This window comes from Artemia sp. Qi Xiang Cuo, chromosome 4 (genome assembly GCF_049724085.1).
Source record: "Artemia sp. Qi Xiang Cuo chromosome 4, ASM4972408v1, whole genome shotgun sequence".
Taxonomy (NCBI): Eukaryota; Metazoa; Arthropoda; class Branchiopoda; order Anostraca; family Artemiidae; genus Artemia; species Artemia sp. Qi Xiang Cuo.
Window position 1 is genome coordinate 12,426,236 of NC_142797.1, and position 144,179 is coordinate 12,570,414.

Here is a 144,179-nt window from a genome sequence, read left to right on the forward strand (position 1 = left end):
TTTCGAGATAGCCATTTTGTTCAGCGTAGTTGATTTCCAGATAGAAAATATATTTTTGAGGAGGATCCCCCCCAACCCTCAGGGCAAGGGTGTTAAGTTATGCCCTGGGGGCATTAAAGGTTTTTATAGAAGGCGTTGTCGTAGAAACTTCAAAACAGGCTCATTCGATTGGAAATTAAAGAGATAGTGCCCTTTTTAATAGTCGAAAGTGATTGGAGAGTAACTAGCCCCCCGCCCCCCCCCCTGCCCATCATTTCCCCAAACACATCTAATCAAAATTTTGAGATAGCCATTTTGTTCAGCGTAGTTTATTTCCGGATAGAAAATATATTTTTGAGGAGGACACTCCCCCACAACCTTCAGGGCAAGGGTTTCAAGTCATGCCCTGGGGACATATAAGGTTTTTAAAGAAGGCGTTGTCTTAGAAACTTCAAAACAGGCTCATTCGATTGTAAATTAAAGAGCTAGTGCCCTTTTTAATAGTCGAAAGTGATTGGAAATGTAACTAGCTCCCCGCCCCCCCCCCACGCCCATCATTTCCCCATACACATCAAATCAAAATTTTCAGATAACCATTTTGTTCAGCGTAGTTGATTTCCAGATAGAAAATATATTTTTGAGTTGGCAATTCCCCCAAAACCCTCAGGGCAAGGGTTTTAAATTATGCCCTGGGGGCATATAAGGTTTTTATAGAAGGCGTTGTCTTAGAAACTTCAATACAGGCTCTTTCGATTGGAAATTAAAGGGTTATTGCCCTTTTTAATAGTCCGAAATGATTGGTGGGCAACTAGCCCCCCCCCCCCCATGCCCATCATTAACCCAAACACATCCAATCAAAGTTTTGAGATAGTCATTTTGTTCAGCGTAGTTGATTCCCAGATAGAAAATATATTTTTGAGGAGGAAACTCCCCCACACCCCTCAGGGGAAGGGTTTAAAGTTATGCCCTGGGGACATATAAGGTTTTTATAGAAGGCGTTGTCGTAAAAACTTCAAAACATGCTCATTCGACTGAAAATTAAAGGGCTAGTGCCCTTTTTAATAGTCGAAAGTGATAGGAGAGCAAATAGCCCCCCCCCCCACGCCCATCATTTCCCCAACCCCAACCAATCAAGATTCTGAGATAGCCATTTTGTTCAGAGTTGTTGATTTCCAGATAGAAAATATGTTTTTGAGGAGGACACTCCCCCAAAACCTTCAGGGCAAGGGTTTTAAGATAGGCCTGGGGATATATAAGGTTTTTATAGAAGGCGTTGTCGTAGAAACTTCAAAAAAGGTTCATTCGATTAGAAATTCAAAGGGATAGTGCCCTTTTTAATAGTGAAACGTGATTGGAGAGCAACTAGCCCCCCTCCCTCCCTGTGCCCATCATTCCCCTAAACACATCCAATCAAAATTTTGAGATAGTCATTTTTGTACAGCGTATTTGATTTCCAGATCGAAAATATATTTTTGAGGAGGACACTCCCCCACAACCCTGAGGGCAAAGGTTTTAAGTTATTTCCTGGGAGCATTTAAGTTTTTTATAAAAGGTGCTGTCGTAGAAACTTCAAAACAGGCTCATTCGATTGGAAATTAAAGGGCTAGTGCCCTTTTTAATAGTCGGAAGTGATTGGAGGGCAGCTAAACCCCCCCCGCCTCCCCTACGCCCATCATTTCCCCAAACACCTCGACTCAAACTTTTGAGATAGCTATTTCGGTCAGTGTAATTGATTTTCAGATAGAAAATGTGTTTTTGAGGAGGACATTCACCCAGAACCTTCAGGGCACGGGTTTTCAGATATACCCTGGGGGCGTATAAGGTTTTTATAGAAGACATTGTCGTAGAAACTTCAAAAAAGGTTCTTTCGATTGGAAATTCAAAGGGATAGTGCCCTTTTTAATAGTCGAAAGTGATTTAAGGGCAACTCGCCCCCCCCCCCCCCCCACGCCCATCATTCCCCCAAACATATTCAATCAAAATTTTGAGATAGCCATTTCGTTCAGCGTAGTTGATTTCCAGATAGAAAATATATTTTTGAGGAGGACAATCCCCTACAACCCTCAGTGCAAGGGTTTTAATTTATGCCCTGGGGGCATATAAGGTTTTATAGAAGGCGGTATCGTAGAAACTTCAAAAAAGGCTCATTCGATTGGAAATCCCGAGGGCTAGTGCCCTTTGTAATAGTCGAAAGTGATTTGAGGGCAACTAACCCCCCTCTCACGCCCACCTTCTCCCCAAACACATCCAATCAAAATTTTAAGACAGCCAATTTATTAAACGTAGTTTTAAGTTCTGGCAATTACGTCTTTGAGGATTCCATCTCCCCCAAAGCCCTCAGGGCAAGGGTTGTTATTTAAGGATTCTCCGAATCCTTCATATTATTTCTTATGGAAGGATGCTCGTATAAACTTTAGAGAGGGCTCGTTTGATTGAAAATTGAAAGTTCTTGTTCACTTTTTAAGAGTCAAAAGAGATTGAAGGACATCAAGCCCCTCTCCCTCCTCCACGCCCTCAATGCATCAGTTAAAAATTTTGAGATAGACATTTTGTTAAAACAGTTCAAAGTTCTGATAACAAAAACTCCGGTGTCGACACAGCCCACTAGGGCCCAGGGGTAGGCGTTGTATGTTATGCCCTGGGGCATAACTTATTAAGAGGGGTTTATGACTTATGGGAAGGGGTTTTGTACGGGAAGAGCACACAGGAAATCTATAATAATTATCCAATTACAATGTTAAAATACATACTCTGTGATAGGTGCAAAATTGCTTTGACACACAAATTCCTATTAAGGTAAATTCCAAACAGCCGTGCTTTCTTTGTTTCAGCCAGTGGAATGGTCAAAACCCCCTTATTGGAGATATTTTTTCAATTCATTCATTGTTGTCAATCGCTGTACACAAGTTATGCAAGCTGTCTATTGTTCATATATAAGGTTTTTATCAAAGAGGTAATCGTATAGACTTTGATAAAAGCCTCATTCGATTATAATTGAAAGTTCTAGATCCGTTTTTTAAAGTGAAGAATAATCGGACAGTAAGCACCCCCTCCCCATGCCAAAAAAAATTGAAACTTTTTGCAATCAAAAACGAACAAAAATTAATTATAAAAAAAACTTTCCGAAAAATCAGTTTTTAAAAGAAAAGTAAAGGCCATTTTAAACTTAACCTCAGTAGATAAAAATACCTATTAAAATTCAAAATAAAAACGACCAGAAATTACTATTAAAGAATAAATGAAACCCAAAACGAACAGAAATTAAATAAACAATCATAGCAAAAAACATACAACAGGGAATAATATAAATGAATAAATAGATCTTAAAGCGAGTAATGCTTAGATTGAATATGAAAATCAACCTTAAAACGAAAACAAATATTTTACTATTAAAGTATAAATGAAACTTAAAACGAACAGAAATTAAATAAACAATCAATGCAAACAAAACATACAATATATATATTAATGTAAATGAATAAATAAATCTTAAAACGATTGAAACTTAAATTGAATATGCAAATTAAGTTTGAATCGAATAAAAATAACTACAAACAAGAGTTTGGGTATCATCTCACTGCAGAAGCCTAAAACCTGCTGCGTCATTGGCGCTTTAATGAAAACGAATTATATTACAAATGTTTTCTTTTGTACTTAATATTGAAAATTAATATTAAAATTACAGTAAAATTTTGAACTGATGAGCTTTTAGGAATTAGTATCATTATGCATCAAATATTCAGTTTAATTTATTAGTTCTTTTCAAGATTGGTCAAGACAAATATAGTTTCACTACAAGCAAAATTTGGATACTGCCCCCTTCTTTAACTGTAAAAACCTAAAGCCTTCTGCGTCATTGGTGATTCACTGAAAACGAATTACTATTATATTACAAATTTATTATTTTCCATTTCTTACATCATTGAAAACTAAAATAAAAATTACAGTGAAAAAAACACTTGAACTGATTGATCTTTCAACAATCAATATCACTATGTATCTAATGTTCAATTTTATATTGTTTATACCTTCCTAGACTGTTCAAGACTCATAAAGTTTTGCCTTTTTTTTAACTGTGCCATTTTTTTTAACTAATCGTGTTAGTTTGTTATGAAAACATTCTATGGCTTCTAGGCATTTCTATTTGAGTGGAAAACTGCACCTCAAACTTTGTGGAACATGTATTTTCTTGCATGAAACACCAAAATATAATAAAATGTCAAGTTTCGGAGTGTTCCACCACTCGCAAGCAAGTGCCATTGGTATTTTTGAATCTGCATGGTCAATTTAGATGGTGGAGGGTAGGCTAATTCTCGTAGCAGCCCCATTCCGTCGTGGCATAGTTCACATTTTCAACACCTGGCGTCCGGACTGTCATATAATCTACCAAGCATACAACTACCCCAAATCAGTATCAATAAATAAATGAAACCCAAAACGAACAAAATTTAAAATAAATATTAGAGTAACGAGCATAAATTAATCTGAGTAGGGTTCAAAACCCCTATGTTTTTTAAAAGCCAGAATATAATTTGTACTTTACTGAAAAAAAAATTCAAATGAGATTACTGAAAAAAAATGTGCATTGTCAATTTAATATACATATGCTGATATTTATTCCCTAAAATTTCAATTAATTTTTGATTTCTTAAAGTTATAAAAGCGAAAATATTTCTAAGAATTGCTTTCAGTAAAGTGCCAATGACGCAGTAGGTTTTAGGCTTCTGCAGTGAGACGATACCCAAATTCTTGTTTGTATTCATTTTTATTCAATTCAACCTTGATTTGCATATTCAACTTAAGTTTCACTCGTTTTAAGATTTAATTATTCATTTACATTAATATATATTGTATGTTTTGTTTGCATTGATTGTTTATTTAACCTATAAGAACCTTATATACCCCCAGTACATAACTTACAACCCATTCTCTGAGGGTTGTGGGGGGTTGCCATCCTCAAGAAATGGCAGGCGTGAGAGGGGGTTAGTTGCCCTTCAATCACTTTCGACTATTAAAAAAGGCATTAGCCCTTTCAATTTCCAATCGAGTGAGCCCTCTTTGAAGTTTCTACAACAACGCTTTCTATAAAAACCTTAAATACCCCCAGGATATATATTACAACCCTTAACATGAGGGCTATGAGGGTGTGTCAAACAGTTCGTGGTAGCGAACTGTAAGTAAGGAGCGACCCAGCTCAATAGTAACTGAAACTCTAAAAAAAGGAATTTTGATACCAATAGATACGTCAGAAGAATCAAATTTTTTGTGCTGATTTAAAATATATAAGTTTCTTGAAAGAATCACGAGGATTAAAATTGGCTAATATCCTAAGCAAACATAAGGACGCTAATGATAAAAGATCTTGTTCTAAGAATCCATCTTCATCTTAGGTAAAAAAAAAAAATGACGGTTCTTATACCACTGCTTCTGGGAATATTTTATAATATTTCTTATGTGTAATATTTTTTGATAATAATATTTCTCATTATGACTATAATAGTAAATATAATCATAATATATAATATATGTGTAATATTTTATAACAAAGTCGGTCACTTAATTGTTACACCGCCAAACTTTCAGAGGGGAAATATTAAAAGATATTGTCTTAGGGTGGTTCTTCAAAAATTATTAGAATGATTTGGTTTGTTTTCGTAATTAATTAAAAGAACTTTTTCCACAAAATAAGTTTTTCAAAGAAAATTAAAAAACTCCATTAAACCAAAAATGAGCAAGAATAAAATCAAATAATCTACCAAGCGTGAAACTACCCCGAATTAGCATCGATAAATAAATGAAACCCAAAACGAACAGAAATTACAATAAATAACTGAGTCAAACTCAAAACGAGCAGAAATTAACATAAGTTGGGCGCAAAACCCCGATGCCTCCCAAGGGCCATAACAAAATTTGCACTTTACTGAAAAAATATAAATGTTTTTACTTTTATAACTTTAATAAATCAAACGATATTAACATTTTGATTACTAAATATCAGCATAAGTATATTAAACTGACAATGCAAATTAATTTGTGTTTTTTCAGTAAAGTGCAAATTTGTTCTGGCCTTGGGAAGGCATAAGGATTTTGAAGTTTTTTTTGAAGTTTCTACGACAACGCCTTCTATAAAAACCTTATATGCCCCCAGGGCATAACTTAAAACCCTTGCCCTGAGGGCTCGGAGGAAGTCTCCTCCTCAAAAACATATTTTCTACTTGGAAATCAACTACGCTAAACAAAATGGCTATCTCAAAATTTTGATTGGATGTGTTTGAGGAAATGATGGGCGTGGGGGGAGGTGGCTAGGTGCCCTCCAATCACTTTCAAATATTAAAAAGGGGACAAGCCCTTTGAATTTCCAATCGAATAAGCCTTTTTTGAAGTTTCTACGACAACGCCTTCTATAAAAACCTTATATACCCCCAGGGCATAACTTAAAACCCTTGCCCTGAGGGTTTTAGGGGAGTGTCCTCCTCAAAAACATATTTTCTATCTGGAAATCAACTACACTGAACAAAATGCCTATCTAAAAGTTTTGATTGGATGTGTTTGGGGGGGGTGATGGGCGGGGGGGGGGGGTGCTAGTGGCCCTCCAATCACTTTCGACTATTAAAAAGTGCACTAGAACTCTCAGTTTCCAATCGAATGAGCCCCTTTTGAAGTTTCTACGACGACCCCTTCCATTTGAAGTGCCCTGCTCTAAAGAAAAAAATAATAAATAGGACATTGTGCCAACATCATTCTTATGTGCCCTCAGGGCATAACTTAAAACCCTTGTCCCGAGGGTTGTGGGGGAGTGTCCTCCTCAAAAACATATTTTCTATCAGGAAATCAACTACGCTAAACAAAATGGCTATCTCAAAATTTTGATTGGATGTGTTTGGGGAAATGATGGGGGGGGGGGGGGGTGGGGTGGCTTGGTGCCCTCCAATCACTTTCGAATATTAAAAAGGGGACAAGCCCTTTGAATTTCCAATCGAATGAGCCTTTTTTGACGTTTATACGACAACGCCTTCTATAAAAACCTTATATACCCCCAGGGCATAACTTAAAACCCTTGCCCTGAGGGTTGTGAGGGAGTGTCCTCCTCAAAAAGATATTTTCTATCTGGAAATCACCTACGCTGAACCAAATGGCTATCTCAAAATTTTGATTGGATGTGTTTGGGGGAATGGTGGGGGGGGGGGGGGGGGGGTGCTAGTTGCCCTCCAATCACTTTCGACTATTAAAACGTGCACTAGAACTCTCAATTTCCAATCGAATGAGCCCCTTTTGAAGTTTCTACGACGACCTCTTCCATATGAAGTGCCCTGGTCTAAAAGAAAAAATAATAAATAGTAGCCTACATTGTGCCAACATCATTCTTATATGCCCTCAGGGCATAACTTAAAACCCTTGCCCTGAGGGTTGTGGGGGCGTTTCCTCCTTAAAAACATATTTTCTATCTGGAAATCAACTACGCTGAACAAAATGGATGTCTCAAAATTTTGATTTGATGTGTTAGGGGAAATGATGGGCGTGGGGGGGGGGCTAGTTGCCCTCTAATCACTTTCGACTATTAAAAAGGGCACTAGCCACTCAAATTTCCAATCCATTGAGCCCTTTTCGAAGTTTCTACGACAACTCCTTCGACACAAAGTGCCAGGGTATGGAGAAACAAAACACATTGTGCCCACATCGTTCTTTACTTAGGCAGCGCTAGCGCGCTGCCTTTGACTCTTGGTGTTGTCCCTGGATATAAAACTTTTGGTGTTTTTGGCGTTTGGCACTTTCGGCGTTTCTCGTGCAACTAAAGAACAAATTCAATAATTAATTCAATGATTATTGAAAAGATACATACACTAATAATTAATTTTGTTTTGGCACTAATTGACGTTTTTCCTGCATTTAAATTACTTGATATTTTTGGTGTTTGGTGCTTTTGGCGTTCATCCTGCAACTAAAGAAGTAATTCAATGACTAATTCAAAGATTACTAAAAATGACTGAATATTAAAATAATAAGGTTAATTTTGGTCATCCTTACGTTGTTAAAAGCAAAAAAATAGAATAATTAATTTTATTTTGGCACATTTAGCTTTTTTCCAGCATATAAAACTTTTAGTGTTTTTGATGTTTGGCACTTTTATTTTTTTTTTTTCCTGCAATTAGAGAATTAATTCAACGAGTAATTCAATGGTTTTTGAAAAGACCATTAATATAATATTTTATTTCTTTTTTGACACTAGTTGTTGTTTTTCCGGCATATTAAACTTATGGTGTTTTTGGTGTTTGGTATATTTAGCGTAGTTCCGGCAATTAAAGAATTGACTTAACAAGTAATTTAATTATTATCAAAAAGATAATTAATAGAATAACTAAATTCATTTTTTAACACTAACTTGCGTTTTCCTGCATGCAAAACTGTTGGTGTTATTTGGTTTTTGGCCCTTTCGGTGTTTTTTCCTGCAATTAAGGAATTAATTCAACTAATAATTCAATAATAAATAAAAAAGACAATTAATAGGATATTTCGTTTTATTTTGGCACTAGTTGGCGTTTTTATTGCACATAAAACTTATGGTATTTTTAATGTTTGGCACATTTAGTGTTTTTCTGCAATTAAAGAATCGATTCAATAATTACTTCTGAAAGGTTATTTGATAGAATTATTTATTTTATTTGTGGCAATGATTGGTGTTTTTCCTGTGTATAAGGCTTTTGGTGTTTTTTTGGTATTTGGAACGTTTGGTGTTTGTCTAGCAATCTATTAAAGAGTAATTAAGTGGTTATTGAACGGATAAATAATAGAAAAATTAATTTTATTTTTTGCACTTTTGGTGTTTTTCTTGCTATTTGTCAACATATAGCCAATCTACCTCAGTTCTGTTAACTGAAGTCTAAGTATAGCCTACATTAAGCTAGTTTTCTAACCATTTGCAAATGATCAGAGGCAACGCTGTAGCGTTGCCTATAGTAAAGGCCATACGGCTCCAATGTTTTATTATTATTATATTTTTTTTCCCAGAGACACTTCATATGGAAGGGGTCGTCGTAGAAACTTCAAAGGGGGCTCATTCGATTAGAAATCGAGAGTTCTAGTGCCCTTTATAATAGTCGAAAATGATTGGAGGGAACTAGGCCCCCCCCATTCCCATCATTCCCCCAAACACAAAATATATTTTTGAGGAGGGCACTCCCCCACAACCCTCAGGGCAAGGGTTTTAAGTTATGCCCTGGGGGCATATAAGGTTTTTATAGAAGGCGTTGTCGTAGAAACTTCAAAACAGGCTCAATCGATTGGAAATTAAAGGGCTCGTGCCCTTTTTAATTGTCGAAAGTGATTGGAGTGTAACTAGCGCCCCCCCCCCCACGCCAATAATTTCCCCAAACATATCCAATCAAAATTTTGAGATGGCCATTTTGTTCAGCATAGTTGATTTCCAGATAGAAAATATATTTTTGAGGAGGATACTCCCCCGCAACCCTCAGGGCAAGGGTTTTAAGTTATACCCTGGGGACATATAAGGTTTTTATAGAACGCGTTGTCGTAGAAACTTCAAAACAGGCTCATCGATTGGAAATTAAAGGGCTAGCTCCCTTTTTAATAGTCGAAAGTGATTGGAGTGTAACTAGCCCCCCCCCCCCAAGCCCATCATTTCCTCAAACACATCCAATGAAAATTTTGAGATAGCCATTTTGTTCAGCGTAGTTGATTTCCACATAGAAAATATATTTTTGAGGAGGACACTCCCCACCAACCCTCAGGGCAAGGGTTTTAAGATATGCCCAGGGGGCATATAAGGTTTTTTATAGAAGGCGTTGTCGTAGAAACTTCAAAAAAGGCTCATTCGATTGGAAATTAAAGGGCTAGTGCCCTTTTTAATAGTCGAAAGTGATTGGAGGGCAACTAGCCCCTACGTCACGGCCATTATTCCCCTAAACACATCCAATCAAAATTTTGAGATAGCCAATTTTGTTCAGCGTAGTTAATTTCCAGATAGAAAATATAATTTTGAGGAGGACACTCCCCCACAATCCTCAAGGCAAGGGTTTTAAGTTATGCCCTGGGGGCATATAAGGTTTTATAGAAGGCGTTGTAGTAGATACTTCAAAACATGCTGATTCGATTGGATATTAAAGGGCTAGTGGCCTTTTTAATAGTCGAAAGTGATTTGAGGGCAACTAACCCCCCTCTCACGCCCACCATTTCCCCAAACACATCCAATCAAAATTTTGAGCCAGCCATTTTATTAAACGTAGTTTTAGGTTCTGGAAATTAGGTCTTTTAGGATGACAACTCCCCCACAGTCCTCAGGGCAAGAGTTGTAATTTAAAGATTCATTTCCCCAAACACATCCAATCAAAATTTTTGGATTGCCATTTTGTTCAGCGTAGTTGATTTCCAGATAGAATATATTTTTGAGGAGGACACTCCCCCACAACCCTCAGGGGAAGGGCTTTAAGTTATATCCTGGGGGTATATAAGGTTTTTATAGAAGGCGTTGTCGTAGAAACTTCAAAAAAGGCTCATTCGATTGGAAATTCAAAAAGCTAGCGCCCTTTTTAATAGTCGAAAGTGATTGAAGGGCAACTAGCCCCCTCCACACCCATTATTCCCCCAAACGCATCAAATAAAAATTTCGAGAGAGCCGTTCTGTTCAGCGTAGTTTATTTCCACAGAGAAAATATATTTTGGAGGTGGACACTCCCAGACACGCCTCATGGTTAGGGTTTTATGTTATACCCTGGGGTCATTTAAGGTTTGTAGATAAGGCATTGTAGTAGAAACTTCAAACAAGCTCATTGGATTGGAATTTAAAGGGCTATTGCCTTTTTAATAGTCGAAAGTGATTTTAGTGCAACTCGCCCCCCCCCCCACGCCAATCATTTCCCCAAACACATCCAATCAAAATGTTGAGATAGCCATTTTGTTCAGCGTAGTTGATTCCAAATAGAAAATACGTTTTTGAGGAGGACACTCCCCCACAACCCTCAGGGCAAGGGTTTCAAGATATGCCCTGGGGGCATATAAGGTTTTTATAGTAGAGTTGTCGTAAAAACTTCAAAACAGGCTCATTTGATTGAAAATTAAAGGTCTAGTGGCCTTTTTAATAGTCAAAAATGATTGGAGTGCAACTAGCCCCCCCCCGACACCCATCATTTCCCCAAACACATCCAATAAAAATGTTGAGATAGCCGTTTTGTTCAGCGTAGTTGATTCCAGATAGAAAATACGTTTTTGAGGAGGACACTCCCCCAAAACCCTCAGGGCAAGGGTTTCAAGATATACCCTGGGGGCATATGAGGTTTTTATAGAAGGTGTTGTCGTAAAAACTTCAAAAAAGGCTCATTCGATTGGAAATTCAAAGGGAAAGTGCCCTTTCTAATAGTCGAAAGTGATTGGAGGGCAACTAGCCCCCCCACGCCCAGCATTCCCCCCAACACAACCAATCAAAATTTGGAGATAGCCATTTGGTTCAGCATAGTTGATTTCCAGACAGAAAATATATTTTTGAGGATGACAATCACCCACCACCCTCAGGGCAAGGGTTTTAAGTTTTGGCCTGGGGGCATATGAGGTTTTTGTAGAAGGCGGTGTCGTAAAAACTTCAAAAAAGAATCATTCGATTGGAAACTCAAAGAACTAGTGCCCTTTTTAATAGTCGAAAGTGATTTGAGGGCAAATAACCCCCCTCTCACGCCCACCTTTTCCCCAAACAATCAAAATTTTGAGACAGAAATTTTATTAAACGTAGTTTTAAGGTCTAGAAATTAGGTCTTTGAGGATGACAACTCCCCCACAGCCCTCAGGGCAAGAGTTGTAATCTAAGGATTCTCCGAATCTTTCCCATTATTTCTCATGGAAGGGATGGTTGTATAAACTTTGGAGAGGTCTCATTTGACTTAAATTTTAAATTTCTTATTCCATTTTTAATAGTAAAAATTGTTTGGTGGGTGACTAGCCCCCCCCCCCCCCCCCTCCACGCCCTAAATGCATCAGATAAAAATTTTGAGATTGATATTTTATTAAAATAGTTCAAAGTTCTGATAACAAAAACTCCGCTGTCGACACAGCCCACCAGGGCCCGGGGGTAGGCGTTGTAAGTTGAGCCCTGGTGCATAACTTATTAAAGGGGGTTTTTAACTTGTGGGAAGGGGTTTTGTATGAGAAGAATACATAGGAAATCTATTATAATTATCCAATTATAAGGTTAAAATACATACTCTGAGATAGATGTAAAATTGCTTTGGCACACAAAATACTATTAAGGTCAATTCCAAACAGTCGTGATCCCTTTGTGTCAGCAAGTGAAATGGTCTAACCCCCTTATTGGAGCTATTTTGTCAATCCATTCATTGTTGTCAATGGCTGTCCACAAGTTATGCAAGCTGTTTATTGTTCATATATAAGGTTTTTAGCAAAGAGGCAATCGTATAGACTTTGAAAAAAGCCTCATTTGATTTAAATCGAAAGTTCTAGATCCGTTCTTTTAAAGTCAAGAATAATCGGACAGTAAGTACTCCCCCTCCCATGTCATAAAAACTTGAAAGTTTTTGCAATCAAAAATGAACAAAAATTAATTAAAAAAAAAATTTCCGAAAAATAAGTTTTTCAAAGAAAAGTAAATGCCATTTTAAAATTAATCTCTGGAGATACAAATACCTGTTAAATTTCAAACTCAACACGAACAGAAATTACTACTAAAGAATAAATGAAACCATAAATGAAACGAAATTATATAAACAATCATAGCAAAAAAACATACAACAGGTACTAATGTCAATGAATAAATAAACCTCAAAACGAGTAATGCTAAAATTGAATATGCAAATCAAGTTTAAAACGAAAACAAATATTTTGCTATTAAAGTATAAATGAAGCTTAACAAGAACAGAAATTAAATTACAATTAATTCAAATAAATGTACGACATTCGTTAATGTAAATTAAAAAATAAAATTTAAACAGAGGGAAACTTACACTGAATGTGCAAATCAAGTTTGAATAGAATAAAAATACCTGCTAACAAGAGTTTAGTTATCATCTTAGTGTTAAAACCATAGAGCCTATATCGTTATCGACGCTTTAATGAAAAAGAATCATATTTGAAATGTTTTCTTTGTACTTAATATTTAAAATAAACATTAAAATTACTGTAAAATTTTGAACTGATGAGCTGTTAGCAATTAATATCATTATGCATCAAATATTCAGTTTAATTTATTAGTTTTTTTCAAGATTGGTCAAGACAAATATAGTTTCACTAGAAACAAAATTTGGATACTGCCCCCTTCTTTAACTGTAAAAACCTAAAGCCTTCTGCGCCATTGGTGCTTTCATTATATATCTAATATTCAATCTGATTTTGTTTATACTTTCCAAGACTGTTCAAGACTCATATAGTTTTGCCATTTTTTTTAACTCTGCCATTTTTTCTAACTAATCGTGTTGGTTTGTTATGAAAACATTCTATGGCTTCTAGACATTTCTATTTGAGTGGAAAACTGCACCTCAAACTTTGTGGAACATGAATTTTCTCGCATAAAAGACGCAAAATATATTAAAATGTCAATTTTCGGAGTGTTCCACCACTCGCAAGCAAGTGTCATTGGTATTTTTGAATCCGCATGGTCAATTTAGGGGGTGGAGGGTAGGCTAATTCTCGTAGCAGCCCCATTCCGTCGTGGTATGATTCACAATTTCAACACCTGACGTCCGGAGTATCATATAATCTACCAAGCATACAATTATCCCAAATCAGTATCAATAAATAAATGAAACCCAAAACGAACAAATATTAAAATAAATATTAGAGTCAAACTCAAAACGAGCATAAATTAATATGAGTAGGGTTAAAAACCCCTATGCTTTCTAAAAGCCAGAATATAATTTGTACTTCACTGAAAAAAAATTCAAATGAGTTTACTGAAAAAAACTGTGCATTGTCAATTTAATATACATATGCTGATATTTTTTCCCTAAAATCTAAATTAATGAAAGAATTGTTTTCAGTAAAGCGCCAATGACGCAGTAGGTTTTAGCATTTGATGAAAAGGATAGCCCCAAAGGTCTAGCCCCCTACATACGTACACATTACGAGTAGGACGAATTAAAGTCAATTTCATTTTAAACTTAAATTTTTCGATTTTCGAGACATTTAAACTAGTGTCAAACAGGAAAGTGGATCACACATATTAAATATATTTGAACTTACCTAGAACTATGATATTGAAGGAATTTCCAACATACGAGCAAAAACAGCAATGAAATTGCAAAAAAAAATACAAAAAAGCTAATCACAGTTAGATTAGTTCATTGTCAATAATGCACATACACAGAAGTTTTTCAGAGGGCCCAAAATTTTTTTTTAAATAATTTTAATAAGAAGCACCAAGATGTTGGATAAGTCTAGGATATCAGGGGACTGAATCGGAAACATCTGCCACACTCTATGTGTGAGTATGTTATCAATGTAGTCTAATACAATTTAACAGACATACAGGGACAATTCTCAAGCTTTTTATTGGGGGGGGGGGAGGCAAGAGGGGTCCATATCCGTATAGTCAAGGGGCATGGAATATATAATAATTTTTTCTCTCCATATTATTGGGGGGGCTAATGCCAACTCCCCCTTGCCCCCATTCCCCTAAACGACGCTCCAGCGGAATAAAATGATATCGAGTCAAATCTCTCTTTAAGCTTCAAACCTTCACATTCCGAAGAGCTTAAAAATTTCAAACTCACTAACTAAATTCATTAAATGTGTTTTAACACATTTTGTGTTATGACTATAACCTTAAAGTTCAGTCTCATTACCGAACCCGTTGATTCACATGCATTCAAACCGTCTTGAATCCGCTTGAGAAGCTCCTTTGATCCTTCGAATTTGATTGGTGGCACGATAACGGTCCCTGCCAATAGTAATTGACTCCTCAGGCTAGATAATAATAATGATGATACTGCTACTTAATCTGGTGTGCGTGTAACTGAACCCCCGGGTAACTGAACCCCAAGCAACTGAAACCCTGTAACTGACACCCCATGTAACTGAACCACCGTGTATGTGAACTACCTTGTAACTTAACCTCCGTATAACCGAAACACCATGCAACTGGACCCACGTATAACCGACCCCCCGTGCAACTGAACCCTCGTCCAAATGAACCCTTTTGCTACTGAACGCTCATGCAACTGAACCCCCTTTAACTGAACCCTCGTGCAACTCAACCCCCGTGCAAATCAACCCCATTTAACTAAACCCCGTGTAACGGAGCCCCCATGTAACTGAACCCCCATGTAACTGAACCTCCGTGCAACTGATCCCCCGTATAACCAAACCCCCGTGAAACTGAACCCCCGTGCAACTGAAGCCCCGTGCAATTGAACCCTCATGCAACTCAACCACCGTACTTACATTGGGTAAAACACTATAGGGTTATGAACCATAGTTATTTAACTATGGTATAGTTGTTTAACCTTTAAACTGTTTTAAATAAAATGGCCGTCCCAAAATTTAGATCGGGTGTATTTGGGGGAAAAATAGGGTGGGGTGGAAGCCCTCCTATCACTTTTAACTCTGAATAAGGGCACTGGAAATTTTGATTTCCAATCGAATGAGCCCCCCTCCCAAAGTGCCTACGAATTTTTTTTCCACAAAAACCTTATGTGTTAGCAATGAGCAATTAGCTTAACTTACAGCCCTTGCCCCAGATGGTGCTGGTGGGGTTGATAACCCCAAAGGCATGGTTATTTGATCTTCAGACTATTTTGATTAAAATGTTTATTTTTATTGGTTGTATTTGGAGGGGGGGGGGGTCTCAGTTGAGAAGGAAAGGCTGATTATCAAGTGATTACCTTTGATTATTCGAAATTTAACTTGAACTTTCAATTTCCAATCGAATGAGCCTCCTTCAAAGCTTTTACGATCATCCCTTCTTTAGAAACCTTAAATTTTAACAATTGGTAACTTGCAATAACATACAGATTGCTGATACAGGTGTATCAGTAATATTTTTTGGAACAGCTTAGCGTATTAAGATGAAACTTCTGGGGCATCTACCTGCTACTACTGCTATTAATACTGCTACTACTACTAACACCATTATTACTTCACCATTATTACTATTACTTAGTTGTTGACCAACTAAGTCAACACCATTATTACTTCTACTGCTCCTACTAAGACCTCTGCTACTATTAAACTAGCACTATTAAGGCTACGCATATCAAGTTGAAAATTTGACAGAATGAGGTATTTGAGGTGGAACTTCAACTAAATTAAAAGACACTTTTTGCATGCAGATTTTCAAAATGGTATATCTCAAAAAGAGATTTGTGTATTAAGTTGGAACTTTCAGAGAGTGCTTAAAGGGAAAGTCAATTCACCAAAAGGAAATATGTGCACGCTCAGGCCTGGATTTACCAATAGGTCCCTAGGCCCGGACCTAGAAGCGCATAATGCTAGCGGGAGCAATAAATTATCACTGAGTAATTTTTTCCTGACAAAAACTGGACTGATGTAATTTATCGTCGCCAGGTACACTCTGCCGCCACGCTGCCTATTCACAGAAAAGTGACTTTAAAACAACACAAGAATTCCATGGCCACTTGTAAACTGTCTTGTCTCCCACTTGTCTCCCAAGAATGGTAGCTGAGAGTTCGGTATTACTCCTCTCTTTCATCACTTTTCGCTCATCAGTTGTGTTCTGTTAACACACAGTTACATGGATACACACAGTTACAGTTACATGGGGGTTCAGTTACACGGGGGTTTGGTTAAATGGGGTTGAGTTGCACGGGGGTTAAATTCCACGAGGGTTCAGTTAAAGGGGGTTCAGTTGCATACGGATTCAATAGCACGAGGGGTCAGTTGCACGGCGGTTCAGTTGCACGGGGTTCAGTTACATGGGCACGGGGGTTCGGTTTACGGGGGTTCAGTTGCCCGGGGGTTCAGTTACATGGGGGTTCAGTTACATAGGGGTTCAGTTACACGGCGGGTTTGTTAAATGGGGTTGAGTTGCGCGAGGGTTCAGTTAAATAGGGGTCAGTAGCATGAGGGTTCAGTAGCACGAGGGTTCAGTTACACGGGGGTTCAGTTGCACGAAGGTTCAGTTGCACGGGGTTCAGTTATGCGGGGGTTCAGTTACAGGAGTTCAGTTGCTTTGGGTTCAGTTACACGGGGGTTCAGTTACAATGGAACCACTTAATCTCTGTCCATGCTATGACGCATAAAAGTATCAAATGCTAATTATCAGACTTCTTAGAGGACAAAAAATTCTTTGCAATAAAAATGTCTAAGGGAAAAATCATAGTTTTGTTCTCCCTCGTTTACACCTAGATATTTGGCGAGTTAATTGCCATTCTGGTAAATATCGATAAAAGCGAGTATCATAGGCAGCACAATAGCGCTGCCTAAGAGCGATGTTGGAAAATGTATTATTTATTTCTATTTTTTATTTTTTTATCAGGGCACTTCGTATCGAAGGAGTTGTCGTAGAAACTTCAAAAAGAGTTTATTCGATTATCAATTAAAACGGCTGGTGCCCTTTTACATTGTAAAAGTGAATGGAGGACAACTAACCCCCCTCCCATACCCACCATTTCCCCAAAAATATCCAATCAAAATTTTGAGATAGCTATTTTGTTCATGTTTGTTACAACGTCTCGAAATTATGTCTTTGAGAAAGACAAACCCCCCAAAGCCGTCAGAGTAAGGGTTGTAAGTTTTGCCCTTAGGCCGTATAAGGTTTTATAGAAAAGATGGTCGTATAAACTTTGGATGGGGACTCATCGGATTGGTAATCAGAAATATTAGTGCCCTTTTTAAGATTCAAAGTGATTGGCGGGCGGATACCCCCTGGGCAAATAGTCCCCCCCCCCGTCACGTCCCTTTTTCTGCAAATGCAACTGCAAAAAAAGGCTAATTTAATTGGAAATTGAAAGGCCTAGTGCCCTTTTAACAGTCAAAAGTTATTAAAGAGCAACAAGTCCCCCCATTTCCCATCATTTCCCCGAACATATCCACTCCAAAATTTTGGGATAGCCATTTTTTAAAGCATAGTTGAAAGGTCTATTTATTATATCTTTGAGGATGACACCCCCCCCCCCCTCCAACATCCCTCATGGTAAGGAATGTAAGTTATGCCTCGGAGGCATATAAGGTTTTTATATAAAGGGCGGTCGTGTAAACTTCGGAAGGGACTCATTTGATTGGGAATCAGAAGTTCTAGTGCTCTTTTTAAGAGCAAAAGTGATCAGAGGGCAAATATTCCCCCCTCCCGTCACTTCCTTTTTTCTGCAAATGCATCCGACAGAAATTTTGAGATAGTCATTTGCTTAAAAACAGTCAAACGATCACATAACAAGGTTTTGGGGTTGACACCCCCGCCCCTCGAGTCTTGGGGCAAGGGTTGTAAGCTATGCCCCAGGGGTGTATAAGGTTTTAATGGGACTGGTGGTTATGTGAACTTTAGAGGAGGCTCATTTGAAGAGAATTTAAAGTTCTAGTTGCTTTTTAAGATTTGAAAGTGATAGAGGGCAACTAGCGCTCCATTCTCCCAATTCCTATCATTCTTCATATTTTAAATGTTCACACTTTTTCATTTCAATAAATAAAAATTATTTAAACTTTGAGGAATAAATATCAGTATATTTATATAAAACTGACAAATCACGGTCATTGGTTTCTCTTTTTTTCAAGTAACATCCGAATTATTTTCTGTTTTCGAAAAAGCATAAGGGTTGCTAGCCCTACCCATGTCAAGTTTTGTCAAGTTTGATTCAGGTGTAATTTCTGTTCGTTTTTGGTTTCATTTATTTATTAGTGGTAATTTGTGATAGTTCTATGCTTGGAAGATTATTTGGCTTTATTTCTGCTCATTTTTGGTTTGATAGAGCTCTTTAATTTTATTTTAAAAATGTGTCTTGTGAAAAAAGTTTTTAAAAATAATATGCATAATTGGGCAATAGGGTCATTGAGTAGGGTAAATTCCTTGTTGATGCACTAGAAACGTTTCAGGGCCCCACTTTCATAAAAACCTGATTAGACATATGATATCAACCCCAGCAGGTTGTAATTGCCCTCCTTGAATATAAAAAGAACTATAGTTTACCAGAGCCAACTTCATTGGGCGAAAATGATGCTCGGAGATATATTTCAGAGTTATATTGATTGCAAAAACCCTAGTTGTCACCTATGGACCTTCATTTTTTTTCAATTTTATTGGATCATAAAATTATTTCAAAAATACCCTTTACAAATATTACTTTATCATTAAGTGATAAACTTGAATATTGAAAGAAAATTCATATATGAGTAAAAATTTGAAACATCCAGATAGGCAAACAGGTGGATTGAGTCCTTGGCCACAAAATAATGCACAAAGAATAGGGCTGAACCAATAGTAGTATCTATATAGGGAACACTAAACTAGATGGTATAAAGGGACCAATCCCTCTATATTATAGACCTATAAAGCGATCAAACACGTTATATCTGGAACTAGGGACGAGATTGTGTAATGCAATCAGACGGGTTTCTGAGGCAACACCCATTTTTTAGGGCCAATCAGAGAGAGTGGGGGCAACTCTATATACGATAACTTGATTAGTAATTGGATTCAAATAAAAGAGGTGATTTTCATTGTAGTTCATATTAGTAAGAAAATTGAATTCAGGGAATAGTTTATTTGAGACGATATTAGTAGAGAAAATGAGTGGAACATTTATACTATTGGAGCTTGATGGTGGAGCAGGTAGCAGCAGCAAAGATACAAGGGCGAGAGTACAAAAAGTGGTTGTGGAAATAACACGAGGATGTAGACTAAGCCTTGAATGGGACGATGTGTACGCAAGATATGTGATATCATTGAACAAATTTAAATTGGAGGAGCAATTATGCTTTGCTGCGAAACTGAACATTGTGTATATAAATAGACTTCAGGCAGCATTAGATGCACTAGTGAAATATATTGATGAAAACAAATTGAATCAGTGATTATTATTTTTGTAATTATGCTCAATAAAACTGTTTCTAAATCAAAGATATTTTTCTTTCCATAGTAGGCTAGCGTATATTTTTTTAGAGTAGAAAAAAAGATAGAATTCAGGTTAGTCAGAAGTTGGTTGTGAGAGTGTTAGGACTCTAAAAAAAGGATAGATTTGAGAAAGAGCGAACCATGGGGAATCTTGTGTTTAAAGAAAAACGTTTGATTCTATATGATGATTTTCTCGAGTTATCTATTCAAAGGAAGATGTTTTCTCAGGGAATGCTCGTCGATATAATGAAATCTGATTCTCCATCATTAGACTATTGCATGAGGCTTTTACGTTGTGGTCCAAAGGCATTTACACAATTTATTGACATATAAATCACGACACAGCAAAATGATATTGTGGATATGCTTTTAACCACTAAATTTGACATTTAAGACTTTTTTCATGAGAAAGATGGTATTCAAGGATGATTTACTCCTCTCTCTCTCTCTCTTTATCCCACTCAATTTGTTGGTAGTAGCTCAGTTTCATTTTGGCGGTGAGAGTGTCAACACATGAAAAAGAAATGTTCCATACATGTCCACTATGCATGTACACACTGGGCAGCTGGTCATCATGTGATAATTGTACAATAATTGATGAGTGGGATGAAAAGTGCAGCTTATGCAACCCGTGTAAATTGCATAGAGGATATGCTGTACAAATTAAAGGTTGTAATTCCTGTCTTGAAGGGGTGTGTGACTCTCATCCTAGAGGGCACCAATCCTGAAATTGCCACTATGATAAATCTTATCTGTGGGAGAGTACATATCCTGGTATAATTGGAAAGAATCCTAAGCGTGATTTTAGTTTATTACTTAGAGATTGGTATCGTCGTGGCTTTAGATTGTTCTGGGAGGAGGAGCCAGGTCAGCGATTCAACTGTTGGAGCAACAAAAGAATTTGGTTTCTACGTCATCGTTGTGAAGACAATGGCTACTATGATTATAAGTCCACTGATTTTTATTTGGCTGTGACGAAATGTGATTCGCCACTTGAGGACACTGTTTGTGACATTGCTTCAAATATACAAATTGAAACATGTGAATTCTACAAAATGAATGAGAATAGTATCATTGACTATATAAAGAGATATGATAAGAGTGAATTTACACTCTACTGTAGAAAATGTGACCCTGACATTGCAGAACATCAGGATCAGTATACCGTGAATTCAGATAATCTACCTGCATTAGTTGTTCTCGACAAGTACCTATACGTAGTAGAAGATGAAATCTAAAGAATAGATAAGTCGTTTTTATCATGTATATAAATTATTTTTATTAATAAACAATTTTACATAAATTTTTAGAACATTTTATTCGTAGGGCACTAAAACCAATATTAAACACGCTTGTAAGTATATTTTCAACTAGAAAGTCGTTCAATCGAGGAAAGTCATTGTAAATGTTGAGAAACTGCTCATAGGTATAGCCACGACATCTTAACATGAAAAAGAGTAGTGCATGAAAGCCGCATGTCTTAGTGGTTAAATCCTCTACTCTCCTCTGATTTTGAATAATAGTTTTCCCACTGCTCTCAATAAAGTTGTTGATGCGTGGAGTGTAGAATTTATATGATAGGCCAAGAGGATCAAAAAATTCGATATTCTTCGCTCTTTGAAAGATGCACAGCCAATGGCCTGTCTTCAAAGTCGATGGACTGCTATTAATAATATTATCACTTTGAATTTTTTCAATGAAGTCCGATGGTATTCAATAGGACCTGCAGTGGGACATGTATGGATCCATACTAAAAACGCTGATTATTTGGTTTGTGTTCATGGTTTTAGGTCTAGTAGAACACTGCCGTCGGGTGTGATTTCTCAATAGGTTTCAAATTGACTCACTTATATTAGCGTGATATTCTCAGTCAAAGCATCGGCAAATGTGCACTCTAAGCGTAAACTCCCTGTTCGTACTATGCTCATATCCTGGGTCCCCGAATTGGTTGAATTATTTTGTGTAAAAAGTTTTTTTGATTAATTGTTTTAAAAGGCAGAGTTGTGAGAAAGAGCCTAAGCTTTTGACCAGACATCAGTGGCATCTCTAAGATTTTACAAACCACAAACGAACAGATGCCCATTTTTTATCCATTTCAGGGTAATTTTTGATGTTCCGGAAAGATTCAACCTTCATTATATTATGTAGGTTAAAAATAGCATAGAGCAAATTCCACAGGCCTTATTATATTCGTCCTTGGGCCAAACATAAAATATGAAGGAGATAAATGTCTAAGTAATGGCAATTAATCAAATTTGAAATTAAATTTTGTAGAATATTATAAGCCTTAGTTTGGCAATTTGCCATAATATTCCACTAGCTACAATACCTAGCCAGAATATTGCTAGTAGTTCTCCGTAGCCTAGTTTAAAAAAGATTTTCGTGAAGAAATTATTCTCGTTAGTTATTATCACATCATAACGGAAGGTACAAAAGGTATTTTGATCATACCAAAAAGAAACAGATTTTACTTGTAAACAATTCAGTAATTAAAAAAAAAGACATTATTTCCACTGTTTTAAAGTTTCCCACAAAAGAACTTGTCAGAAATTAGGATATTTCTCCATTCTCAAAATTATAATTTCTTATGTATTTAGATTCGTTTTTCAGCCTTAGTTAAGCCGATTTTAAAAAAAGACTGGGCTAATTGCTTTTTTACAGATAAGTAGTAAATGACTTTCACCTATCAAAGTGATTGGCTTTCGAAAATTCACCACACATATAAACCAATAGAGTTGAACCACAATAGTAACCCAAACACTAAAGATTTTTTTTAAATAGTCAATACATCCAGAATCGACTTGTTATGCTGATTCCAAATATATACAATTAATAAGGTTTAACGTTACTTATCAAAAGTAAACCTTTGATAAGTAACAGTCTATTAAAGTGGTCACAGGCAAGGTCGTATCCAGGAAGGGGGGGGGGAGGGTTGACCTCTCCAAAATTTTCGTCCGACTCGTAAAGACGTAACAAAAGTGCGGATTAACAAATTTCTCAAATTTTATTACAGTTTTTATAACCCTCCCCCCCCACCCACACCAAAATTGTTGCTTTGGCCCTGGTCACAGGTTTTTGACAAATTTCAAAGGTATTTTGGCATTTTTTTTACAGATCTTAGAAATTCGGGGTGGCAACACCGATTATCACACCAGTGATTTTCGGCACAGTACAAAAGCGTTGAGAACCAAAACTTTTATGGGGGAGTGTACAGAATTAGACCAATATTCTCGATCAAGAGTGGATCCATGATTTTTGTTCGGGGGGGGGGAGGTTACTAATTTTCGACACGGTTTTTGATTAATTTTACTAATTTTTACTAAGGTTTTACTAATTTAGACTAATTTTCGACTCGGTAAAAAATTTCTGGGGGGGGGGGGGTCATACCGGGTAACCCCTCCCCCCCTCCCCCTGAATACGGCCTTGTTCTCGATACTCCATGTCCTTCATTCTCTCTATCTCTCTCTCTGTCTCTCTTATCAAATCTGTCTCTTACCGGTCATTCAACCGACTGAAATTGACGTTTTATTATGGTCATAATCGTGTTAAAATTTCAGCAAAATACATAGAATCACGGATCTTCCCAACCGACTGTTACGGACTCAACTTATTATCTAAAAACTGGCTGAACATATTGGACCTTCCCCCCAAGCTTTTTTATTCTGAGACAATAGCTTTGAACCTATGATGCACACATTACCCGTGCCCCATCCATTTACACATTTGACTCTCAATTACTTGAACTATCTGTCTTGGCATTTCTCTGTCTACAATTAGCCATGTCTTGATGCAACCTATGCAACCTACTGCAAAATACTTGACAACTTCAATTCAATTATGCGCAGAACTAATACATAAATCCCGACGTTGGCAATTCAGAAATGTAAGAAAGTGATTTGGCAAAAAACTGTAGGTAAAAGTTTTTTTTTATTCTACCAGTTGATTTTCATTGATATTACTTTTTTTTCAACGAAGAATGTTTTTCACTTTAGTTAATAATATAACGAGAGTAATTTCTTCACGAAAATCTTTTTTAAACTAGGCTACGGAGAACTACTAGCAATATCCTGGCTAGGTATTGTAGCTAGTGGAATATTATGACAAATTGCCAAACTAAGGTTTGGCAATCAAAAATTACCCTGAAATGGATAAAAAATGGGCATCTGTTCATCTGTGGTTTGTAAAATCTTAGAAATGCCACTGATGTCTGGTCAAAAGCTTAGGCTCTGTCTCACAACAGTAGAAGTGGGGGTACCAGCCCGGGACGAACACATGTGCTGCCATCTACAATTTAGTTTAATGCTGACGGTACATAATTTATTCAAGGATTATCGATCGAGTCTAATGGGGGTCAAGGTCAATCGATCTGTTGTTGTTGTTGTTTGGCCACGTGTAATGGCATGAGGGGTGATTTACACAATCGATGGGGGGATTATTGATTCACGTCTGGGTGGAATTATGAAACAATATGGGCATAGAGTCATTAGGGAGAACACGTGGTTAATGGGGTCAATGACCTCTTTTTCCAAGGTCGATTTATTTGATGTTTCTATGTGTAATAACTCCGGGACGAAGGTTGCACATGCGCATTGAATTCTAACGGGAACAATGTTATTGATCTGGGACTCGAGGGGGAAGTGAATTTCCGAGAAATTGATTGCGTAATCGATTGCGAATGTCATGGTGTCCAGAAAGAGTATTTGATGTTGTTGTAAGTGCACCCTCTCAAAGAATGTTATGATCCAGAAATAGTATTTGTTGTTGTTTTGGTCATGTAAATGCTCGAGGCGAATGTCATGGTGTCCAGAAATAGTATTTGTTGTTGTTGCTCTCGAGCCAAAATGTTATGACTTTCCCGGAAACAGTTAGATCACGTGTTTCCTTCTCAGCCAATCAGCGAGTCGGATACATCCTCCTTCTCAGCCAATCAGAGGCCTGCTTACATATGATTTCCCCGTTACATAACAATTCGCCCTTGAGATTTCATATATAACGGACATGCAATGTAATTCAATTATCAGAAAGTGTTGTGACACAGTGTAAACAACAATGGATAATATTGATGAATTAGAAGCCATGTCAACTACAATTTGCAATGTAAGTACATTTTTTATTTTCAAACGAATTTTCCTTGGACATCCTCCAGTATGTTCAGCTAAAGCGTAAATATATTTCTTTACCCCAAATCCCCCCCCAAACCATACAAACATCATTATAATCAATGGAAAACATAAAATATATTCCTTTACCCCAAATCCCCCCCCAAACCATACAAACATCATTATAATCAATGGAAAACATAAAATATATTCCTTTACCCCCAAATCCCCCACCCCCAAACCATACAAACATCATTATAATCAATGAAATACATAAAATATATTCTTTTACCCTCAAAACCTTACCCCCCCCCCCCACCATTGTTTTACAAACCCCAATTCTCGCCAAAAGAAATAATTCTCTTTTCGTTAAAGTTTGACTTTTCTCAATTTTAATCTTTTCTCTGAGACATCCATCGCTCTGTTGTTATTAGCTTGCTCTGGTTTTGACACAAGGCTCTCTGGTGCGAGGCCTATAATTAGCTATCACCATTTCCGGCTTACAAACGTGGTCAACGGAACTATTCTTCCGTCAAATTAAAACACATTGATGCAATAATTAAGCTAAGACCTACACAACCTGTGTGGAAGTAGAGAAACAAGTTATTTTCAAATTAGGGTCTAACAATATCCCCATCCCTTCCCCCATTGTCTTACCACCCCAAATTCTCGCAAAAAGAAATACCATTTTGATAAATTCCTTCCCGCTATATTTCCCGCTAAATCCCCCCCCTGCCTCCCACTCTAATACAAACTCCACTATGCTATCTTTATAGTCGTTAGAAGACTATAAAATATGCTCTGTTTAACCATCTAAACCCCCCACTCCTTACGACTTTAATTCTTGCAATAGAAATAATACTCTTTTTATCGATATTTCCAGCTAAAGTGACCACTGACTTCTGTCAATTTTTAGTGAAAATGCCGTTCTGTTTTGACACAAGACTCCAGTGCGTGGCTAAAATTAGCTGTCAACCCTTTTAAAGCACTTCCTATAAAAGGTTTCTCAGATCAAAATGGGACGTTTTTCTCCTGTCAAATTAAAGCGGTTTCATGCAGACAATTGCAATTTATTAAGCGCAGGCATATACAATCTCTTTTTGGAGAACCAGTGAAATCTCGTTATTTTCAAATTAAGATCTAACAATATATTTAGGACATTGATGATTGGGGCAGGGGGCCATGCCTCAATTCTATCGCCATCATTGTAAGGTGAAAACAAACTGTTTCTTCGCGTCAAAAGTAGGGGGGTGAGTTTAAGAAAAAGATACATTGCTTTATTATGCGTAAATTGAATAGCATTTTTACCATATCTGTCGGTGGACGGAGGGGGTATTTGTCCAGGTCTTGTCTCAGGGATATTGGCCGTGGGGGTGACTTTACGTGGGCTGATTTGTCTGGGGGGAGGGTAAAATATACAAACTCGTCCGGCTTTTGAACGGCTCAGTGAGTCGTAATTCTCAGATTCAAAAAAGGATGCAATTAGTACATTTCACGAAATTTTGTACGTTGTGCCTTCTTAGTGATAAATGCCTTTTCTAGACAAAATTATAGTTACTAACTTTCTTTCTGTAAAAAAGGGGCAAATTATTTCAATACTAACTTTTTCCCTTCTTTTTAAGGCCAATTGTGAAGAATGTATGGCACCACCACCCGCTAAGAAAGCCAGAGATGACAAGACAGCCCCATCAGTGCCAGCCCCAATGCAGCCTGGGTTTAAGTTAAAGAGAGAGTGGACGGCTTCTTATAATATGGTGAACCCTGCCGAAGCTATGCAAGATCGTGAAATAGCCGGCCCAGTCGCACAGGAACATAGTGACGTCGCCCCGTCCACCCTCCAACCTGCACTACCTGGTCCTTCAGGCACCCAAGCCCAGACGAATTATGCAAATATAAGTATTTTTTCCTACCTTTCTATTTCTTCCAATGTTTTTTCTTTTTCAATCCCAATATAAACATATCTCTGTGAGATATTAACCCCTATTACATATCTAAATGTAATTTTTTATGCAGAGAAACCACTCTTTTCTAATCTTTGCTATCGCTTCGATATATCATAAGCGAATATTTTTATGTAATTTCTATTAATAATCACTGCCTTTGAAACTCAAAATGCTATTTTTTCTATTCTTTACTATTTTCTCTATTGCTATCACATATATTTTTAGGTACCTTTGAAACTCCGTGAATGCTCTTTTTCATATAATTTTGAGAGAGATTATCCCATCTGTCACATATTGTCGTTCTAATTTACACTGAATATTTCTATTGTGCCATGTTTCGCTCTTACATAGAATAAAATAACTCCAATGTCCTAAAATATTAATTTTGCAGACAATTTGTTCTCCGCTATTTCAGAAAACACAGAATTACGCAAAGGCCATTGAAACCGTGATTGACTAAAAACCGCTAATGTAAAACAGGGAAAGGATATGCCAAAATTATTTATAACCTCGCGCGGGGTGCTTTATGTCAAAACATAGCGGTTTAATGCATAAGAAGTGTATGGGGAAAGTGAATTAACAATTCTCAACATTTTGAAGTTCAAACTCGTTCATCTAACCTCCATAATTTACAACTCATGTGTTCACCGAACCTGTAGAACGGACTTATAAATATTTCAACTTTTTTTAGACAATATGTAAATGCCCGGGACCCGCGGAGCCGGTGGGTCGGGGAAGCGGTGTGGGAAGCACTGCGGGTCCAAGAAGTGCCACAGGGGTGCGCTGTGGCTCCGAAAAGTGACACGGTTGGGCCGGGACGCGCTGTGGGGCACGGTTAGGGGGGCGCTGGGGGGAGCGCCGAAAATTTTTTTTTTTTGAACACTTTGAAAATAAACGAACAAATTGTCGCCTTCTATGTCATATCTTAGATTGTCTTCAGTTGTATTAATCAAATGTTATTAAGCAATAATAATCCAAATTTTAAAAACAGTAGGGATGATTTGAACACTTTGAAAATAAGCTATTTTTCATATATAGTGTCATATCTTAGATTATATTCAGTTGTATTAACAATATGTTATTCAGCAATAATAATCCAAATTTTAAAAGCAGTAGGGATGATTTGAACACTTTGAAAATAAACTATTTTTTCATTTGTAGGTTGTCCTGGTTCCATACTCCCCATCTCCCCCCTGCTCGTCAGTTGGAGAAGGAGAAGAAGATGCACATGTGGAGCTCCCCAACAATTCACTATGGGATGATTTACATCAAATTCAAGATCATATTGATGAGTTTCTAGATGATTTTTTAACTAATTTATATAATATCACTGTTTAAGGGGGTGAATTACATTTGATATGTCAAAACAAATTGAAATTTTAAACCTTTTTTCCCGGGTAATTACCAGGGAACCCTCAACCCACCTATCCCAACTCGAGTCCACTTCAAACACCTGATGTGGAGCATCCACCAGATTTTGTTGACCCGCTTGGGGGTGGGGGAAATAACCACGCGGGGGAGGGGGGTACAACTCTCCCAGACTTTCAGCTGTCCAACAGAATTTTAAATATTATAGTTGTTTTCACTGCAATGTTTGGTGACCCTTTTTAATTCGCTTTTGTGTGGTAATTTTGTTTTTGACCCTATAGAAATTGTACACAACTATGTAGATAAAATTCGTGCACTTCTGGAGAATCAAATTCAGTTGTGGGGAGGTAGGGATTCAATTAAGGTCTCCATTGTTCTAAAAGTTTTTTATTTGAATGAGGGAAAAAGTGAGGTTTAATATCATTTTATACATTCCGAGATGCGTTTGGTTTATTCAAATTTAGAAAATTTTGAGGGTGTTTTAATGGATTGGGTGGATCAAATTAAAGCGCCTCTCGAGAACTATAACGAAAACGGTAGTGGCTCAGTAGTTCTATTTGTTTAAAATTTAATCGTAAATATTTGTAAATTTAAGAAAGATTTTATTTTAAGAGGGGGGCAGGCGGGGGGTCTGAGGGGTCAGTAGTTTTAAAATATAATCCAGATCTAGGAGGTTGTCAAGGTGTCCAGAAGATCTATTTTGAAACAGATCAAAAGTGTTTCAGATATGCTTTCCTCATATCAGCATTCGAGCCTCGAGCTCGGGAAACTACCAAGAAGAATTTAGATCACTGGGCTATGCATGGGAAGGAGGGGTCCAGTTTTCCCATTGTAGATTTTTCTTGCTTAGAGGGGAAATACCCAGTAACGCTACGATCTATTGATATTTTTCAAAAGGCTAATGCCCATTTAAATATTGGCGTTACTGTGGTACAATATAAAACAGAATTTGAAGATGGGGTTCGTTCTAAAAAGAAGGGGGTGGTCTTCCCCGTAAGGGGTCCCTCAGTTGATTTGGTTAAACACTGGGTTTGGTTGCTTTACACATCACCTAGTCAACCGAACACAATCGGTCATTTTAACCCTATCACTGACATTAGTAGAGTTCTGGGGGGTGGTAAGAAACAGAGTGCCCGTTTCTACTGTCAGACATGCCTCTCTAGATTTTGGACTGAACTAAAGTTACAAAATCATATGAGGCATTGTAGACGATATGGATATCAGACAGTGGAAACGGTTTCAGGGGATAGGGCCATTCTACGTTTTAAAAATTTCCAGAATACCCTTCTCCAGTGCAACAAAATATCTTTGGATTGCGAAGCTAAGCTGGTGGAGGTGAATGACCCCCAATATCCAAACCGAGTCAAAGAACATCAGGCTATTGCAGTGTCCTACGCCCACGCGCAAAGAGATAGTTCTAACACCATGCGGTTGTTAGAAATAGTTGAAACATTGGATGAGCGGGAGTGCATGGACAAGGCACTGACTAAACTGTTTGGCACGGCTAATGGTGCTATTTCTCGTTTGAGAAATACGCATTATCCAATGGTGCTGTCTGCAGAGGATCGTCTCGCGATTAAAAATCAAAAAATCGGTTGGGTTTGTAAGGGGGAGTTTGTAGAGGTGGATAAGGGGACTAAAGGGAAAAGAGGGGGGAGGGGGAAAGTTAGAGATCATGACCATTTGTGGCAGGAAATATCCTCGGGAGGGGGTAATTTTAGAGGAGTTGCGCATCACTCGTTTAATTTAACTGTTAGCCAACATTTTTTTATCCCTGTTTTTATTCATAATTACAATTATGATTTAAAATTTATTTTACCGGCACTGGCACGTATGCACAGGGAGGGAGGGGGAGTAGATTGTCCATGGGTAAATAGTTCATTTACCTACAACATAATTCCCAAATCAGCCGAGAAGTTATTGCTTCTCGAACTGAAATGGCAGGCAGTTGATCATGCGCATACGTGTTGGAATAAAATCAGGTTTTTAGATTCCTTTAGTTTTTCCCCAAGGCATTGAGTCAATTGATTCAAGTGAAAAAAAGCGACAATTTTGATAGCTTTCCCTTGCTTAAACAGCACTTTCCAGACAGTGAAATGTATGATCTGTTGACCTGCAAAGGTATATATGCATACGACTATTACTGTTCTGGCGCACGCTTAAGCGAGGTGAAACTACCTCCAATTGAAGCTTTTTACAATTCACTGACCAACAGTGAATGCACAGCCGAGGAGTATGAGTTTGCCAAGAAGGTTTGGTCCAAGGGGAATTTTAAAAATGGGTGGGATTATTGTAGACTATACTTGGCCAGTGACGTTCTAACTTTATTGGATATAGTCTGTAAGAACACAGACCAGATCTATTCAGAGTTCGGGTTAGATATAGGCTATTTTTTTTCTACGCCTCATTTAGTGATGGATTTAATTTTAAAAATTAGCAGGGAGGAAATAGGTATAATCACAGACATAGATCAGCACCTTTTTGTAGAGCGTTCAATGAGGGGAGGGTATGTTTTTCACGGGGACCGTATCTTATCAACCGATCCGAGCGGACAAAGCAGCGGTGCAAAGTCAAATGCAGTGTTCTTGGACATGAACTCATTGTACCCCTCGGCAATGTCACACTACTCTTTGCCATGTGGGAACTATCAATGGCTTGAGAATCCTTGTGAGTTCCCCGACATTACCACCGTCGAGGACAATGGGCCACAAGGATGGTTCTTTGAAGTTGATGGTCACATTCCGCTGGCGCTTCACGACTCGGTCAAAGATTTTGTCTTTCCCTGTATCAATCGGCCCGTGAGCAGCGACTCTCTGAGCCCCTACAATCGTTCATTGGTTGAGGATATGGGGATGCACTGGACTCCCTCCAAACAGAAACTGATTTCTGATTTGGACCCTAAAGAGAATATCGTTGTTCACCATGTGCTTTTGCACTGGATGGTGAGCAACGGTTTCAAGATCACTAAAATACACCGTGTCCTACAGTTCAATCATTGACCCTACTTGAAAACATTTATCGACACCTTTTTCGATAAACGCTCTAAGGCAAATTCAAAGGTGGAGAAGGACATGTATAAGCTCATTCTAAATTCAGCGTTTGGCAAAATGTGTGAAAGTCTACGGAACAGATCTCGCTGCGACGTTGTGACTGACCCTCGAGAGTGGACAAGAATTAGTGCCGACCCCAAGTTTACATCGTTCACGAGCATAGAGACCGGCATTGTTCTTCTACACAGGCGAAAGCGAAATGTAGTACTGAACAAGAAAATTGCAGGCGGTAGTTCAGTACTAGAAATTTCAAAAAAGCTCATGTTGTCGTTCTTTTACAATGTGTGCAAGGTGCAATGGCCACGGGAGGGGGAGGTTCAAGTGTACTATGGGGATAAAGTGTCTCTGCTGATAAAGGTAAATGGGCTTAAATTGGATTTATTGGGTGATTTGCAAAAGGGGGAACACATCAGCTTGCGGATGGATTTCACCAACTGGAATCCATCACTCTACCCCGAGCTGGTGAAACGTCAAGCCCCCAACCAACTATTAATGTTAAAATCAGAGACGGGGAGTGATTTGATATCCCGGGGGCTGTTCCCGGGCCCCAAAGTTTAGTGCGTTGAAACTCATAGTGGGGAAGAAAAGAAGGCGTGTAAAGGGGTGCTTACACATTTTGTAAAGAGCAATTTCAACATGAGTGTGTACAGAGACTGTGTAGAAAGTAGCCTAGTGCCAAGAACACAAGTGCTTGCAATTAGCTCTCTACAGAATAGAAATTATACTGTGAGAGTGGAAAAGAATGCAATGTCATGTATATCCGACAAGGTCTATGTGCTCGAGAATGGTGTGACTGTCCTACCCCACGGACACTACAGTATTTCAGAACGAGTTGAATGCGTAGACTATCGCAATCAACTTGGTCTGGATAAATTAACCTAACCTGACTAACCACTCAACCTTTCATACATTAACCTAACTCAACTGTATATCTAACCCAAGCACTAACCACCACCACCACTACCCCCACCTCACCTACCCCACAGTAGCAGTGATGGCAACGATTCTTTTTCCCCCGCAGCTCCCGGGGGGAGAGGGCCCGTCCCGCGGCCGCCCAGGGGGGGGGGTCCCGCCCGCGGCCGGCCGGTCTTCGGCCCCGCGGCCCGGGGGGGGACACCACCTTTAAATTCATAATGTTCAACTGTGCTACTAGTTCCCTGAGTGTATTTTCTGTTGTACAAAAAGTGTTATTGTATAGAAAAGTGTTTAAGTTGACACAAAGTGATGTATAGAAAAGTGTTGTACAAAAAGTGTTTTTTTTATTGTACATAAAGTGTTGTACAGAAAAGTGTTTTTAAAGACAATAAGTGCTTATTTATAAAGTGTTATAAGTGCCCTGTGTTCATGTTGAACAAATAGAGTTTTAATTTTGACCATGAAATTTTGTCAACTGTTCTTGTTGAACAAGTGTTATTATTTTTATCATTGTACAAGCTGACTGCAAATATTTGTTTTCATGCAGTGTCGAAATAAATACTGCCATGAAATATTGTTTTTTTGTTCTTGAATAGATAGATCTATGGGGGAATTGCTACTTATTCATTGAACACATATGATTTACAGTTAGTCATAGTCAGACTGTTGTCAACAGCATGTATCAATTTAAAGCACCCTTCAGATCGTTTTTGTGCGGACCCTCAATGTCGGGGAAAACAACACTTTTAGCTAAAATAATTCAAAATTGCGATAAAAGGTTTTTGGAAAACCAGAAAAATATCTACTAGTGCTATAGTATTTGGCAAGAGTTCTATGATAAAATAAAAGCTAGTGCCACAACCATACCAATACAATTCATACGGGGACTTGATGTTTTCAATAGTATTGAACCGAACTCGTGGCCGATTATTGATGATTTGGCTGAATCCATTGAACAGTTCTCACAGGAAATGCTACAACTGTTCACTGTTCGCTCCCATCATGAACACATTTCCGTTACTCTAGTTCTACACAATCTGTTTCATCAGAGCAAATGTATGCAAACCCTTGCATTGAATTGCACCGTTTATAGTATCTATCGAGTCGTTCGGGATTAACGCTAGTAAATAAATACCAATAATAATAAATACACCGGTGCCCCTAAATATATATTTTCATAGTAAAATCAGGAGACTAGCAATCCCTACGGTTACATTTTGTTGGATCTTAATCAGACCACACCCGAGGATCTACGTGTAGTCACCGACATTTTCAACAATGAAATTACAGTATATCTTCCGGTGAGTAGTAGAAAAGACTATTAGTCGCCATTATGACACTGAAGAAACTACACGAACAACGGCATTTATTTTCCGTTTTAAGCACTTCAAAACCCTTGCTTAGGAAGGCTATACTCAAACATGGGGTCGACAATGATTTCATTAATCTAATATCTGAACTTTGTTTAAATTTAACTGAGGGCAATGTACAACTGCCAGAAGGTTTTAGACAACAGACAACGAAACCTCGTTCCACTGTACTTGCCCGGGATTGTAAAAACAAAGGAAACAATATTAAAAGACCACGAGTCGCTCAAGCGGGCGGTAGCTTCTTCCCACTATTACTGCTGATAGTCGTAGGAATTGTATGGAGTTTTCTTAAGATGGAACAGCCATATAAATTAACGTCCATAGAACTTGTCATCAGGCCCGTTGAACATTTTGAGGACAATCTAAGCAAATTCATTAACGATGAGAATATTGCCGATGAAAAAAAACAGCTTTTACTTCAAGATGCATTGTGACGTGTGGACAAGCATAAACCTTCTTGTGAGAGACCCACCGTCGCCAATCCCTCTAAACAGGAAACATCTACTCAAGAGTCTGCAGCATCATCAATGGAGAAAGACATGAAATCGATTGTATTGAAAATTTGAAACCTTGTGCCATTGTCCTATCGAGAACAGAATAAAAGAATATTTTCTTATCTCGTAATTGAAGCTGGCGATCAAGTTCAAGTCGAGAGTACAGGGAAGCGAATTATAATTCAAGAGAAAAGTTTTAATCTAGTTGATTTAATTTGTGATATGGTGACGAATCATAAAAGAATCTTATCCTTTGACGATAGTCTATACACCTTTCTGTGTGCAATAAACTTTCCCAAAAGTGTTATTGGCAATAAGAAAATTCTAAAGAAACTAAAAGAATATAGTCAACCAGTAACAACACCATTTAAAAAAGAAGAAGATTCAATATTTGAAGATACTAGCAGCGTCACTGATTTTACAACACCCCTGGCTGCTAGTCAAAAGCAAAGACGAATTGATTCACCCTCCATTGTGCAAAAGGGCAGTGGAAATTACACTACGTGTTTACGCTCAAAATGGATGAAATTTTGAAAGGTGTCTATGGAAATATTGGTAAAGCGGGGAGTTTAAGTTCCTCCAAAACGCATTCCAAAGATGTCTCCGGCACCACCACATTAAAAAATGAAAAAGAGTATCTAAAAAATGAACCGAGTTACACACTACATCGAAATCACAGGCTTCGCAGCAAACAATATCGACAAACTAAAGCCCTTTTCCCTCTGCATATAATGCAAACGGATCTTTTAACTCTAGACGCGCTTCAACAAGGTCACAATGCGCACTATAAATATATTCGAGTGGCAATCAGTATCATTAGTCGCTATGCATATGCCATTCAACTACGGTCAAAGAGAGGTGTTGAAGCTTCTCGGGCCATTGAAAGTATTCTAGAACAGGATTCGTATAGAAAAATTCAATCGGATCGTGGCAGTGAATTTGTTAATCCCCATGTGCAAAAGGTTCTTTTGAAATATAATACAACACTTTATCATAGTCACAGCCCGATAAAGGCTGCATTGGCTGAACGATTAATAAGAACGATTCGTCTATTAATTTCAAGATATTGCACATTGAAAAATACACCGGCTTTTATTCATGATTTAGATAAAATAATGTTGATTTATAATAAACGACCCCATCGATCTCTGTCCAACTCTACACCAACGGATGTTCACTACAGTGAAAATACATTTGATGCTCTTCTAAAGCAATACTCCAAGGCTGAAAAAGAGAAAAAAAGAAGAAGAAATTCAATGTTGGTGATATTGTTCGAATTAATAGAACCAACAATATTTTTGAAAAGGTGAATTATTTATAGAGCACCGAACTTTTTAAAGTGTCAAAAATCCTGGACACCGAACCCACGACATATCGACTGCGAGATACCAAAGATGATGAGATTCTCGGCAGTTTTTATGACTATGAACTGCAAAAAGTTAGAAACACTAGTGAAATTTATCAAATTGACAAGATATTAAAGAGTCGTATACACCATGGCAAGAAACAGTTACTTGTTCGACGGCTAGGATACAACTCGGATTTTGATTCTTGGGTCAGTGCTGAAGATATTATCAATGCCCAATGATTTATATGTGACTTTCATGTCCAACGTTTCTGATCCTCTCTACAATGATCTGAATAGAACAAGTGATTTTTGGACGAAACTCTCCCCCACCATCAATTTCGGTGGAAAGTATGAAGTGGCTCTTGTCGACTGTATTCTCAAAAATACCTATGACATCCTGAGAAAGGATCGTAAATATGAAATAAAAATTAGACCCTATGATTGGCCGCCACCACCAGGTGATCAAGAACAATTTCAAAAAATCAGTTGGACGAATTATCCATATATTGAATTACCCTACGAGGAACTCACCTGTATGAACGATTTATGTCGTTCCATTAATAAAAGAATTTCCGCTCATAAAAAGGGAGCTTTTCATTTCAACTATTCAAAGGAGGAGGGCAAGATCTACATTAGTTCACTTATTGCCAGTGAAAAGGTTATTCTCAATGATAATCTAAAGGATTTTCTTGGCTTTAAGCTCAATATAATCAATGGTAAAAGTGCCGGAAAGACTAATTTCCTTTTCGCTGACTACCCGCCTGCCTTCTCCACAGACACTTGTATATTTCTCTATGCTTCATTTGTGGAAACATCTCGAGTTGGTAATTCAAATGTTCCCCTCCTACGAGTTCTTGAACGAAAAACCAATCAAGAACATATTCATCACTACAATATAAAGCATCTTCAGTATATTCTCGTAAACACTTCCTATTTGGAACTCTGTCAGTTAACACTAAGAAATGAATTGGGTGATCCCCTAGCAATTTCAAAAGGTTTGGCTGTGATTACATGCCATTTTCGTTCAACAACAAGATGTCTAATAAAAAAGTGGTATTCACTTGTCCTGATATTGACTGCTATGTTAATACTCTTGGCCCAAGGCAACATGGCAACGGAATGGACTATTACAAAGGTCGCTCTTCAATGTCTCGCTACGGTCTTGACAGCTGGTTTTCTTAGCTGTTTTACTCTTCGCTACCACTGGCTAGAAAATATCTTGTACCGGCTGCGACAGATTTTGCATCCTCTACACTATACGATTGGAGCTCTGGCAAGGATTTTAAAAAAGTACTTCGGAAAATCTTAGGTCCAGTGCGCGAACCCTTGGCGAGAAATTAAAACAGAATGGTAATGGCTTAAAAGGTCAAGAAACAATGCATTCCTCATCAGTCTCTACTCAGGACGGAAACGTAAGACATCCCTTTTGTCAAAGAAAAGAAGGAAAAAGCCGACCCGTGCTGTAACCAGAAGTCCCAGGAAGAAAATTGTCAGATCGAAACTAGATTTCTTCTTCTAAAATGTCCTACCTACCGCATAAGGATTCTCAACCTTCAATCACCGCCTCATTGAATCTATTCAATGCTGAAAATGTTGATGTGAGTGTCAAGCATGGATACTATTAACAATTTTATCCACAACAACCCCTCTGCGATAATATCCACTTTCAAATTTATTCTAATGAAGACTACTTTATGGACTTGTCTTCAACATTTATAGATTTGCAAATGAAAGTCCGGAAATCCGATAATTCAATGCCGATTCGGGCCGATGGGATATCCTATGAAAATTGTATACTACATAATTTATTTCGTCAAATCAGTGTCTACATCAATGGCACGCTGGTGAGTACAAACAACAATCTCTCAAATTATACAAGCTATATACAATCCATGCTGATGACACCCAAGTCATACAAGCAACTGAGAGGCACCTCCAATAGATATGAATATATTACTAATACTGATAGTTCAGATGCACTTAAAAATGCTACAACTAGTGAATTACATCTAGTCGGAAAAATATATCATGAAATATTTAATATACCCCAATGGCTGCCACCCAATGTTAAAGTGGATATAAAATTGACGCTTGCACCCTCCAATCTCATTTTGAGACAAGAACGTGCTGCCAATCCTGATGTGAGTCTCTCCCTCACCTCGTCAATACTTCATGTACTCAAACAGCAGGTCATGAGTTCTGTTGCTTTGGCCGTGGAAAAACTGAGAGCCAATGGCAACAATATTAAACTACTTGTTCCACATACAATCACCAATCAGCGTCATATTGCAATGGGCTCACGCACCTTCACCGATTCATCCTTTATCAATGGCGAAATCCCCTCGAAATTGGCTTTGGCCTTTGTAAACAGCGCTAGTGCAATAGGATCATGGACTGAATGCCCACATAAATTCGAGATGTTTAGACTTTCATATCTTGTATGCAAAGTAGACAGAATCCCACTCTACAATCTATCTTTTGATAGATCCTATAGAACATTGTACGAGCTGACCATCCAAACCCTAGATCATGACTCATAACTATTTGAAAATGGTATAACCGGAGATATGTTTGCTAAAACACATGGTATCATTGTACTGGATTTGTCGGGTACACAGGATATGAGTATAGTACGTACGGGGAGTGTGCGTTTAGAGTGTACATTTGCCGACCCATTGGCTGAGAGTATTGCACTAATCTCACTGAATCAATATGAAACCTATTGGGAAATCACTCCCGAAGGCAGTGTTCTACTAGACTTAGCGCCATGAACACCAGTCAAATAATCAATGTATTTAATATGGACCCCTACATGTCCCAGTACAAATCCTATTGTCTGCCCTCGGACTTTCTTGGAAAAATTCAAAGTGTCAACAATACCTTGACTATTGTTAATAGCAGTCCATCGACTGTCTTGATGAGTCATTGGCTATGCATCTTTCAAACAATGAAGAAGATTGAATTTTTTGATCCTCTTGGTCTACCCTATACATTCTACACACCCCAGATCAGCAACTATATTGAGAGCAGTGGGAAAACTATTATTCAAAATCGAAAGAGGGTACAGGATCTAACGACTAAAAGCTGTGGCTTCCATGCACTACTATATTTTGTGTTCCGATGTCGTGGCTATACTTACAAGCAGTTTCTCCACATTTATGATGACAATCCTCGTCTGAATGACTTTCTAGTGGAAAATATCCTCTCAGACCTATATAGTATTGATTTCAGTGCCCTAAGAGTAAAGTGCTTAAAAAATGTATGTGAATTTGTTTATTAATAAAATGCATATATATACAACAATGTCTTTAAATCTTCACTTTAGATTTCTTCATCTTCGATGTATAGGCAACTATCGTGAACCACTAATGCTGGTAAATCATTTGGATTCACTGTATATTGATCTTGATTGACTGCAAAGTCAGGGTCACATTTTCTACAGTACAATGTAACTTCACTCTTGTCATATCTCTTTGTATAGTCAATTATACTATTTGCATTCATATTATGAAATTCAAGAGTTTCAATCTGTCTATTTGAAGCAATATCACATACAGTGTTTTCAAATGGTGAATCACATTCGGTAACTGCCAAATAAAAATCACTTGGTTTATGGTCATAGTAGGCAGTGTCATCACAGCGATGACGTAGAAACCAGATTGTCTTGTTACTCCAACAGTTGAATCGTAGACCAGATTCCTCTTCCCAGAATAATTTAAATCCGTGACGATACCAATCTCGTAGAAATAAACTGAAATCACGTTTGGGATTCTTTCCAATCATATTGGGGTAAGTATTCTCCCACTGATCACATTTATCATAGTGACAATTGGAGCACAGGTGCCCTCTAGGATGAGAGTCACACACCTCCTCAAGACATGAATTACATCCTTTAATTTGTACTGCATAGCCTCTATGTAATTTACAAGGATTACATAATTTACACTTTTCACTATAGTCATCAATAATTGTACAATTCTCACATTGATTCCAACTGCCAAGAGTGTACATGCACAATGGAAATATATAGAACATTTTTCGGTTTCCGATGTCAACTCACTCACAGCTAAAACGAAACTGATCCTCTTCGTTCGATAAATTCAATGAGAGGGAAATGGTGGGAGAGAGGAGTAGCTCTGTGACGTTACCTCTTTCGAATGATGGGGGAGCCATCTACATTGAATCCATTGGCAATATTTTCAAAAGTATATCCACAATATGATTCTGCCGTGTCGTGATCAATATATCAATAAATTGATTATAAGCATTTGAATCACATTTTAAAAGTTTCATACAATAACCCAATGGGGGAGAATCAGTTTTCATTATATTGTCAAGTGTTCCCTGAGAGAATATCCTGCGTTGAAGAGATAACTCGAGAAAATCATCATCCAAAATCAAATTTTTTTCCATAAACACTAGATTTGATCTAATTCTCTCTTTCTCAAATTTATTCATTTTTCAATCCTTTCACTCTGACCGCCAACTCTAGACTGACCCTGATTCGTTAGCCCTAACCACTTCCCCTTGATTACGCAATCAAGTTCTCGGAAATCCATTTCCCCTTCGATTACGCAATCAAGTTCTCGGAAATTCACTTCCCCTTCGATTACGCAATCAAGTTCTCGGAAATTCACTTCCCCCTCGAGTCCTAGATCAATAACATTGTTCCCGTTAGAATTCAATGCGCAGGTGCAACCTTCGCCCAGGAGCTATTACACATAGAAACATCAAATAAATCGACCTTGGAAAAAGAGGTCATTGACCCCATTAACCACGTGTTCTCCCTAATGACTCTATGCCCTTATTGTTTCATAATTCCCCACGCTCGTGAATCAATAATTCCCCCATCGATTATGTAAATCACCCCTCATGCCATTACACGTGGCCAAACAACAACAACAACAGATCGATTGACCTTGACCCACATTAGACTCGATCGATAATCCTTGAATAAATTATGTCCCGTCAGCATTAAACTAAATTGTAGATGGCAGCACGGTGTTCGTCCCGGGTCAATAGGGTCACCTCTACTCACAACTCTGCTTTTTAAAACAATTAATCAAAAAAACTTTTTACACAAAATAAGTTTTTCCAAAAAAAAGTAATGATCTCCATTAAACCAAAAAAGAACAAAAATAGAATCAAATAATCTACCAAGCATACAACTAGCACAAATTAGTATCAATGAATAAAAGAAACCAAAAAAAACAAACAGAAATTAAAATAAGTCAATCTTAAAACGAGCAGAAATTAATCTGAGTAGGGTTCTAATCCCTATACTTTCTAGAAGCCAGAATATAATTTGTACTTTACTGGAAAAAAATGTGCATTGTCAGTTAATATACATATGCTGATATTTATTCCTTAAAATCTTAATCAATTTTGATTTCTTAAAGTTATAAAAGTGAAAACATTTAAAAGAATTTTTTCATTAAAGTACAAATTTTATTCTGGCTCTTATAAATCACATGGTTTACAACCCTACTCAGAATAATTTCTGTTCGTATAGAGTTTGTCTTATTTTAATTTTTGTTTTTTTTTTTTTTGGGGGGGGGGGGGTATTTATTTAAACTGATTTGTGGCAGTTGCATGCTTGGTAGATTATTTGATTCTCTTTTTGTTCATTTTTGGTTTAATGGAGTTCTTTACTTTTTTTTGAAAAACTAATTTTGTGCAAAAATGTTTTTTGATTAATTTCTGTTCTTTTTATATTGACATAGTCTTTTTCAGGGAGAAAGACTGAGACTCTTTTGAAGCTAAACAACCATCCCTTCCATAAAAACCTTAAATACCCCCTGGGCATAACTTACATCCCTTACCTCTAATATCTGGGGTTTCTTTCAACCCCAAAAGCTTTGTTATATGATACTGAGACTATTTTGAACAGAATGGCTATCTCAAAATTTCTATTTGACGCTTTTTGGGACAATACGACGGGTGTTTAGGGGAAGGGGATAGCTGCCCTCTGATCACTTTGACTCTTAAAAAGAGCACAAGAGCTTCTGATTATAAATGTAATGAACCCCCTCCGAAGTTTATATGAACAAACTTTCTATAAAAAACCTATCTGTCTCCAGGGCATAACTGTACAGCCCTTGCCCTGAGAGCTGAGGGGATCTGTGATCCTCTAAGACATAATTTCCAGACCTTTCTGATAGGATGGACTAAATGGCTGCATAAAAATTTTGATCGTAAGTGTTTGGGGAAATGATTGGCGTGAGGGGGGGAGGCATTTGCCCTCTGATCACTTTCGAGTAATACAAAAGGCACTAGTCCTCTCAATTTCCAATCAAATGAGCCCTTTTCGAAGCTTCTACGACAAAACTTTCTATAAAAAACCTTATACGCCCTTAAGGGCATAACTCAGGGTCCATGTCCTGAAGGCTATGGGGGGATGGTTTTCATCCTCAAAGACATAATTTCCATACCTTTCAACTATGCTGAACAAAATGACCTTATCAAAATGTTGATCGGAAATATTTGGGAAATTACGGGCGTGGGGGGGGGGTATACTCACTCCGATTACTTTCGACTATTAAAAAGGGCAATAACCTTCTGAATTTCCAATTGAAAGAGCCCTTTTTGAAGTTTTTACGACAAAACATTCTATAAAAATATTATATACCCCCAGGACATAGCTTACAACCTTTGCCTTGAGGGTTGTGAAGGGGTTGTTACACTCAATAACATAATTTCCAGACCCTTCAACTACGTTCAACAAAATGGCTATATCAAAATGTTGATCGGAAGTGTTTGGGGAAACAATGGACGTTTGGGGGGGGGCACTTGCCCTCCAATCGCCTTTGAGCATTAATAAGGGTACTAGCCCTCTCAATTCCCAATTGAATCAGTCCTTTTTGAAGTTTCTACAACAACGCTGGCAAAGACCTAATTTCCATAGCTTTCAATTACAATGAGCAATGTCTTTCGTCTTGAATGTCTTTCTGAAAATTTTGATTGGATATATTTGGGGAAAGGGTGGGTGTGACAGGGGGGTTAGTTGCCCTCTAATTACTTTCAACTTTTAAAAAGGCCACTAGCCCTTTGAATTTCCAATCGAATGAGCCCTTTTTGAAGTTTCAACGAAAACACTGTCTATAAAGTAGAAAGCTATCTTATAGTCGTGACAGTACACCAAATATGGGCATAGAGTCCCTAAAGAGAACACCTCTGCTGTAAGTCGTGACGGGGCACCAAATATGGGCATGGAATCCCCAGGGAGAACACATTTCCGAGAAATGTCTCCGGGCAAAATTTATTAATTTCTTTGATGTATTTCCAAGGAGAATTGTCTCCGGGGCGAAGTTTATTAATGTCTTTGGAGTTCTTCCAGAAGAATTGTTTCCGGGCGAATGTTTTGATCTTAGAGATGAAGAGATTAACGCGGGAAAGGGTTTCTCAGTAATTTCAAATGTGACAGCGCAGGGATGCCAAAAACAAATGGAACACGCTGAAATTACGTTTAGGGATTATTTGGGCGAAACCGTTTTAGACATTTTAGGGTATTATTTCGGCGAAACAGTTAGAGACATTTTAAAAGATGATTTTAGAAGATGTTTTAGAAGAGGATTTGAGGGTGAAACTCTGTGGTCGTTATAATACACAAGTTTTATTTGAACAGTGTCGTGAGGTCCTCTACCACAGCCCCAAAGGACTCCGATTCCCTACTCCAACCCCAAAGAGCGCCGATCCCCCTACCAAAACCCCGAAGGAACCCCCCCGGCCCCCAAAGGTCACCCGGGCTCCCAAATGTAATGCCCCTTCTAAACCAATTTTACAACTTGAAGCACTCATCCTTTTTAGCCACAACTTTACTTTACGACCTTTTGCATGCTCAAAATATCAAGCAATACTTTTCAAAAGGCATTTCAGAACAAGTTCTTCAATTAATGCCCCTTCTAAACCAATTCTACATTTTGAAGTACTCATCCTTTCACCACAACTTTACTTTACGAATTTTTGAATAACTCAACATCAAGCAATACTTTACAAAAGGCATTTCAGATCAAGTTCTTTATGTAATGTCCCTTCTAACCCAATTTTATAAGTTGAACTACTCATCCTTTTCACCCACAAAATTACATTACGACTTTTTGCATCCCCAAAACATCAAGCAATACTTTTCCAAAGACATTTCAAAACAAGTTCTTTATTTAATGTCCCTCCTAAATCAATTACAATTAGAACTACTCATCCTTTTCACCAACAACTTTACTTTACGACTTTTCGAATACCTCAACATCAAGAAATACTTTCAAAAGGCTTTTTTATTAAATGTTTACCGAACACACACACAGAGTTCTCTTAGAAATAATTTTTTTCGTCAGTGATAACACTTTTTCTGTTCGAACTAGCAAGTTTTCTACCAAAGATACCAAATTTATTCTTAGAAGTAACATTTTTTGATTGTGATAACAACTTTTCTGTCTGAAGTAGCAAGTTTTCCTTAACACTAACAAACATTCTCATCAAAGTAACGACATTTTACCTTAAAACTAACATACTTGTACTGAACACACACACAGAGTTCTCTTAGAAATAATATTTTTTCTCAGTGATAACACTTTTTCTGTTCGAACTAGCAAGTTTTCTAACAAAAATACCAAATTTTTTCTTAGAAGTAACATTTTTTGATTGTGATAACAACTTTTCTTTCAGAATTAGCAATTTTTTATTAACACTAACAAACCTTCTCATCAAAGTAACGAAATTTTACCTTAATACTAACATACTTTTACTGAACACACACACACAGTTCTCTTAGAAATAATATTTTTCGTCAGTGATAACACTTTTTCTTTTCGAACTAGCAAGTTTTAAACCAAATATACCAAATTTTTTCATAGAAGTAACATTTTTTTATTGTGATAACAACTTTTCTGTCAGAAGTAGCAAGTTTTGCTTAACACTAACAAACATTCTCATCAAAGTAACGAAATTTTACCTTAATACTAAAATACTTTTACTGAACACACATACAGAGTTCTTTTAGAAATAATATTTTTCATCAGGGATAACACTTTTTCTGTTCGAACTAGCAAGTTTTCTACCAAATATACCAAGTTTTTTCTTAGAAGTAAAATTTTTGATTGCGATAACAACATTTCTGTCAGAAGTAGCAAGTTTTGCTTAACACTAACAAACATTCTCATCAAAGTAACGACATTTTACCATAATACTAACATACTTTTACTGAACACACACACAGAGTTCTTTTAAAAATAATATTTTTTGTCAGTGATAACACTTTTTCTGTTCGAACTAGCAAGTTTTCTACCAAAGATACCAAATTTTTTCTTAGAAGTGACATTTTTTTATTGTGATAACAACTTTTCTGTTAGAAGTAGCAAGTTTTGCTTAACACTAACAAACACTCTCATCAAAGTAACGACATTTTACCTTAATACTAACATACTCTTACTGAACACACACACAGAGTTCTCTTCGAACTAATATTTTTCGTCAGTGATAACACTTTTTCTGTTCGAACTAGCACGTTTTCTACCAAAGATACCAAATTTTTTCGTAGAAGTAACATTTTCTGATTGTGATAACAACTTTTCTGTCAGAAGTAGCAAGTTTTGCTTAACACTAACAAACATTCTCATCAAAGTAACGACATTTTACCTTAATACTAACATACTTTTACTGAACACACACACAAAGTTCTCTTAGAAATAATATTTTTCGTCAGTGATAACACTTTTTCTGTTCGAACTATCAAGTTTTAAACCAAAGATACCAAATTTTTTATTAGAAGTAACATTTTTTTATTGTGATAACAACTTTTCTGTCAGAAGTAGCAAGTTTTGCTTAACACTAACAAACATTCTCATCAAATTAACGAAATTTTACCTTAATACTAACATACTTTTACTGAACACACATACAGAGTTCTTTTAGAAATAATATTTTTCATCAGGGATAACACTTTTTCTGTTCGAACTAGCAAGTTTTCTACCAAATATACCAAGTTTTTTCTTAGAAGTAACATTTTTGATTGCGATAACAACATTTCTGTCAGAAGTAGCAAGTTTTGCTTAACACTAACAAACATTCTCATCAAAGTAACGACATTTTACCATAATACTAACATACTTTTACTGAACACACACACAGAGTTCTTTTAAAAATAATATTTTTTGTCAGTGATAACACTTTTTCTGTTCGAACTAGCAAGTTTTCTACCAAAGATACCAAATTTTTTCTTAGAAGTGACATTTTTTTATTGTGATAACAACTTTTCTGTTAGAAGTAGCAAGTTTTGCTTAACACTAACAAACACTCTCATCAAAGTAACGACATTTTACCTTAATACTAACATACTCTTACTGAACACACACACAGAGTTCTCTTCGAACTAATATTTTTCGTCAGTGATAACACTTTTTCTGTTCGAACTAGCACGTTTTCTACCAAAGATACCAAATTTTTTCGTAGAAGTAACATTTTCTGATTGTGATAACAACTTTTCTGTCAGAAGTAGCAAGTTTTGCTTAACACTAACAAACATTCTCATCAAAGTAACGACATTTTACCTTAATACTAACATACTTTTACTGAACACACACACAAAGTTCTCTTAGAAATAATATTTTTCGTCAGTGATAAAACTTTTTCTGTTCGAACTATCAAATTTTTTACCAAAGATACTCACTTGTTTCTTAGAAGTAGCGTTTTTTGATTGTGGTAACAACTTTTCTGTCTAAAGTAGCAGGTTTTGCTTAACACTAACAAACATTCTCATCAAAGTAACGACATTGTACCTTAATACTAACATACTTTTACTGAACACACACACAAAGTTCTCTTAGAAGTAATATTTTTCGTCAGTGATAACACTTTTTCTGTTCGAACTAGCAAGTTTTCTACCAAAGATACCAAATTTTTTCATAGAAGTAACATTTTTTAATTGTGATAACAACATTTCTGTCAGAAGTAGCAAGTTTTGCTTAACACTAACAATCACTCTCATCAAAGTAACGACATTTTACATTAATACTAACATACTTTTACTGAACACACACACAGAGTTCTCTTAGAAATAATATTTTTTGTCAGTGATAACACTTTTTCTGTTCGAACTAGCAAGTTTTCTACCAAAGATATCAAATTTTTTCTTAGAAGTAACATTTTTGTATTGTGATAACAACTTTTCTGTCAGAAGTAGCAAGTTTTGCTTAATACTAACAAACATTCTCATCAAATTAACGACATTTTACCTTAATACTAACATACTTTTACCGAACACACACAAATTTCTCTTAGAAATAATATTTTTCATCAGTGATAACACTTTTTCTCTTCGAGCTAGCAAGTTTTCTATCAAAGATACCAAATTTTTTGATAGAAGTAACATTTTTTTATTGTGATAACAACTTTTCTGTCAGAAGTAGCAAGTTTTGCTTAACACTAACAAACATTCTCATCAAAGTAACGACATTTTACCTTAAAACTAACATACTTTGACTGAACACACACACAGAATTCTGTTAGAAATAATATTTTTCGTCAGTGATAACACTTTTTCTGTTCAAACTAGCAAGTTTTCTAGAAAATATACCAAATTTTTTCTTAGAAGTAACATTTTTTGATTTTGATAACAAATTTTCTGTCAGAAGTAGCAAGTTTTACTTAAGACTAACAAACATGCTCATCAAATTAACAAAATTTTACATTAATGCTAACATACTTTTTCTGAAAACACACACAGAGTTCTTTTAGAAATAATATTTTTTGTCAGTGATAACACTTTTTCTGTTCGAACTAGCAAGTTTTCTACCAAATATACAAAATATTTTCTTATAAGTAACATTTTTTTATTGTGATAACAACATTTCTGTCAGAAGTAGCAAGTTTTGCTTAACACTAACAAACATTCTCATCAAAGTAACGACATTTTACATTAATACTAACATAATTTTACTGAACACACACAAATATCTCTTAGAAATAATATTTTTCGTCGGTGATAATACTTTTTCTGGTCTAACTAGCAAGTTTTCTACCAAAGATACCAAATTTTTTCTTAGAAGTAACATTTTTTGATTGTGATAACAACTTTTCTGTTCGAAGTAGCAAGTTTTGCTTAACACTAACAACCATTCTCATCAAAGTAACGACATTTTACCTTAATACTAACATACTTTTACTGAACACACACACAAATTTCTCTTAGAAATAATATTATTCGTCAGTGATAACACTTTTTCTGTTCGAACTAGCAAGTTTTTGACCAAAGATACCAAATATGTTCTTAGAAATAACATTTTTGATTGTGATAACAATTTTTCTGTCAGAAGTAGCAAGTTTTGCTTAACACTTACAAACCTTCTCATCAAAGTAATGATATTTTACCTTAATACTAACATACTTTTACTGAACACACACACAGAGTTCTCTTAGAAATAATATTTTTCGTCAGTGATAACACTTTTTCTGTTCGAACTAGCAAGTTTTCTACCAAAGATATCAAATTTATTCTTAGAAGTAACATTTTTTTATTGTGATAACAACATTTATGTCAGAAGTAGCAAGTTTTGATTAATACTAACAAACAGTCTCATCAAAGTAACGACATTTTACCTTAATACTAACATACTTTTACTGAACACACACAAATTTCTCTTAGAAATAATATTTTTTTCAGTGATAACACTTTTTCGGTTCGAACTAGCAAGTTTTCTACCAAGGATACAGAATTTTTTCTGAGAAGTAAAATTTTTTTATTGTGATAACAACTCTTCTGTCAGAAGTAGCAAGTTTTGCTTAACACTAACAAACCTTCTCATCAAAGTAACATCATTTTACCTTAATACTAACATACTTTTACTGAACACACAGATAGATTTCCTTTAGAAATAATATTTTTTGTCAGTGATAACACTTTTTCTGTTCGAACTAGCAAGTTTTCTACCAAAGATACCAAATTGTTTCTTAGAAGTAACATTTTTTTATTGTGATAACAACTTTTCTGTCAGAAGTAGCAAGTTTTGCTTAACACTAACAAACATTCTCATCAAAGTAACGACATTTTACCTTAATGCTAACATACTTTTACTGAACACACACAAATTTCTCTTAGAAATAATATTTTTTATCAATGATAACACTTTTTCTGTTTGAACTACTAAGTTTTCTACCAAAGATACCAAATTTTTTCTTAGAAGTAACATTTTTTGATTGTGATAACAACTTTTCTGTCAGAAGTAGCAAGTTTTGCTTAACACTCACAAACATTCTCATCAAAGTAATGATATTTTACCTTAATACTAATATACTTTTACTGAACACAAACAAAGTTCTCTTGGAAATTATATTTTTCGACAGTGATAACACTTTTTCTGGTCGAACTAGCAAGTTTTCTACCAAAGATACCAAATTTTTTCTTAGAAGTAACATTTTTTGATTGTTATAACAACTTTTCTGTCAGAATTAGTAAGTTTTGCTTAACACTAACAAACATTCTTATCAAAGTAATGATATTTTACCTTAATACTAACATACTTTTACTGAACACACACAAAGTTCTCTTAGAAATGATATTTTTCGTCAGTGATAACACTTTTTCTGTTTGAACTAGCAAGTTTTCTACCAAAGATAGCAAATTTTTTCATAGAAGTATTATTTTTTTATTGATTGTGATAACAACTTTTCTATCAGAAGTAGTAAGTGTTGAATAACACCAACAAACATGCTTATCATATTAACGATATTTTACGTTAATACTAACATACTTTTACTGAACACACACAAAGTTCTCTTATAAATATTATTTTTCATCAGTGATAACACTTTTTCTGTTCGAACTAGCAAGTTTGCTATCAAAGATACCAAATTTTTTCGTAGAAGTATCATTTTTTGATTGTGATAACAACTTTTTTGTCAGAAGTATTGTTTTGCTTAACACTAACAAACATTCTCATTAAAGTAACATCATTTTACCTTAATGCTAACATATTTTTGCTGAACACACACACAAATTTCTCTTAGAAATAATATTTTTCGTCAGTGATAACACTTTTTGTTCGAACTAGCAAGTTTTCTACCAAAGATACCGAATTTTTTCTGAGAAGTAACGTTTTTTGATTGTGATAACAACTTTTCTGTCAGAAGTAGCAAGTCTTGCTTAACACTAACAAACCTTCTCATCAAAGTAACGACATTTTACCATAATACTAACATACTTTTAATGAACACACACAAATTTCTCTTAGAAATAATATTTTTTGACAGTGATAACACTTTTTCTGTTCGAACTAGCAAGTTTTCTACCAAAGATATCAATTTTTTTCTTAGAAGTAACATTTTTTGATTGTGATAACAACTTTTCTGTCAGAAGTAGCAAGTTTTGCTTAACACTAACAAACATTCTCATCAAAGTAACAACATTTTACCTTAATACTAACATAATTTTACTGAACACACACAAATTTCTAGGTTAGGTTAGGCTAGATTAGATTTGGTTACGTTAAGTTAAGTTAAGTTAGGTTAGGTTAACCTACGTACGCCCGCGTACATAGGTTAACCTAACCTAACTTAACATAACTTAACCTAACCTAATCTAGCCTAAACTAACCTAGAAATGTGTGTGTTTTCAGTAAACTTATGTTAGTATTAAGGTAAAATTGTTGTTACTTTGATGAGAATGTTTGTTAGTGTTAAGCAAAACTTGCTACTTCTGACAGAAAAGCTGTTATCACAATCAAAAAATGTTACTTCTAAGAAAAAATTTGATATCTTTGGTAGAAAACTTGCTAGTTCGAACAGAAAAAGTGTTATCACTGACAAAAAATATTAATTCTAAGAGAAATTTGTGTGTGTTCATTAAAAGTATGTTAGTATTATGGTAAAATATCGTTACTTTGATGAGAAGGTTTGTTAGTGTTAAGCAAGACTTGCTACTTCTGACAGAAAAGTTGTTATCACAATCAAAAAATGTTACTTTTCAGAGAAAATTCGGTATCTTTGGTAAAAAACTTGCTAGTTCGAACAGAAAAAGTGTTATCACTGACGAAAAATATTTTTTTTAAGAGAAATTTGTGTGTGTGTTCAGTAAAAGTATGTTTTTTACCACTGACGAAAAATATTATTTCTAAGAGAAATTTGTGTGTGTTCAGTAAAAGTATGTTAGTATTAAGGTAAAATATCATTACTTTGATGAGAATGTTTGTTAGTTTTAAGCAAAACTTGCTACTTTTGACAGACAAGTTGTCATCACAATCAAAAAATGTTACTTCTGCGAAAAAATTTGGTATCTGTGGTAGAAAACATGCTAGTTCGAACAGAAAAAGTGTTATCACTGATGAAAAATATTATTTCTAAGAGAAATTTGTGTGTGTTCAGTAAAAGTCTGTTAGTATTAAGGTAAAATATCGTTACTTTGATGAGAAGGTTTGTTAGTGTTAAGCAAAACTTGCTACTTCTGACAGAAAAGTTGTTATCACAATCAAAAATTTTTACTTCTACGAAAAAATTTGGTATCTTTGGTAGAAAACTTGCTAGTTCAAACAGAAAAAGTGTTATCACAATCAAAAAATGTTACTTCTAAGAAAAAATTTGGTATCTATGATAGAAAACTTGCTATTTCGAACAGAAAAACTTTTATCATTGACGAAAAATATTATTTCCAAGGGAAATTTCTGTGTGTTCAGTAAAATTATGTTAGTATTAAGTCAAAATATTATTACTTTGAGGAAAATATTCCTTAGTGTTAAGCAAAACTTATTACTTCTGACAGAAAAGTTGTTATCACAATCAAAAAATGTTACTTCTAAGAAAAAATTTGGTAAGTTTGGTAGATAACTTGCTAGTTCGAACAGAAAAAGTGTTATCACTGACAAAAAATATTATTTCTAAGAGAGATTTGTGTTTGTTCATTAAAGGTATGTTAGTATTATGGTAAAATGTCGTTACTTTGATGAGAAGGTTTGTTAGTGTTAAGCAAGACTTGCTACTTCTGACAGAAAAGTTGTTATCATAATCAAAAAATTTTACTTCTCAGAAAAAATTCGGTATCTTTGGTAGAAAACTTGCTAGTTCGAACAGAAAAAGTGTTATCACTGACGAAAAATATTATTTCTAAGAGAAATTTGTGTGTGTTCAGTAAAAGTATGTTAGTATTAAGGTAAAATGATGTTACTTTAATGAGAATGTTTGTTAGTGTTAAGCAAAACTTAATACTTCTGACAGAAAAGTTGTTATCACAATAAAAAAATGTTACTTCTAAGAAAAAATTTGGTATCTTTGGTAGAAAACTTGCTATTTCGAACAGAAAAAGTGTTATCACTTATGAAAAATATTATTTCTAAGAGAAATTTGTGTGTGTTCAGTAAAAGTATGTTAGTATTAGGGTAAAATGTCGTTGCTTAGATGAGAAGGTTTGTTAGTGTTAAGCAGAACTTGCTACTTCTGACAGAAAAGTTGTTATCACAATAAAAAAATGTTACTTCTACGAAAAAATTCGGTATCTTTGGTAGAAAACTTGCTAGTTCAAACAGAAAAAGTGTTATCACAATCAAAAAATGTTACTTCTAAGAAAAATTTTGGTATCTATGACAGAAAACTTGCTATTTCAAACAGAAAAAGTGTTATCACTGACGAAAAATATTATTTCTAAGAGAAATTTGTGTGTGTTCAGTAAAAGTATGTTAGTATTAGTGTGAAATAATATTACTTTGATTAGAATATTTGTTATAGTTAAGCAAAAATTTATCCTTCAGTCAGAAGAGTTTCTATTATATTCAAAAAATGTTACTTCTAAGAAAAAATTTGGTATCTTTGGTTGAAAACTTATTAGTTCGAACAGAAAAAGTGTTATCACTGATGAAAAATATTATTTCTAAGAGAAATTTGTGTGTGTTCAGTAAAAGTATGTTAGTATTAAGGTAAAATATCATTACTTTGATGAGAATGTTTGTTAGTGTTAAGCAAAACTTGCTACATCTGACAGAAAAGTTGTTATCACAATCAAAAAATGTTATTTCTACGAAAAAACTTGGTATCGTTGACAGAAAACTTGCTAGTTCGAACAGAAAAAGTGTTATCACTGACGAAAAATATTATTTCTAAGAGAAATTTGTGTGTGTTCAGTAAACGTATATTAGTATTAAGGTAAAATATCGTTACTTTGATGAAAAGGTTTGTTAGTGTTAAGCAAAAATTACTACTTCTAACAGAAAAGTTGTTATCAAAATCAAAAAATGTTACTTCTACGAAAAAATTTGGTGTCTTTGGTAGAAAACTTGCTAGTTCGAACAGAAAAAGTGTTATCACTGACGAAAAATATTATTTCTAAGAGAACTTTGTGTGTGTTCCGTAAAAGTATGTTAGTATTAAGGTAAAATGTCGTTACTTTGATGAGAATGTTTGTTAGTGTTAAGCAAAACTTGCTACTTCTGACACAAAAGTTGTTATCACAATCAAAAAATGTTGCTTCTAAGAAAAAATTTGGTATCTTTGGTAGAAAACTTGATAGTTCGAACAGAAAAAGTGCTATCACTGACAAAAAAAATTATTTCTAGGAGAACTTTGTGTTTGTCTGCAGTAAAAGTATGTTAGTATTAAGGTAAAATGTCGTTACTTTGATGAGAATGTTTGTTAGTGTTAAGCAAAACTTGCTACTTCTGACAGAAAAGTTGTTATCACAATAAAAAAATGTTACTTCTAAGAAAAAATTTGTTATTTTTGGTAGAAAACTTGCTAGTTCGAACAGAAAAACTGTTATCACTGACGAAAAATATTATTTCTAAGAGAAATTTGTGTGTGTGTTCAGTAAAAGTATGTTAGTATTAAGGTAAAATGTCGTTACTTTGATGAGAATGTTTGTTAGTGTTAAGCAAAACTTGCTAATCTGACAGAAAAGTTGTTATAAAAATCAAAAAATTTTACTTCTAAGAAAAAATTTGGTATCTTTGGTAGAAGACTTGCTAGTTCGAACAGAAAAAGTGTTATCACTGACGAAAAATATTATTTCTAAGAGAAATTTGTCTGTGTTCAGTAAAAGTATGTTAGTATTATGGTAAAATGTCGTTACTTTGATGAGAATGTTTGTTAGTGTTAAGCAGAACTTGCTACTTCTGACAGAAATTTTGTTATCACAATCAAAAAATGTTACTTCTAAGAAAAAATTTGGTATGTTTGGTAGAAAACTTGCTAGTTCGAACAGAAAAAGTGTTATCACTGACAAAAAATATTATTTCTAAAAGAACTCTGTGTGTGTGTGTTCAGTAAAAGTATGTTAGTATTAATGTAAAATGTCGTTACTTTGATGATAATGTTTGTTAGTCTTAAGCAAAACTTGCTACTTCTGACATAAAAGTTGTTATCACAATCAAAAAATGTTACTTCTAAGAAAAAATTTGGTATATTTGGTAGAAAACTTGCTAGTTCAAACAGAAAAAGTGTTATCACTGACGAAAAATATTATTTCTAACAGAATTCTGTGTGTGTGTTCAGTAAAATTAGGTTAGTATTAAGGTAAAATGTCGTTACTTTGATGAGAATGTTGGTTAGTGTTAAGCAAAACTTGCTACTTCTGACAGAAAAGTTGTTATCACAATCAAAAAATGTTACTTATACGAAAAAATTTTGTATCTTTGGTAGAAAACTTACTAGTTCGACCAGAAAAAGTGTTATCACTGACAAAAAATATTATGTCTTAGATAAATTTGTTTTTGTTCAGTAAGAGTATGTTAGTATTAAGGTAAAATGTCGTTACTTTGAGGAGAATGTTTGTTAGTGTTAAGAAAAACTTGCTACTTCTGACAGAAATGTTGTTATCACAATAAAAAAATGTTACTTCTAAGAATAAATTTGATATCTTTGGTAGAAAACTTGCTAGTTCGAACAGAAAAAGTGTTATCACTGACAAAAAATATTATTTCTAAGAGAACTCTGTGTGTGTGTTCAGTAAAAGTATGTTAGTATTAAGGTAAAATGTCGATACTTTGATGAGAGTGTTTGTTAGTTTTAAGCAAAACTTGCTAATTCTGACAGAAATGTTGTTATCACAATTAAAAAATGTTACTTCTAAGAAAAAATTTGGGATATTTTGTAAAAAAAACTTGCTTGTTCGAACAGAAAAAGTGTTATAACTGACGAAAAATATTTTTTCTAAGATATCTTTGTGTGTGTGTTCAGTACTGGTAAGTTACTTTTCTGGTAAACTGCTTCTAGGTTGAGTTGAATGATTTAGAGCTATAAGCTAAACCTGATACATTTGACAGACTTTTTTTTAAAAAAATAGAAAAATTTTGATTATCAGATACTTTGTTGTATATTTGGTATAAAACTTGCTAGTTCGAACAGAAAAAGTGTTATCACTGACGAAAAAATTATTTCTAAGAGAACTCTGTGTGTGTGTTCAGTAAAAGTATGTTAGTATTAAGGTAAAATGTCGTTACTTTGATGAGAATGTTTGTTAGTGTTAAGCAAAACTTGCTACTTCTGACAGAAATTTTGTTATCACAATCAAAAAATGTTACTTCTAAGAAAAAATTTGGTATTTTTGGTAGAAAACTTGCTAGTTCGAACAGAAAAAGTGCTATCACTGACGAAAAATATTATTTCTAAAAGAGCTTTGTGTTTGTGTTCAGTAGAAGTATGCTAGTATTAAGGTAAAATGTCGTTACTTTGATGAGAATGTTTGTTAGTGTTAAGCAAAACTTGATGCTTCTGATAGAAATGTTGTTATCACAATAAAAAAATGTTATTTCTAAGAAAAAATTTGATATCTTTGGTAGAAAACTTGCTAGTTCGAACAGAAAAAGTGTTATCACTGACAAAAAATATTATTTCTAAGAGAACTCTGTGTGTGTGTTCAGTACAGGTATGTTAGTTTTAAGGTAAAATGTCGTTACTTTGATGAGAATGTTTGTTAGTCTTAAGCCGATCTTGCTACTTCTGACACAAATGTTTTTATCACAAGCCAAAAATTTTATTTCTAAAAACAAATTTGTTATATTTGGTAGAATACTTGCTAGTTTGAACAGGAAAATGTTTTAACCCTGTTTAAAAATATTCTTTCTAACAGAAATTTGTGTGTGTTCAGTAAAAGTCTGTTAGTATTAAGGTAAAATGTCGTTACTTTGATGAGAATGTTTGTTAGTGTTAAGCAAAACTTGCTACTTCTGACAGAAATGTTTTTATCACAATCAAAAAATGTTACTTCTAAGAAAACATTTGTTATTTTTGGTAGAAAACTTGCTAGTTCGAACAGAAAAACTGTTATCACTGACGAAAAATATTATTTCTAAGAGAACTTTGTGTGTGTGTTCAGTAAAAGTATGTTAGTATTAAGGTAAAATGTCGTTACTTTGATGAGAATGTTTGTTAGTGTTAAGCAAAACTTGCTAATCTGACAGAAAAGTTGTTATCATAATCAAAAAATTTTACTTCTAAGAAAAAATTTGGTATCTTTGGTAGAAAACTTGCTAGTTCGAACAGAAAAAGTGTTATCACTGACGAAAAATATTATTTCTAAGAGAAATTTGTGTGTTCAGTAAAAGTATGTTAGTATTAAGGTAAAATGTCGTTACTTTGATGAGAATGTTTTTTAGTGTTAAGCAAAACTTGCTACTTCTGACAGAAATGTTTTTATCACAATCAAAAAATGTTACTTCTAAGAAAATATTTGGTATATTTGGTAGAAAACTTGCTAGTTCGAACAGAAAAAGTGTTATCACTGATAAAAAATATTATTTCTAAAAGAACTCTGTGTGTGTGTGTTCAGTAAAAGTATGTTAGTATTAAGGTAAAATGTCGTTAATTTGATGAGAATGTTTGTTAGTGTTAAGCAAAACTTGCTACTTCTGACAGAAAAGTTGTTATCACAATAAAAAAATGTTACTTCTAAGAAAAAATTTGGTATATTTGGTAGAAAACTTGCTAGTTCGAACAGAAAAAGTGTTATCACTGACGAAAAATATTATTTCTAAGATAATTCTGTGTGTGTGTTCAGTCAAAGTATGTTAGTATTAAGGTAAAATGTCGTTACCTTGATGAGAATGTTTGTTAGTGTTAAGCAAAACTTGCTACTTCTGACAGAAAAGTTGTTATCAAAATCAAAATATGTTACTTATACGACAAAATTCGACATATTTGGTAGAAAACTTACTAGTTCGACCAGAAAAGTGTTATCACTGACAAAAAATATTATTTCTAAGAGAACTTTGGGTTTGTTCAGTAAGAGTATGTTAGTATTAAATTAAAATGTCATTACTTTGAGCAGAATGTTTGTTAGTGTTAAGAAAAACTTGCTACTTCTGACAGAAATGTTGTTATCACAATAAAAAAATGTTACTTCTAAGAATAAATTTGATATCTTTGGTAGAAAACTTGCTAGTTCGAACAGAAAAAGTGTTATCACTGACAAAAAATATTATTTCTAAGAGAACTATGTGTGTGTGTTCAGTACAAGTATGTTAGGATTAAGGTAAAATGTCGTTACTTTGATGAGAATGTTTGTTAGTGTTAAGCAAAACTTGCTAATTCTGACAGAAATGTTGTTATCACAATTAAAAAATGTTACTTCTAAGAAAAAATTTGGGATATTTTGTAAAAAAAACTTGCTTGTTCGAACAGAAAAAGTGTTATCACTGACGAAAAATATTATTTCTAAGAGAACTGTGTGTTTGTGTTCAGTAAAAGTATGTTAGTATTAAGGTAAAATGTCGTTACTTTGATGAGAATGTTTTTTAGTGCTAAGCAAAACTTGTTACTTTAGACAGAAAAGTTGTTATCAAAATCAAAAAATTTTACTTCTAAGAAAAAATTTGGTATCTTTGGTGGAAAACTTGCTAGTTCGAACAGAAAAAGTGTTATCATTGACGAAAAAATTATTTATAAGAGAACTGTGTGTGTGTGTTCAGTAAAAGTATGTTAGTATTAAGGTAAAATGTCGTTACTTTGATGAGAGTGTTTGTTAGTGTTAAGCAAAACTTGCTACTTCTGACAGAAATTTTGTTATCACAATCAAAAAATGTTACTTCTATGAAAAAATTTGGTATATTTGGTAGAAAACTTGCTAGTTCGAACAGAAAAAGTGTTATCACTGACGAAAAATATTATTTCTAAGAGAACTTTGTGTGTGTGTTCAGTAAAAGTATGCTAGTATTAAGGTAAAATGTCGTTACTTTGATGAGAATCTTTGTTAGTGTTAAGCAAAACTTGCTACTTCTGACAGAAATGTTGTTATCACAATAAAAAAATGTTACTTCTAAGAATAAATTTGATATCTTTGGTAGAAAACTTGCTAGTTCGAACAGAAAAAGTGTTATCACTGACAAAAAATATTATTTCTAAGAGAACTCTGTGTGTGTGTTCAGTAAAAGTATGTTAGTATTAAGGTAAAATGTCGTTACTTTGATGAGAATGTTTGTTAGTGTTAAGGAAAACTTGCTACTTCTGACAGAAAATTTGTTATCACAATTAAAAAATGTTATTTCTCAGAAAAAATTTGGTATATTTGGTAGAAAACTTGCTAATTCGAACAGAAAAAGTGTTATCACTGACGAAAAATATTATTTCTAAGAGAACTTTGTGTGTGTGTTCAGTAAAAGTATGTTGGTATTAAAGTAAAATGTCGTTACTTTGATGAGAAGGTTTGTTAGTTTTAAGCAAAACTTGCTACTTCTGAAAGAAAAGTTGTTATCACAGTCATAAAAAATGTTGCTTCTACGAAAAAATTGGGTATCTTTGGTAGAAAACTTGCTAGTTCGAACAGGAAAAGTGTTATCACTGATGAAAAAAATTAATTTCTAAGAGAACTATGTGTGTGTGTTCTGTAAAAGTATTTTAGTTTTAAGGTTAAATGCCGTTACTTTGATGAGAATGTTTGTTAGTGTTAGGCAAAACTTGCTACTTCTGACAGACAAGTTGTTATCACAGTAAAAATTGTTACTTCTAAGAAAATATTTGGTATCTTTGGTAGATAACTTGCTAGTTCGAACAGAAAAAGTGTTATCACTGACAAAAAATATTATTTCTAAGAGAAATTTATGTTTGTTCATTAAAAGTATGTTAGTATTACGGTCAAATGTCGTTACTTTGATGACAAGGTTTGTTAGTTTTAAGCAAGACTTGCTACTTCTGACAGAAAAGTTGTTATCACAATCAAAAAAAGTTACTTCTCAGAAAAAATTCGGTATCTTTGGTAGAAAACTTGCTAGTTCGAACAGAAAAAGTGTTATCACTGACGAAAAATATTATTTCTAAGAGAAATATGTGTGTGTGTTCAGTAAAAGTATGTTAGTATTAAGGTAAAATGATGTTACTTTAAAGAGAATGTTTGTTAGTGTTAAGCAAAACTTAATACTTCTGACAACAAAGGTGTTATCACAATCAAAAAATGATACTTCTAAGAAAAAATTTGGTATCTTTGGTAGAAAACTTGCTAGTTCGAACAGAAAAAGTGTTATCACTGGCAAAAAGTATTATTTCTAAGATAAATTTGTGTGTGTGTTCAGTAAAAGTATGTTAGTATTAAGGTAAAATGTTGTTACTTTGATGAGAAGGTTTGTTAGTGTTAAGCAAAACTTGCTACTTCTGACAGAAAAGCTGTTATCACAGTCAAAAAATGTTAGTTCTACGAAAAAATTCGGTATCTTTGGTAGAAAACTTGCTAGTTCAAACAGAAAAAGTGTTATCACAATCAAAAAATGTTACTTCTAAGAATAATTTTGGTATCTTTGACAGAAACCTTGCTAGTTCAAACAGAAAAAGTGTTATCACTGACGAAAAATACTATTTCTAAGAGAAATTTGTGTGTGTTCAGTAAAAGTATGTTAGTATTAAGGTAAAATATCATTACTTTGATGAGAATGTTTGTTAGTGTTAAGCAAAATTTGCTACTTCTGACACAAAAGTTGCTATCACAATAAAAAAATGTTAATTCTAAGAAAAAATTTGTATCTTTGGTAGAAAACTTGCTAGTTCAAACTGAAAAAGTGTTATCATTGATGAAATATATTATTTCTAAGAGAAATTTGTGTGTGTTCAAAAAAAGTATGCTAGTATTAAGGTAAAATATCATTACTTTGATGAGAATGTTTGTTAGTGTTAAGCAAAACTTGCTACTTCTGACAGAAAAGTTGTTATCACAATCAAAAAATGTTACTTCTATGAAAAAACTTGGTATCTTTGACAGAAAACTTGCTAGTTTGAAGAGAAAAAGTGTTATCACTGAAGAAAAATATTATTTCTAAGAGAAATTTGTGTGTGTTCAGTAAAAGTATGTTAGTATTAAGGTAAAATGTCGTTACTTTGATGAGAAGGTCTGTTAGTGTTAAGCAAAACTTGCTACTTCTAACAGAAAAGTTTTTATCACAATCAAAAAATGTTACTTCTAAGAAAAAATTTGGTATCTTTGGTAGAAAACTTGCTAGTTCGAACAGAAAAAGTGTTATCACTGACAAAAAATATTATTTCTAAAAGAACTCTATATGTATGTTCAGTAATAGTATGTTATTATTAAGGTAAAATGATGTTAATTTGATGAGAAGGTTTGTTAGTTTTAAGCAAAACTTGCTACTTCTGACAGAAAAGTTGTTATCACAATCAAAAAATGTTACTTCTCAGAAAAAATTAGGTATCTTTGGTAGAAAGCTTGCTAGTTCGAACAGAAAAAGTGTTATCACTGACGAAAAATATTATTTATAAGAGAAATTTGTGTGTGTTCAGTAAAAGTATGTTAGTATTAAGGTAAAATGTTGTTACTTTGATGAGAGTGTTTGTTAGTGTTAAGCAAAACTTGCTACTTCTGACAGAAAAGTTTTTATCACAATAAAAAAATTTTACTTCTAAGAAAAAAGTTGATATCTTTGGTAGAAAACTTGCTAGTTCGAGCAGAAAAAGTGTTATCACTGACAAAAAATATTATTTCTAGGAGAACTGTGTGTGTGTGTTCAGTACAGGTATGTTAGTATTAAGGTAAAATGTCGTTACTTTGATGAGAATGTTTGTTAGTGTTAAGCAAAACTTTATACTTCTGACAGAAATGTTGTTATCACAATTAAAAAATGTTACTTCTAAGAAAAAATTTGGTATATTTGGTAGAAAACTTGCTAGTTCGAACAAAAAAAGTGTTATCACTGACGAAAAATATTATTTCTAAGAGAACTTTGTGTGTGTGTTCAGTAAAAGTATGTTAGTATTAAGGTAAAATGTCGTTACTTTGATGAGAGTGTTTTTTAGTGCTAAGCAAAACTTGCTACTTCTGAAAGAAAAGTTGTTATCACAATCAAAAAATGTTACTTATAAGAAAAAATTGGGTATCTTTGATAGAAAACTTGCTAGTTCGAACAGGAAAAGTGTTATCACTGATAAAAAAAATTATTTCTAAGAGAACTTTGTGTGTGTGTTCAGTAAAAGTATGTTAGTATTAAGGTAAAATGTCGTTACTTTGATGAGAATGTTTGTTAGTGTTAAGCAAAACTTGCTACTTCTGACAGAAAAGTTGTTATCACAATCAAAAATGTTACTTCTAAGAAAAAATTTGGTATGTTAGGTAGATAACTTGCTAGTTCGAACAGAAAAAGTGTTATCACTGACAAAAAATATTATTTCTAAGAGAAATTTATGTTTGTTCATTAAAAGTATGTTAGTATTATGGTCAAATGTCGTTACTTTGATGAGAAGGTTTGTTAGTGTTAAGCAAGACTTGCTACTTCTGACAGAAAAATTGTTATCACAATCAAAAAATGTTACTTCTCAGAAAAAATTCGGTATCTTTGGTAGAAAACTTGCTAGTTAGAACAGAAAAAGTGTTATCACTGACGAAAAATATTATTTCGAAGAGAAATTTGTGTGTGTGTTCAGTAAAAGCATGTTAGTATTAAGGTAAAATGAGGTTACTTTAATGAGAATGTTTGTTAGTGTTAAGCAAAACTTAATACTTCTGACAGAAAAGTTGTTTTCAGAATCAAAAAATGTTACTTCTAAGAAAAAATTTGATTTGTTTGATAGAAAGTTTACTAGATCGAACAGAAAAAGTCTTATTACTGACTAAACATATTATTACCGAGATGAATTTGTGTATTTTCAGTAAAAGTATGTTAGCTCTATTTTCAAATATCATTAAGTTGATGCGTGTGTTGGTTAGTTTTAAGCAAACATTACTACTTCTGACAGAAAAGTTGTTATCACAATAAAAAAATGTTACTTCTACGAAAAAATTTGGTATCTTTGGTAGAAAACTTGCTAGTTCAAACAGAAAAAGTGTTATCACAATCAAAAAATGTTACTTCTAAGAAAAATTTTGGTATCTTTGACAGAAAACTTGCTAGTTCAAACAGAAAAAGTGTTATCACTGACGAAAAATATTATTTCTAAGAGAAATTTGTGTGTGTTCAGTAAAAGTATGTTAGTATTAAGGTAAAATGTCATTAATTTGATTAGAATGTTTGTTAGTGTTAAGCAAAATTTGCTAATTCTGACAGAAAAGTTGCTATCACAATAAAAAAATGTTACTTCTAAGAAAAAATTTGTATCTTTGGTAGAAAACTTGCTAGTTCAAACAGAAAAAGTGTTATCATTGATGAAAAATATTATTTCTAAGAGAAATTTGTGTGTGTTCAGAAAAAGTATGTTAGTATTAAGGTAAACTATCCTTACTTTGATGAGAATGTTTGTTAGTGTTAAGCAAAACTTGCTACTTCTGACAGAAAAGTTGTTATCACAATCAAAAAATTTTACTTCTACGAAAAAACTTGGTATCGTTGACAGAAAACTTGCTAGTTCGAACAGAAAAAGTGTTATCACTGACGAAAAATATTATTTCTAAGAGAAATTTGTGTGTGTTCAGTAAAAGTATGTTAGTATTAAGGTAAAATGTCGTTACTTTGATGATAAGGTTTGTTAGTGTTAAGCAAAAATTGCTACTTCTGACAGAAAATTTGTTATCACAATCAAAAAATGTTACTTCTAAGAAAAAATTTGGTATCTTTGATAGAAAACTTGCTAGTTCGACCAGAAAAAGTGTTATCACTGACAAAAAATATTATTTCTAAAAGAACTCTATGTGTATGTTCAGTAATAGTATGTTAGTATTAAGGTAAAATGATGTTACTTTGATGAGAAGGTTTGTTAGTTTTAAGCAAAACTTGCTACTTCTGACAGAAAAGTTGTTATCACAATCAAAAAATGTTACTTCTCAGAAAAAATTCGGTATCTTTGGTAGAAAACTTGCTAGTTCGAACCGAAAAAGTGTTATCACTGACGAAAAATATTATTTCTAAGAGAACTTTGTGTGTGTTCTGTAAAAGTATGTTAGTATTAAGGTAAAATGTCGTTACTTTGATGAGAATGTTTGTTGGTGTTAAGCAAAACTTGCTACTTCTGACAGAAATGTTGTTATCACAATCAAAAAATGTTACTTCTAAGAAAAAATTTGGTTTTTTTAGTAGAAAACTTGCTAGTTCGAACAGAAAAAGTGTTATCACTGACGAAAAATATTATTTCTAAGAGAACTTTGTGTGTGTGTTCAGTAAAAGTATGTTAGTATTAAGGTAAAATGTCATTACTTTGATGAGAAGGTTTGTTAGTGTTAAGCAAAACTTGCTAATTCTGACAGAAAAAGTTGTTATCACAATCAAAAATGTTACTTGTAAAAAAAAATTTGGTATCTTTGGTAGAAAACATGCTAGTTCGAACAGAAAAAGTGTTATCACTGAAGAAAAATATTATTTCTAAGAGAAATTTGTGTGTGTTCAGTAAAATTATGTTAGTATTAAGGGTAAAATTTCGTTACTTTGATGAGAATGGTAGTTATTGTTAATAAGAAATTGCTACTTCTGATAGAAATGTCGTTATCACAGTAAAAAAAAATTAATTCTACGAAAAAATTTTGTATCTTTTGTAGAAAAGTTGCTTGTTCGAACAGAGAAAGTGTTATCACTAATAAAAAATATTATTTCTAAAAGAACTCTGTGTGTGTGTGTTCAGTAAAAGTATGTTAGTATTAAGGTAAAATGTCGTTAATTTGATGAGAATGTTTGTTAGTGTTAAGCAAAACTTGCTACTTATGACAGAAATGTTGTTATCATAATAAAAAAATGTTATTTCTAAGAAAAAATTTGGTATATTTGGTAGAAAACTTGCTAGTTCGAACAGAAAAAGTGTTATCACTGACGAAAAATATTATTTCTAAGAGAACTTTGTGTGTGTGTTCAGTAAAATTATGTTAGTATTAATGTAAAATGTCGTTACTTTGATGAGAATGTTTGTTAGTGTTAAGCAAAACTTGCTACTTCTGACATAAAAGTTGTTATCACAATAAAAAAATGTTACTTCTACGAAAATATTTGGTATGTTTGGTAGAAAACTTGCTAGTTCGAACGGAAAAAGTGTTACCACTGAAGAAAAATATTATTTCTAAGAGAACTCTGTGTGTGTGTTCAGTAAAAGTATGTTAGTATTAAGGTAAAATGTCGTTACTTTGATGAGAATGTTTGTTAGTTTTAAGCAAAACTTGATACTTCTGACAGAAATGTTGTTATCACAATTAAAAAATGTTACTTCTAAGAAAAAATTTGGTATATTTGGTAGAAAACTTGCTAGTTCGAACAGAAAAAGTGTTATCACTAACGAAAAATATTATTTCTAAGAGAACTTTGTGTGTGTTTTCAGTAAAAGTATGTTAGTATTAAGGTAAAATGTCGTTACTTTGATGAGAATGTTTGTTAGTGTTAAGCAAAACTTGCTACTTCTGACAGAAAAGTTGTTATCACAATCAAAAAATGTTACTTCTATGAAAAAATTTGGTATATTTGGTGGAAAACTTGCTAGTTCGAACACAAAAAGTGTTATCACTGACAAAAAATATTATGTCTAAAAGAACTCTGTGTGTGTGTTCAGTAAATGTATGTTAGTATTAAGGTAAAATGTCGTTACTTTGATGAGAATGTTTGTTAGTTTTAAGCAAAACTTGCTACTTCTGACAGATAATTTGTTATCACAATCAAAAAATTTTACTTCTATGAAAAAATTTGGTATCTTTGGTAGAAAACATGCTAGTTCGAACAGAAAAAGTGTTATCACTGACGAAAAGTATTATTTATAAGAGAGCTATGTGTTTGTGTTCAGTAAAAGTATGTTAGTATTACGGGAACATCTGGTTACTTTGATGAGAATTTTTGTTAGTGTTAATTAGAACATGATGCTTCTGATAGAAATCTTGTTATCACAATAAAAAAATGTTACTTCCAAGAAAAAAATTTGGTATCTTTGGTACAAAACTTGATATTTCGAACGGAAAAAGTGTTATCCCTGACGATAAATATTATGTATATAAGAACTCTTTGTTTTTGTGCATTAAAAGCATATTAGTATTAACTGAAATTGTCTTTACTTTGATGAAAATGTTTGTTAGTTTTAAGCTAAACTTGCTACTTCTGAAAGAAAATTTGTTATCACAATCAAAAAATGTTACTTCTAATAAAAAATTTTGTATATTTGGTAGAAAACTTGCTAGTTCGAACAGAAAAAGTGTTATCACTTACGAAAAATATTATTTCTAAGAGAACTTTGTGTGTGTGTTCAGTAAAAGTATGTTAGTATTAACGTAAAATGTCGTTACTTTGATGAGAATGTTTGTTAGTGTTAAGCAAACCTTGCTACTTCTGACAGAAATGTTGTTATCACAATCAAAAAATGTTACTTCTACGGAATAATTTTGTGTGTTTGGTAGAAAACTTGCAAGTTAGAACAGAAAAAGTGTTATCACTGACGAAAAATATTATATTTAATAGAACTTTGTGTTTGTGTTCAGTACAAGTATGATAGTATTACGGTGAAATCTCGTTACTTTGATGAGCAGGTTTGTTAGTGTTAAGCAAAACTTGCTACTTCTGACAGAAATCTTGTTATCACAATCAAAAAATTTTATTTCTACGGTAAAATTTGGTATCTTTGGTAGAAAACTTGCTAGTTAGAACAGAAAAAGTGTTATCACTGATGAAAAATATTATTTCTAGGAGAAATTTTGTGTGTGTTCAGTAAAAGTATGTTAGTATTAAGGTAAAATGTCGTTACTTTGATGAGAAGGTTTGTTAGTGTTAAGCAAAACTTGCTACTTCTGACAGAAATGTTGTTATCACAATCAAAAAATGTTACTTCTAAGAAAAAATTTGGTATCTTTGGTAGAAAACTTGCTAGTTCGAACAGAAAAAGTGTTATTACTGACGAAAAATATTATTTCTAAAAGAACTTTGTGTGTGTGTTCAGTAAAAGTATGTTAGTATTAAGGTAACATCTCGTTACTTTGATGAGAATGTTTGTTAGTGTTAAGCAAAACTTGCTACTTCTGACACAAATCTTGTTATCACAATAAAAAATTTTACTTCTAAGAAAAAATTTGGTATCTTTGGTAGAAAACTTGCTAGTTCGAACAGAAAAAGTGTTATCACTGATAAAAAATATTATTTCTAAAAGAACTCTGTGTGTGTGTGTTCAGTAAAAGTATGTTAGTATTAAGGTAAAATGTCGTTAATTTGATGAGAATGTTTGTTAGTGTTAATCAAAACTTGCTACTTATTACATAAATGTTGTTATCACAATCAAAAAATGTTACTTCTAAGAAAAAATTTGGTATATTTGGTAGAAAACTTGCTAGTTCTAACAGAAAAAGTGTTATCACTGACGAAAAATATTATTTCTAAGGGAACTCTGTGTGTGTGTTCAGTCAAAGTATGTTAGTATTAAGGTAAAATGTCGTTACTTTGATGAGAATGTTTGTTAGTGTTAAGCAAAACTTGCTACTTCTGACAGAAAAGTTGTTATCACAATCAAAAAATGTTACTTCTAAGGAAAAAGTTTGTGTCTTTGGTAGAAAACTTGCTAGTTCGAACAGAAAAAGTGTTATCACTGATGAAAAATATTATTTCTAAGAGAAATTTGTTTGTGTTCGTTACAAGTAAGTTAGTTTTAAGGTAAAATGTTGTTAGTTTGAAGAAAGGGTTAGTTAGTGTTAAGCAAAAATTGCTAAATATTAAATAAATGTTTTTATAACTATCAAAAAATGTTACTTATAAGATAAAAATTTGATATTTTTGACAGAAAACTTGCTAGCTCGACCGGAAAAAGTGTTATCACTGACGAAAAATATTATTTCTAAAAGAACTCTGTGTGTGTTCAGTACAAGCATGTTAGTTTTAAGTTAAAATGTCGTTACTTTGATGAGAATGTTTGTTAGTGTTAAGCAAAACTTGCTACTTCTGACAGAAATGTTGTTATCACAATTAAAAAATGTTACTTCTAAGAAAAAATTTGGTATATTTGGTAGAAAACTTGCTAGTTCGAACAGAAAAAGTGTTATCACTGAGGAAAAATATTATTTCTAAAAGAACTATGTGTGTTTGTTCAGTAGAAGTATGTTAGTATTAAGGTAAAATGTCGTTACTTTGATGAAAATGTTTGTTAGTGTTAAGCAAAACTTGCTACTTCTGACGGAAAAGTTGTTATCACAATCAAAAAATGTTACTTCTAAGAAAAAATTTGGTATCTTTGGTAGAAAAATTGCTAGTTCGAACAGAAAAAGTGTTATCACTGACGAAAAATATTATTTCTAAGAGAACTCTGTGTGTGTGTTCAGTAAAAGTATGTTAGTATTAACGTAAAATGTCGTTACTTTGATGAGAATGTTTGTTAGTGTTAAGCAAAACTTGCTACTTCTGAAAGAAAAGTTGTTATCACAATCAAAAATGTTACTTCTATGACAAAAATTTGGTATCTTTGGTAGAAAACTTGCTAGTTCGAACAGAAAAATTATTATCATTGACAAAAAATATTATTTCTAAGAGAACTTTGTGTGTGTGTTCAGTAAAAGTATGTTAGTATTAAAGTAAAATGTCGTTACTTTGATGAGAAGGTTTGTTAGTGTTAAGCAAAACTTGCTACTTCTGACAGAAATTTTGTTATCATAATTAAAATATGTTACTTTTAAGAAAAAATTTGGTATATTTGGTAGAAAACTTGCTAGTTCGAACAGAAAAAGTGTTATCACTGACGAAAAATATTATTTCTAAGAGAACTTTGTGTGTGTGTTCAGTAAAAGTATGTTAGTATTAAGGTAAAATGTCGTTACTTTGATGAGAATGTTTGTTAGGGTTAAGCAAAACATGCTACTTCTGACAGAAATGTTGTTATCACAATTAAAAAATGTTACTTATAAGAAAAAATTTGGTATATTTGGTAGAAAACTTGCTAGTTCGAACAGAAAAAGTGTTATCACTGACGATAAATATTATTTCTAAGAGAACTTTGTGTGTGTGTTCAGTAAAAGTATGTTAGTATTAAGGTAAAACGTTGTTACTTTGATGAGAATGTTGGTTAGTGTTAAACAAAACTTGCTACTTCTGACAGAAAAGTTGTTATCACAATAAAAAAATTTTACTTCTACGAAAAAATTTGGTATCTTTGGTAGAAAACTTGCTAGTTCGAACAGAAAAAGTGTTATCACTGATGAAAAATATTATGTCTAAGAGAAATTTTTGTGTGTGTTCAGTAAAAGTATGTTAGTATTAAGGTAAAATGTCGTTACTTTGATGAGAATGTTTGTTAGTGTTAAGCAAAACTTGCTACTTCTGACAGAAAAGTTGTTATCACAATAAAAAAATGTTACTTCTATTAAAAAATTTGGTATCTTTGGTAGAAAACTTGCTAGTTCGAACAGAAAAAGTGTTATCATTGACGAAAAATATTATTTCTAAAATAAATTTGTGTGTGTGTTCAGTAAAAGTTTGTTAGTATTAATTTAAAATGTCTTTACTTTTATGAGAAGGTTTGTTAGTGTTAAGCAAAACTGGCTACCTCTGACAGAAAAGTTGTTATCACAGTAGAAAAATGTTACTTCTAAGAAAAAATTTGGTATTTTTGGTAGAAAACTTGCTAGTTCGAACAGAAAAAGTGTTATCACTGACAAAAAATATTATTTCTAAGAGAACTCTGTGTGTGTGTTCAGTAAAAGTATGTTAGTATTAAGGTAAAATGTCGTTACTTTGATTAGAATGTTTGTTAGTGTTAAGGAAAACTTGCTACTTCTGACAGAAAAGTTGTTATCACAATCAAAAAATGTTACTTCTACGATTAAATTTGGTATCTTTGGTAGAAAACTTGCTAGTTCGAACAGAAAAAGTGTTATCACTGACGAAAAATATTATTTCTAAGAGAACTCTTTGTTTGCGTTCGTTAAAAATTTAATAAAAAGGCCATATTGAATTATTTATTGGTGATTTTATACTAAACAAAAAATCAAAAAGGTGTGTGTTACTAGCTTGAGTAAGTATATTGTTAATAGTGTTGTAGGTATGTCATTTCATGTATAAATTGTTCGGACAAACATTTTGAAAAGTATTGCTTGATGTTTTGGGTATTCAAAAAGTCGTAAAGTATAGTTATGGTGAAAAGGATGAGTATTTCAAATTGTAAAATTGGTTTAGAAGGGACATTAAATGAAGATCTTGTTCTGAAAAGTCTTTTTAAATTTAGTTATTGTTGTGTATATCTAAATAATGTAGGAATGTCATGGTGTGGTGAAAGGGATTAGGTATGATTATTTAAGTTGTTTCGTCGAATTTGACGTTAGTTAATAAAAGTTTATTTTCATAAAAATTAAAATAAGTTAGTGATGAGGTGAGCATTAACAAATTATACAATTACATTATTTGCTAAAATGTCTTTTTGCTTAAAGTTGTAATAGTTGGTTATATGTGTCCATAAATAAGTAACTTGTTCTGAAAAATATAATAAAGCTTTTTAAATGTATTGCTTGATATTTTGAGTATGCAAAAAGTCGTAAAGTAAAGTTATGGTGAAACGTATGAGTACTTCAAATTGTAAAATTGGCTTATAAGGGTCATTACATAAAAAACTTGTTTTAAAAAATATAATACAGCCTTTTGAAAAGTATTGTTTGATGTTGTGGTATTCAAAAATTCGTAAAGTAAAGTTGTGGTGAAAGGGATGATTACTTCAACTTGTAAAATTGGTTTAGAAGGGGGATTACATAAAGAACTTGTTCTGAAAAATATAATAAAGCTTTTGAAATGTATTGCTTGATGATTTGAGTATGAGAAAATTCGTAAAGTAAAGTTGTGTCTAAAAATTCTGAGTACTTCAAGTTGTAAAGTTGGTTGAGAAGGGGCATTACATGAAGAACTTGTTCTGAAAAATTTAATAAAGCCTCGTATATGTAGTTATATAGGTTTTGGTATGCAAAAAGTCGTATAGTAAAGTTGTTTAGAAAAGGATTATTATTTAAACGAGTCCATGATTTGGTGGAGTGGCCTTAAATGAATAGCTTTTTATGAAAAAATATAATAAAATCTTTGAAAAGTATTGCTTGATGTTGTGGTATTCAAAAAGTCTTAAAGTAATGTTGTGGAGAGAAGGATAAGTACTTCAACTTGTAAAATGTGCTTTGAAGGGCCATTACATAATGAACTTGTTCTGAAATGCATTTGAAAAGTATTGCTTGATGTTGTGGTATTCAAAAAGTCGTAAAGTAAAGTTGTGGTGAAAGGACGAGTACTTCAAATTGTAAAATTGGTTTAGAAGGGACATTACATAAAGAACTTGTTCTGAAAAATATATTCGATGGGGGAGCCAAAGGTTGGGGGATGGGGTCCTTTCGTGTCTCAAATGCGCAAATCAAAAAATATATAAAAAATGGGGGGCAAAAAAATTATGGGGCATTAGGGGGGCCTAGGGAGGGGTGGGGGACCTTTAGGGGCCGGGGCTTCCTTCGGGGTTGGGATAGGAGGATCGGAGTCCTTTCGGAGCCCGGGGGACCTTTGGGTGCCAGGGGGGGGGTTCCTTCGGGGTTGTGGTAGGGGGATCGGGGCCCTTTGGGGTTGGGGTTGGGGATCAGAGTCCTTTGGGGCTGTGGTAGAGGACCTCACGACACTGTTCAAATAGAACTTGTTTATTATAACGACCACAGAGTTTCACCCTCAAATTCTCTTCTAAAACCTCTTCTAAAATCATCTTTTAAAATGTCTCTAACTCTTTCTCCGAAATAATTTCCCTAAAATATCTAAAACTTTTTCGCCCAAATAACCTCTAAACGTAATTTCTGCGTGTTCCTTTTGTTTTTGGCATCCCTGCGCTGTCACATTTCAAATTACTAGGAAACCGTTTCCCGCGCTAATCTCTTCCTCTCTAAAATCAAAACATTCGCCCGGAAACAATTCTTCTGGAAGAACTCCAAAGACATTAATAAACTTCGCCCGGGAGACAATTCTCCTTGGAAATACTTCAAAGAAATTAATAAACTTTGCTCGGAGACATTTCTCGGAAACGTGTTCTCCCTGGGGATTCCATACCCATATTTGGTGCCCCGTCACGACTGAGAGCACAGGTGTTCTCCCGAGGGACTCTATGCCCATATTTTGTGTACTGTCACGACTATAAGATAGCTTTCTACTCTATAAAAACCTTACATACCCCCAGGGCATAACTTACAACCCTTACCCTAAGGGTTTTGGGGGGTTTGTCATCCTCAAAGACATATTTTCCAGAATTTTCAACTACGTTGAACAAAACATTGATTTCAAAACTTTGGTTGGATGTGGTTGGGGAAATGCTGGGCGTGAGAGGGGGGTTAGTTGCTGTCCAATCCCTTTCGAGTATTAAAAAGGGCACTAGCCCTTTCAATTTCCAATCAAATGACTTCTTGTTGAAGTTTTTACGACAACACTTTCTATAAAAACCTTATATAACCCCATGGCATAGCTTACAACCCTTGGCCTGAGGGCTCTGAGGGGGTTATCATCCTCAAAGACCTAATTTTAAAAATTGTTAACTACGTTAACCAAAATGGATATTTCAAAATTTTGATTGTATGTTTTTAGGGGAATTTTGGGCGTGAGAGGGGGTTAGTTGCCCTCCAATCGCTTTCAACTATTAAAAAGGGCATTAGCCCTTTGAATTTCCAATCGAATGAACCCTTTTTCAAGTTTTTACGAGAACACTTCTATAAAAATCTTATATGCCCCCATGGCATAACTTACAAGCCTTGCCCTGAAGATTGTGGGGGGAGTGTCCTGCTCAAAGATATAATTTCCAACCCTTTCAACTGCGTTGAACAAAATGGCTGTTTCAAAATTTTGACTGGATGTGTTTGGGGAATTGGTTAGCGTTAAAGGAGTGTTAGTTGCCCTCCAATCACTTTCGACTATTAAAAAGGGCACTAGCCCTTTCAATTTCCAACCAAATTGGACCTTTTTGAAGTTCTACGATAATGCTTTGTATGCAAACCTTATATGCCCCAGGGCATAAATTACAACCCTTACGCTGAGGGCTGCTGGGGATTGTCATCCTCAAAGACATCATTTCTGGACTTTTCAACTACGTTGAACAAAATGGCTATCTCAAAATCTTTATTGGACGTGTTTGAGGAAATTGTAGGCGTGAGAGGGGTGTTAGTTTTCCTCCAATCACTTTTGAATATTGAAAAGGGCACTAGCCATTAAAATTTCCAATTGAATTATCCCTTTTGAAGTTTCTGTGACAACACTGTTTATAAAAACCTTAATTGTCTTCAAGCCATAACTTACACCCCTTGCCCTGAGGGGTGGGGGGGGGTTATTATCCTCAAAGACATAATATCCAGAACTTTCAACTACGTTGAAAAATATGGCTATCTCAAAATTCTAATTGGATGTGTTTGGGAAAACGAGGGGCGCGAGAGGGGGGTTAGTGACCATCCAATCACTTTGGACTATTAAAAAGGGCACTAGCCCTTTCAAAGGACACTAGCCGAAATCCAATCGATTGGGCCTTTTTTGAAGTTTTACGAGAATATTTTCTATTCAAACCTTATATGCCCCAGGGCATAACTTACAACCCTTGACCTGAGGGATGGGGGATCGTCATCCTCAAAGACATAAATTCCGAACTTTTCAACTACGCTGAACAAAATGACTGTCTCAAAATTTTTATTGGATGTTTTTGGGGAAATTGTGGGTGTGAGAGGGGTGTTCGTTTTCCTCCAATCACTTTTGACTATTAAAAAGGGCACTAGCCCTTTCAATTTCCAATTGAATGAGCCCTTTTGAAGTTTCTGTGACAACGCTCTCTATTAAAACCTTAATTGCCCCAGGGCATAACTTACAACCCTTGGCCTGAGTGATTGGATGTTTTTGGGGAAATGGTGGGCAGGAGAGGGGGGTTAGTTGCCCTCCAATCAGTTTCTACTATCCTATTAAAAAGGGCACTAGCCCTTTCCATATCAAATTGAATGAACTCTTTTTGAAGTTTCTGTGACAACATTTTCTATAAGAAACCTTATTTGCTCCCAGGGCATAACTTACAACCATTGCCTTGAAGATTGTAGGGGAGAGGGGTTGTCATCCTCAAAGACCTAGTTTCCAGAACTTTCAACTACATTGAACAAAATTGCTATTTCAAAATTTTGATAGGATGTGTGTGTGGAAGTGGTCGGCTTGAGAGGGAGATTAGTCACCCTCAAATCACTTTTGACTATTAAAAAGGGCACTAACCTTTTCAATTTCCAATCAAATGAGTCCTTTTTCAAGTTTCGACGAAAACACTTTCTACAAAAAACCTTATATGTCCCCAGGGCACAAATTACGACCCTTGCCCTGAGGAGTTTGGGGGGTTTGTCACACTCAAACACAGAATTTCCAGAACTTTCATCTACGTTGAAGAAAATACCTATCTCAAAATTTTAATTGGAAGTGTTTGGGGATATGGTGGGCGTGAGAGGTGGATTAATTACTCTCCAATCACTTTTGACTATTCAAAAGGGTACTAGCCCTCTCAATTTCCAATCTAATGAGCTGTTTTTGAAGTTTCTAGCACAACGCTTTCTACAAAAACCTTATATGCCCCCAGGTAATAACTTACAACCCTTGCCATGAGGGCTTTGAGGGGGTTATTATCCTCATAGACCTAATTTCCAGAAGTTTTAACTACTTTGAACAAAATGGATGTCTCAAAATTTTGATTGCATGTGTTTGGGGAAATGGTGGGCATAAGAGGGGGGTTAGTTGCCCTCCAATTATTTTCAACTATTAGAAAGGGCACTAGCCCTTTTAATTTCCAATCGAGTGAGCCCTTTTTGAAGTTTTTACGACAACACTTTCTATAAAAATCTTTTATGCCCCACGGCATTACTTTTAACCCTTCCCCTGAGGGCTCTAGGGGGAATATCATCCTCAAAGACACAATTTCCGGACCTTTCAACTAAGTTGAACAAAATGTCTATCTCAAAGTTTTGATTGGATGTTTTTGGGGAAATGGTGGGTGTGAGAGGGGAATTAGTTGCCCTCCAATTATTTTCAACTATTAAAATGGCCACTGGCCCTTTGAATTTCCAATCGAATGAGCCCTTTTTGAAGTTTCAACGAAAATAATTTCTATAAAAACCTTATATACCCCCAGGCCATAACTTACTCCTTGCCCTGAGGGGTTTGGGGGGGGGTGTCATACTCAAAGAAATAATTTCCAGAATTTTCAACTACGTTGAATAAAATACTTATCTTAAAATTTTGATTGGATGTGTTTGGAGAAATGGTGGGCATGAGAGGGGGTTTAGTTGCTCTCCAATCATATTGGAGTATTAAAAAGGGCACTAGCCCTTTCAAGTTCCAATCAAATGAGTTTTTGTTGAAGTATTTTGAAACAGCTAGTCCTCTTTTTAATAGCAGAAAGTGATTGGAAGGCAAATAACCCTCCTCTCACACCCACCATTTCCCCAAACACATCCAATCAAAATTTTGAGATAGCCATTTTTTCAGCGTAGTTGAAGGGTCTTTAAACTATGTCTTTGAGGATAACAAATCTCTTCATGGGCGGGTTGACTTGCACGAGGTTTGATTTGCATGGAAGTTGAGGTGAACGGGGTCGAGTTTAACGGGGGTTGTTACACTTACATCTTGAAAACTTAAAACACAGACTTAAATTGTAATTCAAGTTCTAAGTTTACTCTTAATTTTTTCTTTTCATTAATTCCTCCACCTATGAACAATCACATATATTATTTAGTGCATAATACCTAAATATATGTCAATATGCCGATAGTGACCCCACAGAAATGGTTTTTATTGGGGAATTTTCGACATATTATTGAATGAAAACTTGAACTGTTTACTACTCAAACTGTATTCAGAAAAATGCCTTCAGCGAGCCTTTAAATAGGTTAGTTTAAAAAAGGAAAAAAAACACTAAAAATGGGTGTTAATCCAGAAAGCTCTAGAGGAAGCGTAAAATCTGCCTTTGCTGAACAAACTAAGGAAGTTTTTCAAACAGTTCATGATAACAAACTGTAATTAAGGAGCGACGCGGCACAATAGTAGCCAAAACTATTAGAAATAGAGTCTTATTAACATTGGATACATCGAAACAGTCAAATTTTGATTCTTATTCAATATATATAAAATTCACTAAATTTAATTTTACCAATCAAAAGTGACAAACCTGAAAAAATTTACCCCATTTTTGAAAAAGAGGCGAAACACCTCCTAAGCATCAAGTGATCTTAATGAAGAAACACCATCAGATACAGCATACCAGAGAGCCTTACTGTAGAGGTTTCAAGCTCCTTTGACTTTACTGACTTATGTCTCCTGCCGGGCGCTGCTCGGCGTAGAGAGTGACGTCGGCCTTCTCCATCCACTTTGGTCCATGGCAAGCGTTTGCACATCGCTCAACCTGATATTTGCCATCGTCAAGAACTCGGACAGGCTGTCAGACCATCGTTTTTTCGGTCGGCCGCGAGGTCGCTTCGAACCAGCTTTGACAGGGTCGAAGTCATGGATCGTTTTCGCAGGTATGTGTGGAGGCATTCTAATTAGGTGTCCGAACTATCTTAGTGTTTGCTCGGCTGCTTGGGTCGAAAACCTAGACTGCTTGGTGACCTGCAGCAGCTTCTCATTGCTGACGAAGACGAGCCATCGTAGACCTTCGATCCTCCTCAGGCTCTTCGACTGAAAGACATCAATTGCCTTGAGGGTTGCAGCTGAAGCTTGCCACGTTTCAGCTCCATAGAGCATCACAGAGCCGACGAGGGCATTGAAAATCCGCAGCTTCGTTCTGCAACTGATGTTTGGTTTTCGCCAGAGGTGACGGTTCAGTCTGCCCATGGCAGAAGACGCTTTGGATATTTTCGCTTGTAGTTCACATACCGGCAGCTTTATTGTTCTTGAGCCTTTTTACTGCATTTCCAATTTCTGAGGGGCTGAAAGGCTCGTCTGGAGGAGCATCTGCTTCGGGTTTTGGACTGCCAGGTTGGCTGGGACTATCAGTAGGAGGCATAGACGGGCTAGTGTTGTTCAGGAGTGAGCAGAAGTGATCCTTCCACCGCTCGAGACAAGAACCCTCATCAGAGAAAAGTGTCCTATCCCTGGATAGGACGGGTTCCAATGCTGGTGTTTTATTTTCTGTGAGATCACGGAGGTGCTTGAACAGGCTACCCATGTCTTTCTTTTTTGCTGCTAGTTCGATGTCATCGTCTTCCTTTGCAACAAACTGAGTTCGGTCTCGGTGAATAAGTCTGTTCCGCACTCCATTGAGCCTTCGATAGGTGGCCATGTCCCCAAGAAGTCCTGCCCTACGCCTTTGCTCTATGACCTGCAGTGTTTCGTCAGTTAGCCACGATTTCTTCGGGAAACTTCGCTTGCCAAGCTCCAGCTGTGCTGCTTCGCTGGTCTGCGATTTAAAATGCTTCCAGGCTTCTTCGCTGCTGTTGAGTGTGCCAAGGAGCTCAAAGCGATTTGATATCTCAACACTATACTTCTGGCGAGTATCTGGCTCCTGTATACAAAAAATGTGGAATTTTTCATTTTTTGCCAAAAGCAATACCAAGGATGTGTGTTTATTTGTTGTTTTTTTTTCCAAGGGTGATCGTATCGAGTCAGTTATCCTAGAAGATTGAACGAGGGCTCATTTGATCGGAAATCAAAAGTTATAGTGCCCCTTATAAGTGACCAAAAATGTTGAAGGGAAGCTAGCTCTCCTCTCACGCCCATTTTTCCCCAAAGTCTTCCGATCAAAATTTTGAGATACCCACTCTGTTCAACATGCCCCCGGGGGAAGGGGTACAAGCTATTAATTGTGCCTATTGTTTGCACATAGCATTGGCTATTGGGAAGTATACAGATATTTTTTCGGGGGGGGGGGGGAAACGTGGGAGGATCTTTCAATGGAGGAATCTTTCAACGGGGAATGGATTTTCCATTGACGGGAAGCTTGATTTCCCGACATTATTTAAAAAATGATGAGAAACTAAATAAAAAGAAACTTTAAACTGAGGTAAGGAGCAATATTAAAACTGAAAACGAACAGAAATCATTACAAACATGAGGGGGATTGCCCCCTCTTCAGTACCTTGCAATTTACGTAGAAAAATTTTTTGAATTTAAAAAAGCTCATTATTCTAATTAAGCGATCCTTGTGATTCATGAGTCATTCTTAAATAATTGGAACAAAAAGTCAAGGTTTGGCCGGATTTACCGGCATTATTTAAAAAATATCCAAAATTAAATAAAAAACAAGTTTTTTCAGCTGAAAGTAAGGAGCGATATAAAATCTGAAAACAAACAGAAATTATTACGTATATGAGGGGCTGCCCCTCCTCAATAATTCGCTCTATACGCTAAATTTTTTTTATTACTTTTAAAACGCTCATTATTCTAATTAAACGGCCTTTGTGTTTCAGGAGTCGTTCTTAAAGAATAGGAACAAAAATTCAAACTACTCAAACTCTATATAGAAACTTAAGTGCCTTCAGCGAGCGTTTAATTGTCAGTTTAAAGAAAAAAAAAACACTCAAAATGAGTGTTGTTTTAGAATGTTCGAGAGCAAGGGTAAAATACGCCTGTGTTGATTAAATACGGAAGTTTTTTCCTACAAAAACGGTAAGTCTGTTCCGCCCTCAAGAGACCAGTTTTTAACATCACGCCTCTATGTGGCGCCATTGTCATCCATCAGGTCTGACAACCATGTCTTAGAAAAAATACCATCTGAAAACATATCATCTCTCTCCTCTAATCCGCATCTTTCATTAAAGTGCTAAATTCGGGAAACGTTATACAATTTCTTGTCCTATTCTTTCTGTAAAGAACGTTCCCATTATTTTGACGTAATTTTTTCCAGATGAAAGAGTTGTTTTGATGAGATAATTCAATTAAAAGGATGCAAAATATGAGGGAAATGAGAATATATGCATAATTTTGGATTTTGACTCAGAGATTTGAGATTTATCATAAATAATTAAAAAGAAAATAAATACATAGCACTAGCATCACCCCCGAAAAGGCTGTATTGCCTGCAAAGGAGGGGGAAGACAATACGCATTGATTAAACAGTAATTCAAAACAAATTGAACTAAATACACTCAGCGTAACTAAATGGACTCCATTCAATCATAGAAAAAGCCAGTGACGGTTCTGGCCTATATTCGTACAGGGAAAATCTTGATTAGCCCCCCCCCCCCCTACTGTCTCTCACAGAATTTTCAGGCCAAATTTTAACCAAGTTATTATTTATTAACTAAATATATTGCATTTATTAATCAATTAGTGATTTATCGTTTAATTATTTTTTATTTATCATTTATATTATTTAATTATTTGATCATTATTAATAATTTTAACCTAAGTAGATTTTTATTATTATTTCATTATTTTTTTTACATTTTAATTTATTTTGTCAAATACCTATTAATTTATTATTTATTTTCAATTATTAAACTGATGCCTCGACTTTGTTTTAATAAAAACAAAATCTGCAAAATTACAAAATGATTATAACCGTTGGATTATTCATTTGGAATTTTAAACCAGTAAAATTTCTGCGGCCGAGGCAAATGCCCTTTCTGTCCCTCACTGAAAACCGCCTCTGAGCAAAACTAAAGAATAAAAATCTATATGAAAAATGGTGTAAAAACGATCAAATGAAATTAGACGGAAAATGAAATTTTCCGTCCCCATGTAGAATGTTCGGTTTTTTAGGAAACAAAACTGAAATCAAAAGCTAATTTATGTTTTAATTTTCCGTCCCTGTGTAAAATTATAATAAAGTTTGCTTCTAAATGCTAAAATCAAAAATTTAGTTTTTTAATCTTAGAATTTCTTGATGCAGTAAATTTTCCTCTAGATACCTTTAAATTGCTTATTGAAGAATATGAACAAAATAATTTAACAACGAACTTTGTTTTGGCACTAAATATTTTCCATTAAATATTTATTCATATTCTGGGTGCTCTTTTTCAAAATTTGACACGGTATTAGATCAAATACAGAAAAGGGTTTACATTTTGAAAATGTTGTCATCCAAAAGCGATCAAACTGTAAAAGATGGGATTTTTTATAACAATAGATACATAAAAAAATTAGATTTTTTTGTTGATTCTAATTATATAAAAATCATTCAGTTTAATGTTTTCCTTCAAAAGCTACGAGCCTGAGAAAATTTGCCTAATCAGAGGCAACGCTACAGCGTTGCCTATAGTAAAGGCCATACCTCTCCAATGTTTTATTATTTATTTATTTTTTTTCCCAGAGGCACTTCATATGGAAGGGGTCGTCGTATAAACTTAAAAAGGGGCTCATTCGAATGGAAATCGAGAGTTCTGGTGCACTTTTTAAGGGTCAAAAGTGATTGGAAGGCAACTAACACCTCTTCCACGCCTATCATTAACCCAAACACATCCAATAAAAATTTTGAGATAGCCATTTCGTCCTACGTAGTTCATTTCCAAACAGAAGTTATGTTTTTGAGGAGGACATTCCCCCCCACAGCCCTCAGAGTAAGGGTTGTAAGTTATGCCCTGGGGCTTATAAAGTTTTTACAGAAGGCTTTGTCGTAGAAACTTCAAAAAGGGCTCATTCGATTGAAAATTGAAAGAGCTAGTGCCCTTTTTAATAGTCGAAAGTGATTGTAGGGCAATTAACCCCCTCTCACGCCCACTATTCCACCAAACACATCCAATCAAAATTTTGAGATAGTCATTTTGTTCAACCTAGTTGAACATTCCGAGAATAAGATCTTTGAGGATGACAACCCCCCCCCCCACAGCCCTCAGGGCAAGGGTTTTAAGTTGCCCTGGGGGCATATAGGGCTCTTATAGAAAGCACTGTCGTAGAAACTTTAAAAAGGGCTCATTCGATTGGAAATTTAAATGCCTAGTGCCCTTTTTAATCGTCAAAAGTGAATAGAAGGCAACTAACACCCCTTTCACGCCCACCATATCCCTGAACACATCCAATTAAAATTTTGAGATGGACATTTTGTTAAACGTAGTTGAAATTTCTGGAATTTATATCTTTGAGCTGGACGCTATTTTTGAGCAGATGCTATTTTGTTAAAAAGAGTTCAAAGATCATATAACAAAACTCCGGTGTCGACCCAACCCCCCAGGACCCAGGGGCAGGTGTTTTAAGCTATGCCCTGGGGGAATACAAGGTTCTTATTTAAGGGATGCTTGTAAAAACTTCAGAGAGGTCTCATTTGATTGGAAATTGGAAGTTCTAGTTCAGTCTTTGAAAGGCAAAAGAGATTAGAGGGCAACTAGCCCCTTCCCCCATGCTCCTTTTTTCCCGAATGCATCCTATGAAAACCTTGAGGCTACCATTAAGTTAAAAATTATTCAAAAGCCAGATAAAAAAACTCAGGTGTCGGCACAACTTCCCAGGACCCGGGGGCAGGCGTTGTAAGTTATGCAAAGGGGCATATATGGTTCTTCTATGCTCGTATAAACTTCACAGAGGACTCATTTGGTTGGAAATTGAAAGTTCGGGTTCACTTTTTAATAGTCAAAGGAATTCCGAGGGCAACTAACTCCCCCCCCCCCCAAGCAATCTTTTTCCAAACCCATCTGATGAAAATTTTGAGATAGCTATTTTGTTAAGAATAGTTTTAAGATCATATAACAAAAACTCCGGTGTCGACACAACCCCCCATGGCCCAGGGGGAGGCGTTGTAAAAGCTTTGTAATAGAAACTTCAAAAAGGACTCATTCTATTGGAAATTCAAAAGGCTAGTGCCCTTTTTAATAGTTAAAAGTGATTGGAGGGCAACTAACCCCCCTCTCATGCCCACCTTTTCCCCAAACACATCCAATCAAAATTTTGAGATAACCATTTTGTTCAACAGTAGAATGGGGGGTACCAGCACAGAACGAACACCCTGCTGCCATCTACAATTTAGTGAAATTACATAAATGTAATTTTAATTCTAACATAATTTTAAGAGAAATTGTAAATTTTGGTCGAGTGTTACAAGTGTGTTTAAATTTTAGTTCCATGAAGCTAAATCCATTTAACACTTCCTTGGATTTGAAATAGAAAGCTAGAAACGTAAAGTGGGGTTTTTGAAAATGCACAAATGTAATTTTTATTTTCTACGACAAATTAGGAATTCTGATTGAATCTTATGATTATGCTTATACTTTAGTTCCATGAAGATAAAGCAAGTTGGCAATTCCTTAGAGACGACATGTAAACCTAGACATAAAGTAGGATTTTAAAAAAATTACAAAATATAATTTTTATTTTTGACTTAATTTTTTAAGAAAAGTCCTAAATTTTCATCGAAAGCTACGACTGAGTTTATATTTTAGTTTCAAGAAGCTAAGGCAGGTGACACTTCCCTGGATTTGACTTATAAAGCTCGAAACGTAAAGTGGGATTTTTTAAAATGCACAAATGTAATTTTTATTTTCAACGACAAATTAGGAATTCTGATTGAATCTTACGATTATGCTTATACTTTAGTTCCATGAAGGTAAAGCAAGTTGACAATTCCTTAGAGACGACATGTAAACCTAGACATAAAGTAGGATCTTCGAAAAATACAAAATATAATTTTTATTTTTGACTTAATTTTTTAAGAAAAGTGCTAAATTTTCATCAAAAGCTATGACTGAGTTTATATTTTAGTTTCAAGAAGCTAAAGCAGTTAACACTTGACTGGAAGTTCGAAACTTAAAGTGAGATTTTGGAAAATGCAGAAATTTAATTTTTATTTTATACGACAAATTCAGAATTCTGATTGAATCTTACGATTATGCTTATACTTTAGCTCCACGAAGGTAAAGCAAGTTGATATTTCCTTTAGAGTCGACATGTAAACCTAGACATAAAGCAGGATTTTGAAAAAATCACAAATGTAATTTTAATTTTTGACACAATTTTTGAAGAAAAGTCCTAAATTTTGGTCGAAAGCTATGACTGAGTTTATATTTTAGTTTCAAGAAGCAAAAGTAGTTAATACTTCCCTGGATTTGACTTATAAAGCTGGAAACGTAAAGTGAGATTTTTGAAAATGCACAAATATAATTTTTATTTTATACGACAAATTCGGAATTCTGATCGAAACTTACGATTATGCTTATACTTTAGTTCCATGAAGAAAAATCAAATTTACATTTTCTTAGAATTGACATGTAAACCTAGACATAAAGTAGGAATTTGAAAAAATCAAAAATGTAATTTTTATTTTTGACACAATTTTTTAAGAAAAGTCCTAAATTTTGGTCGAAAGCTACGACTGAGTTTATATTTTAGTTTCAAGAAGTAAAAGTAGTTAATACTTCCCTGGATTTGACTTATAAAGCTGGAAACGTAAAGTGAGATTTTTGAAAATGCACAAATGAAATTTTTATTTTCTACGACAAATATGGAATTATGCTCGAATCTTACGATTATTCTTATACTTTAGTTCCAAGAAGAAAAAGCAAGTTGACATTTTCTTAGAATCGACATGTAAACCTAGACATAAAGTAGGATCTTCAAAAAATACAAAATATAATTTTTATTTTTGACTTAATTTTTTAAGAAAAGTGCTAAATTTTCATCGAAAGCTATGACTGAGTTTATATTTTAGTTTCAAGAAGCTAAAGCAGTTAACACTTGCCTGGAAGCTCGAAACGTAAAGTGAGATTTTGGAAAATGCAGAAATTTAATTTTTATTTTATACGACAAATTCGGAATTCTGATCGAACCTTACGATTATGCTTATACTTAAGCTCCATGAAGGTAAAGCAAGTTGACATTTCCTTTAGAGTCGACATGTAAACCTAGACATAAAGCAGGATTTTCAAAAAATCACAAATGTAATTTTAATTTTTGACACAATTTTTGAAGAAAAGTCCTAAATTTTGGTCGAAGGCTATGACTGAGTTTATATTTTAGTTTCAAGAAGCAAAAGTAGTTAATACTTCCCTGGATTTGACTTATAAAGCTGGAAACATAAAGTGAGATTTTTGAAAATGCACAAATGTAATTTTTATTTTCTACGACAAATTCGGAATTCTGATTGAACCTTACGATTATGCTTATACTTTAGTTCCATGAAGAAAAATAAAGTTGACATTTTCTTAGAATCGACATGTAAACCTAGACATAAAGCAGGATTTTGAAAAAATCACAAATGTAATTTTAATTTTTGACACAATTTTTGAAGAAAAGTCCTAAATTTTGGTCGAAAGCTATGACTGAGTTTATATTTTAGTTTCAAGAAGCAAAAGTAGTTAATACTTCCCTGGATTTGACTTATAAAGCTGGAAACGTAAAGTGAGATTTTTGAAAATGCACAAATGAAATTTTTATTTTCTACGACAAATATGGAATTATGCTCGAATCTTACGATTATTCTTATACTTTAGTTCCATGAAGAAAAAGCAAGTTGACATTTTCTTAGAATCGACATGTAAACCTAGACATAAAGCAGGATTTTGAAAAATCACAAATGTAATTTTAATTTTTGACACAATTTTTGAAGAAGAGTCCTTAAGTTACATTTGCGTTTATATTTTAGTTCCAAGAAGCTATAGCCATTTAACACTTGCTTAAAGTGAACAGGTAAACCTAGAAGTTAAGTAAGATGTTTGAAAATGTACAAATATGATCTTTATTTTTGAAGAGACATTCTGAATTCTATTCGAGTCATGCGATTGTGTTCAAAGAGTTCGTGTTAACGAATTGTAAGTAAGGAGTGACCCGGCTCAATGATAACCGAAACTCTAGAAAACGGGTTTTTGATACCAATAGATACATCAAAAGAATCAGATTTCAATGCTGATTTTAAATATATAGTTTAGTCCTACCCATCAAAAGTTACGTGCCTGAGAAAATTTGGCTGATTTTCGGAAAAATGGGAGAAATACCCCCTAAAAGTTATAAAACCTTAATGAAAATCACACCATCATATTCAGCGTATCACAGAACCCTACTATAGAGGTTTCAAGCTCCTATCTACAAAAATGTGGAATTTTGCTTTTTTTACCAGAAGAAAGATCACGGATGCATGTTTATTTTTATTTATTTTTTTTTTTTGTTCCATGGGTTTTCGTATCGACCCAATGGTCAAATAATATCGTTGGTGGACTTATTGAAACGGAAATTAAAAGTTATAGTTCCCTTTTTAAGTGACCAAAAAATGGAGGGCAACTAGGCCCCCCTCCAACGCTCATTTTTTTCCAAAAGTCACCTGATCAAAATTTTGAGATATCCATTTTGTTCAGCAGGGTTGAAACTATGATAACTATGTCCTTTAGGATGACTTAATTCCCCCACAGCTCTCGGGGGAAGGGCTGCAAGTTATAAACTTTGCCCATTGTTTACATATATGGGCCATTCTGTTGCGAAAACACAAAAAATTTAGAAAAAAATACAAAATATTCCTTTATTACCTCTGAAAAAACGGCTAAAAATGAATAATTCATACACATTTTCAACTAGCTAAGGGTAAATGTTTTAAATATGAGCCATTCTATAGCTTAAACAAACAAAAGTTAGAAAAAATGCAAAATGTCCCTATATTAACTCTACAATACGGTTAAAAATGAAGAATTCATACACATTTTCAACTAGATAAGGTTAAGTGTTTTAAATATGAGCCATTCTATTGCGAAAACACTCAAAAGTTAGAAAAAATACAAATATTCCTTTTTTACCTCTGCAATATGGGTAAAAATGAAGAATTCATACACATTTTCAACTAGCTAAGGGTAAGTGTTTTAAATATGTGCCATTCTGTAGCTAAAACACAAAAAAGTTATAAAATATACAAAATATAACTTTAATACATATTAAATTCGTCTAAAAATGAAGAATTCATACACATTTTCAACTAGCTAAGGGTAAGTGTTTTAAATATGAGCCATTCTGTTGTGAAAACACACAAAAGTTAGAAAAAATACAACCTGACCCCCTAATTGAAGGATATGAATTAGAACCATGAGAAATTAATTTCATCGTATTTTGCATTTCCCACAAGAGGACAGTTTTCGAGTAAAAGTAAAGAGCTACCAGACTAAACCAAAGATATGATGAACTAATAACGAATAATTGTTCAAACTTAAATTTTCTGTATTACGGGAATAGTTTATTTTCGAACCAATATATCTACCAAAGGTTCAATACCTGAGTTAAACTAAGAGGTTTCAATTTCAGGAAAAAATTACATTTTGACAACATTTTACAATTTAAAAAATTTAAAGTTTTGTTTAGTTTCAAAATTTTTTCTGTCACTCATCTTCTTTTAATCATTAACAAACAATACTAAAGAAAACCACTTCCAACGGTTTATTGATTTTAAATTATTAATAAGGCTATTATTTCATTGAAATATACATTTTACATTTTTAATTTTCATGCTTTAGATAAGTATCTTGTCCTTTTGGTGTAAATTGCAGCTGAAGGCTTATTTCATCATATTTTGCTTATTTTCGTTGGAAAACACACTGAAAAGACATATTATTGAACTCACATCAAACATTGCCGGGCTTGCATTTGAAGAACCTTCCATTATTTTCTATCTTGTCCTCTATTTCAACATATACTGACTTTTAAAGCTTTTCAGCACTCTTAAATATACTATCCTAACGGTTATTTATTTACGAAATTGTGCAAACTGTTGATTTAGAACAATAATTACCTTTCTATATATCAATTAACACTCACTAGAATTGCCACTTTTCACTCGCGGAGAATGGTTTCAAAACAATACTTCTTACATCGCATAGACTATTTATGTCAAACGAGACATCTTCAATGCAGATTAATTAATTGTTACGTTCGATTTTGTTTTGGACACAGGAGAGCATCAATGGGAAGTGAGAATTTCTGTAAAACTATCAAAGATTGATTAGGTGTATGGTGACTAGCTTAGCCTACGTACGAAAAAGAAAAGTTCTTAGGTGTTTAGCTCCCCCACCACCTCAACCATCGCTCTTGAAATCCCTTGAACTAGGTTAGAGACAGACAAAAAGTTAGGTGTATGGTTAGGTTAGGTTAGATTATGTTAGGTTAGGTTAATTTAGGTTAGACTAGCTTATCCTACATCGCCCCCCCCCCACCTCCCCCACCGCCTCAACCATCGCTCTTGAAATCCCTTGAATTAGGTTAGAGACAGACAAAAAGTTAGGTGTATGGTTAGGTTAGGTTAGATTATGTTAGGTTAGGTTAATTAACGGCAGCCTCTTTTGTTAAGGTTTTTTTATTTTGGGGGGGGGGGGGCTCCCCCCCCCCATAACAAAAATTTAGGTGTATGGTTAGGTTAGGTTAGATTATGTTAGGTTAGGTTAATTTAGGTTAGACTAGCTCCCCCACCCCCCGGGGGCCACGGGGACTGAAAGCCTACCACGGGTGGGACCCCCACCACCAAGGTTAGGTTACCTAACATTTCAAGGTGACCCCCCCCCCCCAACCCGTTAGGTTAACCCGTTCAGGTTAAGTGGCGGGCCACTTAACCTGATGTAAGTTAACCTAGAAATGTTAGGTAACTTAACCTAATCTAACCTAACCTGACCTTGGTGGTGAGGGTTCTACCCGTGTCCAGCTTTCGGCCCCGTGGCCCCGGGGTTGGGGGGGGGGTGGTCACCTGGAAATGTTATGTCCAATAAAATTTTTGGGGGGGAGACCACACGGTGGGGGTGGTCCGTCCCTGGGGCCCCCGGGGGTTGGGGCCGCTAGGCGAACATACATTCCCCTACCCTACAATAATCTAACCTAACCTAACCAGAAACAACCATTGTTTTGAAGGGGGGCGGGAGCCCCCCCCCAAAAAAAAATTAATAAACATAAACAAATTGGGGTCCGTTAATTAACCTAAAAAAATATAAACAACACAAACCCTACACCAAAATGTTTGTCTGTCTCTAACCTCATTCAAGGGATTTCAAGAGCGAGGGTTGAGGCGGTGGGGGGCCTACGGAGGCTAAGCGAGTCTAACCTCAAGTAACCTAACCTAACAGAAGCTAACCTAACATAACCATCCACCTAACTTTTTGTCTGTCTCTAACTTAATTCAAGGGATTTCAAGAGCGATGGTTAAGGCGGTGGGGGAGCTCCACACCTAAGAACTTTTCTTTCTCGTACGTAGGCTAAGCTAGTCACCATACACCTAATCAATCTTTGATAGTTTTACAGAAATTCTCACTTCCCATTGATGCTCTCCTGTGTCCAAAACAAAATCGAACGTAACAATTAATTAATCTGCATTGAAGATGTCTCGTTTGACACAAATAGTCTATGCGATGTAAGAAGTATTGTTTTGAAACCATTCTCCGCGAGTGAAAAGTGGCAATTCTAGTGAGTGTTAATTGATATATAGAAAGGTAATTATTGTTCTAAATCAACAGTTTGCTCAATTTCGTAAATAAATAACCGTTAGGTTAGTATATTTAAGAGTGCTGAAAAGCTTTAAAAGTCAGTATATGCTAAAATAGAGGACAAGATGGAAAATAATGGAAGGTTCTTCAAATGCAAGCCCGGCAATGTTTGAAGTGAGTTCAATAATATGTCTTTTGAGTGTGTTTTCCAACGAAAATAAGCAAAATATGATGAAATAAGCCTTCAGCTGCAATTTACACCAAAAGGACAAGATACTTATCTAAAGCATGAAAATTTAAAATGTAAAATGTATATTTCAATGAAATAATAGCCTTCTTAATAATTTAAAATCCATAAACCGTGGGAAGTGGTTTTCTTTAGTATTGTTTGTGAATGATTAAAAGAAGATGAGTGACAGAAAACATTTTGAAACTAAACAAAACTTTAAATTTGGTAAATTGTCATATGTTGTCAAAATGTAATTTTTTCCTGAAATTGAAACCTCTTAGTTTAACTCAGGTATTGAACCTTTGGTAGATATATTGGTTCGAAAATAAACTATTCCCGTAATACAGAAAATTTAAGTTTGAACAATTATTCGTTTTTATTTCATCATATCTTTGGTTTAGTCTTGTAGCTCTTTACTTTTAATCGAAAAGTGTCCTCTTGTGGGAAATACAAAATACGATGAAATTACTTTCCCAAGGTTCTAATTTATATCCTTCAATTACGGGGTCAGGTTGTATTTTTTCTAAATTTTGTGTGTTTTCGCAACAGAATGGCTCATATTTAAAACACTTACCCTTAGCTAGTTGAAAATGTGTATGAATTCTTCATTTTTAGCCGTATTGCAGAGTTAATAAAGGAACATTTTGCATTTTTTATAACTTTTGTTTGTTTTCGCAACAGAATGGCCTATATTTAAAACACATACCCTTAGATATTTAAAAATGTGCAGGAATTCTTCATTTTTACCCGTATTGCAGAGTTAATAATGGAATTTTTGCATTTTTTCTAACTTTTGTGTGTTTTCGCAATAGAATGGCTCATATTTAAAACACTTACCCTTAGCTAGTTGAAAATGTGTATGAATTCTTCATTTTTAGCCGTATTGTAGAGGTAATATAGGGATATTTTGTATTTTTTCTAACTTTTGTGTGTTTTCGCAACAGAATGGCTCATATTTAAAACACTTACCCTTAGCTAGTTTAAAATGTTTATGATTTCTTAATTTTTTTCCGTTTTTCAGAGGTAATAAATGAATATTTTGTATTTTTTCTAACTTTTGTGTATTTTCGCAACAGAATGGTCCATATATGTAAACAATGGGCAAAGTTTATAACTTGCAGCCCTTCCCCCGAGAGCTGTGGGGGAATTAAGTCATCCTAAAGGACATAGTTATCATAGTTTCAACCCTGATGAACAAAATGGATATCTCAAAATTTTGATCAGGTGACTTTTGTAAAAAAATGAGCGTGGGAGGGGGGCCTAGTTGCCCTCCATTTTTTTGTCACTTAAAAAGGGAACTAGAACTTTTAATTTCCGTTTCAATAAGTCATCCAACGATATTATAGGACCACTGGGTCGATACGAAAACCCCTGGATAAAAAAAAAAAAAAAAATAAAAATAAACACGCATCCGTGATCTTTCTTCTGGTAAAAAAAGCAAAATTCTACATTTTTGTAGATATCAGCTTGAAACCTCTATAGTAGGGTTCTATGATACGCTGAATATGATGGTGTGATTTTCATTAAGGTTTTATAACTTTTAGGGGGGTATTTATCCCATTTTTTCGAAAATCAGCCAAATTTTCTCAGGCACGTAACTTTTGATGGGTAGGACTAAACTATATATTTAAAATCAGCATTGAAATCTGATTCTTTTGATGTATCTATTGGTATCAAAAACCCGTTTTCTAGAGTTTCGGTTATCATTGAGCCGGGTCACTTCTTACTTACAATTCGTTAACACGAACTCTTTGAACACAATCGCATGACTCGAATAGAATTCAGAATGTCTCTTCAAAAATAAAGATCATATTTGTACATTTTCAAACATCTTACTTAAGTTCTAGGTTTACCTGTTCACTTTAAGCAAGTGTTAAATGGCTATAGCTTCTTGGAACTAAAATATAAACGCAAATGTAACTTAAGGACTTTTCTTCAAAAATTGTGTCAAAAATTAAAATTACATTTGTGATTTTTTCAAAATCCTGCTTTATGTCTAGGTTTACATGTCGACTCTAAGAAAATGTCAACTTGCTTTTTCTTCTTGGAACTAAAGTATAAGAGTAATCGTAAGATTCGAGCATAATTCCATATTTGTCGTAGAAAATAAAAATTACATTTGTGCATTTTCAAAAATCTCACTTTACGTTTCCAGCTTTATAAGTCAAATCCAGGAAAGTATTAACTACTTTTGCTTCTTGAAACTAAAATATAAACTCAGTCATAGCTTTCGACTAAAATTTAGGACTTTTCTTCAAAAATTGTGTCAAAAATTAAAATTACATTTGTGATTTTTTCAAAATCCTGCTTTATGTCTAGGTTTACATGTAGACTCTAAGAAAATGTCAACTTGCTTTTTCTTCATGGAACTAAAGTATAAGCATAATCGTAAGGTTCAATCAGAATTCCGAATTTGTCGTAGAAAATAAAAATTACATTTGTGCATTTTCAAAAATCTCACTTTACGTTTCCAGCTTTATAAGTCAAATCCAGGCAAGTGTTAACTGCTTTAGCTTCTTGAAACTAAAATATAAACTCAGTCGTAGCTTTCGACCAAAATTTAGGACTTTTCTTAAAAAATTGTGTCAAAAATAAAAATTACATTTGTGATTTTTTCAAAATCCTGCTTTATGTCTAGGTTTACATGTCGACTCTAAAGGAAATGTCAACTTGCTTTACCTTCATGGAGCTAAAGTATAAGCATAATCGTAAGGTTCGATCAGATTTCCGAATTTGTCGTATAAAATAAAAATTAAATTTCTGCATTTTCCAAAATCTCACTTTACGTTTCGAGCTTCCAGGCAAGTTTTAACTGCTTTAGCTTCTTGAAACTAAAATATAAACTCAGTCGTAGCTTTCGATGAAAACTTAGCACTTTTCTTAAAAAATTAAGTCAAAAATAAAAATTATATTTTGTATCTTTTGAAGATCCTACTTTATGTCTAGGTTTACATGTCGATTCTAAGAAAATGTCAACTTGCTTTTTCTTCATGGAACTAAAGTATAAGATTAATCGTAAGATTCGAGCATAATTCCATATTTGTCGTAGAAAATAAAAATTACATTTGTGCATTTTCAAAAATCTCACTTTACGTTTCCAGCTTTATAAGTCAAATCCAGGGAAGTATTAACTACTTTTGCTTCTTGAAACTAAAATATAGACTCAGTCATAGCTTTCGACCAAAATTTAGGACTTTTCTTCAAAAATTGTGTCAAAAATTAAAATTACATTTTTGATTTTTTAAATATCCTTCTTTATGTCTAGGTTTACATGTCGATTCTAAGAAAATGTCAACTTGATTTTTCTTCATGGAACTAAAGTATAAGCATAATCGTAAGGTTCGATCAGAATTCCGAATTTGTCGTAGAAAATAAAAATTACATTTGTGCATTTTCAAAAATCTCACTTTACGTTTCCAGCTTTATAAGTCAAATCCAGGGAAGTATTAACTACTTTTGCTTCTTGAAACTAAAATATAAACTCAGTCGTAGCTTTCAACCAAAATTTAGGACTTTTCTTAAAAAATTGTGTCAAAAATTAAAATTACATTTGTGATTTTTTCAAAATCCTGCTTTATGTCTAGGTTTACATGTCGACTCTAAAGGAAATGTGAACTTGCTTTACCTTCATGGAGTTAAAGTATAAGCAAAATCGTAAGGTTCGATCAGAATTCCGAATTTGTCGTATAAAATAAAAATTAAATTTCTGCATTTTCCAAAATCTCACTTTACGTTTTGAGCTTCCAGGCAAGTGTTAACTTCTTTAGCTTCTTGAAACTAAAATATAAACTCAGTCGTAGCTTTCGATTAAAATTTGGCACTTTTCTTAAAAAATTAAGTCAAAATGAAAATTATATTTTGTATTTTTTGAAGATCCTACTTTATGTCTAGGTTTACATGTCGATTCTAAGAAAATGTCAACTTGCTTTTTCTTCTTGGAACTAAAGTATAAGAATAATCGTGAGATTCGAGCATAATTCCATATTTGTCGTAGAAAATAAAAATTACATTTGTCCATTTTCAAAAATCTCACTTTACGTTTCCAGCTTTATAAGTCAAATCCAGGGAAGTATTAACTACTTTTGCTTCTTGAAACTAAAATATAGACTCAGTCATAGCTTTCGACCAAAATTTAGGACTTTTCTTCAAAAATTGTGTCAAAAATTAAAATTACATTTTTGATTTTTTCAAAATCCTGCTTTATGTCTAGGTTTACATGTCGATTCTAAGAAAATGTCAACTTGCTTTTTCTTCATGGAACTAAAGTATAAGCATAATCGTAAGGTTCAATCAGAATTCCGAATTTGTCGTATAAAATAAAAATTAAATTTCTACATTTTCCAAAATCTCACTTTACGTTTCCAGCTTTATAAGTCAAATCCAGGGAAGTATTAACTACTTTTGCTTCTTGAAACTAAAATATAAACTCAGTCGTAGCTTTCGACCAAAATTTAGGACTTTTCTTAAAAAATTGTGTCAAAAATAAAAATTACATTTGTGATTTTTTCAAAATCCTGCTTTATGTCTAGGTTTACATGTCGACTCTAAAGGAAATGTCAACTTGCTTTAAATTCATGGATCTAAAGTATAAGCATAATCGTAAGATTCGATCAGAATTCCGAATTTGTCGTATAAAATAAAAATTAAATTTCTGCATTTTCCAAAATCTCACTTTACGTTTCGAGCTTCCAGGCAAGTGTTAACTACTTTAGCTTCTTGAAACTAAAATATAAACTCAGTCATAGCTTTCGATGAAAATTTGGCACTTTTCTTAAAAAATTAAGTCAAAAATTAAAATTATATTTTGTATTTTTTGAAGATCCTACTTTATGTCTAGGTTTACATGTCGTCTCTAAGGAATTGTCAACTTGCTTTACCTTTATGGAACTAAAGTATAAGCATAATCGTAAGATTCAATCAGAATTCCTAATTTGTCGTAGAAAATAAAAATTACATTTGTGCATTTTCAAAAATCCCACTTTACGTTTCGAGCTTTATAAGTCAAATCCAGGGAAGTGTCACCTGCCTTAGCTTCTTGAAACTAAAATATAAACTCAGTCGTAGCTTTCGATGAAAATTTAGGACTTTTCTTAAAAAATTAAGTCAAAAATAAAAATTATATTTTGTAATTTTTTGAAAATCCTACTTTATGTCTAGGTTTACATGTCGTCTCTAAGGAATTGCCAACTTGCTTTATCTTTATGGAACTAAAGTATAAGCATAATCATAAGATTCAATCAGAATTCCTAATTTGTCGTAGAAAATAAAAATTACATTTGTGCATTTTCAAAAATCCCACTTTACGTTTCTAGCTTTCTATTTCAAATCCAAGGAAGTGTTAAATGGATTTAGCTTCATGGAACTAAAATTTAAACACACTTGTAACACTCGACCAAAATTTACAATTTCTCTTAAAATTATGTTAGAATTAAAATTACATTTATGTAATTTCACTAAATTGTAGATGGCAGCAGGGTGTTCGTTCTGTGCTGGTACCCCCCATTCTACTTTCAACGTAGTTGAAAGTTCTCGAAATTAGATTATCGAGGATGACAACCCTCCCTAGCCCTCAGGGTAACATTGTAAGTTATACCCTCGGGGCATATAAGGTTCTTATAGAAAGTGTTGTTGTAGAAACTTCAAAAAGGGCTCATTCGATTGGTAATTTAAATTGCTAGTGCCCTTTTTAATAGTTGAAAGTTATTGGAAGGCAACTAACACTCCTTCCACACCCACCATTTCCCCAAACACATCTAATTAAATTTTGAGATAGCCATTTTGTTCACCGTCGTTGAAAGTTGTGGAAGTTATATCTTTGAGCAGGACACTCCCCACGCAGTCTTCAGGGCAATGGTTATAAGTTTTGTCCTGTGTGCATATATGGTTCGTATGGAAGGAATGCTCGTATAAACTTCAAAGGGGGCCTATTTAATTGGAAATTGAAAGCTCGAGTTCACTTTTTATGCGTCAAATAATATCGGAGGGTAACCAGCCCCCCACGCCCCTTTTTCGCAAATGCATTCGATAAAAATTTTGAGATAGCTATTTTATTAAAAATAGTTCTAAGATCATAAAAAAAACTACGGTGACAACACAACCCCCCAGGGCCTTGGGCTTGCGTTGTAAGTTATGCCCTGGGGGCATATATGGTTCTTATGGAAGGGATTCTCGTATAAACTTCAAAGAGGGCTCATTCGATTGGAAATTGAAAGTTCTAGTTTAATTTTTAAGAGTCAAAAAAGCTTGGAGGGCACCGTAACCCCCTCCCCCCCCCTCACGCCCTTTTTTTCTAAAACGCACCCGATAAGAACTTTGAGATAGTCATTTTTTTTTAATAGTTCAAAGACCATATAACGAAAACTCCGGGGTCGACGCAGCCCCCCAGGAGCAAGGGCAGGAGTTGTATGATATGCCCTGGGTGAATATATGGTTCTTATGGAAGGTGTGCTCGTAAAAACTTCAGAGAGGGCTCATTTGATTGGAAATTGAAAGTCTTAATTCAGTTTTTGAGAGCCAAAAGAGATTGGAGGGTAACTAGCCATCCCCGATGCCCCCTTTCCCCTAAATGCATCCGATAAAAAGTTTGAGACAGCCATTAAGTTAAAAATTGTTAAAAGGTCAGATAACAAAACTGAGGTTTAGACATACCCCCCCCCTTGGCCCCAAGGCAGGCATTGTAAGTTATGCCCTGGGGGCATATATAGTTCTTATGGAAGTGATGCTTGTATAAACTTCAGAGAGGGCTCATGTGACTGGAAATTGAAAGTTCTAGTGTACTTTTCAAGAATCAAAACCGATTGGAAGGCACCTAGCTCAGCCCCCCCCCCACCCTTTCTTCCTCAAATCCATCCGATAAGAACTTTGAGATAGCCATTTTCTTAAAAATAGTTCAAAGACCATATAACGAAAACCCTAGGGTCGAAACAGCCCCCCAGGAACCAAGGGCAGGAGTTGTATATTATTCCATGGGGGAATATATGGTTCTTATGGAAGGGGTGGTCGTACGAACTTCAGAGAGGGCTCATTTGATTGGAAATTTAAAGTTTTAGTTCAGTTTTTGAGATTCAAAAGAGATTGAAGGGTAACTAGCCCCCGCCTCTCATGCCCCTTTCTCCTCAAATGCATCCGATAAAAGTTTTGAGATAGTCATTAAGTTAAAAATTGTTCAACAGTCAGATAAAAAAAACTCAGGTTTCGACACCCCCTTTCCCTTCCAGGCCCCAGGGCATGCGTTGTATGTTATGCCCTGTGTAATATATGGTTCTTATGAAAGGGATGCTCGTAAAAAACTTCAAAGAGGGCTCATTTGATTTAAAATTGAAAGTTCTAGTTCAATTTTTAAGAGTCAGAAGAGATTGGAGGGTACCTCGCTCAGCCCCCCCCCCCCCACCCTTTCTTCCTCAAATCCATCCGATAAGAACTTTTAGATAGCCATTTTCATAAAAATAGTTCAAAGACCATATAAAGAAAACCCTGGGGTCGAAACATTCCCCCAGGAACCAAGGGCAGGAGTTGTATATTATTCCATGGGGGAATATATGGTTCTTATGGAAGGGGTGGTCGTACGAACTTCAGAGAGGGCTCATTTGATTGGAAATTTAAAGTTTTAGTTCAGTTTTTGAGATTCAAAAGAGATTGAAGGGTAACTAGCCCCCGCCTCTCATGCCCCTTTCTCCCCAAATGTATCCGATAAAAGTTTTGAGATAGTCATTAAGTTAAAAATTGTTCAACAGTCAGATAAAAAAAAACTCAGGTTTCGACCCCCCCCCCCCCCGTCCAGGCCCCAGGGCAGGCGTTGTATGTTATGCCCTGTGGAATATATGGTTCTTATGAAAGGGATGCTCGTATAAACTTCAAAGAGGGCTCATTTGATTGAAAATTGAAAGTTAAAGCTCACTTTTTAATAGTCAAAAGAGATCCGAGGACAACAAGCCCCTTCCCTTACGCCTTTTTTTTCCTAACCTATCTAATGAAGATTATGAGATAGACATTTTGTTAGAAATAGTTATAAGATTATATAACAAAAACTCCGGTGTCGACACAACCCCCCAGGGCCCAGGGGCAGGTGTTGTAAAAGTTTTGTAGTAGAAACTTCAAAAAGGACTCATTCAATTGGAAATTAAAAGGGCTAGTGCCCTTTGGAATAGGTGAAAGTGATTGGAGGGCAACCAACCCCCATCTCACGCCCACGTTTCCCCCAAACACATCCAATCAAAATATTGAAATATCCATTTTGTTCAGCGTAGTTGAAAATTCTCGAAATTAGGTCTTTGAGGATGACAACCCTCCCTAGCCCTCAGGGCAACGTTGTAAGTTATGCCCTGGGGGCATATAAGGTTCTTATAGAAAGCGTTGTTTCAGAAACTTCAAAAAGGGCTCACTCGATTGGAAATTTAAATCGCTAGTGCCTTTTTTAATAGTTGAAAGTGATTGGAAGGCAACTAACATTCCTTCCACACCCACCTTTTCCCCAAACACATCTAATCAAAATTTTGAGATAGCCATTTTGTTCACTGTCATTGAAAGTTGTGGAAATTATATCTTTGAGCAGGACACTCCCCACGCAGTCTTCAGGGCAATGTTTATAAGTTGTGCCCTGTGGGCATATATGGTTCTTATGGAAGGAATGCTCGTATAAACTTCAGAGGAGGCCCATTTAATTGGAAATTGAAAGCTCTAGTTCATATTTTAAGTGTCAAATAATATCGGAGATAACCAGCCCCCCACGCCCTTTTTTCCCAAATACATCCGATAAAAATTTTGAGATAACTATTTTGTTAAAAATAGTTCTAAGGTCATATCAAAAAAAAACTACGGTGTCGACACAACTCCCCAGTGCCTGGGGCACGCGTTGTAAGTTATGCCCTGGGGGCATATATGGCTCTTATGGAAGGGATGCTCGTTTAAACTTCAAAGTGGGCACATTTGATTGGAAATTGGCAGTTCTAGCTTACTTTTTAAGAGTCAAAAGAGACTGGAGGGCACCGTACCCACCCCCCCCCACACCCTTTTTTCCTATAACTCATCCGATAAGAACTTTGAGATAGTTCTTTTTAAAATGGTTCAAAGACCATGTAACGAAAACACCGGGGTCGACGCAGCCCCCCAGGGTCCGACGGCAGGAGTTGTATGATATGCCCTGGGGGAATATATGGCTTTTATGGAAGGGGTGCTCGTAAAACTTCAGAGAGGACTCATTTGATTGGAAATTGAAAGTCTTAATTCAGTTTTTGAGAGCCAAAAGAGATTGAAGGGTAACTAGCCCCCCCCCCGCCATGCCCTTTTTCCCCAAATGCATGCGATAAAATTTTGAGACAGCCATTAAGTTAAAAATTGTTAAAAGTTCAAATAACAAAACTGAGGTGTACACATAAGCCCCCAGGCCCAGGGGCAGGCGTTGTATGTTATGCCCTGGGGCATATATGGTTCTTATGAAAAGGATGCTCGTATAAACTTCAAAGAGGGCTCATTTGATTGGAAATTGAAAGTTTCTAGTTCACTTTTTTAAGAGTCAGAAGAGATTGCAGGGCACCTAGCCCAGGCCCCCCCCCCACACCCTTTTTTCCTCAAACCCATCCGATAAGAACTTTGAGATAGCCATTTTCTTGAAAATAGCTAAAAGACCATATAAGGAAAACTCTGGGGTCGAATCAGCCCCCCAGGGCCCAAGGGCAGGAGTTATACGTTATTACTTGGGGGAATATATGGTTCTTATGGAAAGAGTACTCTTAAGAACTTCAGAGAGGGCTCATTTGATTGGAAATTGAAATTTTTAGTTCAGTTTTTGAGATTCAAAAGAGATTGAAGGGTAACTAGCCCCCGCCCCTCATGCCCCTTTCTCCCCAAATGCATCCCATAAAAGTTTTGAGATAGCCATTAAGTTAAAAATTATTCAACAGTCAGATAACAAAACTAAGGTGTCGACACCTCCCCCCCCCCCCTTCCAAGCCCCAGGGCAGGCGTTGTATGTTATGCCCTGTGGAATATATGGTTCTTATGAAAGGTATGCTCGTATAAACTTCAGAGAGGGCTCAATTGATTGAAAATTGAAAGTTCGAGCTCACTTTTTAATAGTCAAAAGAGATCCGAGGGCAACTAGCCCTCCCACACGCCTTCTTTTTCAAACCCCTCTGATGAAAATTTTGAGAAAGACATTTTGTTAGAAATAGTTTTAAGATTATATAACAAAAACTCCGGTGTCGACACATCCCCCCAGGGCCCAGGGGCAGGCGTTGTAAAAGCTTTGTAGTAGAAAATTCAAAAAGGACTCATTCAATTGAAAATTAAAAGGGCTAGTGCCCTTTTGAATAGGTGAAAGTGATTGGAGGGCAACTAACCCCTATTACACGCCCACCTTTTCCCCAAACACATCCAATCAAAATTTTGAGATAGCCATTTTGTTCAACGTAGTTAAAGTTCTCGAAATTAGATCGTTGAGGATGACAACCCTCCCTAGCCCTCAGGGCAACGTTGTAAGTTATGCCCCGAGGGCATATAAGTTTCTTATAGAAAGCGTTGTTGTAGAAGCTTCAAAAAGGGCTCATTCGATTGGAAATTTAAATCGCTAGTGCTTTTTTTAATAGTTGAAAGTGATTGGAAGGCAACTAATACTCCTTCTACGCCCACCATTTCCCTAAACACATCTAATCAAAATTTTGAGATAGCTATTTTGTTCACCGTCGTTGAAAGTTGTGGAAATTATATCTTTGAGCAGGACATTACCCATGCAGTCTTCAGGGCAATGGTCATAAGTTGTGCCCTGTGGGCATATATGGTTCTTATGAGAGGAATGCTCGTATAAACTTCAGAGGGGGCCCATTTAATTGGAAATTGAAAGCTCTAGTTCATATTTTAAGCGTCAAATAATATTGGAGGGTAACCAGCCCCCCACGCCCCTTTTTCCCAAATGCATCCGATAAAAATTTTGAGATAGCTATTTTGTTAAAATAGTTCTAAAATCATATAAAAGAAACTGCGGTGTCGACACAACTCCCCAGGGCCTGGGGCAAGCGTTGTAAGTTATGCCCTGGGGGGGATATATGGTTCTTATGGAAGGAATACTCGTTTAAACTTCAAAGAGGGCTCATTTGATTGAAAATTGAAAGTTCTAGCTTACTTTTTAAGAGTCAAAAGAGACTGGAGGGCACCGTACGCACCCCCCCCCCCCCACGCCCTTTTTTCCTAAAACTCATCCGATAAGAAATTTGAGTAGAAGGCTATCTTATACTCCCGTACGAACAACTTCAAGGTGGAAAATTGGTTAAGGAGGGACATTAAGAAAGTAACTTGCTCTGAAATGGTCTTTGAAAAGTATTTCTTGGTGTTGAGGTATCCAAAAAGCTGTAAAGTCTAGTTGTGGGTGAAATGATAAGTACTTCACGTTGAAAAAATGGGTTTAGGAGGGACATTAAGAAAGTAACTTACTCTGAAATGTTCTTTGAAAAGTATTTCTTGGTGTTGAGGAATCCAAAAAGCTGTAAAGTATAGTTGTGAGTGAAAAAGATAAGTACTTCAAGTTGGAAAATAGGTTTAGGAGGGAAATTAAGAAAGTAACTTGCTCTGAAATGGTCTTTGAAAAGTGTTTCTTGGTGTTGAGGTAACCAAAAAGCTGTAATGTATAAAGCTTTAATGTATAGTTGTTTGTGAAAAAGATAAGTACTTCTACTTGAAAAATGTGTATAGAATGTAAATTAATAAAGCAACGTTATATAAAATGGTATTTTAAATGTATTTCTTTGAGTTGAGTTAAACAATAATCTGTAGTGTATAGTTGTGGATGAAAAAGATAAGTACTTTAAGTTTGAAAATGTGATTAGAATTAACATTAAGAAATTAACTGGGTCTGAAATGGTCTTTGAAAAGTATTTCTTGGTGTTGAGGTATCCAAAAAGCTGTAAAGTATAGTTGTGGGTGAAAAAGATAAGTACTTCAAGTCGGAAAATGGGTTTAGGAGGGACAGTAAGAAAGTAACGCGCTCTGAAATGGTCTTTGAAAAGTATTTCTTGGTGTTGAGGTATCCAAAAAGCTGTAAAGTATTGTTGTGGGTGAAAAAGATAAGTACTACAAAATGGAAAATGGGTTTAGGAGGGACATTAAGAAAGTAACTTGCTCTGAAATGGTTTTTGAAAAGTATTTCTTGGTGTTGAAGTATCCAAAAAGCTGTAAAGTATAGTTGTGGGTGAAAAAGATAAGTACTTCCAGTTGGAAAACGGGTTTAGGAGGGACATTAAAAAAATAAATTGCTCGGACATGTTCTTTGAAAAGTATATCTTTGGGTTGGGTATATGGAAAGCTTTAAAGCCTAGTTGTGGCTGAAAAATATTCGTACTTCAAGTTGGAAAATGGGTTTAGGAGGGACATTAAGAAAGTAACTTGCTCTGAAATGGTCTTTGAAAAGTATTTCTTGGTGTTGATGTATCCAAAAAGCAGTAAAGTAGAGTTGTGAATGAAAAAGATAAGTACTTCAAGTTGAAAAATGGGTTTAGGAGTGAAATCAAGAAAGAAACTTGCTCTGAAATGACTTTTGAAAAGCATTTCTTGGTGTTGAGGTATCCAAAAAGCTGTAATGTAAAGTTGTGGGTGAAAAAGATAAGTACTTCAAGTTGGAAAATAGGTTTAGAAGGGACATTAAAAAAGGAACTTGCTCTGAAATGCCTTTTGAAAGGTATTTCATTGTGTTGAGGAATCCAAAAAGCTGTAATGTAAAGTTGGGGGGTGAAAAGGATTGATGCTTCAACTTGTAAAATGGGTTTAGAAGGGACATTAAGAAATGAACTTGCTCTGAAATGCCTTTTGAAAAGTATTTCTTGGCTTATCTTTTTCACCCACAACTATACTTTACAGTTTTTTGGATACCTCAACACCAAGAACTACTTTTCAAAGACCATTTCTGAGCAAGTTACTTTCTTAATGTCCCTCCCAAACCCATTTTCCAACTTGAAGTACTTATCTTTTCACCCTCAACTATACTTTAAAACTCTTTGTATATCTCAACACCAATAAATACTTTTAAATGACCATTTCAGAGGAAGTTCCTTTCTTAATATCTCGCTTAAACCCATTTTCAACTTGAAGTACTTATTTTTATCACCCCACACGACACTTTATAGCTTTTTGGATACATTAACACCAAAAAATACTTTTCAAAGACCATTTCAGAGCAAGTTACTTTCTTAATGTCCCTTCTAAACCCATTTTCCAACTTGAAGTACTTATCTTTTTCACCCACATCTATACTTTATAGCTTTTTGGATACCTCAACACCAAGAAATACTTTTCAAAGACCATTTCAGAGCAAGTTACTTTCTTAATATCCCTCCTAAACCCATTTTCCAACTTGAAGTACTTATCTTTTTCACCCACAGCTATACTTTACAGCTTTTTGGATACCTCAACACCAAGAAATACTTTTCAAAGACCATTTCAGAGCAAGTAACTTTCTTAATGTCCCTCCTAAACCCATTTTCCAACTTGACATACTTATCTTTTTCACCCACAACTATACTTTACAGCTTTTTGGATACCTCAACACCAAGAAATACTTTTCAAAGACCATTTCAGAGCAACTTACTTTCTTAATATCCCTCCTACACCATTTTTCATCTTGAATAAATTTTCTATTTCAACCACAGCTATACTTTACAGCTTTTTGTATACCACAAAACAAAGAAATACATTTCAAAGACCATTTCATAGGAAGTTACTTTCTTAATGTCCCTCCTAAACCCTTTTTTTCAACGTGAAGTACTTATATTTTTCACCCACAACTATACTTTACAGCTTTTTGGATACCTCAACACAAATAAATACTTTTCAAAGACCATTTCAGAGCAAGTTACTTTCTTAATATCCATCCTAAACCCTTTTTTTCAACTTGAAGTACTTATCTTTTTCACCCACAACTAGACTATACAGATTTTTGGATACCTCAACACCAAGAAATAATTTTCAAAGACAATTTCAGAGCAAGTTACTTTCTTAATGTCCCTCCTAACCCAATTTTCCAACTTGAAGTACTTATCTTTTTCACCCACAACTATACTTTACAGCTTTTGGATCCCTCAACACCAAGAAATACTTTTCAAAGACCATTTCAGAGCGCGTTACTTTCTTAATGTCCCTCCTAAACCCATTTTCCAACTTGAAGTGCTTATCTTTTTCACCCACAACTTCAAGTTGGAAAATTGGTTTAGGAGGGACATTAAGAAAGTAACTTGCTCTGAAATGGTCTTTGAAAAGTATTTCTTGGTGTTGAGGTATCCAAAAAGCTGTAAAGTATAGTTGTGTGTGAAAAAGATAAGTACTTCAAATTGAAAAAAAAAGGGTTTAGGAGGGATATTAAGAAAGTAACTTGCTCTGGAAGGGTCTTTGAAAAGTATTTCTTGGTGTTGAGGTATCCAAAAAGCTGTAAAGTATAGTAGTGAGTGAAAAAGATAAGTACTTCAAGTTGTAAAATTGGTTTAGGAGGGACATTATGAAATTAACTTTATATTGAAGTGTATTTTAAAAGTATTTCTTGGTTTTGCTGTGAACAACAAGCTGTAATGTAGATTTTTGGATTAAAGAGATAAGAACTACATGTAAAAGAATGGGTTTAGGATGAAAATTAAGAAATTGTCTAGCTCTGAAATAGTCTTTCAAATGTTTTTATTGGTGTTGAGGTATCCGAAAAGTTGTAATGTATAGTTGTGGGTGACAAGCACAGGTAATTCAAGTTGGAAATGGGTTTAGGAGGGAGATTGAGAATGTAGTTTGCTTTGAAATGGTCTTTGAAAAGTATTTCTTGGTGTTGATGTATCCAGAAAGCTATAAAGTATAGTTGAGGGTGACAAATATAAGTACTTAAAGATGAACAATGAGTTTAGGAGAGATATTAAGAAAGTAACGCGCTCTGAAATGGTCTTTGAAAAGTATTTCTTGGTGTTGAGGTATCCAAAAAGCTGTAAAGTATAGGAGTGGGAGAAAAAGATAAGTACTACAAGATGTAAAATGGGGTTATTAGTGAAATTAAGAAATTAAATAGCTCTGAATTTATCTCTGAAAAGTATTTATTGGTGTTGAGTCATCCGAAAAGCTGTAAAGTATATTTGTGAGTGAAAAAGATGATTACTTACAACCTTAAAATAGGTTCAGAAGTGACACTAAGAAAATAACGTGATCTTAAATTGTCGTTGAAAAGTAATTATACGGGTTGGGGACATAAAAAGTTTTAAAGTCTAGTCGTTTGGTAAAAATATACTTACTTCAAGTTGGAAAATTTGTTTAGGAGGGAAATTAAGAAAGTTACTTGCTCTGAAATGGTCTTTGAAAAGTATTTCTTGGTGTTGAGGTATTCAAAAAGTAGTAAAGTATAGTTGTGAATGAAAAAGATAAGTACTTCAAGTTGAAAAATGGGTTTAGGAGTGAAATTAAGAAAGTAAATTGCTCTGAAATGCCTTTTGAAAAGTATTTCTTGGTGTTGAGGTATCCAAAAAGCTGTAATGTAAAGTTGTGGGTGAAAAAGATAAGTACTTCATGTTGGAAAATAGGTTTAGAAGGGACATTAAGAAAGGAACTTGCTCTGAAATGCCTTTTGAAAGGTATTTCATGGTGTTGGGGTATCCAAAAAGCTGTAATTTAAAGTTGGGGGGTGAAAAGGATTTATGCTTCAACTTGTAAAATGGGTTTAGAAGGGACATTAAGAAATGAACTTGCTCTGAAATGCATTTTGAAAAGTATTTCTTGGTGTTGAGGTATCCAAAAAGCTGTAATGTAAAGTTGTGGGTGAAAATGATGGATGCTTCAACTTGTAAAATGGGTTTAGAACGGACATTAAGAAAGGAACTTGCTCTGAAATGTCTTTTGAAATGTATTTCTTGGTGTTGAGGTATCCAAAAAGCTGTAATGTAAAGTTGTGGGTGAAAATGATGGGCACTTGAAGTTGGAAAATAGGTTTAGAAGGGACATTAAGAAAGGAAATTGCTCTGAAATGCTTTTTGAAAGGTATTTCTTGGTGTAGAGGTATCCAAAAAGCTGTAATGTAAAGTTTGGGGGTGAAAAGGATGAATGCTTCAACTTGTAAAATGGGTTTAGGAAGGATATAAAGAAAGGAACTTGCTCTGAAATGTATTTTGAAAGGTATTTCTTGGTGTTGAGGTATCCAAAAGCTGTAATGTAAAGATGCGGGGGTGAAAAGGATGAATGCTTCAACTTGTAAAATGGGTTTAGGAAGGACATTACGAAAGGAACTTGCTCTGAAATGCCTTTTGAAAAGTATTGCTTGGTGTTGGGGCATCTAAAAAGCTGTAATGTAAAGTTTAGGGTGAAAAGGATGGGAACTTCAACTTGGAAAATGGTTTTAGGATTGACATTAAGAAAAGAAGTTGCTCTGAAATGTCTTTTGAAAAGTATAGCTTGGTGTTGAGGTATCCAAAAAGCTGTCATGTAAAGTTTGGGGGGTGAAAAGGATGACTGCTTCAACTTTTAAAATGGGTTTAGAAGGGACATTAAGAAAGGAACTTGCTCTGAAATGTCTTTTGAAAAGTATTGCTTGGTGTTGTGGCATCCAAAAAGCTGTAAAGTAAAGTTTTGGGTGAAAAGGATGGGATCTTCAACTTGGAAAATGGGTTTAGTATGGACATTAAGAAAAGAAGTTGCTCTGAAATGTCTTTTGAAAAGTATTTCTTGGTGTTGAGGTATCCGAAAAGCTTTAATTTATAGTTGAGTGTGAAAAATTTCATTAATAAAATTTGTGAAACGTTTTTAGGAAGGATATTAAGAAAGTAACTTGCTCTGAAATGTCATTTTAAAATTATTAATATTTGTTTTGTTATAAAAAAAGCTTTAAATTATAGTTGTGGGTGAAAAAGATAAGTACTTCAAGTTGGAAAATGGGTTTAGGAGGGACATTAAGAAAGTAACTTGCTCTGAAATGGTCTTTGAAAAGTATTTCTTGGTGTTGAGGTATCCAAAAAGTAGTAAAGTATAGTTGTGAATGAAAAAGATAAGTACTTCAAGTTTAAAAATGGGTTTAGGAGTGAAATTAAGAAAGTAACTTGCTCTGAAATGCCTTTTGAAAAGTATTTCTTGGTGTTGAGGTATCCAAAAAGCTGTAAAGTAAAGTTGTGGGTGAAAAAGATAAGTGCTTCATGTTGGAAAATAGGTTTAGAAGGGACATTAAGAAAGGAACTTGCTCTGAAATACCTTTTGAAAGGTATTTCATGGTGTTGTGGCATCCAAAAAGCTGTAATGTAAAGTTGGGGGGTGAAAAGGATTGATACTTCAACTTGTAAAATGGGTTTAGAAGGGACATTAAGAAAGGAACTTGCTCTGAAATGTCTTTTGAAAAGTATTTCTTGGCTTATCTTTTTCACCCACAACTATACTCAGCTTTTTGGATACCTCAACACCAAGAAATACTTTTCAAAGACCATTTCAGAGCGCGTTACTTTCTTAATGTCCCTCCTAAACCCATATTCCAACTTGAAGTGCTTATCTTTTTCACCCACAACTTCAAGTTGGAAAATTGGTTTAGGAGGGACATTAAGAAAGTAACTTGCTCTGAAATGGTCTTTGAAAAGTATTTCTTGGTGTTGAGGTATCCAAAAAGCTGTAAAGTCTAGTTGTGGGTGAAAAAGATAAGTACTTCACGTTGAAAAAAAAGGGTATAGGAGGGATATTAAGAAAGTAACTTGCTCTGAAATGGTATTTGAAAAGTATTTCTTGGTGTTGAGTTATCCAAAAAGCTGTAAATTATATTTGTGATTGAAAAACATAAGTAATTCAAGTTGGAAAATGGGTTTAGGAGTGAAATTAAGAAAGTAACTTGCTCTGAAATGGTCCTTGAAAAGTATTTCTTGGTGTTGAGGTAACCAAAAAGCTGTAAAGTATAGTTTTGGTTGAAAAAAATAAGTACTTCAAGTTGGAAAATGGGTTTAGGAGGGACATTAAGAAAGTAACTTCCTCTGAAATGGTCTTTGAAAAGTGTTTCTTGATGTTGGGGTATACGATAAGCTGTAAAGTATAGCTGTGGGTGAAAAAGATAAGTACTTTAAGTTGGAAAATGGGTTTAGAAGGGACATTAAGAAAGTAACTTGGTCTGAAATGGTCTTTGAAAAGTATTTCTTGGTGTTGAGGTATCCAAAAAGCTGTAAAGTATAGTTGTGAGTGAAAAAGATAAGTACTTCAATTTGGAAAATGGGTTTAGGAGGGACATTAAGAAAGTTACTTGCTCTGAAATGGTCTTTGAAAAGTATTTCTTGGTGTTGAGGTATCCAAAAAGTAGTAAAGTATAGTTGTGAATGAAAAAGATAAGTATTTCAAGTTGAAAAATGGGTTTAGGAGTGAAATTAAGAAAGTAAATTGCTCTGAAATGCCTTTTGAAAAGTATTTCTTGGTGTTGAGGTATCCAAAAAGCTGTAATGTAAAGTTGTGGGTGAAAAAGATAAGTACTTCATGTTGGAAAATAGGTTTAGTAGGGAAATTAAGAAAGGAACTTGCTCTGAAATGCCTTTTGAAAGGTATTTCATGGTGTTGAGGCATCCAAAAAGCTGTAATGTAAAGTTGGGGGGTGAAAAGGATTGATGCTTCAACTTGTAAAATGGGTTTAGAAGGGACATTAAGAAATGAGTTTGCTCTGAAATGCCTTTTGAAAAGTATTTCTTGGCTTATCTTTTTCACCCACAACTATACTTTACAGCTTTTTGGATACCTCAACACCAAGAAATACTTTTCAAAGACCATTTCAGAGCGCGTTACTTTCTTAATGTCCCTCCTAAACCCATTTTCAACTTGAAGTTCTTATCTTTTTCACCCACAACTATACTTTTCAGATTTTTGGATACCTCAACACCAAGAAAAACTTTTCAAAGACCATTTCAGAGCAAGTTACTTTCTTAATGTCCCTTCTAAACACATTTTCCAACTTGAAGTACCTATCTTTTTCACCCACAGCTATACTTTACAGCTTTTTGGATACCTCAACACCAAGAAATACTTTTCAAAGACCATTTCAGAGCAAGTTACTTTCTTAATATCCTCCTAAACCCATTTTCCAACTTGAAGTACTTATCGTTTTCACCCACAACTATACTTTACAGCTTTTTGGATACCTCAACACCAAGAAATACTTTTCAAAGACCATTTCATAGAAAATAACTTTCTTAATTTCCCTCCTAAACCCATTTTCAAACTTGAATTCCTTATTTCTTTCACCCTCAACTATACTTTACAGCTTTTTGGATACCTCAACACCAATAAATACTTTTCAAATACCTTTTCAGAGCAACTTACTTTCTTAATATCACTACTAAACCAATTTTCCAACTTGAAGGACTTTTATTTTTAGAACACAACTATTACTTTAAAGCTTTTTGGATAACTCAACACCAAGAAATACATTTCAAAGACCATTTCAGAGCAAGTTACTTTCTAATATCCCTCCTAAACCCTTTTTTTTCAACTTGAAGTACTTATCTTTTCACCCACAACTATACTTTACAGCTTTTTGGATACCTCAACACCAAGAAATACTTTTCAAAGACCATTTCAGAGCAAGTTACTTTCTTAATATCCATCCTAAACCCTTTTTTTTTCAACTTGAAGTACTTATCTTTTTCACCCACAACTAGACTATACAGATTTTTGGATACCTCAACACCAAGAAATACTTTTCAAAGAAAATTTCAGAGCAAGCTACTTTCTTAATCTCAATCATAAACCAATTTTACAACTTGAAGGAATTATCATTTTCAAACACAAATATACTTTACAGCTTTTTGGATACCTCAACACCAAGAAATACTTTTCAAAGACCATTTCAGAGCGCGTTACTTTCTTAATGTCCCTCCTAAACCCATTTTCCAACTTGAAGTGCTTATCTTTTTCACCCACAACTTCAAGTTGGAAAATTGGGTTAGGAGGGATATTAAGAAAGTAACTTGATCTGAAATGGTCTTTGAAAAGTATTTCTTGGTGTTGAGGTATCCAAAAAGCTGTAAAGTCTAGTTGTGGGTGAAATGATAAGTACTTCAAGTTGAAAAAAAGGGTTTAGGAGGGATATTAAGAAAGTAACTTGCTCTGAAATGGTCTTTGAAAAGTATTTCTTGGTGTTGAGGTATCCAAAAAGCTGTAAAGTATAGATTTGGGTGAAAAAGATAAGTACTTCAAGTTGAAAAATGGGTTTAGGAGGGATATTAAGAAAGTAACTTGCTCTGAAATGGTCTTTGAAAAGTATTTATTGGTGTTGAGGTAACCAATAAGCTGTAAAGTATAGTTGTGGGTGAAAAAGATAAGTACTTCAAGTTGAAAAATGGGTTTAGGAGGGATATTAAGAAAGTAACTTGCTCTGAAATGGTCTTTGAAAAGTATTTCTTGGTGTTGAGGTATCCAAAAAGCTGTAAAGTATAGTTGTGGGTGAAAAAATAGGCACTTCAACTTGTAAATTGGGTTTAAGAAGAATATTATTATTGTATCGCGTTATTTTATGTCCTTTGAAATCTATTTTCTTGGGGTTGAGGTAACAAAAAAGCTGTAATTTCGAGGTGTGGATGAAATAGAAAAGTAAATCGAGTTGTAACATGGGTTTAGAAGGGACAGTCAGAAAATAACGCGCTCTGAAATGGTCTTTGAAAAGTATTTCTTGGTGTTGAGTTATCCAAAAAGCTTTAAAGTATCGTTGTGGGAGAAAAATATAATTTCTACAAGTTGGAAAATGGTTTTAGGAGGGACATTAAGAAAGTAACTTGCTCTGAAATTGTCTTTGAAAAGTATTTCTTGGGGTTGAGGTATCCGAAAAGCTGTTAAATATAGATGAGAGGAGAGAAGATTAGTACTTAAAAGTTTAAAATAGGTTTAGTAGTGATAACGTGAAAGGAAATTACTCATAAATGGTAATTTAAAAGTATTTCTTTGGGTGGGGTATACGTAAAGGAGTTAAGTATTGACGTTTCTGAAAACCATACTTACTTCAAGTTGGATAATGGGTTTAGGAGGGACATTAAGAAAGTTACTTGCTCTGAAATGGTCTTTGAAAAGTATTTCTTGGTGTTGAGGTATCCAAAAAGCTGTAATGTAAAGTTGTGGGTGAAAAGGATGGGAACTTCAACTTCGAAAATGGGTTTAGGATTGACATTAAGAAAAGAACTTGCTCTGAAATGTCTTTTGAAAAGTATTGCTTGGTGTTGAGGTATCCAAAAAGCTGTAATGTAAAGTTGGGGGGGTGAAAAGGAAGAATGCCTCAACTTGTAAAATGGGTTTAAAAAGGACATTAAGAAAGGAACTTGCTCTGAAATGTCTTTTGAAAAGTATTGCTTGGTGTTGGGGCATCTAAAAAGCTGTAATGTAAAGTTGTGGGTGAAAAGGATGGGAACTTCAACTTGGAAAATGGGTTTAGGATTGACATTAAGAAAAGAACTTGCTCTGAAATGTCTTTTGAAAAGTATTGCTTGGTGTTGAGGTATCCAAAAAGCTGTAATATAAAGTTGGGGGGGGGGTAAAAAGGATGAATGCTTCAACTTGTAAAATGGATTTAGAAGGGACATTAAGAAAGGAACTTGCTCTGAAATGTCTTTTGAAAAGTATTGCTTGGTGTTGGGGAATCCAAAAAGCTGTAATGTAAAGTTGTGGGTGAAAAGGATGGGAACTTCAACTTGTAAAATGGGTTTAGGAGGGACATTAAGAAAAAAAGTTGCTCTGAAATGACTTTTGAAAATTATTTCTTGGTGTTGAGGTAACCAAAAAGCTGTAAAGTATAGCTGTGGGTTAAAAATATAAGTACGTCAGGTTATAAAATGGGATTAGTAATGACGTTAAGAAATGAAATTGATCTGAAGTGTCATTTGAAAATTATTTCTTTGTGTTGTGTTATCCACAAAGCTGTAATGTATAGAGTTGGGTAAAATATATATGTTATTCATGTTGTAAAATGAGGTTAGGAGGGAAATTAAGAAAGTAACTTGCACTAAAATGGTCTTTGAAAAGTATTTCTTGGTTTTGAGGTATCCAAAAAGGAGTAAAGTATAGTTGTGAATGAAAAAGATAAGTACTTCAAGTTTAAAAATGGGTTTAGGAGTGAAATTAAGAAAGTAATTTGCTCTGAAATGCCTTTTGAAAAGTATTTCTTGGTGTTGAGGTATCCAAAAAGCTGTAATGTAAAGTTGTGGGTGAAAAAGATAAGTACTTCATGTTGGAAAATAGGTTTAGAAGGGACATTAAGAAAGGAACTTGCTCTGAAATGCCTTTTGAAAGGTATTTCATGGTGTTGAGGCATCCAAAAAGCTGTAATGTAAAGTTGGGGGGTGAAAAGGATTGATGCTTCAAATTGTAAAATGGGTTTAGAAGGGACATTAAGAAATGAACTTGCTCTGAAATGCCTTTTGAAAAGTATTTCTTGGCTTATCTTTTTCACCCACAACTATACTTTACAGTTTTTTGGATACCTCAACACCAAGAACTACTTTTCAAAGACCATTTCAGAGCAAGTTACTTTCTTAATGTCCCTCCCAAACCCATTTTCCAACTTGTAGTACTTATCTTTTTCACCCACTACTATACTTTACAGGTTTTTGGATACCTCAACCCCAAGAAATACTTTTCAAAGACCAGTTCAGAGCGAAAAAATGTCTTAAGATCCATCCTAACCCCTTTTTCCATCATGCAGCTAATATCAATATAACCAACCAAAACAAATTTCATCTTTGCTGTTGCATTAAAACCAAAAAATAATTTTAAAAGGAAATACAGGAACACTTTACTCTAAGTAATTCAAACCTAATTCAAATTTCCAACTTGAAGTACCTATCTTTTTCACCCACAACTATACTTTACAGCTTTTTGGATACCTCAGCACCAAGAAATACTTTTCAAAGACCATTTCAGAGCAAGTTACATTCTTAATTATCCTCCTAAACCCATTTTCCAACTTGAAGTACTTATCTTTTTCACCCACAACTATACTTTACAGCTTTTTGGATACCTCAACACCAAGAAATACTTTTCAAAGACCATTTCAGAGCAAGTTACTTTCTTAATTTCCCTCCTAAACCCATTTTCCAACTTGACATACTTATCTTTTTCACCCACAACTATACTTTACAGCTTTTTGGATACCTCAACACCAAGAAATACTTTTCAAAGACCATTTCAGAGCAAGTTACTTTCTTAATATCCCTCCTAAACCAATTTTCCAACTTGAAGTACTTATCTTTTTCACTCACAACTATACTTTACAGCTTTTTGGATACCTCAACACCAAGAAATACTTTTCAAAGACCATTTCAGAGCAAGTTACTTTCTTAATATCCCTCCTAAACCCTTTTTTTTCAACTTGAAGTACTTATCTTTTTCTCCCACAACTATACTATAAAGCTTTTTTGATAACACAACACCAATAAATACTTTTCAAAGACCATTTCAGAGCAAGTTACTTTCTTAATATCCATCCTAAACCCTTTTTTTCAACTTGAAGTACTTATCTTTTTCACCCACAACTAGACTATACAGATTTTTGGATACCTCAACACCAAGAAATACTTTTCAAAGACCATTTCAGAGCAAGTTACTTTCTTAATGTCCCTCCTAAACCAATATTACAACTTGAAGTACTTATCTTTTTCACCCACAACTATACTTTACAGATTTTTGGATACCTCAACACCAAGAAATACTTTTCAAAGACCATTTCAGAGCGCGTTACTTTCTTAATGTCCCTCGAAAACCCATTTTCCAACTTGAAGTGCTTATCTTTTTCACCCACAACTTCAAGTTGGAAAATGGGTTTAGGAGGGACATTGATAAAGTAACTTGCTCTGAAATGGTCTTTGAAAAATATTTCTTGGTGTTGCGATATACAAAAAGCTGTAAAGTATAGGTGTGGGGGAAAAAGAGAAGTACTTCAAGTTGAAAAAAAGGGTTTAGGTGTGATATTAATAAATTAAATTGATATGAAATGTTATTTGAAAATTATTTATTTGTGTTGAGGTATAAAAAAATATTTAAATTTTAGTTGTGGTTGAAAAATATAAGTACTTTAATTTGGAGAATGGGTTTATTAGTGACATTAAGAAAGTAAGTTGCTCTTAAATTGTATTTGAAAAGTATTTCTTGGTGTTGATGCAACCATAAAGCTGTACAGTATATTTTTGGGTTTAAAAGATGAGTGATTCATTATGAAAAACGGTTTGAGGAGGGGCCCTAAGAAAGAAACTTGCTCTGAAATGGTCTTTGAAATGTTTTTCTTGGTGTTGAGGTATCCGAAAAGCTGTAAAGTATAGCTGTGGGTGAAAAAGATAAGTACGTCAAGTTGTAAAATATTTTTAGAATGGTAAATATTTAATTAAGGTTCTAAGAAATGGTCTTTGAATTTTATTTCTTGTTGTTTGGGACATCAAAAATCTTCAAAGTTTTGATGTGGGTGAAAAACTTCTTTACTTCAATTAGAAAAATGTTTTTAGGAGGGTCATTAAGAATGTATCTTGCTCTGAAATTGTCATTGAAAAGTATTTCTTGGTGTTGAGGTATCCAAAAAGCAGTAAAGTATAGTTGTGAATGAAAAAGATAAGTATTTCAAGTTGAAAAATGGGTTTAGGAGTGAAATTAAGAAAGTAAATTGCTCTGAAATGCCTTTTGAAAAGTATTTCTTGGTGTTGAGGTATCCAAAAAGCTGTAATGTAAAGTTGTGGATGAAAAAGATAAGTACTTCATGTTGGAAAATAGGTTTAGAAGGGACATTAAGAAAGGAACGTGCTCTGAAATGCCTTTTGAAAGGTATTTCATGGTGTTGAGGCATCCAAAAAGCTGTAATTTAAAGTTGGGGGGTGAAAATGATTGATGCTTCAACTTGTAAAATGGGTTTAGAAGGGACATTAAGAAATGAACTTGCTCTGAAATGCCTTTTGAAATGTATTTCTTGGTGTTGAGATATCCAAAAAGCTGTAAAGTAAAGTTGTGTGTGAAAAGGATGGATGCTTCAACTTGTAAAATGGGTTTAGAAAGGACATTAACAAATGAAATTGCTCTGAAATGTCTTTTAAAAATTATTTCTTGGTGTTGAGGTATCCAAAAAGCTGTAATGTAAAGTTGTGGGTGAAACTGATGGGTACTTGAAGTTGGAAAATGGGTTTAGAAGGGACATTAAGAAAGGAAATTGCTCTGAAATGCTTTTTGAAAGGTATTTCTTGGTGTAGAGGTATCCGAAAAGCTGTAATGTAAAGTTTGGGGGTGAAAAGGATGAATGCTTCAACTTGTAAAATGGGTTTATGAAGGATATTAAGAAAGGAATTTGCTCTTAAATGCATTTTGAAAGGTATTTCTTGGTGTTGAGGTATCCAAAAGCTGTAATGTAAATATGGGGGGTGAAAAGGATGAATGCCTCAACTTGTAAAATGGGTTTAGGAAGGACATTAAGAAAGGAACTTGCTCTGAAATGCCTTTTGAAAAGTATTGCTTGGTGTTGGGGCATCCAAAAAGCTGTAATGTAAAGTTGAGGGTGAAAAGGATGGGAACTTCAACTTGGAAAATGGGTTTATGATTGACTTTAAGAAAAGAACTTGATCTGAAATGTCTTTTGAAAAGTATTGGTTGGTGTTGAGGTATCCAAAAAGCTGTAATGTAAAGTTGGGGGGGGGGAAAAGGATGAATGCTTCAACTTGTAAAATGGGTTTAGAAGGGACATTAAGAAAGGAACTTGCTCTGAAATGTCTTTTGAAAAGTATTGCTTGGTGTTGGGGCATCCAAAAAGCTGTAATGTAAAGTTGTGGGTGAAAAGGATGGGAACTTCAACTTGGAAAATGGGTTTAGTATGGACATTAAGAAAAGAAGTTGCTCTGAAATGTCTTTTGAAAAGTATTGCTTGGTGTTGAGGTATCCAAAAAGCTGTAAAGTATAGTTGTGGGTGAAAAAGATAAGTACTTCAAGTTGGAAAATGGGTTTAGGATGGACATTAAGAAATTAACTTGCTCTGAAATGTCTTTTGAAAAGTATTTGTTGGTTTTGTTTTATCCAAAAATCTTTAAAGTATAGTTGTGGGTGAAATAGATAAGTACTTAATGTTGAATACTGGGTTTAGGAGGTACATTAAGAAAGTAACTTCCTCTAAAATGGTCTTTGAAAAGTATTTCTTGGTGTTGAGGTATCCAAAAAGTAGTAAAGTATAGTTGTGAATGAAAAAGATAAGTACTTCAAGTTGAAAAATGGGTTTAGGAGTGAAATTAAGAAAGTAATTTGCTCTGAAATGCCTTTTGAAAAGTATTTCTTGGTGTTGAGGTATCCAAAAAGCTGTAATGTAAAGTTGTGGGTGAAAAAGATAAGTACTTCATGTTGGAAAATAGGTTTAGAAGGGACATTAAGAAAGGAACTTGCTCTGAAATGCCTTTTGAAAGGTATTTCATGGTGTTGAGGCATCCAAAAAGCTGTAATGTAAAGTTGGGGGGTGAAAAGGATTGATGCTTCAACTTGTAAAATGGGTTTAGAAGGGACATTAAGAAATGAACTTGCTCTGAAATGCCTTTTGAAAAGTATTTCTTGGCTTATCTTTTTCACCCACAACTATACTTTACAGTTTTTTGGATACCTCAACACCAAAAAATACTTTTCAAAGACCATTTCAGAGCAAGTTACTTTCTTAATGTCCCTCCTAAACCCATTTTCCAACTTGAAGTACTTATCTTTTTCACCCACAACTATACTTTACAGCTTTTTGGATACCTCAACACCAAGAAAAACTTTTCAAATACCATTTCAGAGCAAGTTACTTTCTTAATGTCCCTTCTAAACCCGTTTTCCAACTTGAAGTACCTATCTTATTCACCCACAACTATACTTTACAGCTTTTTTTATACCTAAAAACCAATAAATTCTTTTCAAAGACCATTTCAGAGCAAGTTACTTTCTTAATTATCCCTCATAAACCAATTTTCCAGCTTGAAGTACTTATCTTTTCATCCACAACTATAATTTACAGCTTTTTGGACACCTCAAAACCAAGAAATACTTTTCAAAGACCATATCACAGCAAGTAACTTTCTTAATGTCCCTCCTAAACTCCATTTTCCAACTTGACATACTTATCTTTTTCACCCACAACTATACTTTACAGCTTTTTGGATACCTCAACACCAAGAAATACTTTTCAAAGACCATTTCAGAGCAAGTTACTTTCTTAATATCCCTCCTAAACCAATTTTCCAACTTGAAGTACTTATCTTTTCACCCACAACTATACTTTACAGCTTTTTGGATACCTCAACACCAAGAAATAATTTTCAAAGACCATTTCAGAGGAAGTTACTTTCTTAACGTCCCTCCCAAACCCTTTTTTTTCAACTTGAATTACTCATCTTTTTCATCCACAAAAAGAAAATACATCTTATTTGATACCACAACACCAAGAAATACTTTTCAATGACCATTTCAGAGGAAGTTACTTTCTTAATATCCCTCCTAAACCCTTTTTTTTCAACTTGAATTACTTATATTTTTCACCCACAACTATACTAGACAGATTTTTGGATACCTCAACACCAAGAAATAATTTTCAAAGAACATTTCAGAGCAAGTTAATTTCATTATGTCCCTACTAAAACAATTTTCCAACTTGAAGTACTTATATTTTTCACCCACAACTATACTTTACAGCTTTTTGGATAAATCAACACAAAGAAATACTTTTCAAAGACCATTTCAGAGCGCGTTACTTTCTTAATGTCCCTCCTAAACCCATTTTCCTTCTTGAAGTGCTTATCTTTTTCACCCACAACTTCAAGTTGGAAAATTGGTTTAGGAGGGACATTAAGAAAGTAACTTGCTCTGAAATGGTCTTTGAAAAGTATTTCTTGGTGTTGAGGTATCCAAAAAGCTGTAAAGTATAGTTGTGGGTGAAAAAGATAAGTACTTCACGTTGAAAAAAGGGTTTAGGAGGGATATTAAGAAAGTAACTTGCTCTGAAATGGTCTTTGAAAAGTATTTCTTGGTGTTGAGGTATCCAAAAAGCTGTAAAGTATAGTTGTGTGTAAAAAAGATAATTACTTCAATTTGGAAAATTGGTTTATGAGGGATATTAAGAAAGTAAGTTGCTCTGAAATGGTCTTTTAAAAGTATTTCTTGGTTTTTAGGTATACAAAAAGCTGTAAAGTATATATTTGGGTGAAAAAGATAAGTACTTCAAGTTGAAAAATGGGTTTAGGAGGGACATTAAGAAAGTAACTTGCTCTGAAATGGTCTTTGAAAAGTATTTCTTGGTGTTGAGGTATCCAAAAAGCTGTAAAGTATAGTTGTGGGTGAAAAAGATAAGTACCTCAAGTTGGAAAATGGGTTTAGGAGGGACATAAATAAAGTAAATTTGTCTGAAATTGTATTTTTTAAGTATTTCTTGGTGTTGAGTTATCCAAAAAGCTGAAAAGTATTGTTTTGTGTGTAAATGATAAGTAATTCACCTTGTAAAATGGGTTTAGGACAGACATTAAGAAAGTAACTAGCTCTGAAATGGTCTTTGAAAAGTATTTCTTGGTGTTGAGGTATCCAAATAGCTTTAAAGTATAGTTGTGGGTGAAAAATATAAGTACTAAATGATATAATAATGGTTTAGCAGTTACATTAAGATAGAATCTTGCTAAGAAAAGGTAAATGAAAAGAATTTCTTGTTTTTGATATATTCAAATAGCTGTTAATTATTTTTTTTGTTGTAAAAGATCAGGACATCACATTTGGAATTGGGGTAAGAATGGACATTATGAAAGTAACTGGCTCGGAAAATGTCAGTTAAAAGTATTTCTTGGGGTTGGGTATCCAAAGAGCTTTAAAGTTTAGTTTAGTGAGAAAAAGATTGGTAATTCAAGTTGAAAAATAGGCTTAGGAGGGACATTCAGAAAGTTACTTGCTCTGAAATGGTCTTTGAAAAGTATTTCTTGGTGTTGAGTTATCCAAAAAGTAGTAAAGTATAGTTGTGAATGAAAAAGATAAGTATTTCAAGTTGAAAAATGGGTTTAGGAGTGAAATTAAGAAAGTAACTTGCTCTGAAATGCCTTTTGAAAAGTATTTCTTGGTGTTGAGGTATCCAAAAAGCTGTAATGTAAAGTTGTGGATGAAAAAGATAAGTACTTCATGTTGTAAAATAGGTTTAGGAGGGACATTAAGAAAGGAACTTGCTCTGAAATGCCTTTTGAAAGGTATTTCATGGTGTTGAGGCATCCAAAAAGCTGTAATGTAAAGTTGGGGGGTGAAAAGGATTGATGCTTCAACTTGTAAAATGGGTTTAGGAGGGACATTAAGAGATGAACTTGTTCTGAAATGGCTTTTGAAAGGTATTGCTTGGTGTAGAGGTATCCAAAAAGCTGTAAAGTATAGTTGTGGGTGAAAAGGATGGATGCTTCTACTTTTAAAATGGGTTTAGAAGGGATATTAAGAAATGAACTTGCTCTGAAATGTCTTTTGAAAAGTATTTCTTGGTGTTGAGGTATCCAAAAAGCTGTAAAGTAAAGTTGTGGTTGAAAAGGATGGGTACTTCAAGTTGGAAAATAGGTTTAGAAGGGACATTAAGAAAGGAAATTGCTCTGAAATGCTTTTTGAAAGGTATTTCTTGGTGTAGTGGTATCCAAAAAGATGTAATGTAAAGTTTGGGGGTGAAAAGGATGAATGCTTCAACTTGTAAAATGGGTTTAGGAAGGATATAAAGAAAGGAACTTGCTCTGAAATGTATTTTGAAATGTATTTCTTGGTGTTGAGGTATCCAAAAGCTGTAATGTAAAGTTGGGGGGTGAAAAGGATGAATGCTTCAACTTGTAAAATGGGTTTAGTAAGGACATTAAGAAAGGAACTTGCTCTGAAATGCATTTTGAAAAGTATTGCTTGGTGTTGGGGCATCCAAAAAGCTGTAATGTAAAGTTGTGGGTGAAAAGGATGGGAACTTCAACTTGGAAAATGGGTTTAGGATTGACATTAATAAAAGAACTTGATATTAATTGTATTTTGAAAAGTAGTGCTTTGTGTTGAGATATCCAAAAAGCTGTAATATAACGTTGGGGGGGGGTGAAAAGGATGAATGCTTCAACTTGTAAAATGGGTTTAGAAGGGACATTAAGAAAGGAACTTGCTCTGAAATGTCTTTTGAAAAGTATTGCTTGGTGTTGGAGCATCCAAAAAGCAGTAAAGTAAAGTTGTGTGTGAAAAGGATGTGTACTTCAATTTGTAAAATGGGTTTAGAATGGACATTAAGAAAAGAACTTGCTCTGAAATACCTTTTGAACAGAATTTTGTTGTCTTGATGTAACAGAAAAGAATTAAAGTAGATCGGATAGTGTAAAACACCTTAACGTCTATCTGGAACATGTTCTGAAGAGGGACCTTAAGAAACTAACTTGCTCTGAAATGCCAAACGAATTTTATTTCTTGTTGTTGAATTATCACAAAAGCTGTAAAGAATAGTTGTGGATCAAAAAGATATGTACTTCGAGTTTGAAAATGAGTTTAGGAGGGACAATAAGAAAGTAACTTGCACTGAAATGGTCTTTGAAAAGTATTTCTTGGTGTTGAGGTATCCAAAAAGCTGTAAAGTAAAGTTGTGGGTGAAAAGGATGGGTACTTCAACTTGGAAAATGGTTGAAGTACCCATCATTTTCACCCACAACTTTACATTACAGCTTTTTGGATACCGCAACACCAAGAAAAACATTACAAAGACATTTCATAGCAACTTCCTTTCTTAATATCCCTTCTAACCCCATTTTACAAGTTGAAGCATCAATTCTTTTTACCCAAAACTTTGCTTTACAGCTTTTCGGATACCTAAACACCATGGAATACATTTCAAAAGGCATTTCAGAGCAAGTTCATTTCTTAATGTCCCTTCTAAACCCATTTTACAAGTTGAAGCATCAATCCTTTTCACCCCCCAACTTTACATTACAGCTTTTTGGATGCCTCAACACCATGAAATACCTTTCAAAAGGCATTTCAGAGCAAGTTCCTTTCGTAATGTCCCTTCTAAACCTATTTTCCAACATGAAGTACTTATCTTTTTCACACACAACTTTACATTACAGCTTTTTGGATACCTCAACACCAAGAAATACTTTTCAAAAGGCATTTCAGAGCAAGTTACTTTCTTAATATCACTTCTAAACCCAATTTTCAACTTGAAGCACTTATCTTTTTCATTCACAACTATACTTTACTGCTTTTTGGATAACTCAACACCAAGAAATACATTTCAAAGACCATTTCAGAGTAAGTTACTTTCTTAATGTCCCTCCTAAACCCATTTTCTAACTTGAAGTACTCATGTTTTTCAACAACAACAATAATTAACATCTTTTTGTATACCCCACACCAAAAAATAATTTTCTATTACATTTTCATTTAAATTTAAATTTCTTAATATAAAACATAAACCCATATTCAAACTAGAAGTAAATATGTTTTTCACCCACAACTATACTTTACAGTTTTTTGGATACCTCAACACCAAGAATTACTTTTCAAAAACCATTTCTGAGCAAGTTACTTTCTTAATGTCCCTCCCAAACCCATTTTCCAACTTGAAGTTCTTATCTTTTTCACCCACTACTATACTTTACAGCTTTTTGTATACCTGAACACCAAGAAATACTTTTCAAAGACCATTTCAGAGCGAGTTACTTTCTTAATGTCCCTCCTAAACCCATTTTCCAACTTGAAGTACTGATCTTTTTCACCCATAACTATACTATACAGGTTTTAGGTTACCTCAACACCAAGCAGTACATTTCAAAGACCATTTCAGAGCAAGTTACTTTCTTAATGTCCCTTCTAAACACATTTTACAACTTGAAGTACTTATCTTTTTAACCCACAACTATAAAGTATGGCTATTTTGTTAATTCCCAAACATTATTTTAAGTAGTTATACCAGGCCGGAGCAAGTTGCAGTCTTTATGTCTCTTACCACCTCATTCTTTTTAATAATGTTATCTCCTTTTTAATCACACACTTTAATTTACCGCCGGAAGGTTACATATACACAAAGAAATAATTAACACATAAACTTTCAGAGCAAGTTAATTTCTTAATGTCACTCCTAAACCAATTTTGCAACATGAAGTACTTATATTTTTCACCACAACTATACTTGACAGCATTTAGTATACATCAACACCAATTAATACATTTGAAGTACCATATCAGAGCAAGTTACTTTCTTTATATCCCTGGTAAACCCTTTTTCCAACTTGAAGAACTTATCTTTTTCACCACAACTATACTTTACAGCTTTATGGATACCTCAACACCAAGAAATACTATTCAAAGACCATTTCAGAGCAAGTTACTTTCTTAATGTCCCTCCTAAACCCTTTTTTCAACTTGAAGTACTTATCTTTGTCCACAAAAAATATACTTTACATCTTTTTGGATATCGCAACAAGTATATTTTCTATACATAGACCATTTCAGATCAAGTTACTTTCTTAATATCTCTCCTAAGGACATTTTCCAACTTGAAGCACTGATGTTTTTCACCCACAACTATACTTTACAGCTTTTTGGATACCTCAACACAAAGAAATACTTTTCAAAGGCCATTTCAGAGTAAGTTACTATCTTAACTTCCCTTCTAAACCTATTTTCCAACTTGAACTTATCTTTTTCACCACAACTATACTTTAATGCTTTTGAAAACCTCAACACCAAGAAATAGTATTCAAAGGACATTTCAGAGCAAGTTACTTTCTTAATGTCCCTTCTAAACCCATTTTCCAACTTGAAGTACTTATCTTTTTCAACCACAACTATACTTTACAGCTTTTTGGTTACCTCAACACCAAGAAATACTTCTCCCAGAAGAAGAAAAGGCCCAAGACATAAAAAATGTAAAGTTCACTTCTAAATTTTTCCGTAGAAGATAGGAAAAGCTATACCATGATTGTGATTATTTTCAATCAAGATAAAAAGTTTCACTTTTATTCTAAATTTTCTTAAATTCAGTTCCAACCTTTCTCAAAGAGATGAAAAAATTTTAAGTTCTGTTCCAAGTATTTTCCTGGAAGAAGAAAAGTTCAACTTCGATTCTGAATTTTCTCAATGAAAATGAAATAAGTTATTGATCAATTCTATTTTCTCAAATATTATAAAATTTTCCACTTCAATTCAGATTTTTCTCAAAGATATGAAAAAATTTTAAATATTGTTCCAAATTTTTCTTAGAAGATAGAAAAGTTCAAGTTCTAATCTGAATTTTACCAAAGAACATAATTCAATTCTATTTTCTCCAGAGAAAATAAAAAGCTTCCACTTCAGTTTTAAGTTCACCAAAACATAAAAAATTTAAAGTTCAGTTCTAAATTTTTACATAGAAGATAAGAAAAGTTATGCTATGATTATGATTATTTTCCATGAAGATAAAAAGTTTCACTTTAATTCTAAATTTTCTTAAATTCAGTTCCGACTTTTCACATAGAGATTAAAAACTTTAAAGTTCTGTTCCAAATTTTTCTTAGAAGATAGAAAAGTTCAAGTTCTCTTCTGAATTTTACCAAAGAACAAAATTCAATTCTAATTTCACCAGAGAAAATAAAAAGCTTCCACTTCAGCTTTAAGTTCACGAAGACATAAAAAATTTAAAGTTCAGTTCTAAATTTTTCCATAGAAGATATGAAAAGTTATACCATGATTCTGATTATTTTCTATGAAGATAAAAAGTTTCACTTTAATTCTAAATTTTCTTAAATTCAATTCCGGCTTTTCTCAAAGAGATGAAAAATTTAAAGTTCTGTTCCAAATATTTCCCCGGAAGAAGAAAAGTTCAACTTCGATTCTGAATTTTCTTAATGAAAATGAAATAAGTCATTGATCAATTCTATTTTCATAAAATATTATAAAATTTTCCACTTCAATTCAGATTTTTCTCAAAGAGATGACAAAATTTAAAATATTGTTCCAAATTTTTCATATAAGATAGAAAAAGTTATACTTTGATTGTGAATATTCTTCATGAAGATATGGAGCTCCACTTTAATTCTAAGTTTTCTCGAAGAAGTGCAAAATGTACAAGTACTCTTCTGAATTTTCTTAGAGAGGAGAAAAAAAGTTAGCTCAATTCTGAAATTTACCAATGAAAATGAAAAAGCTTCCATTTCAGATCATAATTTCTCAAAGACATAAAAATTTAAAGTTCAATTCCAAATTTTTCCATAGAAGATAGGAATGGCTATACTATGATTGTGATTATTTACCATGAAGATAAACAGTTTCACTCTATTTCTAATTTTTCTTAAATTCAGTTCATTCATCTAAGCACCAAAAACAATAGGCTAGGTTAAGTATAAATAAATATTAGTAAATAATTAGAAACATTTCTCCATGTTTAATTTTAGGCTAGGTTAGGTTAACTTATCATGAGCGCTCATGATAAGCTAACCTAACCTAACTTAAACATGTTAAAAAGATTAAATTAGGTTAGGTTAGATTAAGTTAGGTCAGGTTAAGTTAGGTTAGGTTAGCCTATGTACGCGCGCGTATGTAGGCTAACCTAACCTAACTTAACCTGACCTAACTTAATCTAACCAAACCTAATTTAATCTTTTTACCATGTTTAAGTTAGATTAGGTTAGCTTATCATGAGCGCTCATGATAAGTTAACCTAACCTAGCCTAACTTAAACGTGGAGAAATGTTTCTAATTATTTATTAATATTTATTTATACCTAACCTAACCTAACCTATTGTTTTTGGTGGTTAGATGAATGAACTGAATTTAAGAAAAATTAGAAATAGAGTGAAACTGTTTATCTTCATGGTAAATAATCAGAATCATAGTATAGCCATTCCTATCTTCTATGGAAAGTTTAGGAATTGAACTTTAAATTTTTATGTCTTTGAGAAACTGAACTTTAAATTTTTTATGTCTTCGTGAACTTAAAGCTGAAGTGGAAGCTTTTTATTTTCTCTGGTGAAATTAGAATTGAATTGTGTTCTTTGGTAAAATTCAGAAGAGAACTTGAACTTTTCTATCTTCTAAGAAAAATTTGGAACAGAACTTTAAATTTTTTCATCTCTATGTGAAAAGTCGGAACTGAATTTAAGAAAATTTAGAATTAAAGTGAAACTTTTTATCTTCATGGAAAATAATCATAATCATAGTATAACTTTTCCTATCTTCTATGTAAAAATTTAGAACTGAACTTTAAATTTTTTATGTCTTGGTGAACTTAAAACTGAAGTGGAAGCTTTTCGTTTTCTCTGGAGAAAATAGAATTGAATTATGTTCTTTGGTAAAATTCAGATTAGAACTTGAACTTTTCTATCTTCTAAGAAAAATTTGGAACAATATTTTAAATTTTTTCATCTCTTTGAGAAAAATCTGAATTGAAGTGGAAAATTTTATAATATTTTGAGAAAATAGAATTGATCAATAACTTATTTCATTTTCATTGAGAAAATTCAGAATCAAAGTTGAACTTTTCTTCTTCCAGGGAAATATTTGGAACAGAACTTTAAATTTTTTCATCTCTTTGAGAAAGGTTGGAACTGAATTTAAGAAAATTTAGAATTAAAGTGAAACTTTTTATCTTCATTGAAAATAATCACAATCATGGTTTAACTTTTCCTATCTTCTACGGAAAAATTTGGAAGTGAACTTTAAATTTTTTATGTCTTGGGCCTTTTCTTCTTCCGGGAAAAGTATTTCTTGGTGTTGAGGTAACCAAAAATCTGTAAAGTATAGTTTTGTGTTAAAAAGATAAGTACTTCAAGTTAGAAAATGGGTTTAGGAGGGAAATTAAGAAAGTAACTTGCTCTGACATGGTATTCGAAAAGTATTTCTTTTTGTTGAGGTATCAAATAAGCTGTAAAGTATAGTTGTGGGTGAAAAAGATAAGTACTTCAAGTTGGAAAATGTGGTTATTAATGATGTTAAGAAATGAGCGTGCTCTGAAATGTCATTTGAAAAGTTTTTATTTGTTTTTATGTCTCCAAAAAGCTGTAAATTATAGGTGTGGTTAAAATAGATAAGTACTTCAAGATGGACAATAGGTTTAGGTGGGACATTAAGAAAGGAACTTGCTCTGAAATGGTCTTTGAAAAGTATTTCTTGGTGTTGAGGTATCCAAAAAGCTGTAAAGTATAGTTGTGGGTGAAAAAGACAAGTGCTTCAAGTTGAAAAAAGGGTTTAGGAGGGACATTAAGAAAGTAACTTGCTCTGAAATGGTCTTTGAAAAGTATTTCTTGGTGTTGAGGTATCCAAAAAGCTGTAAAGTATAGTTGTGGTGAAAAAGATAAGTTCTTCAAGTTGGAAAATAGGTTTAGAAGGGACATTAAGAAAGTAACTTGCTCTGAAATGGTCTTTGAATAGTATTTCTTGGTGTTGCGATATCCAAAAAGCTGTAAAGTATAGTTGTGGGTGAAAAACATCTGTGCTTCAAGTTGTACATTTGGTTTTGGAGGGACATTGATACATAAACTAGCTCAGAAATCGTCTTTGAGTAGAAATAATGGGTTGTGAGGTAACACAAATGATCGCCAGTAGATTTGTGAGGGTCCAAGATCATTATTTCACGTTGGAAAAAAGGGTTTAGGATGGACATTAAGATAGTAACTTGCTCTTAAATGGTATTTGAAAAGTATTTGTTGGTTTTGAGGTATACAAAAAGATACAATGTATAGTTGTGAGCGAAAAATCTAAGTACTTCAAAATGGAAAATGCGTTTAGGAGGGACATTAAGAATTTAAGTTTCTCTTAAATGGTCTTTGAAAAGTATTTATTGGTGTTGAGGTATCCAAAAAGCTGTAAAGTATAGTTGTGGGTGAAAAAGATAAGTACTTCAAGTCGGAAAATGGGTTTAGGAGGGACATTAAGAAAGTAACTTGCTCTGAAATGGTCTTTGAATAGTATTTCTTTGTTTTGAGGTAACCAAAACGATGTAAAAAATATTTTTGTGTGAAAGAAATAAGAGCTTCATGTTAAAAAATGGGGTTTAGGATGGACATTAAGAAAGTAACTTGATCTGAAATGGCCTTTGAAATGTATTTCTTGGTGTTGAGGTATCCGAAAAGCTGTAAAGTATAGCTGTGGGTGAAAAAATAGGCACTTCAAGTTGGAAAATGGGTTTAGAAGGGACATTAAGAAAGTAAGTTGCTCTGAAATGGCCTTTGAAAAGTATTTATTGGTGTTGAGGTATCCAAAAAGCTGTAAAGTATAGTTGTGGGTGAAAAAGATAAGTTCTTCAAGTTGGAAAATGGGTTGGTCTCTGAAATTGTCTTTGAAAAGTAATTCTTGTTGTTGAGGTATCCAAATATCTGTGAAGTATAGTTGTGGGTGAAAAAGATAAGTACCTCTAGTTGGAAAATGAGTTTAGAAGGGATAATAAGAAAGTAACTGGCTCTGAAATGGTCTTTGAAAATTATTTCTTTGTGTTAAGGTATTCAAAAAGCTGTAAAGTATAGTTGTAAATGAAAAAGATAAGTACTTCAAGTTGTAAAATGGGTTTAGGAGGGAAATTAAGAAAGTAACTTGCTCTGAAATGCCTTTTGAAAAGTATTTCTTGGTGTTGAGGTATCCAAAAAGCTGTAATGTAAAGTTGTGGATGAAAAAGATAAGTACTTCATGTTGGAAAATAGGTTTAGAAGGGACATTAAGAAAGGAACTTGCTCTGAAATGCCTTTTGAAAGGTATTTCATGGTGTTGAGGCATCCAAAAAGCTGTAATGTAAAGTTTGGGGGTGAAAAGGATTGATGCTTCAACTTGTAAAATGGGTTTAGAAGGGACATTGAGAAATGAACTTGCTCTGAAATGCCTTTTGAAAAGTATTTCTTGGTGTTGAGGTATCCAAAAAGCTGTAATGTAAAGTTGTGGGTGAAAATGATGGGTACTTCAAGTTGGAAAATAGGTTTAGAAGGGACATTAAGAAAGGAAATTGCTCTGAAATGCTTTTTGAAAGGTATTTCTTGGTGTAGAGGTATCCAAAAAGCTGTAATGTAAAGTTGGGGGGTGAAAAGGATGAATGCTTCAACTTGTAAAATGGGTTTAGGAAGGACATTAAGAAAGGAACTTGCTCTGAAATGCTTTTTGAAAGGTATTTCTTGGTGTTGAGGTATCCAAAAGCTGTAATGTAAAGTTGGGGGGTGAAAAGGATGAATGCCTCAACTTGTAAAATGGGTTTAGGAAGGATATTAAGAAAGGAACTTGCTCTGAAATGCCTTTTGAAAAGTATTGCTTGGTGTTGGGGCATCCAAAAAGCTGTAATGTAAAGTTGTGGGTGAAAAGGATGGGAACTTCAACTTGGAAAATGGGTTTAGAATTTACATTAAGAAAATAACTTGATATTAATTGTATTTTGAAAAGTAGTGCTGGGTGTTGAGGTATCCAAAAAGCTGTAATGTAACGTTGGGGGGGGTGAAAAGGATGAATGCTTCAACTTGTAAAATGGGTTTAGAAGGGACATTAAGAAACGAACATGCTCTGAAATGTCTTTTGAAAATTATTGCTTGGTGTTGGGGCATCCAAAAAGCTGTAATGTAAAGTTGTGGGTGAAAAGGATGGGAACTTCAACTTGGAAAATGGGTTTAGAATGGACATTAAGAAAACAAGTTGCTCTGAAATGTCTTTTGAAAAGTATTGCTTGGTGTTGAGGTATCCAAAAAGCTGTAAAGTAATGTTGTGGGTGAAACGGATGGGTACTTCAAGTTGGAAAATGGGTTTAGAAGGGACTTTAAGAAAGGAACTTGCTCTGAAATGCCTTTTGAAAAGTATTTCTTGATTTTGAGGTATCCAAAAAGCTGTAAAGTAAAGTTGTGGGTGAAAAGGATGTATGCTTCAACTTGTAAAATGGGTTTAGAAGGGACATTAAGAGAGGAACTTGCTCTGAAATGCCTTTTGAAATGTATTTCTTGGTGTTGAGGTATTCAAAAAGCTGTAAAGTAAAGTTGTGGGTGAAAAGGATGGGTACTTCAACTTGGAAAATGGTTTTAGAAGGGACATTAAGAAAGGAACTTGCTCTGAAATGCTCTTGAAAAGTATTGCTTGGTGTTGGGGCATCCAAAAAGCTGTAATGTAAAGTTGTGGGTGAAAAGGATGGAAACTTCAACTTGGAAAATGGGTTTAGAATGGACATTAAGAAAAGAAGTTGCTCTGAAATGTCTTTTGAAAAGTATTGCTTGGTGTTGAGGTATCCAAAAAGCTGTAAAGTAAAGTTGTGGGTAAAACGGATGGGTACTTCAAGTTGGAAAATGGGTTTAGAAGGGACTTTAAGAAAAGAAACTTGCTCTGAAATGCCTTTTGAAAAGTATATCTTGATGTTGAAGTATCCAAAAAGCTGTAAAGTAAAGTTGTGGATGAGAAGGAGGTATCCTTCAAGTTGTATAATGTGTTGAGAAGAGACATTAAGAAAGGAACTTGTTCTGAAATGCCTTTTGAACGGTATTTCTTGGTGTTGAGGTATCCAAAAAGATGTAATGTAAAGTTGTTGGTGAAAAGGACGGGTACTTCAACTTGGAAAATGGTTTTAGAAGGGACATTAAGAAAGGAACTTGCTCTGAAATGCTCTTGAAAAGTATTGCTTGATGTTGAGGTATCCAAAAAGCTGTAAGTAAAGTTGTGGGTGAAAAGGATGAATGCTTCAACTTGTAAAATGGGTTTAGAAGGGACATTTAGAGAGGAACTTGCTCTGAAATGCCTTTTGAAAGGTATTTCTTGGTGTTGAGGCATCCAAAAAGCTGTAAAGTAAAGTTGTGGGTGAAAAGGATGGGTGCTTCAACTTGGAAAATTATTTTAGAAGGGACATTAAGAAAGGAACTTGTTCTGAAATGCTCTTGAAAAGTATTGCTTGGTGTTGGCGCATTCAAAAAGCTGTAAAGTAAAGTTGTGTGTGAAAAGGATGGGTACTTCAACTTGGAAAATGGGTTTAGGGTTGATATTAAGAAAAGAACTTGTTCTGAAATGCCCTTTGAAAGGTATCGCCTGGTGTTGGAGCATTCAAAGAGCTGTAATGTAAAGTAATGGGTGTAAAGGATGGGTACTTCAATTTGTAAAATGGGTTTAGGATGGACATTATGAAAGAAACTGGTTCTGAAATGTCATTGAAAAGTATTGCTTGGTGTTGGAGCATTCAAAAAAGCCTTATAGTAAAGTTGTGGGTGAAAAGGATGGGTACTTCAACTTGTAGAATGGGCTTAGGATGGACATTAAGAAAATAATTTTTTCTGAAAAGGTATAATAAAGCCTTAAAAAAGAATTAAAATAGGGGTTCAGGGGCCTCTGGGGTGCGGGGTGTCCTTTGGGAGCCGGGGGGACCTTTGAGGACCGGGGGCTTCGTTGGGGTTGGGGGTGGGCGATCGAAGCCGTTTGGGGCTGGGGTAGGGGACCTCACGACACTGTTCAAATACAACTTGTCTATTATAACGACCACAGAGTTTCACCCTCAAATCCTCTTCTAAAATCATCTTTTAAATCATCTTTTAAAATGTCTCTAACTGTTTCGCCGAAATAATTCCATAAAATGTCTAAAACGGTTTCGCCCAAATAACCCCTAAACGTAATTTCAGCGTCTTCCTTTTGTTTTTTGGCATCTCTGCGCTGTCACATTTCAAATTACTGAGAAACCTGATTCCCGCGCTAAATCTATTCATCGCTAAGATGTTTCTTTGAGAATTGTTTCCATGGCGTTTGGTTATTAATATCTTTTGTAGTTCGACCAGTAGAATTGTTTCCGAGGCAAAGACATTAACGACTTGGATCTATTCCTGGAGCAATACCTGTCAGACATTATTAAACTTTGCCCGGAAACAATTTGATTAATGACTGACAGATGATGTCATTTGTTGATTGATCTGTCAAGAAAGGGGAATTAATTTGTTGTTTCTAAGGGGAATTATTGATTCACGAAAGGGGAATTGAGGTTGATAGCACAGGTGTTCCTGAAAACATCCATCAAAGTGAGAAAGTTCCTTTTTTTCCATTCTCACTAACAAAAACCATAAAACAGACATAAATTACTGTTGACATCCGAGAAAAACATCAAATAAATTAACCAACACACATAACCGTCCAAACAACAACCATAAATGTGAGAAAATTCTTGTTTCTCCATTCTCACTGACATAAACCATAAAACAGACATGAATTGCTGTTGACATCCATAAAAAACATCAAATAAATTGACCAACACACATAACCGTCCAAGAAAACATCCATCAAAGTGAGAAAATTCCTTTTTTTTCAAGTGAGAAAAATTCTGTTTTTTCATTCTCAGGTAGAAAACCATAAACCACGTGGTTCGTACGGGAGTATAAGATAGCCTTCTACTAATTTGAGATAGTAATTTTTTTAAAATAGTTCAAAGACTTATGTAACGAAAACCCGGGGGTCGACGCAGCCCCCCAGGGTCCGAGGGCAGGAGTTGTCTGATATGCCCTGGGGGAATGTATGGTTCTTATGGAAGGGATGCTCGTAAAACTTCAGAGAGGGCTCATTTGATTGGAAATTGAAAGTCTTAATTCACTTTTTAAGAGCCAAAAGAGATTGGAGGGTAACTAGCCCCCCCCCCCTCCATGCCCCTTTTTCCCCAAATGCATCCGATAAAATTTTGAGACAGCTATTAAGTTAAAAATTGTTAAAAGTTCAGATAACAAAACTGAGGTGTACACATAAGCCCCCAGGCCCCGGGGAAGGCGTTGTTTGTTATGCCCTGGGGCATATATGGTTCTTATGAAAAGGATGCTTTTCACAAATGCACCCGACAAAAATTTTGAGATAGCTATTTTGTTAAAAATAGTTCTAAGATCATATAAAAAAACTGCGGTGTCGACACAACTCTCCAGGGCCTGGGGCAGGCGTTGTAAGTTATGCTCTGGGGGCATATATGGTTCTTATGGAAGGATGCTCGTATAAACTTCAAAGAGGGCTCATTTGATTGGAAATTGAAAGTTCCAGCTCATTTTTTAAGAGTCAGAAGAGATTGGAGGGCACCTAGCCCAGCCCCCCCCCCCACACCCTTTTTTCCTCAAACCCATCCGATAAAAACTTTGAGATAACCATTTTCTTGAAAATAGTTCAAAGACCATATAACGAAAACTCTGGTGTCGAAACAGCCCCCCAGGGCACAAGGGCAGGAGTTGTATGTTATTCCCTTTGGGAATATATGGTTCTTATGGGAAGGGTGCTCTTAAGAACTTCAGAGAGGGCTCATTTGATTGGAAATTGAAATTTTTAGCTCAGTATTTGAGATTCAAAAGAGATTGAAGGGTAACTATCCCCCGCCCCTCATGCCCCTTTCTCCCAAAATGCATCCGATAAAAGTTTTGAGATAGCCATTAAGTTAAAAACTGTTCAACAGTCAGATAACAAAAACTCAGGTGTCGACACCCCCCCCCCCGTCCAGGCTCCGGGGCAGGCTTTGTATGTTATGCCCTGTGGAATATATGGTTCTTATGAAAGGGATGCTCGTATAAACTTCAGAGAGGGCTCATTTGATTGAAAATTGAAAGTTAGAGCTCACTTTTTAATATTCAAAAGACATCCGAGGACGACAAGCCCCTCCCCCCCCCCCTTACACCTTCTTTTTCCTAACCCATCTGATGAAAATTGTGAGATAGACATTTTGTTAGAAATAGTGTTAAGATTATATAACAAAACTCCGGTGTCGACACAACCCCCCAGGGCCCAGGGGCAGGCGTTGTAAAAGCTTTGTAGTATAAACTTCAAAAAGGACTCATTCAATTGGAAATTTAAAGGGCTAGTGTCCTTTTGAATAGGTGAAAGTGATTGGAGTGCAACTAACCCCCATCTCACGCCCACCATTTCCCCAAACACATCCAATCCAAATTTTGAGATAGACATTTTGTTCAACGTAGTTGAAAGTTCTCGGTATTAGATCTTTGAGGCTGACAACCCTCCCTAGCCCTCAGGGCAACGTTGTAAGTTATGCCCTGGGGGCGAATAAGGTTCTTATAGAAAGCGTTGTCGTAGAAACTTCAAAAAGGGCTCATTCGATTGGAAATTTAAATCGCTAGTGCCCTTTTTAATAGTTGAAAGTGATTGGGAGGCAACTAACACTCCTTCCACACCCACCATTTCGCCAAACACATCTAATCAAAATTTTGAGATAGCCATTCTGTTCACCGTCGTTGAAAGTTGTGGAAATTATATCTTTGAGCAGGACACACCCCACGCAGTCTTCAGGGCAATGGTTATAAGTTGTGCCCCGTGGGCATATATGGTTCTTATGGAAGGAATGCTCGTATAAACTTCAGAGGGGGCCCATTTAATTGGAAATTGAAAGTTCTAGTTCATAATTTAAGCGTCAAATAATATCGGAGGGTAACCAGCTCCCCACGCCCCTTTTTCCCAAATGCATCCTATAAAAATTTTGAGATAGCTATTTTGTTAAAAATAGTTCTAAGATCATATAAAAAAAAACTACGGTGTCGACACAACTCCCCAGGGCCTGGGGCAAGCGTTGTAAGTTATGCCCTGGGGGCATATATGGTTCTTATGGAAGGGATGCTCGGTCAAACTTCAAAGAGGGCTCATTTGATTGGAAATTGAAAGTTCTAGCTTACTTTTTAAGTGTCTAAAGAGACTGGAGGGCACCGTACTCACCCCCCCCCCCCGCCCTTTTTTCCTAAAACTCATCCGATAAGAACTTTAAGATAGTATTTTTTTTAATAGTTCAAAGACCATGTAAAAAAAGACCCGGGGTCGACGTAACCCCCCCCCCCCAGGGTCCGAGGGCAGAAGTTGTATGATATGCCCTGGGGGAATTATGGTTCTTATGGAAGGGCTGCTCGTAAAACTTCAGAGAGGGGTCATTTGATTGGAAATTGAAAGTCTTAATTCAGTTTTTGAGAGCCAAAAGAGATTGGAGGGTAACTAGTCCCCCCCCCCTGACCCTTTTTCCCCAAATGCATCCGATAAAATTTTGAGACAGCCATTAAGTTAAAAATTGTTAAAAGTTCAGATAACAAAACTGAGGAGTACACATAAGCCCCCAGGCCCCGGGGCAGGCGTTGTATGTTATGCCCTGGGGCATATATGGTTCTTATGAAAAGGATGCTCGTATAAACTTCAAAGAGGGCTCATTTGATTGGAAATTGAAAGTTCTAGTTCATTTCTTAAGAGTCGGAAGAGATTGGAAGGCACCTAGCCCACGCCCCCCCCCCCATACCCTTTTTTCGTGAAACCCATCCGATAAGAACTTTGAGATAGCCATTTTCTTGAAAATAGTTCAAAGACCATATAACAAAAACTCTGGGGTCGAAACCCAGGGCCCAAGGGAGTTGTATGTTGTTCCCTGGGGTAATATATGATTCTTATGGAAAGGGTGCTCTTAAGAACTTCAGAGAGGGCTCATTTGATTGGAAATTGAAATTTTTAGTTCAGTTTTTGAGATTCAAATAAGATTGAAGGGTAACTAGCCCCTGCCCCTCATGCCCCTTTCTCCCAAAATGCATCCGATAAAAGTTTTGAGATAGCCATTAAGTTAAAAATTGTTCAACAGTCAGATAACAAAAACTCAGGTGTCGACAAACCCCCCCCCCTTCCAGGCCCGGGGGCAGGCGTTGTATGTTATGCCCTGGGGAATATATGGTTCTAATGAAAGGGATGGTCGTATAAACTTCAGAGAGGACTCATTTGATTGGAAATTGAAAGTTCGATCTTCACTTTTTAATAGTAAAAAGGGATCCGAGGACAACAAGCCCCCCCCCCCCTGACGCCTTCTTTTTCCTAACCCATCTGATAAAAATTTTGAGATAGACATTTTGTTAGAAATAGTTCAAAAGTCGGATAAGAGAAACTCCAGTGTTAATACAACCCCCAGGGCCCAGAGGAAGGCGTTCTAAGTTATACCCTAAAGACATGTATTATTCTTATGAAAGGGATGCTCGTATAAACTTCATAGAGAGCTCATGTGATTGGAAATTGAAAGTTCTTGTCAACTTTTTAAGAGTCAAGATATGTAAAGGAAACTAGCCCCACTCCACGCCCTTTTTTCACAAAGCTCATCCGTTAAAAATTTTGAGATAGCCAGTTTTTTTTAAATTGTTCAAAATTAGATAACAAAAACTCCAGTGTCAACACAACCCCCCAGATCCCGGGGGTAGGTGTTGTAAGTGTTGTCCTGGGGGCGTATATGGTTCTTATGAAAGAGATGATCGTACAAACTTCCGAGAGGAATCATTTACTTGTAACTTAAAAGTTCTAGTTCACTTTTTATGAATCAAAAGAGATCAGAGGGCAACTAGCCCCCGCCCCTCTCCACGTCCTATTTTACTCAAACCCATCCGATAAGAAGTTTGAGAGAGCCATTTCTTTCAAATTGGTTCAAAGATCATATAATGAAAACTCCAGGGCCGACACAATCCTTCAGGGCCCAGGGTAACCGTTGTAAGTTATGCCTGGGGGGCATATATAGTTGTTGTGGAAGGGATTCTCATATAAACTTCAGAGATGGCTCATTTGATTGGAAATTGAAAGTTCTAGTTCAGTTTTTAAAAGTTAAAAGAGATCAGAGGGCAACTATCCCCCCATGCCCTTTTTCCCCCAAATGCATCTGATAAAAATTTCGAGATTGACATTTTGTTACAAATAGTTTAAAGGTCATATAAAAAAAATTCGGTATCGACACAACCACCCAGGCCTGGGGGCAGGCGGTGCAAGTTATGCTCTGGGGGCATATTAGGTTCTTATGGAAAGGGATGCTCGTATAAATTTCAGAGAGGGCTGATTTGAATGGAAATTGAAAGTTCTAGTTTAATTTTTAAGACTCAAAAGACTTCGGAGGACCCCTATCCCCCCCACGCCTTTTTTCCCGCAAACTCATCCAATACAAATTTTGAGATAGCTATTTTTTGAAAATAGTTCAAAGGTCAAATAACAAAACTTCAGTGTCTACAAAACCCCCCAGGGTCAGGGTGAGGCTATGCAACCTATGTCCTGGGGCTGTATATAGTTCTTATGAAAGGGATGCTAGTATTAACTTCAGAGAGGGCTCATTTGAGTGGAAATTAAAAGTTCTATTTCATTTTCTAAGAGTAAAAAGATCTGAGAGCAACTAACCCCTCCCACCCTCCACGCCTTTTGGTTTTTCGGATGGATAAACCCATCCAAAAAAATTTGAGGCGACCATTTTAATAAAATAGTTCAAAAATCAGATATTAGAACTTCGGAGTCAACACATCCCCCCAGGGAAAGCGTTCTTATAGAAGGGATGCTCGTATAAATTTCAGAGAGGGCTCATTCGATTGAAAATAAAAAGTTTTAGTTCACTTTTAAAGAGTCAAAAGAGACGGAAGGGCAATTATCCCCCCCCCCCGCCCTTTTTTCCCGAAACCCATCCGATAAACATTTTGAGATAGCCATTTAGTTAGAAATAGTTCAAACATCAGATAATAAAAACTCCGAGGTTTATCACGAACCCATTTTTCACTTTGATATTGTTACTTTGATACCAGTTTTAATACTTTGATGAACATTTGATTTTTTTTTAAACTTTGATTTTGAAATAAGGAGCTTTTAAAAACTTGAAATTTTTTCAATCAAAAACGAAAAAAAATTAATTAAAAAAAAATTTTCCGAAAAATAATTTTTTCAAAGAAAAGTAAAAATCATTTTAAATTTAAGCTCAGTAGATACAAATACTTGTTAAAATTTAAACTCAAAACGACCAGAAATTATTATTAAAGAATAAATGAAACCCAAAACGAATAGAAATTAAATAAACAGTCATAGAAAAAACATACAAAAAGTAATAGCATAAATGAATAAATAGCTCTTAAATCGAGTAATGTTTAGATTGAATATGAAAATCAAGCTTAAAACGAAAAATAAATTTCTTTATAAGTATAAATGAAACTTATAACGAATAGAAATTTAATAAACAATCAATGCAAACAAACACATAATTGATATTAATGTAAATGAATAAATAAATATTAAAAAAACTGAAACCTAAATTGAATATGCAAATCAAGCTTGAAACGAACAAAAATCACTACAAACAATAGTTGGTGTATCACCTCCTTCTCTCAATTTAAAAATCAAAAACCTACTGCGTCATTGGCGCTTTACTGAAAACTATATGTGTCTTGAACAATCTTGGAAAGTATAAACAACATCAAATTGAATATTTAATGTATAATGAAATTAATTGTTGAAACATCCATCAGTTCAAGAATTTATTTCACTGTAATTTTATTTTATTTTCAATGGTGTAAGAACTGGAAAAGAAAATATATGTAATATAATTCGTTTTCAGCTAAGCGCCAATGACGCAGTAGCCCTTTGTTTTTGTTTACAGTTAAGGAAGGGGGCAGTATGTAAACTCTTGTTTGTAGTGAAACTATATTCTTCTTGAACAACTTTAAAAAGAACTAATAAATTAAACTGAATATTTGAAGTAGAATAATAATTGCTGAAAGCTCATCAGTTCAAAATTTTACTATAGTTTTAACGTTAATTTTCAATATCAAGTACAAAAGAAAATATTTGTAATATAATTGGTTTTCAGTAAAGCGTCAATGACGTAGTAGGTTTTACAATTTTATAGTGAGAGAAGGAGGCGATACCCAAACTCTTGTTTGTAGTGATTTTTGTTCGTTTTAAGCTTGATTTGCATGTTCAATTTAAGTTTTAATCATTTTAAGATTTATTTATTAATTTACATTAATATCTATCGTATGTTTGTTTGCATTGATTGTTTATTTAATTTCTGTTCGTTTTATGTTTCATTTATAATTCAATAGCAATTTTTTCCGTTTTAAGCATGATTTTGCTATTCAATCTAAGCAATACTCACTTTAAGATCTATTTATTCTTTTATATTATTACTTGTTGTTTGTTTTTTTGCTATGATTGTTTATTTAATTTCTGCTCCTTTTCGATTTTATGTATTCTTTAATAGCAATTTCTGGTCGTTTTGAGTTTGAAATTTAACATGTATTTGTATCTGTTGATCTTAATTTTAAAATGGCCTTCATTTTTCTTGGAAAAACTTATTTTTCAAAAAGTTTTTTTAATTTATTTTTGAAAAGGGGGGAAAGACCCTCAAAAAGTCAAGTCATATTAATGAAAACCATACCATCCGATTAATCAAATCAGAAATTCCTGTAATAGAGGTCTCAAGCTCCTATCCACAAAAATGTGGAATTTCGCATGTTTTGGTAAAGGAAAGATCACAGATGAGTGCGTATTTGTTTGATTTGTCTTTTTCTTTCTCCGGGGTTATCGTATCAAACCAATAGTCTCAGGAAATCAAGAGAAGGCTAATTCACACGGAAATTAAAAGGTCTAGTCCACTTTTCAAGTAAATAAAAATATCAGAGGGCCATGCACATTATACCCCTCCCATACCCATTTTTCCCCAAAGGCATTCGATTAAAATTTTGATGAAGTTATTAAGATTTTGAGATAGTTATTTGGTTCAGCAGAGTTAAAAGATCCAGTATCTTTGATGATGACATGACACTCCACTGTCCTTGAAGAAAGGGTTGTAAGCTACGCAATTTGCCGAATGTTCACGTATATTATTTGTTATTGAGAAATATACGAAACACAATTGCGGGGAAAATTCTGTATTTATAACGGGGAGAATTTTCCATGGAGAGAAAAGTCTCTAAGGAGGGGGAGCTGTTCCAGTAGACATTTTCTATGGGGAGAGGAAAGGAGAGCTCCACATCCGGTCAGAAGTTAAATATATAAAAAAAACAAGCTGTTTCTACTGAAAGTAAGGAGCAACATTAAAACTTGAAGCGAACATAAATTATCCATACGAGAGGGGGTCATCCCCTTTTCCAACCTTCGCTCTTTCCGCTGAGGTTTGACTTTCTTGTCACAGTTCTTCAGGCCAGGCTGCTGGAATACAAGACCCGTTGAATTAGAATGAGAAGCGTTTTTGCAAAATTTTAAGACTTAAGCATTAAGAACGAGGGTTGAGTAAGGGTAACCCCCTCATATACAGAATAATTTCTCTTTGTTTAATATTTTAATGTTGCTCCTTACTTTCAATTAATAATACTTGCTTTTTTACCTTTTTTTATCAAAGAAGGTTTTTTAAAAAGGCGGATTTATTTGTCTCTTTGTAAATTGCACTTCCTTGTCAGTCTAGATTTGTCACTCAGCATTAATTAACCCGATTTTAGGAAACTGGGTAGCTTTTCTTTTTTTAAATAATTATATAATTAGCTTGTGAATGGCTTGTGAATGTGAATGGCTTGTGTCATAAAAAATCTGATGTTTGAACTATTTCTAACTAAATGGCTATCTCAAAATGTTTATCGGATGGGTTTGGGGAAAAAAGGGCAGGGGGGGGATAATTGCCCTTCCGTCTCTTTTGACTTTAAAAGTGAACTAAAACTTTTTATTTTCAATCGAATGAGCCCTCTCTGAAATTTATACGAGCATCCCTTCTATAAGAACGCTTTCCCTGGGGGGTTGTGTTGACTCCGAAGTTCTAATATCTGATTTTTGAACTATTTTAACAAAATGGTCGCCTCAAATTTTTCTTGGATGGGTTTATCCATCCGAAAAACCAAAAGGCGTGGAGGGTGGGAGGGGTTAGTTGCTCTCAGATCTTTTTACTCTTAGAAAATGAAATAGAACTTTTAATTTCCACTCAAATGAGCCCTCTCTGAAGTTAATACTAGCATCCCTTTCATAAGAACTATATACAGCCCCAGGACATAGGTTGCATAGCCTCACCCTGACCCTGGGGGGTTTTGTAGACACTGAAGTTTTGTTATTTGACCTTTGAACTATTTTCAAAAAATAGCTATCTCAAAATTTGTATTGGATGAGTTTGCGGGAAAAAAGGCGTGGGGGGGATAGGGGTCCTCCGAAGTCTTTTGAGTCTTAAAAATTAAACTAGAACTTTCAATTTCCATTCAAATCAGCCCTCTCTGAAATTTATACGAGCATCCCTTTCCATAAGAACCTAATATGCCCCCAGAGCAAAACTTGCACCGCCTGCCCGTAGGCCTGGGTGGTTGTGTCGATACCGAATTTTTTTTATATGACCTTTAAACTATTTTTAACAAAATTTCTATCTCAAAGTTTTTATCAGATGCATTTTGGGGAAAAGGGGCTTGGGGGGATAGTTGCCCTCTGATCTCTTTTGACTTTTAAAAACTGAACTAGAACTTTCAATTTCCAATCAAATGAGCCCTCTCTGAAGTTTATACGAGCATCCCTTCCACAACAGCTGTATATGCCCTCCAGTCATATCTTACAACGCTTACCCAGGGCCCTGAAGTAGTGTTTCAACCCTGAAGTTTTCGTTATATGATCTTTGAAGCATTTGAAAGAAATGGCTCTCTCAAAATTCTTATCGGATGGGTTTGAGTAAAATAGGACGTGGAGAGGGGCGGGGGCTAGTTGCCCTCTGATCTCTTTTGATTCATAAAAAGTGAACTAGAACTTTTAATTTACAAGTAAATGATTCCTCTCGGAAGTTTGTATGATCATCTCTTTCATAAGAACCATATACACCCCCAGGACAACACTTACAACACCTACCCCGGGATCTGGGGGTTGTGTTCACACTGGAGTTTTTGTTATCTAATTTTGAACAATTTAAAAAAAACTGGCTATCTCAAAATTTTTAACGGATGGGCTTTGTGAAAAAGGGGCGTGGAGTGGGGCTAGTTTCCCTTACATATCTTGACTCTTAAAAAGTTGACAAGAACTTTCAATTTCCAATCACATGAGCTCTCTATGAAGTTTATACGAGCATCCCTTTCATAAGAATAATACATGTCTTTAGGGTATAACTTAGAACGCCTTCCTCTGGGCCCTGGGGGTTGTATTAACACTAGAGTTTCTCTTATCCGACTTTTGAACTATTTCTAACAAAATGTCTATCTCAAAATTTTTATCAGATGGGTTAGGAAAAAGAAGGCGTCAGGGGGGGGGCTTGTTGTCCTCGGATCCCTATTGACTCTTAAAAAGTGAACTCGAACTTTCAATTTCCAATCAAATGAGCCCTCTCTGAAGTTTATACGAGCATCCCTTTAATAAGAATCATGTATACCCCCAGGGCATAAAATACAACGCGTGCCCCGGGGCCTGGAAGGGGGGGGTTTGTCAACACCTGAGTTTTTGTTATCTGACTGTTGAACAATTTTTAACTTAATGGCTATCTCAAAACTTTTATCGGATGCATTTTGGGAGAAAGGGGCATGAGGGGCAGGGGCTAGTTACCCTTCAATCTTATTTGAATCTCAAAAACTGAACTAAAAATTTCAATTTCCAATCAAATGAGCCCTCTCTGAAGTTCTTAAGAGCACCCTTTCCATAAGAATCATATATTACCCCAGGGAACAACATACAACTCCCTTGGGCCCTGGGTTTCGACCCCAGAGTTTTGTTATATGGTCTTTGAACTATTTTCAAGAAAATGGCTATCTCAAAGTTCTTATCGGATGGGTTTCACGAAAAAAGGGTATGGGGGGGGGGGCTGGGCTAGGTGCCTTCCAATCTCTTCCGACTCTTAAGAAATTAACTATAACTTTCAATTTCCAATCAAATGAGCCCTCTTTGAAGTTTATACGAGCATCCTTTTCATAAGAACCATATATGCCCCAGGGCATAACATACAACGCCTGCCCCTGGGCCTGGGGGCTTATGTGTACACCTCAGTTTTGTTATTTGAACTTTTAACAATTTTTAACTTAATGGCTGTCTCAAAATTTTATCGCATGCATTTGGGGAAAAAGGGTCAGGGGGGGGGCTAGTTACCCTCCAATCTCTTTTGGCTCTCAAAAACTGAATTAAGACTTTCAATTTCCAATCAAATGACCCCTCTCTGAAGTTTTACGAGCACCCCTTCCATAAGAACCATAATTCCCCCAGGGCATATCATACAACTTCTGCCCTCGGACCCTGGGGGGGGGGGGTTGCGTCGACCCTGGTTTTTTTTTTACATGGTCCTTGAACTATTTAAAAAAAATACTATCTTAAAGTTCTTATCGGATGAGTTTTAGGAAAAAAGGGCGGGGGGGGGGGGGTACGGTGCCCTCCAGTCTCTTTAGACACTTAAAAAGTAAGCTAGAACTTTCAATTTCCAATCAAATGAGCCCTCTTTGAAGTTTGACCGAGCATCCCTTCCATAAGAACCCTATATACCCCCAGGGCATAACTTACAACGCCTGCCCCCTGACCCTGGGGGGCTGTGTTGACACCGTAATTTTTTTTATATGATCTTAGAACTATTTATAAAAATAATAGCTATCTCAAAATGTTTTATCGGATGCATTTGGGAAAAAGGGGCGTGGGGAGCTGGTTACCCTCCGATATTATTTGACGCTTAAATTATGAACTAGAACTTTCAATTTCCAATTAAATGGGCCCCCTCTGAAGTTTATACGAGCATTCCTTCCATAAGAACCATATATGCCCACAGGGCACAACTTATAAACATTGCCCTGAAGACTGCGTGGGGAGTGTCCTGCTCAAAGATATAATTTCCACAACTTTCAACGACGGTGAACAAAATGGCTATCTCAAAATTTTGATTAGATGTGTTTGGTGAAATGGTGGGTGTGGAAGGAGTGTTAGTTGCCTCCCAATCACTTTCAACTATTAAAAAGGGCACTAGCGTGTGTGTGTGTGTGTGTGTGTGTGTGTGTGTGTGTGTGTGTGTGTGTGTGTGTGTGTGTGTGTGTGTGTGTGTGTGTGTGTGTGTGTGTGTGTGTGTGTGTGTGTGTGTGTGTGTGTGTGTGTGTGTGTGTGTGTGTGTGTGTGTGTGTGTGTGTGTGTGTGTGTGTGTGTGTGTGTGTGTGTGTGTGTGTGTGTGTGTGTGTGTGTGTGTGTGTGTGTGTGTGTGTGTGTGTGTGTGTGTGTGTGTGTGTGTGTGTGTGTGTGTGTGTGTGTGTGTGTGTGTGTGTGTGTGTGTGTGTGTGTGTGTGTGTGTGTGTGTGTGTGTGTGTGTGTGTGTGTGTGTGTGTGTGTGTGTGTGTGTGTGTGTGTGTGTGTGTGTGTGTGTGTGTGTGTGTGTGTGTGTGTGTGTGTGTGTGTGTGTGTGTGTGTGTGTGTGTGTGTGTGTGTGTGTGTGTGTGTGTGTGTGTGTGTGTGTGTGTGTGTGTGTGTGTGTGTGTGTGTGTGTGTGTGTGTGTGTGTGTGTGTGTGTGTGTGTGTGTGTGTGTGTGTGTGTGTGTGTGTGTGTGTGTGTGTGTGTGTGTGTGTGTGTGTGTGTGTGTGTGTGTGTGTGTGTGTGTGTGTGTGTGTGTGTGTGTGTGTGTGTGTGTGTGTGTGTGTGTGTGTGTGTGTGTGTGTGTGTGTGTGTGTGTGTGTGTGTGTGTGTGTGTGTGTGTGTGTGTGTGTGTGTGTGTGTGTGTGTGTGTGTGTGTGTGTGTGTGTGTGTGTGTGTGTGTGTGTGTGTGTGTGTGTGTGTGTGTGTGTGTGTGTGTGTGTGTGTGTGTGTGTGTGTGTGTGTGTGTGTGTGTGTGTGTGTGTGTGTGTGTGTGTGTGTGTGTGTGTGTGTGTGTGTGTGTGTGTGTGTGTGTGTGTGTGTGTGTGTGTGTGTGTGTGTGTGTGTGTGTGTGTGTGTGTGTGTGTGTGTGTGTGTGTGTGTGTGTGTGTGTGTGTGTGTGTGTGTGTGTGTGTGTGTGTGTGTGTGTGTGTGTGTGTGTGTGTGTGTGTGTGTGTGTGTGTGTGTGTGTGTGTGTGTGTGTGTGTGTGTGTGTGTGTGTGTGTGTGTGTGTGTGTGTGTGTGTGTGTGTGTGTGTGTGTGTGTGTGTGTGTGTGTGTGTGTGTGTGTGTGTGTGTGTGTGTGTGTGTGTGTGTGTGTGTGTGTGTGTGTGTGTGTGTGTGTGTGTGTGTGTGTGTGTGTGTGTGTGTGTGTGTGTGTGTGTGTGTGTGTGTGTGTGTGTGTGTGTGTGTGTGTGTGTGTGTGTGTGTGTGTGTGTGTGTGTGTGTGTGTGTGTGTGTGTGTGTGTGTGTGTGTGTGTGTGTGTGTGTGTGTGTGTGTGTGTGTGTGTGTGTGTGTGTGTGTGTGTGTGTGTGTGTGTGTGTGTGTGTGTGTGTGTGTGTGTGTGTGTGTGTGTGTGTGTGTGTGTGTGTGTGTGTGTGTGTGTGTGTGTGTGTGTGTGTGTGTGTGTGTGTGTGTGTGTGTGTGTGTGTGTGTGTGTGTGTGTGTGTGTGTGTGTGTGTGTGTGTGTGTGTGTGTGTGTGTGTGTGTGTGTGTGTGTGTGTGTGTGTGTGTGTGTGTGTGTGTGTGTGTGTGTGTGTGTGTGTGTGTGTGTGTGTGTGTGTGTGTGTGTGTGTGTGTGTGTGTGTGTGTGTGTGTGTGTGTGTGTGTGTGTGTGTGTGTGTGTGTGTGTGTGTGTGTGTGTGTGTGTGTGTGTGTGTGTGTGTGTGTGTGTGTGTGTGTGTGTGTGTGTGTGTGTGTGTGTGTGTGTGTGTGTGTGTGTGTGTGTGTGTGTGTGTGTGTGTGTGTGTGTGTGTGTGTGTGTGTGTGTGTGTGTGTGTGTGTGTGTGTGTGTGTGTGTGTGTGTGTGTGTGTGTGTGTGTGTGTGTGTGTGTGTGTGTGTGTGTGTGTGTGTGTGTGTGTGTGTGTGTGTGTGTGTGTGTGTGTGTGTGTGTGTGTGTGTGTGTGTGTGTGTGTGTGTGTGTGTGTGTGTGTGTGTGTGTGTGTGTGTGTGTGTGTGTGTGTGTGTGTGTGTGTGTGTGTGTGTGTGTGTGTGTGTGTGTGTGTGTGTGTGTGTGTGTGTGTGTGTGTGTGTGTGTATGTGTGTGTGTGTGTGTGTGTGTGTGTGTGTGTGTGTGTGTGTGTGTGTGTCTTTGTTTCTGTCTGTGAGTGTGAGAGAGTGTGAGTTTGAGTGATATTTTTTGTGTTTGTGTGTGTGTTTGAGTGGGGGGGGGTGTGACAGTGTGGGGGTGTGTGTGTGTGTGAGAGCGTGAGATATTGAGAGTGTGTGTGATAGTGTGTATGTGTGTGTGTGTGTGTGAACTTTCAACTACGTTAAACAACATGGCGATCTCAAAATTTTGATTGGATGTGTTTGGGGAAATGGTGGGCGTGAGAGGGGTGTTAGTTGCCTTCCAATCACTTTCAACTATTAAAAAGGGCACAAACCACTCCAATTTTCAATTGAATGAGCTCTTTTCGAAGTTTCTACGACAACTTCTTTGATACGAAGTGCCCTGTTCTAAAGGAAAAAAATTAATAAATAATATATTGTGCCAACATCGTTCTTATATGCCCCCAGGACATAAACTAAAACCCTTACCCTGAGGGTTGTGGGGGAGTGTCCCCCTCTTATCTTAGTCCCCGTTTCTTGTCTCGTTCTCGAGTGTCTCCGTTCTTTATGTAGGCAGCGCGATCGCGTTGCCTATGATTTATACAACAACTTTCTATATAAACCTTATATGCTCCCAGGGCATAACTTTAAACCCTTGCACTGAGGGCTCTGAGGGGGTTATCATCCTAAAAGACCTAATTTCCAGAACGCTCAACTACGTTGAACAAAATGCTTATCTCAAATTTTGATTGGATGTATTTTGGAAAATGGTGGGCGTGAGAGGGGCGTTAGTCGCTATCCAATCACTTTCAACTATTAAAAAAGGCACTGGCCCTTTCAATTTCCAATTGAATTAGCCCTTTTGAAGTTTCTACGACAATTTCTTTCAATAAAAACTTTATATTGCCCAGGGCATAACTTACAACCCTTGCCCTGAGGGCCCTGGGGAGAAGGTTTGTCATCATTAAGGACCTCATTTCCAAAACTTTCAACTACGTTGAATAAAATGGCTATCTAAAAATTTTGATTGGATGTGTTTGGGGAAATGGCGGGCGTGAGAGGAGGGTTAGTTGCCCTCAAATTACTTTTGACTATTAAAAAGGGTACTATCCCTTTGAATTTCAAATCGAGTAAGCCCTTTTTCAAGTTTCTACGACAAAGATTTCAATAAAAAATTATATGCCCCAAGGGCATAACTTATAATCCTTCCCTGGAGGATTTTGGGGGAGTGTCCTCATCAAAAATATATTTTCTATCTGGAAATCAACTACGCTGAACAAAATGGCTATCTCAAAATTTTTATTGGCTGTGTTTGGGGGAATGATGGGCGTGGGGGGGTCTAGTTGCCCTCCGATCACTTTCGACTATTAAAAAGGGCACTAACCCTTTGAATTTCAAATCGAATAAGCTTTTTTGAAGTTTCTACGACAACACCTTCTTTAAAAAGCTTATATGGCCCCAGGGCATAAGTTAAAACAGTTGCCCTGAGGGCTGTGGGAGAGTGCCCTCCTCAAAAACATATTTTCTATGTGGGAATCAACTCCGCTGAACAAAATGGCTATCTCAAAATTTTGATTTGATGTGTTTGGGGGAATGATGGGCGTGGGGGAGGGGCTAGTTGCCTTCCAATCACTTTTGACTGTTGAAAAGGGTACTAGCACTTCGAATTTCCAATCGAATGAGCCTGTTTTGAAGTTTTTATGACAACGCCTTCTATAAAAACCTTATGTGCCCCCAGGGCATAACTTAAAAACTCTTGCCCTGAGGGTTGTGGGGGAGTGTCCTCCTCAAAAACATATTTTCTATGTGGAAATCAACTATGCTGAACAAAATGGCTATCTTAAAATTTTGATTGGATGTGTTTTGGGGAATGAGGGGCCTGGGGGGCTAATTACCCTCCAATCACTTTCGAATATTAAAAAGGGCACTAGAACTCTCAATTTCAAATCAAATGAGCCCCTTTTGAAGTTTCTACGACGACCCCTTCCGTATGAAGTGCCGAGCTCTAAAGGAAAAAATAATAAATAGTACATTGTGTCAACATCGTTCTTATATGCCCTCAGGGCATAACTTAAAACCCTTGCCCCAAGGGTTGTGGGGGAGTTTCGTCCTCAAAACATATTTTCTATCT